The following is a 140,976-nucleotide window of genomic DNA, read 5'->3' on the forward strand; positions in this document are numbered from 1 at the left end:
AGTTAGTTATCTAACCAAACTAACATCACTGCCTCCATTTTATTGTGCATGTGTATTATGTGTGTGTGTGTGTCTGACACCCTGGATGGGAAACCTAAAAGAGACAATGTGTGTGAATGACACTGAAAACTTGTTGATCAATGCGCTGAAGGTTGTTTTGTTTTTCAGTCAATGAAATAAAAATTCAGAACTACACAAATAACTGCATAAATAAAGAAATGAGCCAGAAAAGGATAGGGGAGGACATCCTGCCCCAAGTAGAGGAGTTTAAATACCTCGGCTTCTTGTTCACGAATGGAGGAAAAATGGAGCGAGAGATGGTCTGCAGTGAAGAAAGAAAGGAGATAGATAGATAGATAGATAGATAGATAGATAGATAGATAGATAGATAGATAGATAGATAGATAGATAGATAGATAGATAACATATAACATTTTAAGAAATGTGCCCTTTCTCACCCCCCTCCACCCCCTCACCCCACACACACACAAACATACACACATTGTTTTTAAAATGTTCTCCAAATTGTTCCAAAACATAAAAAATGAAAATATTTCAAACCTGAAAGAATTTTTTGTGTGGAATAAACCAGAGCAGAAAGTATCATACAAAACATTCCTTTGAATCAAACTGATAAAAGTAGCATAAGAACACACTGATTCTAACGCGAGTCAAGAAAGACCCACTCAGTCAGTCACTCATGCATCAGAGGATTCGTCACATATTAGCAAATGAAAAGCTCTTTCAAAAAAATAATAAAAAAGCAATTACACAAGGACAGTAGACGTTCAAACAAAACGTTTATTGAAAAGTTACTGTACCTGATTTAAGTTTGATCGGCTTTTGTAAAACAGTGAACTTGACAATCAACAAGTTTGCATTTCGATATCAACAGGCCAAACTGAGGCAGCTGCTCAGTAAAAGCTTTCCACATTCACATGCCATCTTTGGTTTAATCAAAAACAATAATAAAAAGATATTTACAAAGCATTTACAGCAAACAGTGCAATTTGAGTGTCGATCACCTCCAGGCCGCCTTGTGCTTTAGCATACAGCAGAAACCGTTTTCTCTCGTATTAAAGTGCGTTCTCGATCAGTAGTTTTGTGCATAGATAAGACGCAGACGTGACAGATGTGTGTCGATTCATTTTAGACTCAGGCAGTGCTCTTCACTGTTACAGGTAGTCAGCAGAACAATACATCATCTTGTGTATGCATTAGTAATACAACGTGTAAATTGATGTGTAGCCACTGATGATGCTGGAAGGCAGATTTGTTTTGTCAGATTTTTGCCTATTAGATAATAGTTCAGCTGAAAATGTAGACATGTACAAAGTAAGAATGTTATCTAGCCATATCACTTAAACCTCTGGTGATTTCTTTTGGATTTACATAACACATTTTAAATAAAAGCTTTTATCTGTATTAGAGGTGAAACTCCTCGTCTATAAAACACTTGGGCTCAAAGCAAAGAGGTGAAGTTTGCGCCATTGGATTAGTTACAGTTTGAAAACGAAAATAACAGCAAGTTTGATTTCTGGTAGTTTGAATGAACTCTTGTGTCGGTGTGCATCAGCCCGGCAGGACCGAATGGGACGTTTGCATATTGCACACTGCAAAGGGAGAACAACAAAACGAGTTTAGCAAAGTTGGGCTTTTCTTTGAGAAATTGTCTCAACGAAGCCTGAAAACCTCCACAGTCGATAACTACAATGGTGGGAATGATCTTGGTTTAATTCTGCTTTTCCTGTTTAGGATCTGTGCTTGTGCATTCACACCTTCGTCAACAGGACATTGACCTCTGAGTGAAGGTTGCACTGAGGTCAAGTATAAATGCCGCCATTGTAAGACAACTGAGAAGACTAAAGCACAAAGTTTAAGTAAATGTCTGCTGTCATTGTAAACTCGAGATGTTAATGATTTCACTTGCAAATCACTTCAATGACCAAATTAAAAGTATAGTTTTTAATAAATATTCTATCGCAAACTAAGTTAAACCAGATTAAGGCAATTAGTTTAACAGTAGCAGTTGGGTGAAGTTTGCAGCTTCTTGGTGGACCTTGAAGACTCATAAAAGCTTAGAAAAAAAAAAACATTATTCATCCCTTAGAAAATTTCAAATAAAACTCCCGTCTCTCCAACCTGCTCAGGAAAAGAGATTCAACTAGAATCTTCTTTTTTCTGATGTCAGAACTCTTTGGTTTTCAGCCTCGCGCAGCTGAATTCAGCGTCCCAGACAATATTTACAGATTATAGTTTTTTTTTTTTGTTTCATTTTTTTTTTTTTTTTGCTTTAAGGCTGGGGTGAGAAAAAAATAAATAAAACAAAAGAACTAGGAAGGCTGCATCCACTTTCGTTGAGGAGTAGAGAATGTAGAAGTCGTCCCTGAGGCTGAACGCCAAGACAAGCTCAGTCTTTTCCTGTTATTATGCTGGTGGTGTCCAAGTCATCCAGGGTCCTCTCATAGCGAACTGTCGAGGAGAAGTAGGATCGTTTCTTCTTGTAGATGATAAAGCCGATGGCGAGGAGGAGGACGAGGAGGACTATGATGAAGAGTCCCAGAGCAACAGGGGAGCCTGAAGACTCTGATGGGCGAAAACGGGTAAAAATCAGTTTTCCTCCATATTTACACATCAAACTTATTCCACTTGAACGTTGTCGGTCCCACTTCTCAAGCACTATGATACTCACTTGCTTGAGTTTTGCAGACCACGCGGCTCTTGGTGGCGTCGCAGTCGACCAGTTTCCAGTCGCCGACGTCTCCGGCCATCATGACCACACAGTTGTGGTTGGACCGTTTCCCTGACGTCGAGGCCTCGGACTTCAGGTTGGTGTAGGACAGGGTCGAGCCGTCCTGCCAGGACACAGGTTTACCTGGGAGGACGTAAGAGACGAAGATGAGTTCCATTGCAATCCGCTACATGCTCATTGCTAACTTGGACCCGCTATTGGTTTTCTTACTTGACCGTCATAAAAACCAAGATTTTCTACTTTCTTTCGAAGAGGTCACTGTTCAAAATGACAGTTTTCCTGTGACACTAGGCTGTTTCTCTGCTATTGCTGCAGCTGCGCAAAATATCAATGTTGAGCTGAGTTAAATGCTTCTTCCCGGCACCGATTGGCTGTTTCAGAACAGTGGGGTATTTCTGCAGATAGCAGTATGACCACTGGGAGGAGCCAAAGAAGCTTGACCTAAAATGTGAAGTCATGTGGTTTAAAGGACAATTTCTGCCATTTTCTGCTGCGCAACATTAGCTAAGAAATGACCATGTGTTCAAGTTTATTGTCAGCATGTGTTGAAACTAATTTTGCTGTGACTAGACACCATGAAAATAAACTGAAATAAAATTCTGTACTCAGGAAGGAGAAGAAGAGGTCTCATTTATTTGCTTAGTTCAGTTTTGGGTCTATTTAGGGACACTTGGCATCAAAAGCTAAATTCAGACTGAATTTCTAATCCTCCATTTTCGAAGCATGTTTGTCTTTGTTCATAAACGCAGCTACAATTTCATAGAACTGAAAACTGGATAAAAAAAACAATTTTATGTTTGAAAAATGAAGAAAAGTTCTTACTCAAAGCCTTGCGTAATATTTAGCTATGGTAAGAATAATCCGGTTTTATGTAGCTGTAGCTGCGATAATGTTTATTGCAAACTGTAAATCTAGAAAAATTTCACCATCATGACAATTCCTTGCCTTATCTAAAATTAGTTGGATATTTTATGGACTCCACCTTCAATCTAAAAATCAGGCGTTACCTGCAGAGTCTAATTTGACGTCAAGCCAAACTCGGCTGGTGATGAGAGGGTCGTCGGTGAGGTGCTTGTTCAAGAAGTCGTTCTCCTGTTTGGATTTGATTGTCAGTAGATGAGCATCTGTTGGCAAAGGGAAAAACGTAATTGCTGGATTTCAAGTGGCTCACATGCAAACCAAGAAACCCGATGTGCGTTTTAATTTCCTGATAGTATTAACGCTGAACCTGAAACACAGACAGTTTTAATCAAACCAGACAAAAAGAGACATCAGTGAGATGTCCATTGATCTGGTTATATTTGAATTAATAAGATCCAGCTCACCCAGCTGCTGACATATTGTCTTGGCCTGGTCCATGAAGTAAACACCGTAGTTATAGAAGCTCCCGTCGAATAAATAACAGTGATCCTGATGCTGAACCCATCTGGTCGTCCCGTTGCCCTGAGGGCAGGAGTTGTTCTCCACGGCGGCTTGCAGCTTAGCTCCTGTTTCACAGCAACAACATGAGCAACAATTGATATCAGTCCATCACATAAACACTCGCAGGAATATCGGCTGCTTTCAAACATTTGCATAGCTTTGAATGCTTCTTTTTAGCAATTAGCTTTATAGAACTGAGCAGTCGACACAAATCCCTTTTCCTACTACAGTGGTGGAATAGGCTCGAGTTGTCGTCTCACTTTGGGAGGACGTGGTGGTGTTGGTGGTGTAGCAGATGGCGCCGTCTTGCAAGGTATCACAGAGGGTCTTCACCCACTCTCCAGCAGGGTTAATGTGAACACAACTGGGGTCGCTTGAGCTGAAATCCGTCATGGATTCTTTGATGTTGTACTTGTACTTAAATTGCGTCCCGTCTGACCACTCGAAGGCTGAGCCACTGACCTGTCCAAAGAAGTCAGAAGAGGTACGAGTTAAGAAGAGGCAGAGGCTCTTGTAAGATGGTGTTAATGTGCTGCACAGGCTATGTTAAACCATAAAACTCTTACATCCTGGTTTGACAGGCCAATCCAGAGAGGGAAGCCGTCCGTCTTGGCGATGAGCTGCAGGTGCTCGTTGTGTTTTTCGTCATGAATACTTGCCAGGTGGCCGCCACGCTGACTGCACTCTTCCAGAGCCTGGGACCAATTTAACTGTTTGGTGACAACCTCATAAGAGAGAGTCTCGTAGGCCTTAAGGTCCTTGAGCGAACGCCTGTACTCCGTTTTGGGCTCTACAATGGAATAAAAACGTTAACATCAAATACAGTCAGCAGACAGACTAATTATTCTGCATTGCGATGTGAAGCGCAGGACACTGACCATTATCCAACTTGCAGACAACAATTGACTTTTGTCTGAACGCCTCAAAGGTGTCTTTGTCTTTGAAGAGAATCCAGGTTCCCTCAGAGGTGAGACCAGCCATGAAGGTACTGTTTAAATTGGGTCGGCCTTTCAACCAGTTGGAGTACTGGACACTCGTTCCATCGTACCACATGGTCTGGTTATCTAGAGCAGAACAACATTTCCCTCACTCCACACATAGCGACGTTTGTTGCTTTTAGAAGATATTTGCCCACTTATAGATCTCTTGTTTTTGATTTGTGGTCACACTTACTTTTGTATCAAATAATTTTTATAACAATTTCAAAGACAACCAAAGAGGATGTAAGAAAAAACATAGATATTTTGAAAGATGATTTATTTATTAGCATTAAAAAAAAAAGCTATCCTAAGCACAGAAGATCTGGCACAATGGAGAACAGTTCTCCCCTAAAGCTAATGACTGGTAAGGAACAAGATAGCGTAAGTTGTTTATTTAAGCAACAATGTTATAGGTACTGCTTGGAAAAAAGCATTTGTGATTTGCATTTGTGGATGGTGCCAATATGTATGTAATTAAAAGAAAAAAATCTTTCTGTGTAAATATCTTATTATGTCCATTAATATAGACCACATAACATGCCCTATGCTACGGCATAGTTATGTGTACGTGTGGTGTACAGACCAATGAGGCTATTTGTACAATTCTCTTTTTCTTCAAAGGCAGTGGGTGTGGCTTATATACAGGTAAGCAACACCCAATAGTCCAGAAATGATGGAAGTCCAGTCTTTTTTTAACCATTCAGATGTGGACTTACTGGTGAGCTGAGTCTATATGCTCTGAATTGTCATGCTCCATAAAACATTTGGTTAATCACGGTGAATTCATTAACATTTTTTTTTTTTCAAATATGTCAGGCTGTTTTTTCCAGCTTTTCTGCCATTAATAACCGACATTATCATTTGAAAACTGCATTTTGTATTTACTCCATTCATGCTAAACCTTCTGAAACGTTCATGTGTTTAAAAAATCTGTAAGGGGGCAAATACTTTAAGTCACTGTAAACCCTCACAAACACCAGAAAAAAGACCTACCGCTATTTCTGAACATTCCCAGCCAAGCAAAGTGGACTAAGCTTTCATAAGATTTGAGCTTGTCTGCGATGAACCTGTTCTCCTCCTCGTTCCTGATGGTTAGGATGGAGGCCTTTGGATCTGAAACGCAGGCGATCAGAAACACCCATTACCGAAACATTCCTGCCCAAACATCAGGACGATAAAAGCGAGGTCCAACTCTCACCAAGTCCTTGGCAGGTGTCCTCCACTTTATTGTTTTTAAAAGCATCCCATCTGGTCGAGACGAGTTGAAAGGTGTAACAGTTGCTCATCCAGGGAATCCAGTTTGGTCCTTTCATGCTGTGAGGGCATTTAGTGGCAGCGTGCTCCGGCGAGGGAATGACTTCATCTAGAAGAAATAAGTGCACATCTGTATTTAAAGAATTTAAAAGTGAATCTGCACATTGCAGCTTTTATGTTCTTTGAACATTCCTGTAAACAACTGTACCCAACAAGCAACCAAAACATCCCATCGATGGCGTTTCTGTTGTCTACGTTTGGGAGCTGCACTCACTGTGCGGTTTGTAGCAGATGGCGCCTCCAAGCTTATCCTCGCATTCTGTGGCTTTCCAGAAGCCGTCTGTGTCCAGGTACACGCAGCCTCCGCTGGTGGGCTCCGGAGACCATCGACTGAACACGGTGTGACTGTGGTCGGTCCACCGGTAGTGCTGCCCACTCTGGACACAAGGAGACATCTCACAAAACAAGAAGCGTAGGTATGGGGTATTTAAATGACTTGCAGAGTGCTTACATCTTCGCTAAAAAGGCCGATCCACAGGGCGGTTCCAATGCGGCTCACTTTCACACTGAGGGCGGACTGTACGGAGGAGTCGAGAATGCTTGCTGGATGCATATTTTTACTTTTGCAGTACTCCAAAGCCTCAAACCAGGTAAGATTTTTGGAAACCAGTAGGAAAGAGTAGTCTTTGACATTCAGAGGCTCTTCAGTGATAACAGTCTTGACCTCTGTTTTATCTGCAATGCAGGATAAAGAGAGAAGCGGTGAAAGGGATTAAAGTAAAACACTAACATGTAAATACATCCCAAACATTTTTTTTATTTACATAATGTTTGGGATTTTTCAAACATAAAATATGGTAAATATTTTAGAAAATAAAAGATGAGAGCAGCAGTATTTCTATGTCAGTTTTGGTAGACAGATGTGGCAGCTAAAACTCTGATGCCACTGAGAACATTTGCTTGATCTCTTTCAAGTATTTTTTCTTAGGCCTGTCAATACAAATTAATATTCTGTATTTCAACCAACCAACACCTTCATTTTAAGCGGCTCATGGGAAAACCTTACCTGCATAGTATTGGCAAATGCCCAGGTTTTGACTCTGGGTGCAAGGAGCGTAGTCCCACGTTCCAAGCATGTCAGAGTGGTCGTTATTGATCAGGTACGCACAAATGACTGTACCCTCCGGATCCAAAGTCTAATGATAAACAAAACCCATCAGAAGGCACAATGCGACTGTTTGAAAATAGAAAAATAAATCTTAACGCACAAACTGTAAATAACGAGGCGATTACCCTGATTCCCATTGTCTTGTGCATGCCCAGAAGCAGAGGGTTAAAATTATAGTAGTTCACCGGCGTCTGATCGACCCAGTGGAAGTTGTTCTCCTTGATCTTCATACCAATCCATACTCTATCCATATGTACCACACTTGGTAACAGAGTGTTGATAAAGTCTAGAATGAGCAGAAAATAAGTGATGTAGACTGGACACAATTTTATTGTTTTAACATCCTAATTTAAAACATTGGTTTGACTTTGACTCATTGATAAAAGCATCGTCAAAAGCCTGTGCTTTCCTCTTTCATGCGACGGTTTAACGCCACCTGATAGGAGCAGCACAGCTAAGATTTTTGTCTTAGGAGAAAAACCCTATAATGCGGCTCCTGCATTTTGTGAGGAAAAGCTTTTGTTCTGTTGAAAAGACAAAAGCAACTTCAACATCAGGACAAAAAAATAAAATAAATAAATACACGAACAGGTAACGTGTTAGGCTAAGAAGAAGAGTTGGATTAAGCTCACGTGCATCAAATATCATGAGGGATGATTGTCGACTAAAATTTAATGATAGTGAAAATCCTAAACGGAAATAAATAAAAGAAGAATGAAAGACATGTCAAGCAATGTCCTTACCTTGTTCCACCTGATCTGATATGGTGACCAGGGTTCCCCTCAAAGATTTGCACTCTTCATTGGCTTGTTTGAACGTTATGGAGGTCTTGTTCAACACTGTGTAGCACTGAGAAAATAACACAAACACTGTAACCATCGACGCTCAGAGCTGAACTGTGACCCTCATGCATCATCCCAAATCTTGTGCTGTATGAAAATGTCTTGAAATTGTAAAACCTCTTGAGTAAATTCACTGGCTGGCTAGAAATTAATCCAATACGCAGAGCGCTTCTTTCGGACCAACAAAGAAACTTGAGGAGGTGCAGTGTTGAATTTTAGAAATATTAGATGCATCTGTCCTCGACAGAGGATTCGGCTCTCTGCTCATTTTTATCTTTCGCTAATGTTCTCTTACATGAAAAAAACAAACAAAAAAGAAAACAGGTTAAAAGGAACGGTGGCAATAAAGGGATCCACTTCATACCTTCTCCCTGAAAGAGACTGAGCGGCCGCCGCAAGGATATCTTTCAGGTTGGGGTTTCGCAGGGTTTTTCTCCACTGATGTGACGTTGAGCTTTTCACACACAAACGGATTTTTCTGCAGGCAACTTAGATAATGGCCTGCAAGGCAAATGGAAAGGAAGGGAAACAGAACTTTTTGAAAAGGCTAGCATTATGAATCAGGTGGTTCTGTTTCAGGGGCATCCACATTGAAGGTTCTTAAGCCAGTAAAAACTTTAAAAAGGTCCAACCAACGTGCTTTGGACAAACCTTTACAGCAAAATCAATGCCATTTACTCCCACTCCCACTTTTTTAGATGGTTAATTTGAATGCAACATAAACTGACAATACGTGCATCTTTAAATATTTTTATTTAGAAATATATAGTCTCTTTCTCACTTCAAATAAGTGATAAATTTCAACAACAGTTTTTATTTTATCATCTCAAACAGCAAAGCCTGCTAAAGGTCGACTTACAGGAAGGAGTAAACATAATAATAGCTAAGTCACATGCCACTTCCCTTTGTTTGACCTTTGAACATGAACAGCAACGACGACTCTATGTAAAATAAATAAATAAAGAGAGTAGCATGCTCCCACACAAATAGTTTAGTTTTCTAGTTTAGTTCTTCTGCTCTTCCCTTTGAGTGGAACGTCAACAAAGTTTTCAGTTACCTGGAAAATGGTTTTTAGGGGTGATGTGAGTGCATCGGCCCAAAAAGCGAGAGTGGTAAAAGTGCATCTGGGTGTACCTGGAACACATGCGAGTTCAGTCAGTGCTGCCATCACATTGTGATTTTTTTAATACAGCTATATTTAATACATTAGACCCGTGTCAGACGGTTTTCACTCACGTAGGGGGGAACAGCCGGCCAGGGCGCGTCACTTCCATCCACCAGTTTTGGTCTGCTGGTCCACCCAGCTTTTAGCGGTTTCAAAACAAAGTAGTTACTATTAACTCCAGTTAATACTCATCATAAGAAGATATATTATGAAACATCAATTAGAGTGTTGTGCATTTTCATTAATCTACTGAATTGGGATTTAATACATTCCACTTTCTTGCTAAATCACATTACATTTGTATCTGAGGTGCTTTTTCATTGCATCTAGCTAGATTCTCATGACTAAATGCTCGTTTCCCACGACCCCGGAGAGGGGAAATAATTGTGTCGGACTGCGAGGATTTTCAAATCGGCTAAAAATCCCCCATAGGAATGAAAACAACAATGAAGGGAAAAAGAAGCACAATAACATGTTTATCCCTTTTCCACTCCCCATTTCATTTGGAACCATTATCCTGTTTTCGTTTTATGGGTCGTGGTTGCAGGGTCTCAACAGTTTTTTAAGTAACTAACAGATAAATTAGTCTTCAGTATTTCAAACAACACACTGTCGAGGCTGAGTTTTACATCTTTCATGCCGAACTGCTTTGAGAGGAGGTGAATTATTATTTTCTTTTTAAAGATTATCCTAAGCAAGTTCCTCTTTCATGGCATTCCCCTGTTAAAAAAATCTTCCTGTGGATCTTATGAAAGTGTATTGATCCACTGTAAGACTTCTCAACCTGACTTTTAGTTGAATTTAAGTTTTTATTTGTAATTTTGCTCAATTTTAGGACATCATTTGCTGGTAATGTTATTGTAATACCAGCTTGGTTTATTATTGCATTTCAGTTGCAATACTTTCACATCTCATCATTATTAACTTTACATTGGCTTCGTATTTCATTATCAAAACATCATCAGATGTAAAATAAATATTTCAACACTTAAATCAGTGGAACTGACCTTGTCCAGTTGTTGCTGGATCTTTGCATATGCAGTAATGCTTGTTGGAGAAGCCAGTTTGCTGCCATTTGCATTGCAATACTGCGTAGCTTCATCAAAGCTTAGTTTGGGCTCCTTTACGAACCAAAACTCAGCTCCGTCTATGAAGACTGAGGTCTCATGGTGCCCATCTGAAAAACACAACAATACATCCAACGGTCATCTACAGTTGAAGATGGGAAAAGGATGAATCAAAGAAATTATTGATATTTTAATGAACGAATTTCAAAAAACAAAACCGTAGTTTAATTACCAGGCTTGTACCACTCTGGAGTCTTTGGTTTAATTCCTGTTAAACCGTGGACAAACATAAATTCAGAAGCATAAAATAAGTACAAATACACATGACTTCACTTATTTATTTTCTTAACAATAACTTCCTAAATCGCACAGTATCCTCCCGTTGGTTAGATTTATAAAAAGCCAATGGAAACTTGTCATCTTGTGCTTAATGCAGACACTCCACAGAGGGGTTGAACGAACACACTCACCGCGGGGAATCTGGCAGACCCACTCCAGCTGAGCGTCACAGTGGAATGGCGTGGCAAAGAACGGTGGGATGTTTATGTCATATAAGTAGAGCAGCAGGTGTGTGAAGGTTCTCTTCATGGTCTACAGGGCACACGTTTGGAAAAAGCATAAGAGTTCTAAGAAATACACAGAGATTTGAAATGAAATGCTCAAGGGGAAAAGTAAAAAAAAAAAAAGAAGGTTATAAAATTAATGCATTAACTGCAATTCAGTATTTTTAATAATCAAGTAAAATGCTCTATACTACAAAAATAAATCAAAATTTGGCACAAGCATGTAAAGCAAACCAAAGCAACACAAATCCAGCAAACCTTGAAAGCTGTGCAGTCTCTGTTGTAGTCATCGTCCTCGTGGAACTCGTGGTGTAAAACATCGAAGGATACCTGTGGCAAAAACCTTTGATTAAGCACTCAAAATAAATACTCTCTCCCAACAACAAGATGATGTAACACTGCTGTACGTAATTCACAAAGTAAACCCAAGAACTTTTAATGACATGGCTAGGGTGAACTTTCAGAAAGAAAGCTTTCAAAGCACACTGAACATGGGACATGATTTTTAATACAGGGACTTACAGGGCGGCCATCGCTCCACTGCCAGGATTGATCGGTTGGATTTCTTCTGTTCAGGCCGACCCAGAAGTACCGATCATCGCTGCAACGAGACAAAGACATTCAATTTATTCCCACCAATCAATCAAGAAATGACCGAAGAAAGATATGAGTAAAATCCTCTAAAGTTGGACAGACTTTTGAAAGAGTGTTTTTGTTTTGCTTTAAATTGCCAGACTGACTCCTCTGACTTAATAAGACATTTTGTCCAATTAACTGTCACTTCTTGCATGTTTTCTCTTGTTCAGATCATTCTCTGAAAAGTCACAGAATGGTCAGAAAAGTTAAGACCCTTCTCCCCAAACTCCCAGTCTTAATCTCTAGTGTGACGTCCGTATTACGGAAGAAGACATACCTAATTGAATTCCTCATAATGCGGTGCAGAAATGCCATCTCTTTTATGTTTGTGAAACTGGGCAGGTTGGCTCCAAGAGCCTGACAGAACCTCCTGGCTTCCTCCCAGGAGCGCTTCCTGCTGAGTCGCTCCTCATGAAATACCTGGCAGGGAGAAAGATCAGCTCATAAAAGCTAACCAATATAAGAGGTTAAGCAGAAAAAGGCAATAAAAAGTGAATTTAGGACAAAAGAGACATGTGGTGTAACAACGCCGAAAGACACGGATGATCTTTGTTTTTAAGAATTGAAAATTTTTTATTTCCCACAAATAACCAATAAAAATCAATAGTTGAAGTATTATTTAGTGCAACCTTAAAATCATTAAAAACACTGCATTATCAAATAGAATAATGCAGCGGCTGAAGCTGTACACAGCGTGCGTACCTTGAGCTTTTCCTTTAAGTGAAAAAAAGAAAAAAAATGTTTTTGGAATTTTTTTATTATCTAACCCCCTTTTCTATTAACACATTTGTGGAGTAACATCTTATACATAGCCCATAAATGTGCGAGTCTGTGGGAATGGGCACATGCACGTCCTAAAGCCTACATGTTATTGGTCAGTTTACTGTCATTTATTTGCCGGCTTGGCGGTTTTTCTGTAAGCAAAAAATTTATTTCTCAAAGAAAAAACAGGTTATAGTGGGCCATGCGGATTACGTCTGGCCTGCATGTGTGTGGTTTAAGTTTGTTTGTGGTTGTTGTAAGTTTGTGCAACACATTGGAGATGTGGTTGTGCTTTTGCAGGTCAGGTGCAGTGATAGTTTTGTGCATATCCTCCTATTATGTACTGTAGGTACCCTTGGCTGTACGTACCTTGTAGCAATATTTGCTGTCTGTTTCAGACATCCATCCATCAGCACAGGTCGCATTAGGATCCAGTTCTGGTTCTGGTTCTGGTGGCGGAGGTGGTCCGAGGTCTGTTCTACAGATTGTGCCGGCTTTGAAAAGGGTGCAGTTCTTTATTTCCCATCTGCCCAGTGGCTTTGCTGTCGAAATCACAGCACAACCTCCGTCCCTATCTGGAATACATAGATACAGAAAAAAAGATATGGCCATATCATTGTTATGCATAAGAAAACCAGTATATCTGAACACCACGACAAAAAAAAAAAACACCCCAAAGCTCTGCTTAATCTGGTATTACACAAGAGTCTAAATTACCACAGTGGAGCATTGGGCTTGAGTTACTCACTAACCTGGTTGAAACCAGCCCCAGTTAGTATATGGGACCACGCCCGAGGAGTCACCCTGGCTCATCCAGTGGTACTCTCCAGTGTTCTTGATGTCCTGCAGACCAATCCAGAAATACTGAGGGTCTTTGCTGATGTGTTCTGCAAGCAGGCGGTTGATGAAGGCCTGCTCAAACCTAAAAGAAAGAAAATAAATCTGAATGACTCAGCCCCTGCCACAACCTAATAAGACACAGCTCGCCATGCAAGTGCACAGAAAAGGATTTAAAATGTTGTGCATTACGGTGCAGGAATGGTAAAACGTGCGCCCTCTTTCAATGCTAAGAGACAACACAACGGGATTTGGATAAAAAGTAATCTGAAAGTAAACAGGTTATGACAAATTGTTAAATGTAAACTTCAGTGAACATCAGCGGGGCAAATCCCACCATGTTATGTAACCAACTCCATGTAGCTAAAACTAAAACTCTGGAAAAGCAAGATTTTGTCAGCGTCTATGTTCTGGTGCATGTTAGTCTACTAAACATAGATTGCTACAGTTTCAGTAAATTTGTACAAGAATAACACGAAAGAACATTGTGTCAGTTTTGAAATGGTGACTAAGAACCTTTGTAACAATCTTCTCAGGGGGAAATCTCCCAGCCAGTCCAAATAAATATAAAACTCAAGAGCCACATCGCAGTTTGTTTGTTTTTGCATGCTTAATTATAAAGTCCCAAACTGTACATTAAGAAAATGCTTTGTCAAATTGTATCTGAACAGAAAATAAGAAATCTGGAATAATATGCTTTTTGACACATTTGTCCATCCATGTGTGTGTAATATAAGCATAAAAAGGGTCAATAATCCCCCTTGAGAGGTGATTATTTTGAGTTTGCTTCAGAGCCACAAGAAATGGGCTCTTCATTCAGACTAATATAAACTCATCTGTGGAGTAAAGGAAGGATTTCTCACTTAATTATGGAAGAATCTCTCTGAGAACTGTGAGTAAAAGTGTTGGCAAACCTCCACAACATATTTACCTCAGAAACCCAGAAAGTACCACATAAGTTAATTATATAAGGATTTTTCTGTTCTAGAACTGACTTAAGGTGATTGCAGTTTTACTGATGATAACCAGACCCCACCTGTTTCTTATGGTGACGTTACAGTGGTCTTTGAAGGGCACTTGTTCAGTCCTCACTAGATAGCAGGAGCTGCCATGCCTCCTCCACCCCTGGGCAATTAAAAACAGTAAGACTCAGATTATAATCAAGTTACATGCAAACAGGGACAATGACCCACATTCACTTCTATGCAATATCTATAAAATGAAAACGGCACCATCGATGTATGTTTTAAATATATTTAAAAAGTGAATTTTGGTTGTATCCTTAATATATATGTAGATTTTAATTTGCTGACCAGAACCTAACAAAATTAACTAGTTACCAGTCTTATATAACACACTGCAACAATCATTTTTATAAACTCTGACCACAAAGACAATCCTTACATCTTCATAGAGGCATCCAGTTTGTACTGACGACTCATTGAAGACTCCCTTTTTCTGACACATGAAAGACATCTTCGTTGAGCAGTCCCCAACCCGCCAACCATGGGACTGAAAAATTAAAATGAGTAATTAGGATTTTATATATATATACATATATATAGCTTTGACTCTACATCTTTTTGCCTTTCAAAACATAAAATGGTGAGGAAAAACACACAAACCTCCCGATAGTAGAAGACACAGGTGGGATCCTGAGCGTTCTGGACAGGCTGGTTTTGGTCCCAGTAGGTGAAGCTGACAGGCTTATCGCCAGTCCACATGAAGACGGTGGGTTTTAATCCATAACCCTTGAGACCAATCCAGGCACCAGGAAAATTAACATCTGCATGACACGGGGAAACTTAGAGGAAACTCGAGAAAAGACTTTAAATCAGCCTAAAATGGAAAAAAGTACAATAACAGGTCTCTATTTAAAATTAGATCTTGGTTTTCAATCCCTGCAGTAACAAATAGTTTGTTGAAATACTTGGTCCCTGTAAAAAGTATTTAAGTGATTAGAATAATAGAATTAAAAACACTCATTAATGACTTTTTTTTAAGTAGATTGCTTGGTTACTTTCCCACACACTTCAAAAATGTCTTTTGTTGAACCAAATCATCTCTTTGGAAATATTTTTTCTTTTCTTCCACATAAACCTGCTTGTTCAGTGACTATTGATGAAATCAAAGGAGGGTTTTCTCTCTTCTTTTGCCATTTGAGAAAATTACCCAAGAGTGCTTGGATGGGTTTGGCATTGATGTTTGCAAACTTCGACACCTGATATTACTCTTCCATTTTCAGGAAAATATGGACTGAACTGAACTAAGCTGAACTAAACTGAATGGGAAGAGACCCCGGGGAAGACCCAGGACATGCTGGAGGAACTATGTTTCTCAGCTGGCCTGGGAACGCCTTGGGATTTCCCTGGAAGAGCTGGAAGAAGTGGCTGGGGAGAGGAAAGTCTGGGCCTCCCTTCCCCCGCAATCTGAACCCAGATAAATCTGAAGAAAATGGATGGATGGATGAACTGCGTGTAGCACAATCCTAGAGCACAACTCCTCCACCTGCAGTGGAGACCTTTTCTTTGCACAAGTCTGTAGCCTTTTGTCTACATACATGCCGTGACCAGCAGCTGCATTTTGTTCCCAAAACGGAACAGGTGTGTTCAGTACCTTCCTCGACATGAACTACTGGTTTCAATCATTGTTGAGGCACAGCTTCAAACCTGAACTTCAGGTTTCTGTAGGCATCATTTAAATGACTCCCAACATTCATTTTATGAGTCATAGATTAGTTCAATAAAAAGCAATCAGAAACAAAGTGTGCAGTTGACTTGTCAAATTCTTTTGCTCAAAAATAAATCTGAAGTAATATGAATACTCTTTAATTATATGTCATAGATAATCCCATTCTGCTACTTTTTGAGTTTTTCACAGCAAGAGAAAAGAAGAGACTGACTTCAGGCACACATCAGAGGGTTACCTGTCGGAAAATACGTGCTGATCATCTCGATGTTGTCAATAGAGTGGAAGCTCGCTAGTTGTGCTCCTCTTTCTGTGTTGTTGCAGTATTCTTGGGCATCTACAAAGTTCCTCCGTTTGTTGATGTCGTTTATTAACTTGTAGCACCAGCCGTTCCATGGCACCCATCCCTCTGAACACACGGTTTCTTTATGAGCTAAAGGATCTGGAAAGATGAAGAAGAGCAGAAAGAAAGGTATGAGAGGACCGTACAAAATTTTAGAGTTAAGTGTTTTATTAACTGTGAAAAGCTACGTTAGATAAAAGCACTCCAAATAAGGTGAGGTTTTTATCATTATTTGTTAGTAAGATTCCCTTAAAAACTGGTTGGTAATATAAATCCACATAAGAATTGGAGCACAGAAGAAGAAAAGTATTTTAAATTATGGTGTGGTCCACAGCAATGAACTTTTAAATAACAAACAAACAAAATCATCCCAGTACAGTTGTGTGACAGTTTCACTCAGAGGAGAAACAGGTGGCATGCCATGAAGTGCACACTTCCTTTAACCGACCTGCGGCTGTCGTGTCAGAGGCATTCACCCTCTTCTTGCAGATGTACGGCAGCCGTTTGTTGCATGACTCAGACTCAAAGTTTTTTCCAGAATTTAAGACGCCGCAGTCTGACTCGATGAGGAACGAGGTGAATGGCATTCCTGTCAATAGTAAACACTGCGTTAGAAAACCAATTTTTAAAAAGTACGTCCTAAAACGCACGGCGCATGTAAACATCGCACACCAACAGTGGGAAATAGACAGTATGCAAAGAGCAACACGCAGAGCTGCAACTCACACACACTGCATTTGAAGCGACGTAACATTTTCCTCACTGCCTGATTGAACTTTTTCACAAAGTGGGCAAACTTTGGAGAAATATGAAACAGTGGGTTGTTTGCTACGACAACAATCCACTACTGTACTTGCTGGTCACGACAGTGACACACTATCAATTATTTTAACCATTGAGCGTTCATAACAAAGAAAGACAAATTGCTTAAATATACAGTGAAAAATACAATTCCTGGCAGCCTTGGAAAAGGCACCGATTCAGTGCTACTAATGGGTCATTTGGCAACACTAACAATCTCAGTGGCACAGTGTGTCCAATCACAAGGCACACGCAGCTCCTTTGTAACACTGGTTATATTGTTTCACTGACTGCTGCTGATGTTTGTAGAACAGCAGACATGGTTCTCTCTCTGGATTAGAGCAGCAACATGCCAGCTGCTGCCAAATGCAGCAGACTCCTTGTCCGAGTTTTGATTTCCTCAGGCTTTTAGACTGTATCTTTTTACAGGTACATGGATTTATGTTTGCATCCGTCAGTCAAAAACATAGAACAGAAAAAAAAAGAAAGAAATGAACATTTCTGACCTGCTTCCCAGCGCAAGACATTAAGAGGAGATCCGTCTGACCACTGCCATCCCTGGGCGCTGTCTAACTGGTGAAGGCCGATCCACATCCTCTCGGGCATTTCACGAAGACCGTCCAAAACTGCACAGTGCAACATCACAGCAGTCAAGAGAAGCAAACATAAATGTTCTCATTCAGAAGATGTGCCAATGTGTACATTAAAATGCCATAACATCGAGGTCAATATCACCAGAATAATGTATAAATCCTGGGTTCTATTTCTACATTAGAGTAGAATAGAATATATATTATTGATCCCCAAGGTTGGAATTGCTTACTATTCCATACAAGGTGTTAAATATTAATAAATGCAAATATAACCATAAGCAACATAAAATTTATTTAAAAAAGGGGGGGAAAATATGTATACATACACACACATCAGTGAGATGTACTAAGTATGTAAGAAATCAAATATGACTAAATATAAATAAAATAAAATAATAAGCATGCACATGGAAATATGCTAACATCCAAGTTAATCTCTGAATGAGGCCAAAGAAAATTAGATCTAAGTCACTCAGTTGGGCTTTGCAAATTATAGCCTCAGGCACTTTGATTTTCATGTCAAGTTGATTATTTGGTTGAATAATGGCCTTATTTTGTTCATAATTTTATAATATTAAGAACAAGTTTTATTAGAAAGGGGGAAAAGAGGAAAAATCCAGAAGACTCTATGAGCATAAGCAGTTCAGAATGGGATGGGTGGTTCTGGTCATACTGCGCCTCATGAAAGGGTTTTATGTGTACAAGACAACTTCATGTCACACAAAAAAACGTCATCAACATGAGAAACCATAAAAGCACCCAATGAGGGACAAACCCTTCAGTTATGATGATGCAAACTGTGAAACTGTTTAATTAAAAAACAGCATTCCAGCTGTTTCGGAAAACACCTAATAACATTCGGGGTTTTCCTTCTTCAGAGGTGATTCATTTAGTTTGAAATCTCCTATCAGGAGTAAAACCTGCTTCAGCCAAAGTCCAGTTGATGATTATGTAACACAGTTGTGGATATCTCACCGCAAACATAAAAAGGAGATGGGAAGTACAATAGGAGGAAGTACATGAAAGGATTCCTATTGGAAAGGCACATAAGCAGCAACAGCACGCTGTGTCTCGAACAAAAGTAAACTGTAATAGAAACATGCTAACGATCTGGCCACTGGCCTCATTTCCTAGTGAAGTTGAGGTAATTAGGCATGGAGTCAAAAAAGTGAAATGATCTGAGTCATTGGTAGTCAATTTAACCCTCCTGTTGTCCTCGGCTCATGTCGACCGAGGACAAGCCCTTAAAAAATATGTTTTTCAATTGCAGCTGCATACAGAAACTTTAATCTAACAGTCCTGCATCAGAACTACGGTGTGCACAACTCAGGGGGAAGTTTAGGCTCAAGCAATTCAAATGTGAACTTTGCAAAAGAAATAAAAATAACTAAACCCAGGCCTCAGGTCAGACTGACCGGAAGACTAAGGAAATCACAGCTGGACAGGCAAACAGTATGGAATGGCATCACTGATCTCCGTAAAACTGATATCTTTTCAAATTTCCCCCCCTCCTGTTGCCCTCGGGTTGACATGACCCGAGGACAAGCCCTTATAAAACATTTTTTTAATTGCAACTGCATACAGCAACTTGAAATCTAACAGTCCTGAATCAGACCTACAGTGTTCACAACTCAGATGGAATTTTCTGCTGGAGCAATTCAAATGTGAACTTGACGAAAAAAATAAGACTAACCTCCTGTTGTCTTCGGGTCAAAATGACCCGAAGACAACAGGAGGGTTAACCTTTTTCTGCTCGCACAAACACAAGCACTTTGAAAACCAGCTGATTAATTATTGACAAATTCATCTGTGATTTTGAGGCGGGTAGCGAAGTGAAGGTACATTTACAGGAAAGGTTGGTCTTACAGGCCGTGGAGTTGAGATCGGACTCCGACACACTGAGAAGATCGGCTCCCTGACTGCGACATGAATGCAAAGCTTCATGCCAGGTCACCGCGGCGCCAGAAACAAACTCATAGCAGGGTCCCCCAGGCGGTCCGGAGAACAGGGTCTGGCAGCCCACCTCTGCAAAGTCACGGACACAGAGTCGTTGAAAGTGCAGAAACAGAGCTCAGTCGAACCCAGATTGTGTTTTAGAAAGAAGAAAACTGCTACGCAAATAAAAGTGTACATTAAACCAATTAGCCGACAGAACACATGTATTTTACAACTGCGTAGAGAAGTAAAAACATGAACTTACCAGGCAATAGACAGTTCCCCCACTTCTGCTCATAATTGAAGTCTGAGGATGTGGCACACCAGGACAGACTGGGGACCTGTGCATCAGGAATACATCCGTGTTGCCAGGTGTTGTTGACTTTGAAGGGGAACTGGCATGGGGCTCCTGCAGAGTTCCCTCTGGTGGTGTGAACAACTGCCCAGACACAAGAGACAGAGTCACAGCCGCATTACAAGCTCCTGATAGTTATCCATTTGCAGGTTTCCATCTTTCCAATTGAGAGAAGATGTAACATGAGATGCTGCAGTACGAAGGCCAGCAGGAGGCTGCAAAGAAACACAATCTGGTGGAGCAGTGATTCTCAAACTGGGGGTGCTGTGGAGACTGCTTGGTGGGTGATGGTGTTGTTGTGGGTGGGATTTTGCTTTGGCAGGTGGAATTTAATGCCAGAAAGACCATCATATTTTAAAAATATAATAATAATGAAATAAAAATGTTAAAACACTGAGCTTATCAAAAGGAACAATTAGGCTTTAACTGATTTTACACACAGATATTTAAATACTCCTCAATACTTAAGCTGCATATGCTATATTTTAATTAGTTTCTTTCAAAATAAAAAGATCAAATTAGGTTATTAAAAACCACAGACTGCCACTTAATATGTAATTTTCCGTATTAATTTCACAAGTTCAGAGTTTTTAAAGGAGCCTGAAGAATCACACAGACACACATTGCTCCACATTCTGCTTCCTGCCTCTTCTCTTGCGAAGGAGCTGTGGATGACGAAGCATATGCAAGTGCGGGAAGGAGAAGTCGTCTCACTTTAAGTGCTTCCTCTCGTACAGAAAGATCACTCTGGTTGGTCAATTCACTCAGAAATTTGAGGCACAAGCTCATAATTTTATTTGTGCAAGCTAAAAAAAGCCACAAGCTGCACAATGCACGTTTTGACTTGCACTGAGATTCAGGAAAGGAAGTTTAGAAACCACTAATCTGTCATCTTTAGGTTTGCACAAAAATCTATTTATATACTCATTAGTCATAATATTTTGACAGACTCATTGGGTTTATCTTCTGCGGGGAAAACAAAATCAGCACATTGGAAGATGTTTTATGGGAACATTTAGAATCTTCAGGTTTTATTGGAGGTTTATTTTCACTAATCTGAAACATTTCAAAGAGTCAGGCTATTGTGTTTGATCCTATTCATGCTCTGAACTCAGAGTTCCAGCTGCTTCCTTCAGCGAGTAGATATTGTCTGCTCAGACACAAAACCGGCCTATCAGAACCCATCGGTTTGGTGTTTTTGGGTCGCTTACGTTAACCTCTAAGGCTTTTTATCAAAATTTCACAATCGTGCTTCAGCAATTTCACTCTAAGCTGCTGCTGCTGCTTAATTAAGGCTACTGCGTGTGCCTGCCTCTGTGAGGGGAGTTTTGTTGTTATGCCTGTGAAATGTGTGGGAGGATTTGGTTTGGAGGCAAATGTCATTAAAACCCATCTTAATATCAGCTTGTAGGTTTTAAAGCAAAACCTTGCAATGTGACAAAGATGAGTGATGTGACTCACCTTGGCTGTAAATGGTTACACTCTGAAGCATAATGCCAGATCGTATTTATTAGTACAGATGTTACAAAACTTTTTTTGAGATCTCCATTGTGTCAAACTGTTCTAATACGAGTCAGATTATTCCTAACAATGCTTCATAAACATACTCCTTGTTTTTCTAGAACATTTTAACTTTATGCCACTGTTTCATTGAACATTTAATAGTTGCTACATAAATCAACACCTTCAAGCGCTGAACAATCGGTTGACTGGAAATCCCCCAGCCGATTGTACTTCCTTCCACTAGAATGTGACAAAACATGCAGCCCCACAAAAACATCTAAGCCAGGTAAATAAGACAGGTTCATTTTAAAATGTGCCTCAACTGGTTTTTCTCAAAACAACACTTGGAGACATATTTTTGCAGGCACAGTACAGAGATCTCAGGAATACACTAGAAGGTAACTTCAAGAAGTAAATGCATTCAGCAAATTTTACTTGCTGCACTATGTACAAAATTTACCAATATTTTTTTTCCCTTCCCCATTCCCTCAGATAACTTCCTGAAGCATCAAGCCCAAGGGCGCCCGACAAACTTCTTGTCTTACGCATGAGGAAGGGGAGGCAACACTTACCACGATAAGGCCTCTGGCAGATGTTTTCTTGGGTTCCTCCTCTAACCCAGGAGTCTTTAGAGTCCCGCTTGGTCCCAACTTTATCTATGGTGACCGTCAGGCCCATCTGGTAAACTGTGTGCACCACTCCGTCGAGGCAGCGCCACGTCAAAGGGACGGTGGAGCCACAGTCAACCAGGGTAAGCATCTTCGAGCTAACGTTCAGCGCCAAGCAGAGAGACGATGCCACGTGGAAGAGCCTCTCGCCTGAACCCCACTTCCACAGCTGGGATCTGACGGTGGAGTTGCAGGAGGTGATTCTAAACTCTCTGGAGAGTCCCACTTCCACACATTTACCTGTGGTGGAATGCTGGATGGTGAAAGCATCTTCATCTGAGGACGAGAAAGGGGAAAAACATTTATCTTTTGTTCTTATTCAGAGACCAGAGGTGCAGATATATGGATATATCACAGGTTCTTCCTGTTCTCAAATCAAGTGGTCCAATGGTGGCAGTTCTTCATAATTCCATTCGTAACAAGATGCCAAATTACAGATTAGATGCGAGATGCACAGCCAAAGCAACAAATCGATTATGTGTCCTTAGAAATGTCAAGTCAAGTCAGCTGTGTAAAACCAGACTCAGCATGGTAAAGAACGGACCAGAATGCAATTTCCAAATAAGCCAAGTTTTGCAAATAAAACAGCAAAGTCTGTCAGGGCTGCATAATCTGGCTGGGTGTGGCAGCAAATACAGCATGGAAGACACAGCACAATGACCATACAATTAAAAATATTTATTGCCCTTAAGCCTAAAGTATTTAAATCAAATTGATCTAAAGAACAAGAAAGAGATCTGGTAAACATCGAGAGCTAACTCTTTTGTGGCTAAAACCAAGACAAAGTGGTTCTCTTCAGATTAATCTTCAGTGTAAACTCTGCTAATACGTCAGCAGTGATTAAAGAAAAAAAGTGTGAAAATGAGGGAAAATGCAAACTGTTGCTGCATATCCAAATGTGTTTGAGATAACGTGTGAAAAAGGCTCTAAGGTATAAATTTGGTACCTTTCTCTTATCTGCACTGATAAGAGAAAGTGTACACTGCACTAAAGTGATTTTCAAACACCAATGTGTTTGAAAAACGTCAGCAATTATAACCTGGTGTACAGAGGCTTCAGACACTGCTGGCAAAAATGTTAGTTTTTGGAAGCATAAAAAAATATGACAATATCAGGAATGTTGAACTTTGTAATTAATCAGATTGGCTGGAATAAGACTAAATGATTTAATCAAACCCAAAGGCTTTCTGAATTGAACTTGTAAGAAGTCACAAACGGCAGGCAAGGCTTTAGATGTTTTACTGTGGTTTGGATTACCAGAGACGAGAAACTTAGAATAAATTACATCACTGGATTCCATGAGACAAAACCTGAAGAGAAGCTTCAGAAAACTGCAAAGGTTGCTCTAGTAATTTGTTCAAAGTTTTTGACATTCCCCCATCTTAAGGAGTGCATGACTCAACAACGCAAGGCACCATGGAGGCATCACAATCAATATGAAAGTGAAAGGTAAAATGAGGTTTTGTTTCCACTTAAAGCAAAAACTCGAAATTATATCAAATTTCAAGTTTCATCTAATATCTCACACCACAAGAGTGATTGATTCTAACATGGTGATATGCATGCGGATAAACAAGCTGGGTTTGTATAAAAAGCAGCATCGTCTTTGAAGGGAAACAGTATTAAGGTAAAATGTTTGTTTTTTCCCCCCTCAACTGTTCTCCCAAACTTCAATATTTTCCCCCATATACATGTTCTCCACATGTATATGGAGAACAGTTTAAATCTACAATTCACCCAAGCTGGCTTTCCAGAAATAGAAAGTGTCAAGTTGCAACCGCAAAGATGTTCGTGTCAGTGAGTGATTTGTGTCATTTCAGCCCTAAACTGGAAGCAGTACATAACAAACACCGAGCAGGTGCAGGGGGGAGTTTATTAGACCTGGGTTTTAACGAAGGATCCCAAAGCGACTCAGACTGTAAACAAATCTGAACAGAAGCTCACTTGTTGTCGTATGACAGGTCTGTGCCCATTGCTGGCCTCCTTTCTGAAAGTTATGACCCAGCTGAGCGGACTGTGAATGTTAGACGGCGCAGAGCCGAAAGCAAAGTGTCGCAGATTACTTACCGCGGCTCTGGTCGCTCTCCGGTGAACAAGTTCCCCGGTTGACTGACGTCTCCAGCATCAACAAACAAAGCCAAAGTGTCGCTGCGGACAATTTCAGCATACTTGCGGCGGTCTGCGTTTCTTTGATTTTTGTTTAAGGCTTCATAAAGGATATGTTCTGTTGTTCCCTCCGGAATAAAGAGCAGCGAGCCTACCCCTATCGATACTTGTAAACAGAAAGTGAACAGAAAGCCCAGCAGTCCGCGCGCGGTCTCAGCTGTCACATCAGCGCCTCCCAAAGAGCTGCGCGAGCGCGTCGAGCTGGCGTCAATTTCCGGACCGAGCGTAACAAACGACCGCAGCAGACGTCGGGAAAAGTTAAACGAGAGAAAAGGGTTCGTAATAAATTAGCTGCATTTAAACATAACCGAAGCATAAAGTCGAGAAAAGCGACATCAGGGGGAAAAACAAATAAAGAGTGAAGAATTGCGTCAATTTTAAATAATTAAATAAACATATCCTTACAATATTATGCTAATCAAAATCTGCAGAACGCAAATTTACTTTCCAGAAAAACGACAAACTTTCAGGTTTTCAAAATAAAAACAAGACGTCTGCTGTTCAAATGTTAATCCTGAGAGACTTTCCAGAAATAGAAAATTTCAAAAATAATTACAATTAAAAATAAACAAATTTAAAAAAATGTTTCAAACAGCGATGAGGTTAAAAAAAATCTAAACAAAACTACCAGGCCCAACTATAACACAATCAATAGACATTTCAATACAGTAAAAATTAAAGACATTTCCTTTCTTCACCTTGGTCATCATTGCTGCAGCTCCTTGTGTGTTCACAAAACTTATGACAAGAATAAACATGTATAAATATGTATAAATGTCAACATTTCACTGGTGTATTTGCTCTTGATGATTTATTTACAACACTTTTCTTTTGCTGATGCTAATGAACGTGGATGAAACGTTTCTGTCTGTAGGCCTATTCATCGATTATTTTTTTCTTTAATAGTTTGTTTATTAATGAGTACGAAACACAGATGACAGAATGTGTGCCTCTTACTAGACATAAAGACATGTTTGCTCTGACATTCTTCCGCTTTCACGTCTTTACCCACACTTCTGGAAGAACTTCTTTGGTACCGCTTTAATTCTGAAATTATCGAACTTCCGGCGTGCTCCGGCTGACGCATGCCAACTGACACACCCAGACGTCTTATCTCCACATTATGCACGAGCATATTTCAATCACACGCGAACTGAACAGGAAGTTCCCAACATTTTGCGCCACACAACTCTCCCTCCTGCTTGCACACGGATTTTTCTGCTGCTGTTGTGAATCATTAAATACTCTGAATTTAGATGTCAAATATTGCTGGTGATTCCAAGGCTGCACTTATATATAACACCAGTGACTGACTGTGTGTTTTACTGAGATTAGTGCTGAGATTTACTGAGGTTGAAAATGCAGAACTGGTTCAACTTGTAACCAGGTATGTAGGATAGTTTTGTTATGCAAATCATATACATAATTCTATTTAAAAATGCATGAAACAGTCTGATGAACCAATCAGCAATATCTTCAGACATGGTACCAATGTCGTTCATGTTTACAAGCCCCTACTAAAACTTGTAGAAGGCTCCGGGTGGATGTCATTTATTCAACAGACTTTCTATAACCCAGCGTTGTATAAAACGACAATCATAAACGATTCAACCTCACCTCAATTTAATTAAATGTAAATAAAACTATACAAAATGCACCCTTTAAAAATTGGCTTCAGATCACCAAACTTGGAATGAAAACAGGACATTGCTAGCACTAAAAAAAACAAACAAACAATTCCTTCGGAAGTCAATATACAGAATGTGTACATACAAAATAACATGTAAATAAAAAAGTAATACTGACAACTTTGATGTTCCACATGTACAGATCCAGCAAATCCAGATGCTCCTGAATGCATCATTTACAGAAACAGATCAGTAATGTTATGTTTTTTCGTGAAAATATGAAATTACCACAATTTTCCTTTGCTCTTTGCAACTCGTTGAAATCAATCGTTTTCTGCACTGAACTGTTACCAAATAAACAAATGAATTTCATGAAGTTCTGATTAAAAACATTTTGTTAATCTCCCAAACTTCAAGTTCCCTGCTATCCTCATTATTTCAAATAATCTGATCTTAGTTCAAGCATTAATTGAAATACTGCGTCTCCTTGTCTGCAGAAGGGTTTGACTCCCACTCCATCCCCACCTGAATGCTTTAAATAAAACTGAATCAGGGAGTCAACAGGATCCTTCGAACACATCCACTGTCAACATCTCAGCCCTGATGTGTTGAGGAGTTTGTGTCGCAGCTTTAAGAGCTCACCTGGCCGATACACCAGATAGAAAAATGCTGAGATACGCACAAAGGCTAATAATTTGCCAAAGTCCCTGGGTGCTATTCCCCTGAATGAGCCTCCAGGTCTGTAATCAGAACATTTCCGTCTGATTCTGTTGCCTGCGAGTTGGTCTGTCTGTAATAAGCGCTGCCGAGCGAGGAGAAGCCGTGAAAGCGAGCCGGGTTTCTCTTGTACAGGAACCACATCGCCCCTGCCAGCAGAGCGAAGATCAATACCGCCACCACCACTGCAGCAGGGATGATGCCATGATGCAAACCTGCAATAAACATGATGCTTTAAATCAAGGTGAGACAACTCATGCACAGCACTCAAAAAAAATAAAAATTCTTTGGCAAATATTCTGAAAATAAGTAACTTAGTATGATTAGCTTACATTGTTCCCTTTGTGCTGGTGTTTAGTGGACTAACTCTAATAAATGCATGTATATACTGTTTTCAGAGTTAGTTTTCATAACAACTTACCATTAAGGGGTTCCACCTCCACCTCAGAGGCTACATCTGCAAAAGATGAAGCACACTGAAGCTTAGTACATTGCATCATAAATCATCTTTGGCATTCAGGACAGCTAACTGCATGCCAAAAATAAAAAAGTAAATGATACATTGTGGCAAATCTTCAGTGGAATGTGTCCTTCAGAAACAGAGACACTAACAATCACAAGCACATTGTTAGTATGCATATAGTAGCATCCATCAAAAAGTTTGTTTCTCTGAAATTGGCAATTACAAACATTAATTTTCACACTCACATACTGAAATGCTTATGCATCTAAAATTTACTTTTGTCCAGTAGATATTGTAATTGTTGGTTTCGTTTTCTATGTGCTGGCCCAAAGATTATCATCCTACCGCCCCTTTCGGTAAACTTCACAAGGCGGCCTTGTCTACCTGAGACAGTTTTGCAGATGAAGCCGAGCTGCCCTCCGCATGTCGATAGACGCCACACGCCGTCAATCACCCTGGTTGTAACACAGGTGTCTGCGGTGAGCTGTGTGGTGTCTGGGCCTTTATCTGCCCAGTTGGTGTAGTCTGTCGGTGAACCATCAACCCAGGCCATCGAATCAGCTGGTAGCAAAGTTTCACCGTTAACAGAAATTCATTTACCATTATTCATTGGTTGAACGTGAGTCAGGAATTCTTACTATCAATGTTGAAGTACATCCCCAACCAAATGGTGCGGTGAAGGGACCCGGATGACCACAGCTGCTCCAGCACAAAACGGTTCTCTGTCTCACTTTCAATGGTCAGGATGTCTGAGGTGTTGACTGCAGGGTGAGAGAGGGACAACTTCAGTCATAAAGCTCAGGTCTCTGTTTTCATGCTTGATTAGACTTAATGTTTTATGCAAACAGGATCATGAGAGGTTGTTCTACCTGTCACAAAAATACTCAACATAATTTCTACACAAAACAGTGAGTAATACATATATTCCAACGACAAATCAAAGCAACACTTTACACTTTGTAAAAATAAAAACAAAAAAAAAAACTCCTGATAGATCAGTTGTTAATCTGAATGTCACATTATTTATGTAACACTTTCTGCAAAACTGCACCAAAGCCCCGCACAGCAAATGTTAAACATAACAAAGAGCGGTAAAATATTAAAATAACAGACCATAAAACCACCATCTAAGAAGTCAATGAGGCAAGACCAGGATTATTTTACCATCTGTTTCATCAAGTCTAGACAACTTCAAATTCTGGCTTTACTGGTTCTGTGGTCGGTAGGCTTTGTCTAAAATGTCAAACAAAACATTAAAAAGAAACAAAAACCAAATAAAGGTACAAAAGTTCTCAAAAGTCACTTTAAAGAATCTGCATTTATTGTAGGGATCCTCCATTTCTCATTTGACAAGTCCAAGAGTAACAGACTTTGAAATAGAGCTGATCTAAGTTTGTCTATGTGCCACAAAAGCAGTCAAATGGCCTTATGCTGAACCAACACACACTGCAGTATGTAGTAGTCAAACAGGTACAGCTCTAATACTTTGTAATCAAAGTCTTTTATAAAAAAAAAAAAAGCAAAGTAAAAACTTTGATTAGAACCTGCAAAGAGCAAGATTTTGTGATGAAGTGTAGGAACTGTTAAATTTGGTAAATAGATCTGAATGTAGTGGTTAGATTTATCATAGCTCTGAAGATTGAACCCAAATTTAACAAGTGAAATTTGTAATCGTATTGACCAACAGAAAATTGGTGTTTTGCATAATGCTACTGAGCTAGGAACTAGCCAACCTAGGCTAAAATAAGTCAAGCTAAGTGGATATTGATTAAATATTAAATGGTATCGCTGTGAGACGCAACAGTTCTATGTGCAAAATTGCAGGTTTACAGGAAATAACATATGTTTTGTTTTTAAGTGTAATTTCAGTGTTGGTGGTTAAAGTTGAATACACTTTCTGATGCTTGCATGCTCTTATTCTATAGAAATGCAGTTTCATTGCAGCTGTTTATACTAGAATGACAAAAAAAGCTTTTTCCAAATTGTCATAAGGCACATAACTCATTGTCTTATGAGTTATGATCACAGATCATAACTTGACTCAGATCAGATCATGAGATCTGATCTGTGATTAGATCATAAGATCTAATCTGATCACAGTTGTTCATTATAAGGCCTTGTATTAGATTAATGTCCTATACAAAAACATTTGATAACTAACAAAGCATTTTTTTTCTGGTTGTCATTGAAGCTTTTTAAAATTGCACTGTTCTGTCTGTGCAACACGATGTTGTATTTCAAATCAGCTCGAGCTTTTCCACATACACAGGGGGGTCATTTTTAATTGTATTTAGTGAAATATGTGAAATTTCTGGCTGCACTGATTAATAGTGAAACAAACAACTAACCTCCCAACTTGTGAAAAACGTACCTTTCTGTTTACAGCGGGTTCTTGACTCTTCAAATGTGAGTTTCTCCACCACCTGCTCAAAGTCGTAGCAGCCTCGTCCGAACTTCACCCAGGTGTGCGGACAGGACATCTCATACGAAACAAATGGTTTACTGTCTGTGAGGAGAAGCGAGAGTGGGATTTTACCCGTCTGACTATATGTGGCGTTGAATATTCAGGTTTTCATGCTTCATCACAGAAACGGTACTGACTGGGCAGGGGGACGTGACACAGCGCTCCTGGCAACGGAGTCTCACAGTCTGCTCTCCGCCAGCCTCCGTTCACGTCAATGTACACACACTCTCCCGTCACAAAGTCGTCATCGTCATTATCAGCTGCGTCCCAGTGTGTGTACACTGTGTCACTGCCGTCTGACCATTTGTAATTGATGCCACTCTGAAGGGATTCACAGTTACCAGCATGTTTGTCAGAGAGCTCCACAAGCAAAACAGGATTTTATTACAGGATTTTATTGAGATTTTCAAATCAGGTTTTGGTTATTTCTCTACCAAGACATGTTTGGATTTTAAGTTTATTTTTATCTTTATCGTTTATGGCATAATAAGTAACATGGCAAAAGGCAGTGATACGATCAAAGAGCCATGGTTACTTCATTGTTCCTGTACTAACAAGTCTGCAACCAGGAGAAAGAACAGAGAAGATGATTTATGGGGAAAAGCAGTAACTCTCTCACTTCCTTTGTTTCATTCTCTCTTTTTCCAAAGTCAGCCCACAAAGGCTGAGCAATGACTAACTCCAAATGTTAATTCTCTGACTGTTAAGTGGGAAAGTACATGCCTGCATAACGTACACAAAGTACAATCCCTGACATTCGCAAGAGAAAAACAAACTGAACAAAACACAGGCTGTGTGTAGCTGTGGCTAGATGTCTGTTTATGAAATTGTTTGGGATTTCCCATAATACTTTGTAAATCAGATGAGTGGGTAACATTTTCTTTTAGGAAGATTTACTTTCAACCTATATAGTTCTTCCCTTAATTAAGTTTTTCTTGCTTGCACTCACCCACTCAGGCACTATTAAAACCTAACCATGAGTATGGTACAGCAGAGTAAGTCAAAAGCAGAGTTGACAGCGACTCACATAACCACAGTGTCACACAGCAGACATTTACAATGCAAAGCAAAACAAAAGGTACATACGTCTTGACTGTACAGTCCAATCCAATGTGGGCCGTCCAATCTGTTGACAAGGACAGTAAGGAAAGCCTGGTGGTAGGGATCTGTAATGCTCACTAGCTCAGAATCATTTTCTATGCACATGTGCATCGCGTCGTACCAACTCATGTTGCCAGACACAACCTTGTAGGTGGTGCTCCTGTACTCAATATTGTCAGGAAGAGGGTGGTGATAGGAGTGGGTGGGGGGTTTGGATGTGTCTGCAACCAGAGAAAAAACAACAATAAAAGACAGTACTTTGGACACTGTGCAAAAACACTGGTAATATGTATCAGAATGATTATTTCACTGTGTTAATGCTTGGTACAAAGAGTGTTCTGGGATATTTTCGGGATTTCACGCACCGATTTGGAAAATTAAACATTGATTTCATGGAGTCATTACTGAAAGTCTGCCAGAAGAATCTTGGGGCTTCCAAGGTACAGGCTTGGTCACATCTGGTTTTCAAATGTTCCATAAAATGCTAACTTCCTGCTATCTGTTATGAATTATACAGATCCTGGTAATAGATACTGCATTAAGTCAAAGTAAAATAGTTTGGTTGAGGTTACATCAATGCCAGACTGTGTCGTAAACTGCAAATCTGTAAGGTTGAGGTCAAACAACAAAAGAAAGAAAGCACAAAAGCTCGGCGAAACAATAACGGACAATAGGGAAATAATAAAAAAAAACTCACCTTGAGGTTTTTGACAAACAAAGCCATACCCGCTCTCGCTGCACTTCTCATCGTACCATTTCCCAGTGAGGTGGAAATTGTGGTTGTTGGACAAAACCGTACAGAGCGGTTCATCGGCAGCCCCACTGAGCCAGTCATCCTGCTAAGAGGTCAACACAAGGTGTCACAAAGCTATGGCCTCCTGACCTCCCAATACGTACAACCCATGTGTTATTTCGTGTGCACATGCTCATCTGTATTACACGCTAATTTGCTGAGTTTGATTAAAAAAAACATGACCAAACTCCGGGGCTTACAGTAAGATAACTCTTTGGTTCAACTGGAGACCAGTTGGTGTAGCTGACTGGTTTCCCATTGGTCCATTTCATTGTGTCCTCATCTCGCAGACCGATCCACACACCGACAGAGCTTCCCTGGAGCAGCATGGTGATGTAGGCTGTAGAAATCAAAAAAGTACGTAAACAAGTAAATAAAGCAGACTGTGAGAAGAAAAATAAAGCCGCATTGATCGTTTTTTCAGAAATGAGACATCATACTGTTCACGCTGCCTCTACCTTGTTCAATCTCATCTTCTATGGCAACCAGGGAGCCTTGAAACAAAGAGCAGATGGACTGGGCGTCTTTCCAACTCTTCCCTTCGCTTGGACTGCCAGGAAGGTGAAGCAGGAGGCACTGCCAATACAAAAATTAATCCCACACAAAACAGTAAGACTAACCAGTACTCCCACAGCTCTCAACACAAGTGGTCAGGACCCAAAGTTAAAAAGGCCAAAGACACAAAGATATTCTTGCTAAACCTCTTTGTTAATGTTTGAGAGGAAGCAATAACACATAAAGTAGTAATGATGTAACTATATCTTTTTCTCTTTTAGCATTAAAGAGGCAAAGAGCAACAAAATCCACAACCACTTCCCCCTCCTTTTCAAAATGACTAACCCTGTATAATCTGAGTTTTTACTCACTGCAATTCCCACATGAGACTTTAGGGGAAGATTTGATTTGAGCAAAGAAAAAAAAAAACAAGTGCTATGATAAGAACCAGCTGGTTTATTCTCATGTGAACAACATCTCTCAGAAATTGGAAACACAAACATCCTGCTTCAACCTTAAAGGCAGCTAAGAACCTGCCAATTGTTTCAGATCTGTGGGAGTATAGTTTGTTCTTAGCTTTGTTATAGAAACAGTGGTAGAAAAAGGAAAGTCCCCATCCAATCTTGTGTAGAGCTTAGCCTTTCAAGGAATAATAAAAAGGACTAGATTGTGAAATTATTTAAATCCCATCTTGTGTGCACAAAACGGCAGCAATCTACCATGTTATGGCTTATTTTGCAAAGATTAAGCCAAACCATAATAAAAGTGTACAAAAATAGGTCCACTTGTTGATTCAAAAGTTATGCAAGAACGATTTAGAAAAATTTTCTCCAAGACTTTATCGGGCGCTCACTGTAGAGGAATTTTGGCACATTCCATTCACAGCATTGGTTGAGTCCTTTGGGATTTGCAGACATTTGTTTCTGCAGGCTAAGGTCTGAGTCATTGCAAGACTTTGATTCTTTTTGTTTTTGTAGCATATTTGCTACTGTGTTTCGGGACAATTTTGTCCTGGTTCATGACCAGCTTTCAACTGAGCTTCAGCTGTCAGACAGATGTCCTCACTTGATTCCAGAGGATATAAACAACAGAACCAGATTTTGTTTTTAGGCACAAGCGCTAATTTGTACCTTGTGTCCGAAGTAGAGCCACTTCTCTGGACAAGCTCCAATGTAGTGTGGCTCCTGGGGAGTCTCCACCACAGAGACCGTCCTCCTCTTGCACACGTAGCCGTGAAGTTCGCTGCATTTCTTTACTGACCACTTCCCTGCAACATCCGAGTGAGATCTCACCACTGGTTACTGCATTAAATATGAATGGGCATTTTTGTCTGCCCGTGTTTACCTGTTGAAGACATGGAGAGACACGTCCCGCTTTTTTTGAGATCATTGTTTAAACCGCCATCAGCCCAGTTCTGAAAATCTATCTCCGTTTTGTCGCTCCACCTGGAGAAAAGAGAAAGAAATAACACCGACATTGGTTCAACTTAAGAAAATCTTTACAGGATTGATTTTCTGATCTTAATTACGCTGTCGGTGACTTGTTTATTGAATCTGGGTTTTACCTCACTGCTTTTGACACAAGTAACTCCTAATAGTGTTTCACGTGGACATGAAGAACATCAATCATCTGTTGGGATTCCTACACAGAACTTTTCCAGACTTGACTTTCCTGAGTTCTCTGTCGCTAGCGTTCGTTATAAAACACCAAACTTCACTGTGAATTGACAGGAGATGTTTTGTGTGCATGTCAGGACTGCAGGTTGTTTACATTATTTGCATTATTTACTTCCCTGTTTATTCATGATAAGCCATATTCTATCTGTTGCTTTTGACCAGTCTTAGTTGTTGTTTATGCCTTACGCTAGATCTTGTTTGTTGTTTAGAACTTGTATTTAGTTATTCTTTATTCCTTTAAATGCATATTTTGTCTGTTTCCCAGTTTATTTGCTCCTTGCTAGTCTTCTATCTATATCTCTCCCTGAAGAGAGCTACAGATAGCCCTCTTTTTTCAGCTGCATCCTGTTTCTAATTAGCACCGGTTCATTGTTTGACAACCAAGTGCCCAGTATTTAACCCACTTTCTCTCAACTCTCCTTGCTGGTCTCTTTCGTTGTCTCGGTTTGTTCCCTGGCTCGCTGAGTTCTTTTTAATAAACGTCATTCCTCATCAAGTCCAAATCCATTAATCATGACAGTGTAGGTGTCAAATATGAAAGGTGGGAAGCAGGAAGCAAGGAAGAAAATAAAGAAAGGAAGTGATATATTGAAGGGAAAAGGGAGGAAGGCAGACACAAAGAGAAACAGAAGGAAAGACACAAGAAAGGAAGGACATGAGGATATAAACTAAAAGGTCTTTAAGGTCTTATATTTATTGTCTTATTGGTGTAAGATAGGAGGACGCAAGGAGAGATAGAAAGGAATGAAAGAAGTTGAGAAGGAAAAAAGGATAGAAGAATATTTATGTAATGGAGTAAAGAATAAAATGTAGTAATATGTATATTTTTTCCTACCCAACAGAGCTCTGGAGGAAAATACTAAATCTTGCATTGCCACAGCACTTCTCTACTTAGTTGTGAAATTTTAACACAGAAGAGATCAGTAAAATTTATATTTATATATTTCTCCCCTTCCACTTGTTTTTTTCTTCTTTTAGCCGATTCTCTCTCCTTGCTCAATAGTTGTCTGTCTTTGCAACTTTTCCAAGCAAGCTGACGTTGTTTTGTGCCTCTTGGTCTTCCCCTGCTTTCTTTCTTTCACACAAACTATTACACTGTGTTCAACTTGGCTCCAAAGTCAGAACTTGAATGTTGGAAAAACGCTACACTCAAAATGATTGCATGCTAATTGTGAGTCGGAAACCTGGCTGGGTACGCTATCCGACGCAGTGCCAACTAGTATTCGCAACACAAGCTTATAATGATGTAGTATGTGCATTCAATCACTGAGGGAACATGTTCACAGCAGAGGTTTGCATCACTATGCATTCCTTTGTTTTAGTGTCTTAAAGAAGCTCACACAAAGGGTTTATTCTGCAACAGGCATATGGCTGTTTTTCTGCATATTAAATTAAAGGCCTTGGGGACGTCCAGCTTTCCAACTTGAAAGTTCACCAGGCATTGTGAACTTTCAAGTTGGAAAGCTCAGAATTTCAAGATGGGTCATTTTCAAGTCCCTATCTTGAAAATGTTGATCTCTGACTAAAAAAACAATAAACAAGTCTCAGGAAAACTACTTGAAGGATCTTTATAAGTGGGAGTTAACATTTTGTCTTTCTAACAGGTTGACCAGCCTGACATATTACACAGGTTTTCTCAATTTCCAGCCAAGAAAATACCAGAGGTGTGACTTGCCATTGCTGTCTTGGAAATATAACTCAATTCCAGCAATGATGAATGCATCTAACATGAAACTGAGGCAGAAATTCACTGATAACTGACCTATTACCACAATTAGAAGCACACTAGCACCATTTATTTCTGCAACTTCGAGATGCTTGATTCGCCCACCTGCCGTACTCTGCCAGATTGGATTCTAAGCAATCAGGTGCAGTTCACCTTCAAAACAAATGCAAACTATATCTCTGGCTACATGAAAAACAAAATTCCAATTTCTACACAGATTTCCAACATGAAATACATTCAACAAATTTAAATACTCACACACCTGACCTCCTCTCCAGGTGGGCCAAAGGAAAGGCCAATCCACCAGTCGGTGTGTCCCAGGGAGAACTGTGAAAGGAGCAGGGATTAGCAAAAACTTTACTTACACTCTACAATAGCAAGCCCTTCTCACACGCCTGAAAGATCACGGGCAGCCATTCAGGCACACTCCATGGTCCCTGATTTGCTTCTTTCACCACCCTGTTTTGTTTCCACTATCCCCTCACAAGCCTCAGTGCCACAAGAGGCGTCTTTAGTCTGATCCAATAGGCTGCTGCCAACAGAAAGCTTTATTCTTACCCATTCTGTGTTTGGGCACTGGAGCATTTAAGTGTCTGCATGTAAGAGCTCGTTGGTGTGTTTCTGAAAACACTGGAGCTTGCGAGAGAAACGAGTGTTATTGTCTGCACGCTTGTTGATTTTCCAATGAGAGCTTGAACTGAATAATGGCTTGGTAGTGCCACTGAGTGGTGGCAAACCTCTCTGATTAAACAGAGGCTGAATGTGTTTGTTTTCAGAGAGATAAAGCATCAATGTTTATTTAGATTGTTGTTATTTGGCGTTGAAAGACTGAATAGGTGTCGAACGCTGCTTTATTTTAGGCGCTTAGGAGAATTACTTTAAACTTGCAAAGCTAACTATTTATTTTATCCTTTATTCCCACTCAAAATCAAAATAAAATGCACAAGAACAAGGAATGCAGTGTTAGTGTACCACACTAATAAAATACAAGGTATTGGAATATTGTACCATGATGAGTATAAATACAGTTTTAAAGATATTTACAAGTGGCACCAGTCTGTGAACAAGGCCAATGACAAACCCGTCGTAAGCGCTCCTTGATGAACTGCGACTCTTCCCTGGAGTGAATGGAAAGCAGGTGGGCTCCCATCATCTGACAAGCCAAAGAGACTGCGTGCCAGTTGTAGGGTTGATTAGCCAGCAAGTACTCGGCTCCTCGGTAAAACACCCAGGCCTGGCTCTCTGCGGGAAGAGCAAACACAGAGAGAAGATGTCTCCAAAGAACAAAATACAAGTAACAAATTAGTACACTATTATCATTGCTGATTAATTGATTATTGAAGGTCTTTACCTGACGACTAAAGGATTTACTTAAACTTACTCAAAACACTCTGGGGTCAAATATTGTGCATTAAAGTAATACACAAGAACCTGCAGAGGTTCCAGTATAACTCTGCAACTAGACTCCTGATGAGAGTGAACAAACATATTACTTCCATCCTCCTCTCTGTCCACCAGGATTGCGTGAAGGATTTCCTTCCTCACACACCAATCCAACTATGGATATGATCCACTTATCTCAAAAAACTGCTTAACCCACAAAACACAACTCGCACAAACCCAGAACCAAACTGCTGCCTTCTCCTTGACACTCTCAGGACAATAAAGGTATTAAGACAATTGTTTGTAGCTAAATTTTGGTTCACTTCCTTACATATTTGTTTTAATCTCTTTTATTTATTCATTTATTAAGTAATTTGTATTCATTGTAATTGCTTATTTTATTTTTGTAGTGCTTGATATAAAGGCAATTATAAATAAAGTCTATTATTACACTTATTATTGTTATCATCATAATTTTTTATGAGTTTATGGGGTTCATAAGTTTCTTAATTTTTCCTTCTCCTTTTCGAGCATGTCAAGATTAGTGTGGTACAAAAATATGCGTCTTTTGCATTCCTTGTTCTTGTGCATAAATTTATACTACTGTCATATTTTAAATAAATAGTCAAAAAAATAGGCAAATCATCATTATTGTAACAATCTTGCTATTTATTTCAATAAAGCATTGAAGATGATGAATACATTGAAAACCATTGTCACTGTGGCGGTGCAGAAATGTGGGTATCTCTGTATTTAAGCAAACAGAAACAGGAAAATCTAGATGCTGCATTAGTGGCTCTAAGTTAGTTTTCAGCTTACAGATCTGTTTTCTTATTTTCCATCCGGATGCTCTAGTGTGACATCTAGTGGCAATCAATTGTAAAATTCATCCAAAGTTCCAAACAAAAATCTTTTCACTCACGTTCAGTATACCAGTAAGGCTTCTTCAGCTTATCACCTGCAGTACAAAACAAAGTTTACTAAACCAGGCAGTACAGATGTGTGTTTATATAAGACGCAAACGGTGTGGAGGGAAAAAGTGTGAGCATGTTTACCTCTGGACAGCTTGCAGATCCACTCATGTTTGGTGTCACAAGGCCGTGGCATCATGTTGTTAGTCAGGTCGCTGTACACGGCACAGTCCCTCCTGTCATCCTCCTCGTTCTTATCTTCAATGAAAGACGTCACTATCTGCACAAAGATTGGCCTGGTTGGTATAAAAGCTGTAAAACTGTCCGTTTTCTACATAGTACAGCCCAGACAGGCTTTCTGCGAGCGGAGGCGAACATCTCTGTGTTCTTACGGGAGAGCCGTCGGACCACCGCCAGGCTCCAGGGTGGTCGGGGTCTCTCTTATTTAAACCAACCCAGAACCAGCGGCCCTCTGTTCTAAAAAATAATACACAGGGGAGAAAGAGAAAACAAGCACTCAGAAATTTTACATTTTGAAAGAAATTGCGCACATCAACTTTTGAAAGAAAGTTTCCCTTTTGAAAGAAATTGCGCACATCAACATGAAGTGCTGGATCTTATCTGAGAAGTCATTATGCTCTAAAGTGTCTTTGCAGAAACCTGAAAGCAACAAAACCACAAAACGTGGGATTGTGAATCTTTCAGATCATTGGAATCCACAGTAATTTGTAATTTTATAGCAATTAAACGCATTATTAATATTAATGCAAAGTATTTTTTGTATAATTAAGTTGTGAACTTTGTTATGAAAGTTCAGACATTCTTTTTTTATTTTTCTGTTCTCATAAAATCCATTAAACTTGAGAAAATAACCACTTGTGAATGTAAGTGTGTCGCACCCAACAAGGGGAAACTGCTTTTACTGTGTTTCAAAGCTAGAGAAAAAAAAAAATGCATATTTTAATTCTCACAACAGTTCTGCTCCACTGAGCCTCAAGGGGCAATACTAACCCTTCAAACATGGTGCTGAGCAGGTGCTTAACAAACACCTGCTCCTCATAGTGCTGGAAGCTGGCCAGCTGAGCCCCAAGGGCTTGGCAGAAGAAGTCTGCTTCCACCCAGGAGCGCTTCATCAAGACTTTCTCATCGTGGAACACCTAGAAAAGCCACATATCAGGTCAGTGGAGCTTAAACTGGGGAAATGCCTGACATTATGTCACAGTGTTTTAGCATACTTTCTGTGTATGCGGTTTAATATGTGAAAAAATATACATCCGAATACAACTCACTATAAAAGTGAACATTTACCGCAATGACAAGCAAGTGCAAATAGATTGTATCCCTGAGATCGATGCAAATTCTGCATTATTGTCCCCCGAAGCATTGCCATATTCTTATTATCCCCCAAACACCTCAATACAAAACCAACTTCTTACTCTTCAGCAGACAAAACATTTATTTAAAGAAATATCAACAACCTAATGGGCAATGAAAAATAACACACAGGGGGGCAAACTTTGCTTTTCACTTTAAAAGCAATGTTTTCAAAATGAAAATGGTATACAAGCCTTTTTATGCCTGATTATTTCTAACATGCATTTAATGAATTTCCTTATTGAATAAATAAAGGAGAGTCTGCATTTTGTGATCATACTAACTTATCTGGAAACTGACAAAAAATCACTTTATAAAAATAAGTGCCAGCTACACTTACAGGTTAAAAAAAACACAGTAACATTTTATACCTTAAAACAGTGCAGCAGTCCAGAGTGTGATTCCCAGCCTGGAGGACAGGGGGCGTAAGCATCAATGTGGCGCTCTGGCAGGCCAGCATCACTGTGGCTTCTGCTCATCTTACACACCGACAAAGCCTTGTGGGATTTGCAGTCTTTCACCTCCCAGTGACCCAAAGCAGGACCGCCAGACATGACGACACAGCCACCAGCACTGACTGGATGAAAGAGAAAATAAAGGAAGGATGAATATTCACGCATATCTAAACTAGAGTTTTATTAACCAGTGGTTACCAGGCTGATGCTTGTTCCAGTTTGAGAAGGTGAGAGGCAGAGAGGAGCCGTTGTGAGGAAGCCATCTGTACTCGCCCTTCTTCTCCTGGTCCTTGAGGCCGATCCAATAGTTCATGCTGCTGTTGGTTCCATTCGCACTCAGCAAACTGTTGACAAAAGCCTGCTCAAACCTGCCGCAGTGAGGATGAGAGAAGAGAAAGGATGAGAAGAGGCTTGAGACGGACTTAAAAACATAAGTTTTGTTAACATAAACCACTGGCTTAATGAATCACCTGTTCTCCACAGTGAGGAGAGAAGCCATGCAGTAATATCCCAACGCCGCATCTTCGAACGTCTGCTCATGACTTGTTACTGTGTAACAAGAGTGACCGTGTCTCTTCCAACCCTAGAAGAATAATCAGGAATAAAACAAATAAATTAAATAACATAATTTCAAAATGCTTTGAAGAATATATTCACAAACAAATAATTATTAAAGCGATCACAGAGACAGGACAAGCTGATACAGCTCAAGAACATTGAGGCCTTCTATCTCAGGAAGCTAATAGAAGATGCTAATTTCAGGTTTTTGAATTGCAACCAGGAGGAGCGTTTTTCTTGAAGCACAAGAACCTACAGCCATATTTTCTGATCTTGTGTGCAAGTATTTGTGGGTAAACAATTGATTCAATTCAATTCAGTCCAATTCAATTCCTCCTCTGTGCCCTTGTGTGATTTTGTGCAACAACATTATTTTAAAGTGTGGCTGTTTAGAGAAGTGGTGTGAGCAGTTGCCTCTAGTGATCCAGAGTCTCACCCTCACATATGCATGAAGACACTTTTCTGAGCTTTAACTTTCCGCAGCACAAACAACACAGAGAAAACAGAGCTTTGGTCAGAGTACGTCAGGCAAGAACCAACAGAGACTGCTCGTGCACGACGGCTGATATTATGCCCCTAGGGTAATTTTTCGGCCTTGTGTTCATTAGAACCAAGTAGCCTGATGACTCAGTAGGCTGATATTCTTGTAAACAGAGTCAGGGAGAACCATGAATGCCAGACAATACGTCAGCGGGGGGGTGAATCACCTCTTTGTGCTTCTGAAGGGGCAACTTGTTGAACTAAAAGTTGAGCTGTAGTGGGTGTATGGCTCTTTGTGGCGCGTGTCCCGGCACACAGTACAGCCAGTCCACCAAGATGGTGTACAAAGAGCCCCCACCCCCTTTTTTTCATACCAGATAGTTTTTTAAATAAACAGATTTTCTTGGAAATCTTTCCACTGCATAAGAAATTCAGGGTTATATTTTTGGAGTACAGAAGGAAAGAAAGAAATGGGGATAACTTTTTGCTTGAATTATTCTTTTTTTTTTGGGGCTTTTCAACATCTTCTCTAAACTTTGGAAGATATTCAGCAATGTAAGTGTGAATGTTGTGTAACCCTGTAATGAACCATGTATCCTTCACCACTAATTTGAGCCCACGGTACAGCGTGCCATCTATGACTCCACTTGTTTTGCTCCCAAACACACAGCAGGTAACTACACGCTAAAGGGCAAGTTGTGCATTCAGGCTCCTACCGCAGGGCATCCTTCATCCCAGGTTCCTCTGTGCTGAACAGGACTCTGGCTTTCTCTTCTGCATACAGCAGGGTGTTGCTCATCACACGGGACCAAGAGCCAGTTACCTTTCTGTGACAGAAGGAAGACTTAAAATCCATGCAGCAAACTGCATAGTTACGTCTTAAAACGCAGTACCTCACCTCTGTTTCCATTTTGACGCAAAGTGTCGAGTCTGTCAGGTTGGGCACAGGTTGATACTGGTCCCAGAGAGTCAAAGTTACTGGTGAACCATCTGACCACTCTACGCCTGGCGATGACCCCTGCTTCCACAGACCAATCCAGACCTCTGTGACTTCCCTGGAATCTGCCGAACACGAGAAAACAAGAAAAATTGTCTGATATTGTCAAAGGTTCTTACAATATCAGACAATAAAATGGGCTTGTTAAGATCCAGGCGGAAGCTGGTGAGATACTTTGTGTCTACATGATCTGAAGGGCCACTCACTGTGGAATAATAATAATAAAAATACAAAATGTATCTTCACAACAGGCCATGACCTTAAACACACTGGCAAAATTGTTACCCAGTGGGATAAGGACAACAGTCCATTGTTCTGGACTGGTCAACACAAATCCCTGTTCTTGAAAATGTGTGTAACAAACTATAACAAACTGTTGTGTGTAGCTGGTTGAAGGATCACCACAGTGTTTGACCAGAATCATACAGTTTTAATGGGAATTCTAGCAAATAAGAAGGAAATGTTTGGACCCTTTTAACTTTAAAAACAGCAATTAAAAAAAACAGCTCAGAAAATGTATGTTTTATTTCTGTTAGTCATCAAATACAATAATTTTAACAATTCTGACTAACTATTGCTGTTTGGTTTGCTAACCAAACCATAGGCAGAGTTAGTAAAAAACATAAATACAGAGTTGGAGTCTAAAAGGCATTTGTTTAATTAACTATTTGCTAAATGTGGTTTTCTACCACAATTTGTATTTTGTATGGACCCTTGTTTTCCAAAGAGTCCTTCATTAAGTTCAAATGAGGTTTTGCTCAAGACAACCATTAAAATGACAAAAAAGTGAAAAATAATTATGATTCCTTAGCTTTGGCCAGAGAACTTGAACATTTAGAAACACAAATGTTATCTGATAAAATACAGCAAGTCTGTTGTCTGTCGCTCTTACAGTTAGCCAGCAGGTTAAGCAGCATCTCCACCTCTGACAAGGAACGGAGACTGATGAGCTTTGCCCCCAGAGAGCCACAGGCTCGGGATGACTCCTTCCAGCTTCCTGAGTCTTTTTCTCCCAGAACATGGTAGCAAAAGCCATTATGAGGCCACCAGCCATCAGCGCACTCGGTATGGATGTACTGCCAGTTCTCTGAAAAAGGGGATGAACCAATATGTGTGAGAAGTGAACCAAAATGACCAGAACAAGACGAACAAGAAAAACAGAAACACATGTTTCGGTTAAATGTTCCCTATCCAGCTGTACTGCACATAGGGAGGGACCTCGCCTAAACCAAAAACAACAGCCCATATAAAAGCATGCCTTATGAGTAATCCCTGTTCTTAAAACTCATACCTGCCACGAGAAAAATCAGGACAGCTCCCACCCTCTTTAATGTCTTGTGATTTACCAGAATCTCACCTAGTGGCTCAACTGTGCCGGTGTTGTTCGGTGTCTTCTTGCAGATGTAAGGGAGGGCGGACTCGCAGGAGAGACTCTGCCACTGGCCTCCATAGGCAGAGTTGTACACTCCACACGGCATGTTGGTCTCTAGCGGACCAGCGGCTAGAGCTGAAAGACGGAGCAAATGTTAAACCAAATCTTATTCAACATAAAGTTGGGAGGACAAGCGATTTGAGCAGCAGATTTTGCTCACAGATTTTCTTAAACAAGCAATACCTGTAGTAAAATTCACCAGTGATAAGGGAGCGCCATCGGACCACTTCCATCCAGACCCGTCCTTAAGGTGGTTCAGTCCAATCCACACCATCGCACCAACATTTGCCAGTCGTTCTAACCAACACATAACCCCAGTAGGAGCTAAAACTGTTAGGCAATAATATCTAATGTTCAATAAAAAAGACATCAGAAGCTAACGTGAGTGCGTCAGCAAACGTTTCCTATGTGATGCCCACCTCGGATATACCTGTGCTCAGCCAGGCTGGTGATGCTCAACAGATTCCCTCCTTGAGCAAGGCAGGTGGACAGCGCCTGACTCCAGGTGAGGATGGTGTACAGGTTGAACTGGTAGCACGCGCTGAGCTCCTGGTTCGACTCCCAGAAATGATCACAACTGGAAGCTAAAAGTCAGTCGAGGCATAAATTAGACACTTAGTACCTGAGTTAGAGTGGCTGGTTCTCAGTTTTGTGCATTTCATCCTCAATTGTCTGTCACTGTTTTCACATGCGTTTTGGTATATAAGTGTTATTTCTTGAACTTTACTAATTCCTTCAGTGATCTGTCTATTAGTTCATGGGTTGGCAAAGTCCAGCTCTCCTAGGCTACTATGAATGACTTGTCATCAGGGCTCTGCAGAGTAGAATGAAATGCTGATAAGGGAATTCAGCCATTTGATTCAGCTGTGGTGGAGCAGAGATAAATCCAAAAGATGAATGTTGACAGCTCTCCAGGACTAGAAATAGGCACCACTGGCCTGGATATTCATTTTGAGTAATTTCCCATGTAGGCAATCTATTGCTTCCTCACCCTTAAACCACCCTGTTTGTTTTCAGACAAATAGACAAACCGTCACTATTTGTTTTAGACAAACAGACAAACTGTCACTATTTGTTTTAGACAATCTGCCTTTGACTCTGCTGTCTATGTCCTGCTTGTCTTTGCGCAATTATCACAGGGTTTGTCAGCTGGACTCATGTTACCTTTAACTGGACAGAAGCCCCATCTTTCAGACTGATCGTAGCGATCAGTAGTGGCACACCAGTGAAGATTATCCTCCCGGCCCTCAGTTGTACACTCAGCGTACCACTTGTTGTTGTAATTAAAAGGAAAAACACAAGAATATCCGTGTGCATTTCCCAAAAGCGTGTGGATTTCTACAAATCAAACATACTGAATTAGAAATGACCCAGGCAGAAGTTTGAATTTGCAGCATGATCAATAATTAATTTACCTTCATATGGGTGTGAGCAGGGGCCTTCTTTGGGAGTGTTGTACCTTTTCCACTCGTGGTAAATGTTCTTTTTTACCACCACCAGACGTCCGGAAACCGTCACCTTCCACTCTGACGCCCCATACAGCATGTTTTCGTGGCAGCGCCACCACAGCACTAGATGGGTAGCGTCGCACTCAAACATGCCCAAGGGCTGGGTCGGGTCCGAAATGTTAAGGCCCAGGCACATGCTGGAGCCCAAGTTGAAGAGTCGGTGCCGAGAGACCCACTTCCACAACATACGGCGTGTGGGACGCTCGCAATCGTCCAGCACCACATTGGAGCCGTTCACCGTCATGCAGCGCTTCAGCGAAACGCTCTCCAGGATGAAGAGACCTTTTCCTGGAGGGAGAGCGAGCAGAGATACTCACATGTGGACTGTTGGGGGGAAAATATGCAGCAGCACAACAGGCGCCTCAAAACTCTGTCACCAAGGCAGAAACATTTTTCGCAAGAGAAATATAAAATTGTGAGCAAACGATTCCTCCACAAGTTACAGTGTAAATACATGCTAAAAGCAGAAAAACGGGATGTGTGCTGATTATTTAAGGAAGTTAATGAAAGAATGTGGCGAGGTTTTAACTTCCTTCATGTTGTGACTGCATAGTTCTCGATGGAAATAAATATTTAACTTGTTTGTGTACTGAAAAATTATTGTTTTGAAAAGGAGTGTTCGGCAAGCAGAGGAAGGTATCAAATGTCTGCGTGACCAAAACTATTTTCACCGTTCAGACGTCCTCGCTCTATTTTCACTGAGAAGAACTCCAGTGCAGCAAAATAGGATATACATCATTAAATATGTCCTGAAGTGGGATTTTATAGTGAATGAAATCAAAACTGCACACCGGAAATTCTCACACTTCACTGTCAAGCTGAAATAAAACATGTAACATTTTCAGAAAGCCCACAAATTAGTGCCAAAACAGAGAGGAGTTGTGGTGCATTTGAAATCATCAACTTTGTGGAAGTGATGACCAAAAGGGCAAAATATTTAACAACTCAAATAAAGGAATAGGATTCTTTTTCCCCCACTATCTCAGAAAGTTGCTTTTATTGCAATTTGCAAATTAGAATTATGCAATCATAGAAACCAATGTAATATGGAGTTGTGGCATGCAAAGCAGAAAATGTGTCTCATTCAACTGTTTGGGGCTTCATTTGTCTTAATTTCTAAAGCCCAGTGTATTTTGCTATAAGCACAGCTTGAGACTACATGATATCAGTTTACAAAAGCTGGTTGAGTATAATGTGACTGGTTTTGGCCATGCAGGCTGTTTTGTGTTGTTTCACTAAACTGTAAAGATTCTTCCTTTTAAGACGATTTTAAAGTGACATTTTAAGTGTCCTCAAAAACCTGCAAAAGCCCCACAGAATTACTCAATTTAGCAGATGCGTAAGTTACATCATAATTGCCCTACGAAGGAAAAAAATGTAAATAAACGAGTGATGGTGTGCTTTTCTCTTTAGCAGTTTCAGATGGAAAAAAAAAGGTTGAAAAATAATTTAAAGCGTCTGTCAGAGCTGAGAGCAGTTTTCCACTGCACCTAAATGAACTCAGCAACTTTCATTCTTCTGCCTCAAATGTTGGTTTTTCTTCTTCTTCTTGCATGAAACTCTTTGCACTTTGATTGAGAGGGAACAGAATTGGACATGTTCTGCCAGAAGGTCCGACGGCAGCTACTCTGGTACTGCTTTTTGACCTTTTATTCAATTTAGTAGTGACACAGTCCCCAATTCTGGTCTTTTGAGAACACAAATCCTTGAGGTGTCACAGGTCAATGGGTGTTAGTGTCGACCCTGACACATCTTTAAATTAGGCCGTACCTTGGCCAGTCAGTTGAATCAGGTGTTTTGCAACGGGAAAACCTGCAGAACCTAAGAGAATGACAGCCCACTCCTCAAAAGTTTCTCAAGCCAATGATGATTTCTGTCTCTTAAATTCAAAGAAATTGCATGGAAGCATGCAGACAACGAATGAATTCAAAGACTGACTTTAGAAAAAAATTATTGGTTCGTTTACTACATTTTGTCAAGAATCTAACAGAAGTTGTGACTTTACTTAGTACCGGAGCATTCCCATTAACGAGATATAGGTCAATCCCAATCTCTGGCTGATAAATCGTTGAATCTTTAGTTGCGTCATTAATACAATTACAATTTACTTGATTGAGTAAAGCAACCAAATAACACTATAGGTTTTAATTATTCACAAGTCAAAAGTTCCAGCTTTTCCTGAGCTGCATATCACATCATTTTTTCAAAGGCCTTCTAGGTTTTCATTAGTTTTCTTAGGCACAAAATAAAGAAAGAGTTTCATTAAATCAGAGCTAAAAAACAAAACAAAACAAAAAAACAACCTGCTCACAGTTGCCTTTGATTAGTAGTAAGTTGAACATTGATGTGTATTTGCTTGGCGATTTTACAAAACCTAATGTTTATCGCGTGTTTCATAATTGTATGACGTCTCTATGATGTAGAAGCACTTCGACAAATAAAACTTGACTTGTTTGCTGGAAGCTGGAGCTTCTGTGGGTCTCATGACTGCAATCAAAGAGCCACGACAGAGAAGGAGGAAGGTCTAAACACGGCGGTATTTTTAGTCACACAAAGTGAGAACACACACGCTACCTTACCTTAACATGGAGCGACGCGGTTATAAACTATTCCGCCAGCAATAATGAATCTGTGCCGCCCGGACGTCCCGCGCAGGGCTGAGAGACAGACAAGCGGCTGGAGGACGGACAGTGACTTACTATAGACTGCAGCGAGCTGGTTTTTCCCCAGGACCTCGTCGTCCTCCTCGCCGTTGCACAGGGAGCTTCTCGACAACAACACAGTGAAATAAATAAGCGCCCCGAGAGCAGCGAGCGAGTCCATGCCTCGACAGGAGCGCAGAAACATTTCGACAGACGATTGAAATGTTGGAGAGCCGAGCGTCTGCACATTCCGGGGGCTCCGCGTATTTTCGGGCTCCCTGCTTTTTTTCTTTCTTTTTTTTTTCTCCTCTCTCTCTCCCCTCACACTTCTGTCTCTTCCTTCGAGAAAACTTTCTCCGGAGTGAAGTTTTTCTGCGGGGAACCGAGCAGCGACGTCACGTCTGACAGAGGAGCTGCTGCTGCCGCGCGGGTCCGAGCTCTGCATTCCTGCTGTGTTTTCACTGGGACACGGCCAGCAGGCCTTTAAAAAAACACACAAAAAAGCAAAAAAAAAAAAAAAAATTGTTGATAAATGTAGGGCGAACGCGGGGGGGACATCCGCCGAAGTGTCAGAGTCTTCTTCGGTGGTTCACGGGGAACGCTCGTGCGGCGTTTGCAAAAATGGCACGAAAACATTTTCTAAAGGAATCCCAAAGAACCATTAGTGACATTTTTACATTTCAAGATCTCTGAAGGTGTTTTATGGGAAAATTCCAAGGGTATTATTTGTGTAGACGCGATTCGACAAAAAGTAAAAAGGGGACTCGCTTCTACATAACGTTTTTATAACATTATTTAAACACAAGCTGCAGAAAGTTGCATGTTTTTTTTGTGTGCTTCTTTGAGCATCGCGACACAAGCCTGCTGTCCAGACGGCCTCCTGCAGTTTTTTAATTTTTCCAAACTTTTAAAGTTGCACCTTCACCTGCGTGTACCTGCAGAGATTTGTGACGTCACCACGCACCGCGTTATGTTTTGAATAACGTGACATACACAGAGTTGCTTTGTTTCCACAGAAGTCATTTACATGGAAGCTCTTTTTTTTGCCCCTTGTCAGTCGCGTTGAAATAAAAACGGTATTTATTTAAAAGCAAAAAGATAGAATGGAGCTTCGACTTGAAAATAATTGAGTTAATTTGTTACATGTAAGTGAAGTACATTTGTCAAAGTTACTTTATTTTTATTGGTTTAACATGACAAATTCATAAACGTGGTATGTCTACTTGGATAAACTTAATTGGATTATTTGTGACATGTTAACTCTATATTTTTTTTAAAAGTTGAATCACTTAAAAGTGATTTTTAATGGAATGAAGCTTTTGATAACTTTGATAGGGACGGGCGGATGGAAATCAATATTTCTGTTTTGTCCACTTTAGTTTTGTCCCACCCCAGATTATCTGTCTGCAATCATAGAGAGCAACTCAACTTTATTCAGGTCAACACAATCCTAAAAAACATTAGCATGTAAAAACAAGATTTCACCAATAACCCCCTGAAAAACAGTCCACAAGCAGAGAGCGAAAATGTAGTGCTACAAAAAAAACAAAAAAACAATGACCTAACCCTTAAATATATTAACTTTTCAATGACACTGTGACCAGAAAATATCACAGTGCTGCTGTGTTTACCTGATGAAACGTGAACCTTTGATGCAGTCAAGTACTACCAAGGACATACATTCATTTAAAAATGAACATCAATTAATTTCACAGTAAACAAATGTCTCGATCTGTTCGCTATTTACAACATCAACAACAAAAAACTCAACTGAAAGATTTGCATAATTAAAGGCTCAGCCTTGCTTTATATTAAAACAACAAATACAATAAAAAATAAAAACAATTCAGTATTTACATACATTTGAATCAATCAGTTTTTCAGTAGTCTGCCACTTGCTATGTAGATCCCTCATTATCAAACAACGGCATTTAGTGTCTTACAGTACGATAATAGCAGTGCACTTTTACTGCAGTTAATGTTTCCTCATTCTCTCATACCGTCTCTGAATTAACACAACAGAAATTTTCGTAAAAACATTTCTCACACACATTCATTCATGCAGACATGCGCCTGCACTCAAGTGCACTCAGGTGATGGCTTTTGCTGCCTCCAGTTTGTCATCAGTAGTGATTTATCGTACAGTCCTTTCTGTGTGTGTTCTTGTAAGTTACATTTTTGAACGTAGATGTTGAACTTTTGAACAGAGGGTTGGTCCCCTGAAAAGAAAGACAGAAAAGACACAACTGGAATGAGAATAATTCATACGGTGAAAATATTCAGTTTGACTGTCTTTGGGGATGTTAATGAAATCAGAAAAGCGACAGTTTTATTTTGTATCTAATCTGAACAGTCCTGTCTATGTGTTTTACATTTACGGAGACTGAGGGTATAGACCAACTAGAAAGTCTCTTCTCCAAAATGTCACCATTAAATTGACTGAAATTTGCAGCGTTCTACGTGGACAGGGTTAGAGGAGAGAAACAGAAGAAAATATGGTTCCCACTCCAGGCCCCATAGTGGGATCACCATGATATGGGGCCATTTTGTTGGAGTAATGAAGAAGACATGCCACCTCCGGCCTCTTCTCCTTGAGTACTGAAATTTGTCATTGAGGCGCAACTTATGGGATTTTTAACTTGATATTAGCGAGGATTTCTGCATATACATATCTCACCCTGTGTTTGTAATTTTAACCTTCCTCACACTATGAGTTTCTACTTGCGATTCTTTTGTTTACAATTTATCAAATTCGTTTGCATTATTAGTCTGTCTTAGAAAACGTACGATTAAAATAAATACTTAAAAAGTGCAATGCTAATATAACCCTTATGTAGACATGTAGCTCATAATGTGTCCATGCATAAAGTCTCAGTAAGTCTTAATAGGATGGAATCTAACATAAATTTGGAGACTGCAGGTAAAATATCACCAGCGATAACTTTTAACCATGAAGGTCTTACCGTCTGCCATTTTACTTTTGCCCGCTCAGCCTCAAACCTCGCCACCTCGTTTCGGTCGTGCACCGATACCAGTGCCTTCCACACAGTCAGCAGACTCACACCAATACACACAACAGCAAGGGAGACCCCCAGAATAATCATAGGGATGTTGGGGGGCTCTGGGCATCCTGAAACAAGAAGAAGAAGGAGATATGTCACAAATGTTGCTTCTACAGCAACCTTGAATCCTGGTTGCTGTAGGATGCAAATCAGCGTCCGGATCAAACTTATCCGGACGCCCTTTAGAAGTATGTATGTATGAAGCATTAAAGTCAATTAATCTGTTATATGACAGATTTCACATGGAAAATCTGACAAATAAATAAATAAATTTAATCCAAGTACATTACATCAATGTACTTGGATTGTTTTTAAAGAATCTCTGGTGCCACAGATCTTGATCAGGGCTTCAAAGGACCTTCAATTAGAAATCCATGATTGATATTCCTCTGGAACATAAAGGAACACAGAGGTCAACTTCTTTTAATCGCTATTAAAAATGGGAAATGAGGATACATTTCCAATTCACCTTTTGATGAACAGGAAATGGTCGCTGTCACAGCACTTTCCAAATAGATTGTAAATGCAGTATCTTTAGATAATAACCTTTTCAGCAATAAAACCTCCACCTGGATTTTTTTGCTGAAATAAAGCAGACCCGGGTGGGTCTCACAGACATTAGCCCACTGCTAGGTTTAGTGAAGAAGCTGTGATTCTCTTTTGTTCCCCCAAACTCCTGGAGACCTTGTGAAAACCTTTAAAATCCCAGGACAATTTAGAATTTAGATCTAACAATCGCATTCAGAACCAAGGTCCGGTTCTGAATGGGAAGGGAGACATCTAGAAAAGCCTGGACTTGAAGACCCTGATCGGGGATGCCTCTTAACTTCAGAGGATGCCACATCTGTTGCGTTTTGTCGGGAGACTCACCGTACATGTGGAGATTGTAGATGACATGTCCCGTCTCGTGCTCCATCAGATAAAACGACACCTTGCACTCGTTCTCCATTTTGAGCGAACATTTCATGGAAGCGGTCTTGTCATAATCTTAAAAGCAATGTGAACATATACCTTGGTGAGGAGTGAATCTAGTACATACATTTCACAGATCCTTTTGTACTTAAGCTGAGGATGTAAAAGGATAGTCTTTCTTCTGTTGTGCTGTCAGTTTGGATTTTCATATCAAACGATACAATCTGGTGTCTGCGTGTTACACAAAGACTAAAAAACCTCCAGCGATAATCAGATACACCTATCAGCTTGCACAGGGACCGCGGTTTAAAATCAGCCCCTCTATGAAGGATGACCGGCTCCTGCAGCTATTCACCGGCACTATAATAGCTCTTCCTGTACAACATGGTAAATAATATGTTCTCCATTGTCCTGTGGAACCTGAAAGGATGCGGTTGGTTTTGTGCTGGAGACAGGGGCGCAGACTTCAGATGGACACATGAGTCGATTGAGGTCGACATTCCTCCAAATCACTGACCCAAAGGTGAAATTTAGCATGTTGACCCCGATAGATAACAAAACCTGAGCAGTAACATCAAACTCTAAAGGTATAAACCATTTATCCCTTTTCTTTCAAAGCCAATATGTAAATAGTATCTATGTTCTTCATTAGTTTTTCTTTTGTTTTTAATTGAACATCTAATGAAAGTCGACATGTCTGGATTCAAAACCAGTTTCAGGTCCTGTTTTGTTGTCGCCCGGAGGGAAAGTGTGCTGTTTGTTGCCGTTGACTATTGCATAATTGTGTCCTGTCAACAGTTAATAACAGAGACTGTTTAAGAAATGTTTCCTTGTTAGTCTTATCAAAAATATAGATATAAAACCTGAAATACTAGTTTGGATGCCAAAACCTCTTGTTCACTTCAGCACAGTAAACAATGTGAAAATAGATATTTTAATTGTCTTGCAAAACATTTTTGGTTAGTACTATAAAAGTTAATTCTATAATGGGAGAAAAGGAAAAATAAATTCCACATTGGATTTGGTTGCTTGCTTTTAAAAAAATATATATATGGAAAATACATCTACTATATAGATAAATGTAATACCTCTTTATGATTCTAAAATAGTCTACAAAATTTACTTCCTGATTGGTTATAAATATAATAAGGCCACCCAAAGGTCCAATTTTTTTAACTTTTAAAATGAGAAAGATGGGACGTTGTACAAACGAGGCAGATGTGTGTTCTCAAACATAACCCAAAAAATGGATGCAATATGTAAGCATGACGAAAGGACTGGGGCTGTTTGGTGTATCTGCTGTTAGAGAACTGCAACCTAGGGTAGAAACTGGGGTCACCATGATAACCATTTTTATTTGCACTTATGTAAAATGGTGCCAATAATTGCGGATGGCGCTGTAAGCGTCAAAAGTCGAGGGTCTGGAACGTGCTCTGGTTTTAAAATGCGAGTATTTAACAGGCTAATTACCAATGTGTGTAAACTTTAACACAATATAGTGGAGGTCACAAATTGCTGGCAATGTAAGTGAAAAAGCCTGCGAACTACTGATACAGGTAGAACAGGTAGAGTTCATTACCTCCAGTTGTGTTTATGGAAAGTTTAGCAGCATTGCAGTTTTGATCGCACAACCCAAAGTCGTCCTTCGCAAGCAGATGACACTCCACACAGCTCCTAATAATAAAAACACACAGAAACAACACAGATGATTCGCCTAGGAGAAAACCTGAAAACTTAGATTTGATGAGGCTCCATCACTAATAGAGAACACAGGAACAAATCCCAGCGTTAGACACTTATCAACATTTTCCCAAGGCTGCACTCCCTCTCCATCACCAGTAATGGTGGTATCAAATGGCCACGGCCCTGACAGCTGCTCTACAGCAGAGAAAGAGAATCTTTTAGTACTGTGTTGGGGACATTAGAGTCTTTTGATGTTACATGGAAGGTGTAGACACATGTGAACAAGAGGAACAAAACGCGATATCCCTGGATTTAAAAGAACAGCCAGATCATGTAACACAAGGAGAAAACACAACACAAACAGATATAACAATGTTGTGTCTTTCTGGTAAAGAAGCAAATATATATCCAAGACAAATTCTCCCGGGTGAAATCCGTATTCACCTAGAAGGAGAAGACGACGTCGGTTCGTACTCACTTTGCATAAGTGCAGGAGTCTACGCACGTCGGACACCTTTCGCACTTTTCTCCCGATGCTCCAGCAACAGAGCAGATGCACTGGCCACATTTGCATTTCCCCCTGCCACTGCAGAGACTGCCGTTCTCCGACATGCACGCCTCGGTGCTGCTGCTGCAGTTGCAGTATTCCCCCGTCCAGCCGTTTTCACAGTGACACTTCCCGCAGTCACACACTCCATGACCTACAAGCATAACATTCTTCAGGAAACTGGCTCACCCACAAAAAAAAGAAAGAAATATGAAGAGACAAGCAGCAGCTTTCACGTGCGATAACTCACCTCCGCAGAGTTCTCCTCGGAAGCGAACGCAGGAGTAATCGTCACACTCGCAGTTCGTTCCATAGATCCGGCCATAGCTGGACGGATGACACACACAGTGGCCGCAGTAGCAGTCCCCCTGACCATTACATATCTCAGAGTCGTTGGTCGCGAGGCAGTTACTCAAAAAAGCAGTCTCGTCATTGCATTCGCACTGCGCTCCCAGAAACCCAGGCTGACACACACACACGCCACAGTGGTAAATCCCTTGGCCTTCTGTGCACTGGTGGTTTGCTGGAGGAAGCTGGTGGCAATCACAGGAGCAAAGAGACTCAAGTTCCACTTCCAAGCTGTCCTGCAAGCCCACTGGTTTGAGAGAAAAGCGTCGAACTCCCGACAGACATCCTGAGAGCGCCACGGACACGTTGAACACAACCTGCAGAGGAAAGAAAAGGAACCATCAAATTAAAGTCAAACTCAGCACTGATTTGGAAAAGGTTTCGCTAGAATAACTGTGTTCTAACATGCAGAGAATTGCAAAGTAAGTCTAGAGTTGTTGTTTTTTCTAACCAACCTCAATCACATGACCGAAAGACTTTTGGAAACCTTGACACGAGGCACCATGCGGTGCTTTAATAACTAATGTTTTAGACATGCATCAGAACTGGTATTTCACTTTTTGAATCAAAACCTGGTTATCCAATACTCAGTCGGTCTTTTGGGGGTGAACATCAACGTAAAAATGCTCTCTCTTGCTAATCAAAAGGTGCCATTTATGAGAACGAAGCTGATTGTGCAAACTGAATACCAACAGTAAACTCCTGTGGCCTGTAAAGAGGCGTAGAAATACACAAAATGAGATTTTTGCAGATCTCATGCAAGACCACCTGATTTTTTTTTTGTAAGTTACAATAAAAAAAAATATTCATACAGAGAAACTTAAACTTTGGACTTATGCCTGTCTATTTAGCAGACAATCCTGGATTTTTTATTTTATTAGATTTAAATTTACTTAGATTGTGGGGATATAAAAAAAATTTCTACTATTTCTCATATGTCAAGGCTTGACTAAGACATGTGTGTTGTCAGAAAGCAGTTGAGATGTTTATTGCTTATATTACCTGCAGTATATTTTATTGCACGCAGCTGTGTTTTTCATTCTGCTACCTTATCTCTCTCAATAAATTCTGAGTCCTGCAGCACTTTGAACGGCACTACATGAATGACACACAACAGGTACAAATGCAACAGGAACAAAAAACAGAAGTAACTAACCGTTTCGCCTGGTTTGATGTTGGAGCACCGCTTCAGATTAGAAAAGGCCGTGCCGTTTGGACAAATGGTTGCGAAGGACATTTGAAGTTTCTCTGTGTCTCCAAGGACCTCGAGTTCAATCTCTGAACGCAGCTCCTGGAAAACAGTTCATGAACGTCACATTTCAGTAGTCTGTATGGAAAGGAAAAAGATACTAAAGAGGGTATTCCTCTGTTTGTCTTGAAAAGCAGTCTTTAAGACCATAAATGGTCACCCTTTTTGTGACCTGTGACGTGCTGGATGTTTGAACCTTCAGTAGTGTCTCATAGGTGAGTCATTGTGCCAGGTGTGTTTAACCAAACAAGACGGCTGACAGAAGAATGACAATCCACACTCAGATGGAGAGCGAGCTGCGTGACGAACGGGCTCTGACAAACCGTCTGGATGTGAACAGAGGGTTAATTTTAACTGTACTGCACGGTGAGTGTTGCTACGGAGGAGAAAAACTAGGACATTTGTGGGATACACCCAACCTAACCCGGATCACGTCTACAAAACAGTTCCTAAAGTGTGCAGTGCTGTGCAGTAAATAACTTTCAAAGTATTGAAAGCTATGTGGCCCAACTATGTCCTCGCTGAGAAACCAAACCGTAATCCAAAATTCCAAGTAACCACAAATACACATTATCTGCAGACTTTCGTGGAATATTCCTCTGTTTGTATTGCCTTCCCTTCAGGCTCTGCGTCTGCAATCAGAGTGATAACAGGGACCTCTTTCTTCGGTTAGCGTGGCTACAAACGGCGTACGTGGGCACAGTAATTAGAGGACTGTGCGCCACTCCACCACCGGTCACTGCCGCCAGGGGGGATTTACAGTGCAACACAGCCCGGAGCGACGGAGGGAAGGAGCGGAGAAGAAAGAGCAACGCTGAATCAGAGAAGATCAAACGGACGGGACAAGCAGGAACTCGCCACAAAACATGTTGACGCAAAGCACAGGCTGGCAGTGGAAAAAGAAAAGTAGCAGAAGAAAGAAGGCTGAAAGAGGAAACAAGTGAAAAGAGAAGGAGTTCAGGGAAAGACTGACTGCCACAGAGGGTTAAGTCATGGTGAAATTTAGGAGAGGAAGAATTACTTTATCGCAGTATCACAGCTGCAAAGGCTGTCGTTCTCTCTGGCGCACAGATGATCTGAAGTATTAATTTACCTTGTAAGCTGTTACAATCACGTCCAGGATGTTTCTCGAATCTGTTGCCAGGAGTCCCACTGTGGCGCCAGGTATGAAACTTGCATAGTTCTGAGAGAAAAACAAAAGTAGATAAACTGTAGCGTCGATGTCATAATGTGGGCAGCCCGTCTCAAATTTCCAAAATTAGAACGCATGGAAAGGGCAAAGGAAAAAAAAAAAACACAAAACAAAAAAAAAAAAAAAAAAAAAACAAAAAACACTGGGCTAGTTCTAACAAGCAGAATATAACTCAATAGATAAATATGCTAACCTCAGGAAGCATTAGACTCCCTAAAGACAAGTATTTTTCAAGCACAGACTTACTTTATTTGGAAAAAGAAAATCTCACCGAAGAGAGAATTTACCTTGTAATTATTTATCCGATTCTCTGTCACTGCAAATATTAGGAGGATGTTGTTCTCCACCACTTTATCAATCAGCTGACCGAGACTCGGATACTCCTGGAAAAAAAAAAAAAGTTGCATTAGCTCATCTGAAGCAAATGATTCCTTAAAGCTGAGCTAATAATGGGATTGACTGAAGAAAAAAAAAAGTCAATAACTTCACTACCTATCTATCTAAAAAAACAAAAACACTAAAATAGATAAGGTTGATGTTATCCGAACATTCAACTGTGTCCTGAGACGTGCTCAGATTTGTCACAGCTATGTAATAAAAGTCAGACTTGCGTGGGTAGCCAGGTTTGAGGGTAGGAAGAGAGAAATGTAACTGAATTTATATCAGTTAACAAAAATGTGAAATGATCTGAATTTTCTCAAGGCTTTGGAGAATTTACAGAGATCTGAAAACTGGAAGAATGTGGTTCCAGTGTAAAGAGTTTCGATGACCAGCACAAATAGAAAAATGCCACATAAATTCAATCAATTTACCATTTGCAAGAATTAATGGCGCACTCCAAAAATCTAGCCATTGTTGATAGAAAGCCATTTTATGGACTTTTTTAAAATTTGCAACAACACAAATAGGGGACAATGCAAACTGAAAAACGAGCTCTCGCCAGATGAGACCAAACCTGAACGTTTAGGCCTAGCCATGAAACTCTGCATATGGTGGAAAACTCAACACTATACATAGACATGACACACCATCTCAGTTCTGAAGCCTGGTGGTGACAAAACAATGCTGTGGAGATGCTTTTCTTCAGCAGGTGAACCTTTATAGAAAAATGGATGGGATGCATACACGATTTGGCAGAAAATCCGTTATAAACTTCAAAAGACTTGAGAATGCTCACCTTCCTGAACACTAATCCTAAACTCTGCAGCTACCCCAACAGATGAATAGATCTGAAAGCATATTGGAGTGCTGGAATAATCCCTACATTGAATAGAAATTCAGAGACAAGACCTAAAAAACACTCTGAAAGAGCTGTAGGTGTAATTACAGCAGAAGATGGCTCTGCAAAGTACTGACTCAGACGGACCGAATGCGATTCAAGCACACTTCACATAAGATTCTGACAAAATAAACATATCTATGGATGTGACATGAAAACATGTGAACAAGTTTAGCGAGTACTTCAGTAAAACACTGTGTTTCAATTTGGGATCTCTGCTATTACAATTTCCTTGATGTACCCTTTGCATGTGTGCAGATTTACCTGCTTTGTGGACATTGAATATTCGTTGTTTGCATCCAGGTGACACTGTCCGTCGTTGGGAATCACAATCCCGGCCATTTTACTGTCCATCCCAAAGTGCGAGTCCCCGTCACTGACAAACACCAGCAGACGCATGGAATCGTTCCTCCATCCGATCCTGTCCTACAAAACCAGCAGAACCCGCTTATTATGAAACACGACCAGATGCCTGGTATCGGACAGAAAATCTTGGAGAAAGTGTTTTTGGCGTTTATCCTACCCCACAAACAGCCGCTTGCATGATAGCGTCAAAGCCGGCTTCCACATCGTCGTTATTAGCAGACTCACGTTGCTCAGCGATTATCTCGTTGAAACGGCTGGTTCTACTCGTCAATGATAAAACATGTTTGTAGCCAAATGTTGGGTGGCAAGTCATTCCCATGTCACTGAAAGAAATCAGGTGTAAAGAAACAAGTAAAATGATCAGAAAGAATGTGATATTGTTGAAAGCTCCAGTTCATTGCGTCATTTTCTTGCTTTCAAATCTACTAAACACCTGCAGGGGTTGAGCAGCTCTGTCTCAGTGATCTTGATGTAGGGAAGGACGGGCTTTTCCACAAAAGATCCAAAGCCCATTTGAAAGTTACTGGTGAGTTTGGACATCTCTCTGGACAGAGATGAGCCTAAGTCTTTGATCATCTTGAGATCGTCAATCATGGAGGCTGACAGGTCCATCAGGTAGTACATATCCACAGGATAATCCGCTGTGTGTTGAACTTTAACCTGAAAAGTCTCCACACTGCCTGTGGATATAAAATACACACACAAAAATCGCCTTTTGAGTTTTTCTGACAAACAGAGCCAACCTCCAGATTGTTCATTTTAGATACTCTGAGCCGAATACCTGGTCGCAGCTTGAGGGACATTTTTTGTGGGGAGACCTGAGTGCTGTTGGCATCGTCTGTGATCTTCCCGAGCGGTCGATCCAGGAGGATTTGGCTTTTGGAAACGGGGAACTGAACCTGGTCCCTGGAGCATCCTTTTTCTAGCAAGGAATCCAACGTGTCACATCGCGAAGAGATTGAACCCCAGTCTGTGAAATTCTGACAGGTGAAGAAAACAGATGCATCAGTCGGAGATGTTTCTTCTTTGTATTTATATATAGCATACAAAACAACAAGGTCCCGACTATGTGACTGCTTCGCTACTCTATGGGGCTTTTTCTGTCGTTCTCTCCCTCGTCTCTGGGTACAATGGTGTTTACCTCCTGAGTGCACCAGCCACAGTGAGGACTGAGCTGCAGACACTTGTCACAAGTCACAGCACTCACAGTTGAACATGATCCTGCAACACAAGTGAACTCAACATTAAAAAGAGCTTCCACATGGGGCTTTTCAAGGAAGGTGTCTTCATTTCAGAATGTGTATGATTTCTGGACCTGATTCATATAATAAAAGTTGAACAGGAAACCACATCTAGGAGCTTCAAAAAAAACAACAACTTTCAATATATTGTAATAATTCTGATCACAAAAAATGTGATTACAGATGTTTTTTTGTTTCATGTAAAGAGTCACCAAAATATATGCCCATGACAGCCGAGTTGCCCTTTAATGTTTGGCTGCCGCTTACCCTCCACGGTGTAGATCCAGTGCCGGAGAGTCAGGCTCAGCAGTAGAAGCCACATTAGTCCGCGAGATGACTGGGTGAGAAGAAACGGAAGAATAATGTTTCAGGTGGTCCTGCGGGCTATTTCCAGGCGTGAAACCAATCCAGCGCCATGTCTCCTTGGACTGAAAGTGTATGTACTACAGACAGGAGAGCGCTGCCGAACCGCAGCACCTGGAGGGAGGGAGGGAGGGAGAGAGGGAGGCGAGCAGCAGCTTTTACCTGGGCTGTTACTTCCGTCCAGGTGAGACTAGAGAGAAGGCGGGGCTGGAGCAAATCACAGGCTTTTATTCTGACCTCATCGTTTCCCCTATCGCTTTTTTTTCTCCTTCTTTGTTTGTTATGATTTTAGCAAATAACCTAAATGGAGACAGCCTACGCCTTTTGTTTGCCTTGCGGTACATTATTCGAGAGTATTCATCTAACTGTAATGATAGATTTTGTACACAAAATATGATGAGAAAGGAAACGCTGAGTGACGGAGTTACAAAGCATGTCATCGGGCTGCCGGTTGTGAAGTTGCACAGTAAAAAAAATAATATTTAGGCTTATTTAGCCTGGGTTCATTTTTTTACAAGCTGCTTCTGGCCTGTGAGTGGAGCTGCATTTTGTGTCTCAATCCACAAACGTCTTTTTTCATATGTATAAATGATCTATCTGATTGGGTGATCAGCAACCAATCAGATAACGTCCTTGTTTCAGCCAATCACATTAACCCATTCCAACAGCGCCGTAACCATGACAAAGCGCCGATAGTTTAGACCTCAGCCTGGCTTCTGGCAGCGACAGAGGAGCAGTGAGTTAAATATCCAACATATTAGCTATTTATCTCCATATCATTATTAATGTTAATCGATTATATTGATCAATATCATTACAAGTCAGAAAATGAAGTGAGTAAGCTGTGCCACTGAGCTATGCTAGCCCGTCTGCATGCTAATAGCATCAGGCTAGTGTCTTTTTATATTGTTGAATTTCAGGCTTTGTGCCTTTTTTGGCACGGAAGCTGTTCGAGAACAAGCTAATAACAGCCTTTGTATATTATGAATCGTTAGAGAGACATGGCCCTTAAATAATAAACTATAGCAACGTAATAATTCACTGACGTCACGCTTTTCAGAAACACAAAGTGATCAAAAAAATGTTTTAATACAAAGTTGAATATGTTAAAATATGTACCCATCTCCAAAATGCACACTGATGTGCATTTCTTTAATTTTTTTGTTGGCGGGATTTGGCCTTTACTGTTTAGTCAATCGGTGATGTTTGGTCTCTGCTCTGCGGTCATACTGTGAGTCTCTGACATAACCAGAAAAGCCCAGCTCACTCTGAGAAAAATTATATAAACCTGCGAGATCATCATTCATACATTGTTTATGCAATATATTTGGGTTCTTGTCCAATACTTACATTGAGGTAAGATCCGGACATCGACTTTGTTGTAACCAGTTTTAATGGTAACCAAGACAACAGAACGTAACTTCTCAACCTTACGTGAGCACGCGCTAGTGGGTATTAGTATAATCCTCGAGCCTGCGTCAATACATAACAAACATGACTATATGGTAGTTTATATTTCATAATTCACAAATGCACAGACTAAGACTCACAAATGTGCAGGATGAGATCCACCATTGCGCAGGATTAATTAAATATTTAGTTTGCAACTCTAAAATTTCTAGATGTATCAGATACATTGGCAAAATATGACTGAGCAATGAAGGCTCGCAATTTTCTGTATGACAAGCTAAACAAACCAAAAACATTGATGTTAATTTTTAACTGCAACTCTACATTTTCTCACCTGTGGTCCTCTCAAATGATGCATTGCACAAAACAGATAATAGCAAATTAGGAAAAAAACAAACAAACAAACAAAAAAAAAAAACAGTGAGAGCTGTACTTTGACCAAATGCACAGCGATTTGTAGTACACTTGCAATAAAAACTTGACACACCCCTTTTAAAATCCTGAGGTTTTTGTTCACATAGAAACAAATTAGATTATGGTAAATTATTTCAGGTTGTCTTCATATGTTTACAGTGACCTATGAGTTGTTATAACGACCAAGAATCTTTTAGTGAAAAATAAAGGCTACTACTTTTAGTGCAATAATAATAATAATAATAATCATCATCATCATCATAATAATGACAGATGGGTTACATAAGTTTGCATACTTTTGATCTTAATACAGCAATCAGTGTTTTGTCATAATCATCTGTATCTCTTGCTTTGTTCTTCAGGATTTATGCTTTGCATCATTTTCATGCTTGAAGCTACAGTACTTCTTCCTCTTTTGCTCTCCAGCTGAAGTCTTACATGTTGTGTCAATGTTGGATTGGTATATAATTCCTCCTACCTTAATTTAGGCTCATCTTTCAGCTGAAGAAAAAAAACCCCTAAAAGAATAATGCTTCCTGCCACCACCTTGCTTCACTCTGAATGTGGTGTTCTTTAGATGGTATACAGTGTTGCTTTTGGAATTACGGTTAAAAAGTTTCGTTTTATAGTTATCAAACCATGACACGTCTTGCTACATACTTTTGAGGGAGTTTTCATGTGCTTTTGCTAAATTTAGGTAAGCTTAGATTTTCTTCTATGTAAGAAGCACAAAATAGCTATTAAGTAAAAACCATTAGGAGATTAAAAACTAAACGTTGGCTCTAAATGTTTGAAAGAGCATTACAAGTGTAACTTCTACTTCTGTTATAAGTCTTCTGACCTTCTGAGTTGTCAGTTTTGCACGTAGTACAAACCATGAATTACGCTCATTCAGAGGATTGTTTTTTAAATATTCCTCACACCTTTATGGATGTTTATGGTAGGCATATCCGAGGCCAAACTATGACTCAGCTGTTCATTCATTGTATTTGGGCTGAACAATGCTAATCAAATACAGACCGACATGACTGAGCAAACACAGCCGGGGCAGAGAATAACCCAGAAACGGTAACGAATATGTTAATGTTTAGCTCATGAATCATTGATGTTGTCGCTGAAGAATTCTTCAGTTTGATGACTGACAGAAACAACCCCGGAGGCCTGTTGCAGAATATGAAATATGGCTCTGAATGCTATGGGGTGTAGTTCACAGGGTCAGAGGGTGTGGTGCTGTGTAGGTGTTGAATCATTGACAGCTGCGGAGAAAATATCACCGCTCTCCCCAGCTAAGAGGAATCTCACAATTTAACGTCACACCCCCCTGACTGAGGGTGAGTCCCATCTGTCACCACAAACCCGAAACCCACCTCTGCCCCTGTAACACCGAACCTTCCCTTTAACTCCAGTCCCTCTGGCTCAGCTCCTTGTATTTTGATCCTTCTCACCCTCCTGATGTATGCATCCATGAGGCTCCCTCCTTCATTCATTTGGTTTACTGCCCCTCATTTCCTGCTTCTCTGTCTACCAGGGATTTCACCTTTCCTCCCTCCGACTTCTTGCCTAAACATGATGCAATGAAACCACATTGCGTAACGTTTCACTCCATCAAATATGAGGAGGGACTGAAGGTGTCACTTTGCAACTGTGAAAATATGGGTTGCCTTTCTGCTGATGTCTGTCAGTGCACCAGTTTCCAGTCATTACCGTGGCCTGACCTTTAAAGAGATTCAGACTGATGCACATTCTAAAGTCCTAAAGTCAAATTTCTCTCAGCTCTACACGTGTCCAACAATCCCAGAAAAGGAGGAGCGCATAAACCCCCAATGAGCAAACTCACCTCCAGGGCCGTCCTCTGATAACATGCTGTCCGCTCTCAGTCTTTCTTCCTTCCAATCAAGTGAAAAATGGAAAGAAATCCGACCAGCACCATCAGTCTTTTTGTGTCCCAGCTCTCGTCAGAGTAACAGTAAACCTATTGTAACGGTGCCCTTTATGAAGCATGGCGCTGGGGTGACCCTGCTGCCCATGCTCCTTGGCTCATGTGTGTCTTTGTGTGTGGGTGTGGGAGTGTGTGTGCGTGTGCATGTGCGTGCATATGAAAGTGGGCGAGTGGGTGTACATGCATGCAGGGGTCGTGTGTGGGTGTTTGTACAAGCTCCAGCTTGCCCATGTGTGTGTGCAGAGGGAGGCTGGAGTGATAATGAGTGACAGTAACAACTGCGGGCTGTGAGATCTCTACGGGAGCCAGCTTCTTTATTAAGAGTCGACCTGCCTTGCACCCAAGAGACTGCACCACAACACTCCTGAATCAAAAGTACGGAGCCTCTAATAAATCTGGACCCTGCTTGAGTTGTGCTTGCTTGAGTTCAATTATTTCTTGTGGTGGAAAGGAAGAGAAGCTGAGCAAAGGAGTGCCAGGTCTGTGGTGCAGCCTCCCTCATGCACTGGTATGGCAAGAATGCAGGTGTATACACATACAAGCCCAGATGAATGGGAAAAATCAAGACAACCATTCTATAAAATAATAGATGCGCTGTAAACAAGATGCTATTACGTGTCACAACACATCTTTTTTTTTGTTATTCACTTAGCAAGTATGTGGAAAAAGTTAAAGAGCATTTCTTAGTCTACTTTCATAAATACATACGAGAAATTTAACAGCAAGTCATAAAATTCCTGGGGAGAAACGGCGCTTGAGCAAAGACCCTGAAACATCAGGAAGAGTCAGAAACGCACCTGCATGCTTTTTAATGCAATCCTACCACAGGAAGAAATTGGTATCTGCAAAACTAAATAAATAAATATAGGTAAACTAAATAAATCAATCTAGGCAAACTAAATAAATCAAAAACAAAAAAGAAATCAGAATTTTTCAAATAAGAATTTTGTTCACGTTTTGTTCATAAAAAAGACAAAGAAAATATGCTTTCAAGTTTTCAGGTTGTAATATAATATTGCAGCTAATGGAAATGCTGATTACAGTGACATTTTCAATATTCAGGAGGGTCACAAGATCACATTGTGACTATAGAAATTAATAAAAAGTAAGATTACTTATCATTTAAAAGATGTATCTTGCAGTTGTGTATGTATTGGCTGCATGTTGAGTGAGTAACCTCATGACAAAAACTGCAAAAGCCAAACTTGGCGCGAGCATACAGATTTATTCCAAAGCTGAGAACATTGTATTCACAAGCAACATCATTCAATTTAGAATTTATCAAACCCTCCAACAATCTGTGCAGACTGCTATGTAATTAGTAAAACTGATGGTGTTTTATTCTTGGATCTGCAGTGTAAATATCTATCACCATGTTTCATTTTGCACATTTTTAAGCCCTTTTTCTTGAATAAAAACATACCCAGCCATTTTTCTGGCAATGTTGATTTATGTTTTATATTAACATACCCTTCTTCTGCTGTATTTTTCTTACTAAAGCACAAATACATGTTGAAGTTATTGAAGTAGAAGTTCAAGAATCACTGCACTGGAAAATGTTGATGGTTTTTTTTAATTGAACATGGGTAATTTGTTTGTTAGTTTTTTCCAACTAGTTATTGGAGAAACTTTTTGCCTTCTTTCAATGTTCCATCTGCTGGTAGTTTTTTTTTTTTTCATACTTTCCTACAGAAACTAATATCCCATGATATGCTAAACCCTCCTGATCTCAGGTTCATCCCATGTGTTGAATTGCTGAAGTGCATCACACTAAATGAACAATATCGGATCACGCTGTCTGCCTCTCCTAAAGTCTGCACCCGGCCTCTGACCTTGGTGTTACCCAGGGGATCTGTGCCATGTGTCCCCTCAGCTGTGGAGAATTAAGCACACTCTTGATTTTTTTTTTGCTTCTGATGCTTAAAGGTTTGATGCCCTCACAATTGGCATTTGACTGACACAAGTGAGTGCGGGAGCTGCAACGAAGTTGCCGTGGATGGGTCGGGATGGCCCTTGTGTTTTGGAGAGTGTAATAGCTAATCTTGCGCGCTGGCAGTTTTGATCCCTCTGAGTGGTAAGGGATGGAGGCATGGTGCCTTCATGTCTCCGGGATCAGCTCTGCTAAGTCTGAGCTTAAGAAGGAGATCCGGTATGAGAGTGAAACTACAAAGGCTGCGGGCCTGAAATAGTGCAAGAAATGGGGAGAGCAAGAGCACACATGCTGCACATGTTGCTCATCTGATCCACCATAAGCTGCATACATAACATCAGAGTCAGCCATGCCAAAAGATATCAATGACTGAATGTCAGTCCTGGTGGCAACATATTGAAGCACATTGGTTCACACTGCCCCCTGCTGGCAGATAATCAGCAAACACCCAACGTAGCTTTGCATTATTGTTCATAATATGCAAAGATGGAGAGAAACTTTATTCCTAAAACCTTCATAAAATACTTTAAGTCATTTAAGTTTTATTTAGAACACCAACACAAGCTGTAAAAAACAGTTTGAATCCATCCATCCCATATGTTATATTAAAAATAATCTGATATTAGATCTGTTCCTTATAAATCTGGCATAACAATAACAGTACCAATAATACATTTATTAATTTCCTAATGCAGGAAACTTATCGGCCTTTAAGGAAAACAGGAGCCATATCTGAGAAAGAGATTATTTTATTGTTTTTATTTCAATGTTTCCAAAGGAGAGAGAGCAAAGAGAGGATTGTTTGAGAATCAGTAGAAGGTGACAGGAGGGAAGCGATGAGGAAAACATGATTTTTTTTTTTTTTTTTTTTGTTGTTGTTCCATTTTATTTTATTTTTCTCAGCAACAAATCTTCAGGAAAGGAAAGTACTCTCAGTAAAAACCCTGGCTGTGTTTTGTCTGTGTTCAGCACTCACTGTTTTAGCAGAAGCGATCAGGAAGAAGCACCACGACTGTACATGTTTGACCTTTTTCCTTCTTTCCAGATGGTCATTCAGAAATAAAGTGAAGGGAAAAAACAAAACAAAAGTAAAACTCTGCTTTTCACTTTTGGCCATTGCAGTTTGCAGATCTTAGGAAATACAGCTTTTTGATGTAATTTCAAATGCCATGAAATTCTACAAATATTTTGTCTTTTTTAATGTACTTCCCACACAATTCTTTAATTTTGAAGTCATTTTAAGCTCATCCAAAGAGTTTGGGATGTGCAAAGTTTTTAATCCTTGCAGAAACCAGGAGAGGTATGAAAAATCTGGCTTAAATACAAACTGCTGTTACAGAGGAACTTTTGAGTGTCTAAAATGGAGCATTGCTTGTCACGTTGTGGAAAAAAGAAACACCAGAAGAAAAGCAAAGACAAATTGAGATAAAAATTTCAAAAGCATTTCTTTTTCTTTCCCATTTCAATGATTATGAGGAGGAATGCTGCACATGGGAGACAAACGGCAGAAGTCCTGTTTAGCCAGCTCCTGAGCGTGGCTTCTGGTTCGCAGCGTTCAGTCTGGCGAGAAGGGGCTTTACCTGCAAACCCGACAGCACCAGCTGATTCCAGCAAAACCGTGAGGTAGATAACCGGTCAGACCGACCACAAGAGTAAAACAAAGCCTCCAAAGTAGATGCCCATTGGGTGTCGAACTTGTAAAGTCATAAAGGTACGGCTCCTGCTTCATGTTTAGACCATTTAAAAAAAAGAAAAAGGAAATAGGAAAAATAAGGAATCACCGTGCTCTCAGTTGGTCACCTTTGTTCTTAGTATTGCCGTGGAACTCTCATTGTCTTTATTGCTACCAAACGACTTAGATAGCTTCATGGAAAGCTCCATGATTTCACACACACAATTGATCAATTGGAATAGAAGAATGACACCTGATCAAGTTGGATGAAAGAATGTTGGACGATGTTCAATGTTACGTGAGGAAGGCACCGTTTCCAATAATAAATTCATTAATTTCCTAATGAAATGGTTGTCTGTGTTAGCTTTCAAGTGCAGCTGGGGCACGTGTGTCGTCAGCTGTCCACTCTCCTGCAGCTCTGAAAACCTAAACGAAGTGATTCTAAAAGCTTCAGTGCAAACAAGGCCCGCTAATGTCGGTCGTACACCACGAATGAAACAAGCTTGTAAAAACGTGGAGAACTCAGAAAAAGGGAGGGGAGAAAGATCTCAGTCCCATGCATTGCAAATGTCACATCATACTTGGATTGGGTGGGAAGGGGTGTTTTAGGGGGGACAGGTGGGTGGGAGGGTGTCTTTGAAAAGGAGAGTAAGAGAAGGATGTTGTTTCTTATCAAAATATATCTACTTTTTTTCTTTTTTCAATCTTACTTAATTTCCCCGTGATTAGCCGACTGTTTGAGTCCATTTAAGTTGTGTTCAATTCCCACTAAAAATGTCGGGGCTGTGCAAAAAAAATGTTTGTGTATCTGGTCCAATCGGGGCAGACGGTCGCTTTTATCCCTGCGATATCCTCAGCAACTTCCCAACTGCCCTCCGGCTCACAGAGCTGCAATGTGGCCTGGAAAATACAATTAGATTACTAATATTAGGGGGGTTGGTGCAAACTAATCCATTTAGTTTTACATAATTTACATGGAAAGTTTTTAAAAGCAACCTTTAAAGGAATTGTTTTATTTACCATCAATATATGAAATAAAAATCCTGGAAAAAAAATACATGCTTGAGTTTCAATCATAAACTAGAGCACACTGTACCTGTGCATTACTTGCTGAGTTGACTGTAAGGAGACGAGTTGTTGGAAGAATCCACTTGCTGCAGCGTGCCGTTTTCCTGCAAAGCAAGAGCAGCATCTCTCATTTAGAGCCCGATAATAACCGCCCTCTGTGTGAGAAAATTGATGGTTTTGGAGGACGAATGCTTCAAAAGCAACTCGGGGCTTTTATAAATCGAGGACTTCTGGACACAGGCACAGGCTGCTGTCATTTTCTGAAGTAATTACTGCTTTTAGATGTGTTGCATTTAAATGGATGCTGCGCGGAGGGCGATATGAAGCGATTTTACAGAGAACTTACAGCTGCTGTCTGCAGTGGGGGGTACTGTGGCATGTAGGCTCCCTGGACCCCGGGGTTGGCAGCGATGTACTGTGAGGCACAGAAGAAAAATCAAATCAAATCCTCACTTTTGCTCACTGTGCATCCTACAGTATCAAATGCATGGGAAGGTGACATCAGACATTATATTCCTATTGCACTATAACTTATACATGCATTGAAACTGGAGGTATATATTAAAAAGTGTAATGGGGGTATTTTAAGAAAATGCTGTAGCAATACTTTTATTAACACACAACTATGTATGTAACTGGTTTACTGTAAAAAAAAACTACAAAGATTACAATTGTGGAGAATCTTCTCTAATTACAGAAGATAAGTTTTAACCTTATAAATCTCTCAAAGGGGAAATTATAGAAAATGCACATGTCAGCCATTTTGGATATTGAGATCTTGGTTTCCAACATCAGAACATTCGCCACATAAATTTTAATTTCTGATTTCTGGGTTGAAATAAAGTAGAGCGTAGCGACTCGTAACCTCTGGACACAACCCCACTATTTAGATTGTGTGGATAAAACTAAATGAGGGAACCATAGCTAACGAATGATTGTGATTGGGGTTATGTTTGAAAGTCAGACAAATAAATAAAAAAGAACAGCAGTTTAACATTCTTATAAGTCTCCTGCAAACTTTGATGTTATCCAAAGACAGTGTTCAATCTAAAAACAAAAAAGGAAAACAAAAAAAAAGAATGCAATGGAGTTAGTCCCACACACCGCTCCTGTGTTTCCCAACGACAGCTGGCCCATCTGCTGAGTAATCATTGCTGTGGGATGCATTGACATGGAGGGATCCACAGAGGGAGACATCACAGCAGCCTGCGGCACAAGGCAGTTCAGCTTTAGCATCATGTCACATGATAAAGAGTTTTGCCAAATCAGTCTTCACTTTGCAGCAGCAAAAATAGCAAACCCCAAGCAAGAAAACAAAACAACAACAGCAAAACCCCAGAACAATTATGGACAAAAAATATACCAAACACCTAAAAAATACAGGTGTAGTCAACTGACAGATGATGTGCTCATTTTTTTCTTTCCATATCTGTGAGAGTGTACTTATTAACCACTGGTTATGTTTGGAGTCAGATTTGATGCTCAGAAACCACCATTTGGCAGCTTGTCGATTTTCAAATGGAGTGTGCTCCTTTAAGCATTAATGCCTTTCGGGAACAGTTCATTTCCCAGCAGAAAGTGTGTGTGCGTCTGTGTGTGTGTGTGTGTGTGTGTGTGTGTGTGTGTGTGTGTGTGTGTGTGTGTGTGTGTGTGTGTGTGTGTGTGTGTGTGGGGGGAGGGGACACAGCAGCAGACACTTGTTCCAGTGGAAACCATCTGTTGGAAGAGTCAAAGAGTCACAAGACTGTCTCTGCTTCAGGCATTTCCTGCTGGATCCACAGAGACGGCGCAGGGGAAGGGAGGGCTGAATGTCTCCTTAGTTATTCCCGTTCTCTTTCATTGCTCTCCCCATCACACACTCCAACAGAGAGCGGCTGTATCCCACAGCCTGTGTCAGCTTGGTCTTTCCCCGCATTATGTTTAGGGAACTTTGAGTGTTGGGTTGACTGTGTCAGCAGAGCGGGCTGAATAAAGAGCGAACAGCACTGAGCTCAGCCCTTTAGCCTCAACTGCACCACATACACACACACACCCATTTCCTGTATGCATAAAATGGTGTTAGGGGTGTGTTTTATATACATATATATATATTTTCTGTTCACTTACCGGGTGTTGCATGATGTATGGTTGATGCGCCACCCAAGAATGACTCTGAACCTAACAGAGGGTGAGAAAGTGAGACACAAAAGATAAGAAGCGTTCATGTTACCCACAATCAGATGCCATTAACCACAGTTTGTCTGTGTGTGTGTGTGTGCGCGCGTGTGTGTGTGTGCAAATCTACAAATAGATATAAGCAAATATCTGAAAGATATTAATCAGTGTTTGAGTCTTTAACAACTAATCCAGCTTTGTTAGATTGTTCATTTACAATTCTTAAAAAAAATGTCCAGACCTTTCAGCTTTTAGCACGCATGTCTGTTTCACTGATGAGCTCAGAAAGTTTCCTGTGTACTGTGAAGCTGTGTCAGTGTGATTAGTCATTCCCATTAACTTTAGTCATCTGCCGTGGCTGCATTACAAACAACCTGAATAAAATGCTGCCTTTTTTCCCGGAGCTGGTAAGCGGTTCCTCATATAATTGAGCTTCTGTTGAAAAAATCCCCAGTATAATTTTTGACAGCTCCTTTTAAATGTGATATACAAATCAATTTCAGACTTTTAAACCGTTGTTCCTACTTTCATGGCGATGTTACTATAAATTGTGATATTTGGGAATTTATTTAAATATTTTTTTTACTGCAGCCAATTAAACTGCTGCCTCTTTTTCTTTAAATATGAGCATATAACACCAATACTGGCCTCACTCACTAGCTTTATGTCACTTTTGTTGTTTAATTAAATATTTTATTGATAGTTTTTAAAATTCTAAATTACAGGACATTTTTATAGTCAAGTCTGAAAACTAGATTCCCTCAGGCGATGTATATCCAGAGGATTATCTCAGTAAACACCTTGAGGTAACAATTTCTCGTCTATGTAACTGCATATCTATGTGTTAGAAACACTAGAGAGCTGAGAAACTTTCCTGTAATCTTTAATCATAGTAAAGCTTGATTTATGTAGATGTATTTCAACTTGTTATTTCTCGATGTTGTTCTTTGTGTCTTTTTTTTCTCTTTACCACTCTTAATTAGGGTAGTTTTTTTGTTTTTTTTTTTGCTAACCAGCAATTTATTGCAACATCTATTTTTCTTTAGGACTGAGGAATAACAATTTCTGAATCTTGATTATGCTTAATTTGGAGCTTTTGTTTCTCATTTTGCCATTTCAGAGCACCAGCTTGATTGAGATTGAGGTTTAGACTGCTGGTGTCCACCAGAGGGCTCTTGGCCTTCCAACCTTAAAACACTCAAACCTAAAAAGGTTAACAGGTGCTCCAGTCACAGGTTAAGGTGGAGCTTTAATGGAAACGGACCAAGTGCCAACTTCTTGACCAAGGGAAGTAAAGATCTCTGATTTTTATGTCTCATCAAATGTTTCCCTATTTTAATTGAAGCCTTTATTTTATCCAAATATAAAATCATCAAAACTTTAAATCTGTTTAATTACTAGTGTTAGTGTCAGATAGAAAACACTGCAAAACAGAACAAAACAAAAGTCTAAAAAAAAAAAACGTTATTCTTCTCTTTCAAATTAAGAGCAAATTTTTGATCGGTTTGCTGGAATTAATAGAAATCGCAATAACTCTTGTCAGAAATCTTATTTTATCTAATATTTCTCAGCATTATTTCACTTCCACAAATACACGCTTTATTAAGAGATTACTTAACGTTTAGCCGATCAGCCTGCTTTCCATTAGCAGTCGATTGCGGCCCGAGGCCGTAAGCGTTTCAGATATGGTTTAACACCTTTTTTTATATTTCTAGCTCCTGAGCAAGTGAGAAATAACCAAACCCGAAACTCATGTGATGAAGGCCACGCCTTAAAATGCACACTGAAGTCAGCAAAGAAATGGTGATACTCCAGACTTTGCTTGTCTGTTTTATGTTTATGTTGGTTTATTAAAATGACTCTTTGAATACCTGATAAGCAGAGACGGGAGACATGTATGGAGACATTGCAGGCTGCACAGTCATTATTCTATTGGCCACTGGATACGGAGAGGGATAATATCTAGAGGAAGAAAAAATAAAATAAAACACAACAATGTTGTTATTTTTGTTCAATGGGCTCAGAAATAACTAATGTGAAGCTTAAAGCCATCCAAATGTTCAAAAAATCTTATATTAAAATAATTCCTGAAAAATTAAGTCAGTTAATCTATTATTAACCACAATTTGAAAAATACAGGTAGAGTTGAATGTTTTCAGTCAATGTGATGACATTAGTATGACCTTTATTTAAAAAAAAAAAAATCATGCTTTCCTACACAAAGTAAATTGTTACATATTAACAGCAACTTTAAGAGATAAAGATCAGGACATCAAGTTATTAAGTAATTGAACAGGGTTAATATCGTTCACTGCCAGGCCAGAGCGCTAACGTCATTTGGCGGACATGGAGGGCCAGTTTTCACTGGGGGAAAACCCGCCAGCATTCCACCGTTAAGGTTATTTGTCCAAACAAATAAAAATACCAAGATTGACTTCAGGGCATTTTCTCACAAAAGGTTTTAAAGGACTGGACAAACTTCTGTAGAGAGAGAGAGTAACTTACCCGTTCTGTATGGCTGCTGTGGAGGGGTCATAGGTCAGCGTCATGGCGCCCTATGGAAACAACAACAACAAGAAAGTTCAGGCTAATTCTGACTCAAATCATGCTCATCATTTCTTTTTTTGAAAACAGTTTTTTGATGTCGTCTCGAAATGACTTAGTTTATTTAATCCAGCTGATGAAAGTGATGTGAGGCTGTTTGATTTGATTCCATGTTAAGACGTGATTTTTTTGTTTTCTTCTAATATTTCTTCAACAGATTTTCAGGAATTTTGAAAAGTTGTGAAAATTAAGAATCACCGATCTGTACATGTTGTGCTTCCTCTATGCAGGATGGTGGGGGACAGAAAGCCAGTCCTTCAAAAGGCAACACAGGGACATGAGGTGCAGGCATTCAGGCATGCTCACACACACACACACACGCACACGCACACGCACCCACGCACACACACACACACACACCTAAGGCGTAAGTAAAGCTGCTAATTGACCTAATATGCTTTTGAACTGTATAAAAACCTGGAGAGAACTCACATTCTTAGGTTTTCTTATGCACAAGAAAACCTAAGACCTTTTTTGTGCAAGTCAATTGCACCACCGCATAGCTCACATTTTTATGCAGAATATAACCTTTCCTAGTTAAAAGTTGTTTTATTAAGAGGTTCATGTTTACGCAGAAGTTTTGGAAGCACCTTTGTGTCAGTGATTCTGAGATGCCTTCCTTGCCGTGACCACAGCTTGCTTAAAAAATTATTTATTTCTTTTCTGTCCACTGCTGGTGGCAACAATAGGTTAGGATTTGTTTGTATTGGCTTTCCAGTCCAATCTTCAGTTGTTGTTTTTTTCCCCAACACTTATGAAACAAAATAAAAATTCAGATTCACAGAATTACTATGTAGTTTTGGATATTTTTTGTTCATTTAAATAACTGAATCTCTTTTAAATGCGATAGAAAAATTTTAAACCCATTACTTATTTAAAAGTTGGCTGATGTCTGAATAGAAAAGGTTTTAAAAATGAGCTTTTACATAGGTTAAAAACAGTGATCAAAATCTCATACAGCAAATAATAGAAGAGGATTTTAAACATACTAGTCTGAGGTCGCCTGACTGTCCGTTGGGAACATATCCACTGTGAGCATGTTTCTTTCTTTGACTGTCAGCAAACTTACATAGCAAAGGCTGAGACGGTCCTGGAAGACAACATGTCAGTACACAGGCAAATAAAATTATTACCGTTAATATTTCATTTAAATGAAAATAGACAGAAAAACGAAGGTCATTTACCCAGAGATCCAGAGGCTAATTTGATGAACTTGCCATTAAAGTGGGAGATGACTGCGTTGCACTGCTCTGTCGTATCCATCCTGTAAGAGAGACACGAACGCTGACACACCAGCTGGAACAATGTCTTTTTAATATAAAGTGTTCATGTTCTGCATAGCTACAACATACACTCAATCAGTGTTATTATGCTTTGCTGCTTTTTTTCCAAACAATGTTAAAAGCAGGTTTCTGGTGCACTAGGGTTTTCTCGCGGGTCGTTGTTTGCCGGTCTTCTATTTTTTTTTTTTTTTTTTTGCGCATGAACAGCAACTACAAATAGTCGAAGCTGAACACCAGATCACATAAAGCGGCAGAGCGCTGAAGGCTTTTGCCGCAACTGTTTCAAAGGTGATTCATCAGGCAAGAAGCGGATGTGCTTCCTTTCAGTGTATCCTGCGACAAACCTGGCAAAGCCCACGCCTCTGCTGTTACCGCTGTAGTCCCGGAGGATTCGAGTGGAGACAACCTGACCGAAGGGCTGCAGCATCTTCTCCAGCTCTCTCTCATCCACCGACAGAGGCAGGTTGGAAATGTAAAGGTTTGTGGGGTCCTGCTCCTGCTGCTGCTCGGAGACGGGAAGAGAAAATGTGAGAATTTTACATCCCTGGAAGAAGAAAAGACGGAAAGAGAGCTAAAACGCAGACAATTCACTTCATCTTTGCTGACAAACGGATGAGTCAGAACACTGACTTTACTCAGGTCTTGGTCAAGGGAACGCATGGGTTAAACAAACATTTTTAAGTTCTTCTGCACACAAACATGTAGCCGCGCACAGTGCATCCCACTTCATCTGCTCTGAGCAGCCGCTCGGCGCCTCGACGGTCTCCTGGAAACGGCATGAGAGCGCCGTCGTCATAGCTACTGCAACACACAACCTGTGTTCTGCCATGTTTGATAAAAACTGAGCAGCCACACGCAGGTCTCCCGAGAGCAGTGACTCATCAGCGAGCAGCAACACGCACATGCAGAAAAACGATTGGACTGAAAGAGATTTTATGCCGCTGTTGGTATTTGAGAGAAACCATTTAAGATAACGCATAAATATCCCATTTCTTTACAGTGCTTAGGTGCTAAATATCTCTCTGCTTCTTGGCAAAACTGTGGAATTAATGTGATTAATTAATTACATTGATTCCATATGTAAAAATACATACGGAAGCAGCTAGGTTGATAAATTATTGTGCCATTATGTCCCTGGGGTCAGAGGAGGAACAACACGACGGCTAAAACACGTTCAGCTTCAACATGCAACTGACAAAAATGCAAACAGTCAAAAAAGCACAACTTCAAAGGAAAGGTTTGAAAGAATGAAAAGTATGCACACACACACACACACACACACACACACACACACACACACACATGCACGTAGACGTGCAGGCGTGTGCATATCAGGCTTACCTTGGCCATCTGGGCCTGAATGCCGCTGGTTTTCAGAGCATGTACTGCCTTTAGAGCAGCAGCTGGGCTGTCAAAGTCCACAAAGCCGTAACCTGATGTTTGTGGGACAAGATTTCTATCAGCAGTCATTAAACCAAGAGAACAGTCAATTTCTGCTGTCAGCATTCCGGATAAATGCATGACACAAATAAATAAAAGTCACCATGTAAAATATTCAGCCTATTTGCAGTGTGCTTATTAGGTTCTGTAAACCACATGAGGCTGGTGGTATCTGCCAGTCTGTCAAGTCCAAGACGTTGTGAAGTGGATATTCTTTTTTGCAGTACATCCGGGAACATTTTTTCTGTTACACAAGTCAATGCCCTTCAGGGAAACATCATTTCCACTAAAGGGTACACCAGCAAAGGCCTCCTGTACTTCTGATCAGAACTTCCTCTTGCTCTCTAGGATCTCCATCGACATTTGAAGGCTACTTGAATGTAGCCAGTGGAGACAGTCACATTTCAGTGTGAAAGCAATGATGACACAATGTGAGGTTTTTTCAGACGTTACTTTTGCAATGTTGCTGCCAGAGTTATCACATTTGCACATGGACATCTGAAAATATATCAGTTTACTACAGTACTCTGTGGCTCACCACTGCAGCTGTGACAGCTTCAACTCTTCTGGGACGCTTTCCACCAAAGTTGGGAGTATGTTTATGGGAATTGTTGATCATTCTTCCAGAAGTATGTAAGTCAGGCACTGGTGTTGGGGAATCAACGTACCACATATGTTCCAGTTTGTTCTGTCCCGACTCAAATGGTTGGTTCTTTAAGGTATCTGTGCAAACCAGTCAAGTTCTTATGGACTTTGCTTTTTGTCCTGGTGTGCAATGCAACTGTCCAAAATGTCTTTGTATTTTGAAGCACTTCATTTTACTAGAACTAAATGAAAACCCCGCGTTGTAGTCTGCACCAAACTGTGCACTTTACACAATGATGTCAGGGAATTAGCAACTGCCTGGCCAGTCCTTCATCCTTACCCATCCATTGGGTTTCCAAACAGAGAGGGATGATTCATCCCTCCAAAAAAAATGACTCTTCCAGAGCCCAGAGAAGAATGTTTTACAAGCACAAGGTTTTGCAGAAGACTACATGATGTTAGGTTTGGATGCAGCTTTTTGGCCCCGGAAGCCTCGTCCACAAGCGCTCCATGGCATTTTCTTGAGCCACATGAAGTCTGCAGGCCTGTAGCTCTGGACACTGTGTGCCTTATTATCATGATTTTCATTATCAATCACTTCCATTATATTTTGATTAAAAACATCAAAACATTTCTTCAGCAGCATGAGAGGATGCAAGGAGAGGGCTTCCCCTTCGTGACTCGGTATGGTGGATCAAAGGCAGTGAGAACAGATCACACGTCATGGATAAAGTACGACTTGCTACAGGTTGTTGTAGGGAGTTTTAACAGTGAGGTGTGGTTGTCTTTTCATTTTTCTAAGTGGCCAATCTCTAAATAGTCAGAGTCAATGATACGAACTTGGTACTACCATAAGTCTGGTATTGTGTAAAGATAAAAATAAAATATGTGTTCTTGTTAACTTCAGTGTGATTACTTTTGAGTTGTATGAAGTGGGTAATTGGAGACCTGAACTCATCATGGTAACTTATGTGGATCATTGACAGCGTAACGTATGCACAATGGCATGAAACCAGATAACATGATTTTTTTCTCAGACATAGATTTCTCTAACTTTACTTTAAACTGAAAAATATGCCATTTTTTTCATTTTCAAGTACAATCTTAATGTTTCCCTGTAACACAGCTCGCCACTGTTTTCCGCTGATTCTACGAGGAGAGAGAACGTGTCTGTAGATCCTCTAAACCTGTCTGTCTGGGATAATCCATCTTAATCTGCTTTTGTTTTCGTCAAACTTTTTGTTACCATGGAAGCGCAGAAAAGATTTTGTATAATTCAATGTGCCTCAATGGGAAGCCACAGAAGTTTGGCGAGAGAGGGAACAGAAGCATTCATGGCCAGCCCTCACAAAGACTGGTTATCAGGCTAAACAACTAATCCATTTATGAACACTTAGGATATTGAAACAAACCAGATGCTTCCTCAAATGGTTCAAAACATGCATACAAAAGCTGAACCTACTGCTGCTGAGCTAACTGACCTTTGCATTTGTTGGTCGTCTTGTCGAGGATCGCCTTGGCCGACTGAATCTTTCCATACCTGTGTACACAACAAAATGCACATTAGTGTCAAAGAACCCTCATCTAGAGTGGAGACCGCATCTTTGACTGATGCTGATGGCAATTTCCGTTCGTTCCCAAAGGAGGGAATGTGTTCTTGAAGAGGAGAATAGTGCTTTCTCTTAACGCTCTGCAAGGTGGATTCAGTCATTTTCACTTAAGCATCCATACTTTTAAATCTTAGTCTGATCTCCTGTTTCTTTCACAAGCTGTTTACAAATGCATCTTTGTTTTGTTTTGTTTTTTGTCACATTTAATAAACTCACAATTAAAGTTTTTTGGGTTTTGTAGCCTTACTCACAAACCCAAATAACTTAAAGAAACACCAAAGTCTGCAAAAAACGTTTGTCGCTAACATTCTTTGATATGATTTTATTTTTTTTTTAATAACGATACTGATCTGTGAAGCCGGCGTAATGAAAATGTTGCCATTCCCAGCAATCCTTCTAAAATAAAAAGAAGTAATCATTAGGTTGTTTCTGAAGCTTGCACACTCGTTTCCTTCAACATTAGCAGAAGTGTAGTTCGTTAATGTAAATATTGTTCTGGTTCTGGAAGTAGCAGGAGCCACTAGCAATTTATTAGCAATATTGTGTTTTAAAAATAAATGTATTTTTGACATTTTGAATAAAATGAAATATTTGTTGCCACATTTTCAAAGGCCCCAATGATCCCTGAAGGTTCAATCCTAGAAACGGCCCTGCTGGGGGTCCAGTAAAGACGACTTATTCGGCAAAGTAAAGCTGTTCATGTTAATGGAGAGGAGCTACACACTCCATCAAACATATTTTCCAACAACCTTAATATAATTTTATTACCCCAGGCTTCTATTTTACGTCTGGCTGAAATGTGACACAAACTGTGAGCTGCTGCGTGGATTTGGAGGCCATGCAGACTGAATGTCTCGCTCATTTCAACATGCATACTGTGTTGCTATGAGAAGCGGTTTCGTTTCTGCTTTTGTGCTGGCAAACACCATTGGGAACAAGAACAAAACACAAGCAAACAGGACACAAACAGCTGCCGCTGCTGCTGGTTATATGGCTGAGTGCCTCTTCTTCCAATATGCGCTTGATTTAAAAGGAAAAACAAAGACAAAAATCCACTAATTATGGCATCTACCACATTAACCACTTGGACTCAAGTCTGTAGTATCAAATTATATGAAACATGTCCACTGGACGGCTGTCTTTTCTCTATAAAACAATATTTTTACAGTCTTTCACATTCCATTGGTGAGTTCCTACTTTTACATATGTATTTGCATTTATAGACCATTGAATGTTTTAGCACTTATGTGTTGCTGTGCATTATAATCTAGCCAGTCAATTTTAAAAAAGAAAAAATAGAAATCAGATTTTCAGTAAAAAACAAGGTCTTCAATTCTTTACTATTTAATTTCAATGCATCTACAGCTTAACTATGTTAAAACGCTGTTTAATTCAGTGCATGTTTCAACTAGTGCATTCCTTATAAATGTGTAAATAGGCTTATCTTCAACTTGCTAAGAGAAGCCTTGCTGAGCTGCTGAATTTTGGAGGCTTTTTGGCATAAAATTTGAACATTTCAAAATGTCCTCCAATTTGACACATTTGTCCTTCAAGAAAGGCTTCAGCCTGCACGTGTCGGCTCAGCATAGCACCAAGACTGGAAAAAGAGCTAAAAAAAAAAAAAAATGCACCAAAATGTAATTTCATCCTAAGAGCTGTTTTCTGTCGTGTTCTCCAATCCAGAGTTTCCCCAAACATTTTAACTCATGCAACGGCAAAATGACAACGGAAACGAAGTAAAAAAACCCCAAAAGAACACAATTAATAAATCAATACAAAACAGCCATTACGTTGCTTTTTAATAAGTCATTATGGCTGCTTTTAACAACACATTTTAATACTTTAATAGCAGCTTTTAGCAATCACATTTAGACTGAGTGTCATTTCTAGAGATTCCCTTAATATCTCATAACAGTGTTTGAAGACTTTGACGTTTGTGACCAGCTGGACTGTGGTGTGGCATCATTCACAGAAGTGTGAACCTTGGTTCGGTGCTGGCTAACAACATCCTGATTGTTTCTGAATATTAAAGTTGCCATATTCGGTTTACATCATTGAGTGAATGCGTGGATCATTAAAACCTGATTGTGTCACATTTATAAAGAAAACTATCAGAACTATGAACGACTGGAAAAGCACAGTATATTGCGGCGACAATTGTATGACAGGTGGCAGAAATCTTTAGGACATTAATCCAGTTACACACTTGTTTGAAAATGTCAAAAATAATAACCGTTTCGATGTTTGCAATCCAAGAAATTAACCATCTGAAATTTAAAACCCTCCTATTATGAAAAATATTAGACACAAGATGAAGTATTTGTTCTTTTATTAACGTCATTTTTTTGGTTTGGTTTTATTTTTGAGGTACAGAAATCCAGTGATTTTTACTCCAAAGCAGACTGGGGAGCTTTAGAGTAATAAACTGAGAATAATTAAAAAAAATAAAAGAATAAATAACAAAGTAGACCGCAGTTAACTCTTTCAGCAACGAAAGCTTGCAAGATCCCTTTTGTTCCATGGTGAATTAAAAATTCACTTTCTGCGAAAATCAAACTGCTTCGTTAAAACACAGCATATTTAATGTATCTGATAAGTGGATGTTATTTTGGGGTTTTAAAAACGACGATGCCTCTTTGAACTTGATGAAGGAAAACTTTGCCTGCTACTGATCTACTGCTCATCAGGCAGGATTGCAGTTTCACATCACTAACATACTTGTTTTGGGATCTTCGGCCCACTTCCAGCAATGTACCTCCAGTAGCAAGAAGCTACTGGAGGTACTATTAGCCGTATTTCCTGAAGGAGGGACATACATCCTTGTCAAATAAACACTCCAAACAGTCTGCAGAAAAATCTTAGTTGCCCCTTTAAATGTCTCTTCAGCACATTTGGACTCTCTTGAGCTTGAGATGCAATGAAACCAATGTGAAATCAGACTCCACCTCTTCTTATCTCAAAAAGATGTGCTCTTTGTGCTGTCGACACCGAGCCAGAACCGTCTGGACGTGTCTGCATGCATGTACTCACTGGTGACAGAGTTTGACCAGATCCAGGTCCGTGGTGGCGGGAGGCAGGCCTCGGATGTACAGGTTGGTTTTGCTGAGCTGCTCCAGGCCTGTGCTGCTGCTGTTGCTGCTGCTGCTGGGACTGGACGGAGTCATGGGGTAAGACTGCACACAGGAAACCCGCTGTTAGGACGTGTGCGGGCGCTTTGGATAATCGAATCTAACCAGACCGATCATAAGAGCGTGCTGGCCGTGCAGGACGGGAGCGCTGCTTCCTACTGCGTTAAAAGCTGGAGCTGATGGTCAAGCATTGCTTATTAATGACCAACACTGAACCCCGGTATACTGTGTGCAGCCGTGGAAAGACTGTAAACTAACGGCATTTTTTTCCCCCCTACTACTCTGCTATATGTTTCTAAAGAAAAGTATTAGAAAAACAAACATGTTACATTTCCCTCTGCTACGGTTTTACAGCAGCAGCAGATGTAAGTAGTCGATTTAAGCTCCCATGAAAACATATTCTGCCAAACAAAAGTGAAAGATTTACTATTGTGCAAGAGGCGCCTTTATGAATCACATTGTGATTAAATCGGCATTTTAACTAGTACATCCTGCTGTGGCCTTCCTCAGAAAACATGCCTTTTTCTTCGTGCTTGTGAGCCACTCTGCACACCCCGCACTGCTCCTGCGAAGCATTTCCTTCCCTTTACTCATTCATTAAAATCGCTCCCAGCCACCCCAAGCTCTCCAGAATCAGATCAAAGGCAGAATCACACCATCTGTCCATAACCAAAGGACAATCTACTTCGAGAGCCAAAGATGATAAAACTGCAGACAAGACTGTAAAAAAAACAACAACAACAAAAATTAAACAACAGAGCTATTCTTACAAAGGCTTGCTTTTGTTTGTTTTGTTTTTTTTCTTCTTTTTGTTTCATGCCACAGATGAGAAATGAATCTGAGGTCTGCTCTGTCCTCCAACAATCCGTCAGCGTGCGGCTACAAACTTTTCTGTTCGGGGTGTGCATCCTTCAAAAAGATGCGTACGAAGACATTCACAAGGGCATCTTGCAGCTAATCACCACCAAAACCTCATTTCCTGCAGGATTTCATTCTTAGGTTCGGCAAACCACGACTGATCATGTCTGCATCGGGGTTGAAGTCTCAACCATCTGCACTTCTTTTCTTCCTTCCTTTCTTGCTTCATCATCATATCATCATTGTCATTATTAGTAGTGTATCTATACATGTTTCTTTTTTTTCAATCCCCCCATCTAAAACTAGAAAGAAAGTGTGATGATCTCAGAGGTCAAAACAAGTCAAGTCCTACCCATGCAGCACACTGATAGCACAGCATCTATCAGTGTACACACATATATATTTATTGTTATATATATTTTTTTTTTATATAAGGACTTTGCCTGCTACTAATCTACTGCTCATCAGGCAGGATTGCTCATCTGGTCAATACGCCATGCGTACTGACCAGAGTTGGGGCCAGAGAGGGCCAAACAAGGTTACTTGGACATGAGCGTCAGAGTGTCGGTGGATGGGGGGGTCAGCCGCTGTTTTACCTCCCCGCGTATATCAGAGCATCTGCTTGGCAACTGCTGAGAGCCGTGGATCTGTGGATCTGTATCCTGACGAGTTTAATGAATCCCGTCATGCAAAGAATGAGGTGGGAACGCCGTCCCAATGTCATGTGCGCCTGGTGGCGTTTCGGTGCATTTCAATGTCCGATCACTGAAATGACCTGACGCCAAAAAAGTGCGAGCAGGGGGCATAAAATATGTGTGGCCCTATATATGTGAATGCGCGCGTGTGTGTGTGTGTATTTTTGGCCTACCTGCTTTCGATTGGTCGTCTTCAGTGGGTTGCCCGTGTTTGCAAAAATCATCCCGGAGCTTATAGATGTGTGTTGGATCCCTCCCCTCAAAAAAATAAAAAATAAAAATAAAAATAAATAACAGAAATGAAATGAAAATAAAATATAAAACAGAGCGCTAAGGCAGGAGAAACCAAGCGACGATGAAAGGATGGAGGGGAGAGAGAGAAAGAAAGAGAGAGAGAAAGAAGAGAGAGAGAGAGAGGCTTGTAAAACAGCCTTTTATAATCTCCGCATACTGAACCGGCAGGTTAACAGCGAATAAAGCCTCGGTTCTGGATAGGTGTACTGACACATCTATAATACAGTCAGATTCTTCGCCAGGCGTCGGACCAGCCCTCCGGTCCGGTTCATTGATCTACGACGTCCTGCTGCAGACCGCTCGGCTCGGCTCGGCTCGGCTGTCCCCACCTACTACAGACCGAACCATCTCCGCCTCTCCGGGGTGTTGCACGGCGCGCACACTGCGGGCTCCCCGCCTCTAAAAAAAAAAAAACCCCAACGGCGATCCGATCCGGTCGGAAATACCTCCGTTTAGATCTCTCTTATATTATCGGCGCATATTAAAAAAACGCTTTAAAGGCGCTTTTCAGGGAGGGAGGGGGGGCGGGGTGAGGGTTATTTGTACGCGCGTTGCTCGCCTCTCGCGTTGTTATCGTCCGTCCGCACATACCAAGCATTCCTCACCCCCACCTCCTCCAACCACACACACACACACACACACACATATCCTCTTCCTCTTTATGCCCTTCCCCCCATCGAGCGTGCATGACAGAGAATCAGGATGCAATGAAATATAATCAGCGACTGGCCGGTCAGGAGGTCACAGCGTCCCTGTAAAAACCCCAACTGTGTGTTGAGGAAGGAGTGTGTGTGTGAGTGAGTGTTGGGGGTCTGGGGGGGTGAGGGGGCTGGTGTGGAGTGTGGGGGGGGGGGGGATTGGATTAATAAACTGAGCAGCCAGCAAATATTTGGAAACAAAGAAGGAGCCCCCCACCCCTTCCTCCTTCTCATCATCACCTCTCATTTAGTCCTTTATGTAGATTTCCTGACATGCAGCCAGCATCTATAAGGCCCATCGATGCAGATCACAGTTGCAACATTAGACGAGGCTGAGATAAGAACACTGACAGACCAACAGGATCATTCATGCACTCCTGGTAGTTCACACACGGGCTCGACTGGCATGCGTTCTGTGCGCAAGGCGAAACATACAGAGAACATTTCCTTAATGCCGACGAAAAAAGAAACAAAAGACAAAAAAGAAGCAGAACTGCAGCAGCTCCGGTTTTCACTTCTTCAAACTCTCCAGACCTCAGTGGGTCGCCTCACGTTCAGCGTTTTGCTCTCCGTTTCTGAAGGCTTGCAGTGATCTAGAACACCAGGCAGCAGGCCGAACCAAACAACAGCTGAAGCACGTTAGATATTTTAGGCTTTTTGAAACAAAACGTTGCCTTAGCCCGAATTCATCTAGGGGGCCGATGAAAATAAAAGGCCATCGCACTTTATTAGGTACGCCTTGCTAGCACCAGATTGGATCTCCCTGTGCTTTCGGAGATGCTGTGTTTCAGCCATGTGTCAGAATCTTTCGATGGAGATTTCTTTATGCCAAATTCTGACTGTGTCGCAGCTGAAGTTAAGACTCATCGAACCTCAAAATGCTCCAGTCTGTTACTATCAAATTTAGGTGAGTCTGTGCGACTTGTAGCCTAAAGTTCCTGTTCATTGGTGGCAGAGATGGTTTCTGTTGTGGTCTTCTGTTGACGTGACCCGTCTTTCCCAAGGTTCAGCGTGTTCAGCGTGTTTGGGGACTGTATTCCTTGTGCACTACTTTCTTTGTACTTACCTTTGCCTTGCTATCATCTCCAGCCACTCTGTCAGCTACCACCTGACACCAACAAGGTATTTCCATCCACACAGCCTCCGCGCAGCTGAAACTCTCTTTCTTGGACCGTTTCTTGGAAGTCAAGAAATGGCACATGCACAAAGTTTCCAGCAGATCAGCGGTTTCTGAAACACTCCGGCTAACCCGACTGGCCCCAACAACCACGCCGCCTCTAAAGTCACTTCAACGTCTCGTCTTCCTTGATTGTGATGCTCATTCCGATCTTTCAACAAGTTGTCTTTACAGCTTCTAGATAGTTAAATTCAATTGGTTGGTGTCCATTTATTCTGCTGATTTTTAAAAAAAAGTGTTTTAGGCTTGTGAAAGGTCTTTCAAAGCTTGTCTATTGTCATCAACAGCTTTTCACCCCACTTTTCTTGTACCTTATTTTCCAAATGTATTTCTAAGCCACTTAACTCTGACCTATGAATCATTGCAGCATATAAAACGCACCCAAACCGAAGAGATGCTTGCTACTTTAGAGTTCTGAATGTTGTACTATGTCAAGTGTTTCTTCGTGAACCATCTGTGCCGTGTCTTGTAGCCAGCGATGGTGACCCCCCACCCCGCCCTATCAAACTGTGTTATCTTCTGTTTCATTGATGGAATGCGATGCATCCTAACAATCCGTGTGTTGTTGTGACAGGCTCTTAGAAACATGGCGCCTAGAGATAAATTTTAAAACTCATGCTAAGTTGGGTGTGATGTTTACAAAACAATGACTCATCTTTTGAGTCTGGGTGCATTTTTCTTGAGCTCGAATAGTTCATAGGTCAGGGTTGAAGGGCTCAAGAAACAAAAAGAACATTCCTCTGAAAATGGGTGGGTAAAAAGAAAAAAAAAAGGAAAAGGAAACCAAATCAGCCTGGTAGCATCACTTTTGCACCAATACTGTAGAAATTTGAGACTTGTTTGGAAAACGGATTTGATATTTTTACCTTGAAATGCTGCAGGGAAATTACCCGAGCACATTATGCAACACTCGAGCTGTTGCCTATTTGCACACGCACTTCTCACTTTTGTCTTATTTTCACTTGCAAAGCATTTAGGAGCTCTAAACAGCAGCAACCCCATCATCTGGTCCTGTTGGGCTCTTGCAAGTTAACTCTAAAATCCAAATCCTACCAGTGTGGCAGGGAGGCTCTTAAAGCATCAGATTTCTCTCCTGTATTTCCTCTGCAGACAGGATTAAGGTTTCATGCTGGTTTTGCATTTCAAGTGACTTCTAATGTACCTTGAAAATTCCAATCATTCCTATCGGCACGATCAGCTGCAGATGGCTTGCTGTGCCTGTTGTTGCCCTGTTAGGTGGGTTAATAACCCCTGGACACCGACTGTGCAGGTTGCAGATTACATTTTATTTCACCGAAATGAAATTTCACAAATCAGAGAAGGGTTTTTTTTTTTTTTTTTTTTTTTTAGCTTCTCCATTTTTATCAATTATCCAGAAAATCAACTGATTTAAAAGGTGGGAAATTATTTTCCAGTTTTTCCAATTAACAACAATAGCTGCAGCACAAAGTGCCTCTATTTAAAAATCTGCTTCATTATGGACATTGTCAACTTGACTAGATGTATTATTTATGTGAGCTTTATAGATTTCATAATAAATTGACATAAATATTCAACAGGTGAAAATGTACAAATAATACAATTGTCTGATGAACTCACTCTGACTTGCTGAGGCCAGAGAGAAGTTGTCTCGGGCCGTCACAAGAAGGCGCAGGGGGTGGGGGTCTCTGAGGAATGCAGATGATTATCAGCTCCTTACAAAACTCATCAAAAGAAACAGGGAAGTTTGAAATTCTCAAAATGCCAGCTGACCTGCCTGGCACTGCCGTGTGTCTGAGCGGAACGCTGCAAATGTTTCTGCACAAACGACAACCGGGGAGGTGAATTCAAACGGCGAAGCTTTCTCACAACCCCAGAGTTGTTCTGGTTTGGCCGGGAGTTTGTGGCCCCACTGGGAATAGTGAAATGGCTGCTTGAAACAGGAGAAAGCGCACAAAATGTCAAACAGGATTTCTTTCATTTCTTTTTCTCGGAGCACACGCTGCGGTTCTGGGTGCCACTAGTGCAGCTGTCTGACGCAGCAGAAAGTCACAATTAATTGCAGGTGTGTGTCATAATCGCACACTGAGGCTTTTATAGAAATACACAACTTTAAATCCTACATCAAGAAATGTTTTTTTTTTTTTTAATCCCAGAAATCACCAGAGCCACATCTCCAGTTTGTACAAATGAACTGTAAATTAAAAGCGACTGTGACTTGTTGATAGAGTAGGACTCTGACAATCGGAAGGTTGTCGGTTTGGTTCCAGCTTCCTTCTCGTGTTGATGTTGCAAGGCATGTTTTCAATTTCCATGTTGATGCATAATTTTAAAAAAATCATTTTTTCAAAATGCAAATGGGCAAATATGTCTGCTGCAAAGCAATGAACAAATCCTTTGAGTCGTCAGTATGATAGAAAGGGTTCTTTATAAATTCGGTTCATTTAAGCGTTTTTACTGGATCAGTTTGGGCTTTCAATGCAAATCTTGATCAGAGTCACAATAAGAAATCAGTGTCTGTTTCCCTGGAGTCTAAATAAGAAGATGGAACAGAGAAGCAAAGATTTATGTAAGCACTCTTCAGAACAGGTAATTACTCTTCTTGACAAACCATGACATAACTGTGATTCACCAAAGTTTTAGGACGCCTGAGTTTAATTTCGACAGCCACATCCTGGAATACCCAGGACTGATTCCAAGCAGACCTTTAAAAGCATAAAATCGCTTAAACTTTTCCGACAACACGTACAGCCGTCTAAAATAACGGTAGCTAAAAGATATTTATGAGCTCTTTTAGTGAGTAAGATAAAAAAGCTCTCTCTCTCTTACACACACACACACACACACACACAACACACACACACACACACACACACACACACACACACACACACACACACACACACACAAAAAAAAAAAAAACCCTCACCCCACCCACACACACACACACACACAAACAACCATCACGAAAAGATCCAAAGAGCTCCAAAAATAGAAATAAAGACAAAATCATTGCGATCTATAATGTCAGAAACAGTGACAATCTTGTTTCTAATGACTTCGACCTCCTGTGATCCATAGCACAACATGTAGTTCAAGATTGAATTAACTTTATGTGTTGGCAAAGTGCCTATGTTCGGAATCTGTACTATATAAATAAACTGAGTTAAATTAATTTGAATTTAATTGATAGGTGACAAACAAGCGCAGTTCCACACAAAGTTATTACTGTTTGTTCCAGAATCACAGCACAAGTCCAGATGTAGACAATCAACATGATGCAGTCACCCCCATAAAGAAGGGGTATTTTTCCCAGGACAGAAAAAAATTGCATCAGATTAATTCAGAACTTGCCACTCACGCTCAAGAACAGTTTGAGAAGTTTCCTTAGTGCCAGTACATAAAATCACTGCAAACAAGAACATTAGGCACCAAAACAACCTTTGCCCACTATTCATTTGTCTGGGAGAGTTCATTTGTAACTCTCCCAGTGTGAGTCACCGTAGACTTCAGTGGCCAAGAAAAACAAACCCTAATGTTGCTGCCATCCTCTCCAATTATGAATCAGCTGTGATCATCTCCAAAACAAACCAAGACACGAACGCATTAAATATCTATACAAAGAAAGAGTGAATAGTTGTGTGAGACAGGTATTGTTGCCCTTATTAATGTGTACGTTTGCACATATTTTTTAACTTTTGCAGTAGTAGCAGCTAGGTAAAACATCTTCAGAAAATGAGTTCAACCAAAACGGTGTTAACTGCGTCAGTGTTCATGAAAATTCTGAAACAGCACTATATTTAAGTTAAAATACCTGTCATTTATTGTTTCACTCAGTGTCACTTGGTCTGACTGTTGATAAACCTCACAAAGCAAGTTTTCAAGATGACAGTAACATGTGAAGTGCAGAAATGAATTTGCAATAAGGTCAACACTGAGTTTTATCACTATGTTTGTTTTTATGTTCATCTTCTCGAACATTGCAAAGAAATAACCATTTAATCAGAATCAGTATCAAACTTATTGTCCACGTTCTTTTACATGCAAGGAATTGCATGCACAATGGTGCAGAGCATTCACTGTAAGCAGAGGGTTTCTTTCCCACACGTGTCGAGGGATTTTGGTTCATTTCTTTGTACTGTTGAACCAGAAATGTTCAGCAATCTGCAGAAGCTTCTCAAAGACTCTTTATGTCCAAATCTCCAATTTTTTAGAAGGTCACTTGAAGGCAGAGATGTCAGATGAGTGCAGGAAAGTCACCTGCAAGACTGAATGTGGCGCCCTCTACTGGTTCATTTCTGCAAGCGCCAGACGAGCTGTCGACTCTGAACGTAAATGTCGTGCGACGGAAGTAGTTCCATCTGAGAAGATATTCTGGTTTCTGGCTGATTCATTGTCGCTCGCTGCTTTGGTCTGACTGTGCGCTGAAAAACATTCATCTAACCTCCTGAAACATCCGCCAGCAGGTAAAAGCAGACGTACACTGTCTCTGTAGAGTCTTTTTTAACGGCTTTGGGTAAATGTGATGTTCGCGCAAAAGCTCGTTTTCTTTCGCTCAGCCATGCAAGCTAAGTTAGCATGAGTTAGCTAACGGTAACATAACGCTAATGTGTCTTTAGCAACCAAGCTAATTTAGGTGTACGCTTTGTTTGACGACCACTTTTCACACCCTAAATATGACAGCTTTCAGAATAGTTCTTAATAAAATGGTCTCTCTAAATAGTTTAATATTCATTTGAGTGTTTACGTTTCAAAGCAGTGAGCAGCTCGGCTACGCTATCCTAGCATTAGCTGTATTTTGCTCTCTCATACTAAATCGGTCTCTGTTTTGTCACGTAATGAAAACAACAAAAGTTTTCTTTTTTTTTTTTTTAAAAAAAGGAAATATCTTGACATGAACACTCGACCTAAATCACATTTTAAATGTCATTTTCACCAGAAACATCCAATTACGATTTGAACAGAATCGTCTAATAATAATAATGCACAACAAGAATAATAATGTTTATCAAGAGGACAACTTAAATAGTTAATAAACCTCACTCTATTCTTGCTAAGCCATTTATGACCATCTGATTTTCAAAGCCTTTTCTCATCCATTTGTTCATTTCAGTTTTAATAGTGTGCAGTATTTTTGACATATATTATTACATTAAAATGCACTTTGATTAAAATATTTGCAGCTGGAGTTTAATGGTAAGACTGGGAATGTGTTGACAGATCTCAACATGGACCGGCTGCTGAGGCTTGGAGGTGGAATGCCAGGGCTTGGCCAGGTACATTTTAAATGTCCTTGTATGTAAAAGAAAGGCAATGAGCTAGCCTGAGGTTTGTATTGCGAAGTTATTTCACTAAGTTTCAAGCTCAGGCTGATGTAACTCATCTTCCCAGCCTTTTCCCCTCATTTATTTGCACACAAATTTCAGTACAGTCGTGAAAACCTTGCGGTGTCTAACAATGATTATTGTTTGCTTCATCAGGGACCCCCCACAGATGCTCCTGCTGTGGACACTGCAGAACAGGTGTACATCTCCTCTCTGGCCCTGCTTAAGGTAACAAAATGACTCATCATCAGAGCTAAACCTGTCATGTATTTGAAGCCCAACCCTTTCGAATCCTCTTTTTTTTTTTTTTTTGCTGTCCCGTCTCATCAGATGTTGAAGCACGGGCGTGCCGGTGTGCCAATGGAGGTCATGGGACTGATGCTGGGAGAATTTGTTGATGACTACACAGTGCGAGTGATCGATGTGTTTGCCATGCCTCAGTCAGGAACAGTATGTATCCCCTCTAAAAATCAGGATTGCATGTTGTGGAGATTTTGTGTTTGTCAGAATAAAAGTGTGTTCTTACACACACACACACACACACACATAAAGTTACTGCTGCACAAATACCAACCAAATTTGTCGGTAAGCGGTTGCAACTTTTCTTAAAAATTTGAAGAGGAAAAACATCATAATGCCTAAAAATATTTATGTCAACTGATGTATTTTCTTGTTCTCACTAAAAGCTAATATTGCAATCTTTGTATGGTACATTTCTCATATTGCTGCAACAGCTTTTTAGACACAACCTGGACTCCTTGGAAGTCCTGTAAAAACAATGAAACTGTCATCACTAGCTGCTACAAAGTCATCTAGACATAAATTCTTGCAATCAGGTTAATGAGCAGTAAGCAGACCAGGCTGGAAAAAAACATACTAATTCACCTATGAGTGGTTCTGCAATGTCCAACATTGTTTTTTGAAAGAATAGTGCATGGTTTTATTTTTGCTTCCCCTCCAACTCTTCATTTATTCTCCTGATAACACCATCAATGAAGAATTGTTGTGCCAGGATTAAAAATTGTTGGTTCATTTTCATAAATTTTTAGTTTGTTAAGTCGTCTGGCATCTTTAGTTCTTGTTGTTGTGCATTTTCACTGAGGAGTGTGTGTGCCTCACAGGGAGTGAGTGTAGAAGCTGTGGACCCCGTCTTCCAGGCTAAGATGTTGGACATGTTGAAGCAGACGGGCAGGTACGGCTCGACAAGATCAGCATCTTGAATTTGTCAAAGAAGGAATCTCAAAGTCCCACACTTATTTTTACAGAATAAAATTTTACTTAAAAGAAGAATTATATGAACATGCCTATGTTTTCCTTTCTTTTTTGAATTTAAGAAAATCCAAAAATTAAGAAGTTGTTGCTTCCCACCTGTTTGCTTTCTTCAGACCAGAGATGGTGGTAGGATGGTACCACAGTCACCCTGGTTTTGGCTGCTGGCTGTCGGGTGTGGACATCAACACGCAGCAGAGCTTCGAGGCGCTGTCTGAGCGAGCCGTCGCTGTGGTAGTCGATCCCATTCAGAGCGTCAAAGGAAAGGTGGGCACAGGACACCTAAGTTATTAGTAGCACTCTTTCAAAGTTTGGATTATTTAGGAAAACTGATTTTTTTTTTTTCCTGGCACTGTGTCCCTCAGGTGGTTATTGATGCCTTCAGACTGATTAACGCCAACATGATGGTACTGGGTCATGAACCGAGGCAAACTACATCCAACCTGGGTCATCTCAACAAGCCGTCAATCCAGGTAACTTTTACATCAGAAGAAAAACGGGGGCAATTTTAAAATCTTGCAATTGGTTCTGTAAGGCGCACAGAACCACACAAAAGTTTATCTGAAATAAACTTTTACAATGCACCATGAACTTTTATTTCTACAATTAACTTTCCCCCCCTTGTTTTCCTGTGTCCTTTCCTGATAATCAATATTTTATTATTGTACTTAATAATCTGTTTTACTCTCTTTTAGGCCTTGATCCATGGACTTAACAGACACTATTACTCCATCACCATCAATTACAGAAAGAATGAGCTGGAGCAGAAGGTTTGAAATTCATATTTTAAGACCCACCAGCTAGTTTTATTTTTGTTTCCTGTGAAACGTGATTCAATCCGTTTAATTTTTCAGATGCTGCTGAACCTGCATAAAAAGAGCTGGATGGAGGGCCTGACTCTGCAGGACTACAGTGAGCACTGCAAGCTCAATGAGACGATCGTCAAAGAAATGCTGGAGCTGGCCAAGAACTACAATAAGGTAGAACCCGAACACTGTTAGTCTACAACACGACAACGTTTTATTGAGTCTGTCAGAGGATGGCTCAAAATATTTCTAATTAAATAAGAGGTCATTTTTTATTTTAAAATATTTCTGTGCTAAGGAACCAAATGTAGTTAGTACCTTTTTATAAGTGGGACTTTTGCCCAGTAATTATGATTTAGTTCAGTTACTCACTGCAGTGCAGCAGTGTGAATATGCTAGATTTCCCTCATTTGTTTATATATTTGTTTTGGATGACACAGTAAAATAAGCTGGAAGGTGTTTTACTTGAAATAAAATGAACTGTTTTCACCTCAGGCCGTTGAAGAGGAAGATAAAATGACCCCAGAGCAGCTGGCTATCAAGAATGTTGGAAAACAGGTACTGATTTAGTTGTTGTTGTTGTTTTTTCTCTTTCTCTTTTTTTTGTTTGAACTTCAAACCTTCTCCCCAAAATATAATTAATTTTAAAGCTGACTTATTGCTCAAATGTCAACTTGCTTGTTTTGCTTGTTTGTGGAGCTGCGAAGTGTTGTTAAAGTACATTATGTTATTTAATGAAATCATCGTCATAATTTCTTTTCTCAGGATCCAAAGAGACACCTGGAGGAGCATGTAGATGTTTTAATGACCTCCAACATCGTTCAGTGCCTAGCCGCCATGCTGGACACCGTAGTTTTCCAGTGACGGATCCCTGTGTGAATAACTGTTAATATAACAACCATTGTTTTCTTTTATATAAAATAAATGTATGTATAAAATACTGCTTTGTCAATTTTTATTATGTCTGCTTTCCTAAGATTTTTGCAGATTGTTTTCTCACACTTTTTCAATCAATTAATCATGAAACGTTTATAGTACAAAAAAGTTCAAAGCATACAAATAGCTATATTAATATATTTGCAAAGAGACGACGTATTAGTTCTATTTATACATTTTGTGCAAGAAAATTGCAATCATAGGAAGAAGCATCTGGAGATGAACAAAACGATGAAAAACACAAAATGACTCCTCGACGAAACAAATGTCAACTAGCTGAGGTGATGCAGTTTGCATGAAAGAGCTGAGGCGTTTCCTCCAGAAGGCTCCAGACGCTGTTAGACGGACGTGTTATGATGATCCTATGCTGACTCTTGTTGTTCAGCTTTTTAAGCAACAATCTGATGTTAGTTTTAATATCAACCAAGCTGCATTGAGCCAAACTATTGCAGATATTCATTTACGTCTCAACGTTGATGCAATGCTCTTGCCAACCACTAGATGGTGAAAAGTAGCCTGTCACACAGTCAGATGTAGAAAGTCAGATCAATGTGGAATCACTTGTATAACGAAACCTGTGGTTTATTGCATAAGTGTGACGTTCAGGGTTTCCTCAGTGATTCTAATCTAACAAATACATATTACAGTTATTTGGATGCCAAAAATAAAGTCCTATTTCTTAGTTTGAAGCGTATAGATTTGAAGAAAGTGAACATCCATTTCAATTAAGGTTTTCATTTGAAAAAGTAATGATCTTGCGGACCTAATAGCACACAGTGCATCATATTGGGTTAACCCATGTCACCGAGAATCAAAGGTTTTAAAAATTTGCAAACATGATTTGAAACAAATTTCAGCAATAAACATTTAAATGACAGTTATGAACTTTGAAAGAAATCTAGGTATAATGATCTAGTCTGTATTTAGTGTCTGCCAGGCTGTGCTTGAGCTCATGAAAACCTGTAGATGATGCATTTAATTTTACTGAGCTTTAAAGTCTTTTCAATGAGAGCATGGCCATTTTAGAACTAAAATGCCGTCATCAGACGTGCGCACAATAACTTGGCCCGTAGTAGTCGTGCGTCTTGCAGCTGTGGAGTATCTGGAGACAATCTTTATCGTTTGCTGGTTTTGTATCGTTTAAAACTAGTACAATTTTAAAACAAAGCAAGTGACAGCAGGTGACAGTGAAGATGTGCTCTTCACTCTGAACCCACTGGCTTCAGATACAGTGATTCATGCTGGGGATTTTTCTCTGTAGCTGCAGTCGCTCCCTTCTCAGACATGGCGTAATGTGCAGAGACACAATATCAGAATTTATTATGTAATCTGTAAAAAAAACTGATCAGAGAAGTTGGACTGTTGTACTGTCTTTTGATTTAGCTGATGTTTGCAGATAGGATTCTTATGAAGACGTGTATAAATGATCATACTGGGTATTGAAGAGGAAGTGTGCACATTGCAGCGTAAGTGGAAAAATGTGTACATTCGCTGTAATTTTGTACTCTGGCTTCGTCTGATCTATTCTGGACAAAAAAAACGAAAATTGTCCAGGCCCATCTAAAGACATTTATTTAGCCGTCTTCTCAACTAAAAAGAATTAACAGACGGCATCATTTTCTTCCAAAAGAATATCTAAGCCTGGCTGAAACTGGGATTGTGTCTGATAATAGTAAAATTAACATTTTTGTCAAACTAACCTAACCTGAAGGCAGATTTGACACAAAAATCACCTCGTATCCTCAGCAAGATTGAAACACGGTGGTGGCAGCAAGTTTTCCCAAATACTAATGAGTTATGACCTAAAACAGTGAGATGACAAGAAGCTGAAAATGAAGACGGATGTTAGTTTTCAGGGCCACAGGGCCACGTAGAGAAGGATTCTTTCCATCAATAAGCAATTTAAAACTTTAGTTTAATAAAGAGCTTCTCGTAGTGGGAGTAGCTACAAAAAAACTGCTTTTATTCCAGTAACTATTTGTGGACAAAGAACATGAAGCACATGTTCCTCCTCCAGTCTTTCCAGTATTTACAAACCTGGCAGCTGGGACAGACATATTCCTCCTAAATGGCTTCAAGTTACATAATAAGTATTTCTAAGCAAGTTTCCTCCGGTCCTCCCAGAAGGAAATCGCTGCTTTTCCATTCTCAGCCCGGAGAGTGAGTTGGTTTGGAACTTGAACAAAAACGAAAGGGAAGAAAATGAGAGAAAATATTCCTATAAATGTTAAAAGAGGAACCATTTTGTTGGGATACTTTACAATGGTTCTGCAAGTGAAACTATTGCAAAAAGATAATGGCTAAAAATGCATAATCAGAATTCAAATTCATTTAGTCTGAATTTGCTACATCCGGTAATCAACTTGATCAAATCCAGTTGCGGTCTGAGCAGCAGGACAAAAGGCTTTTTCATGACAACTAAACTGGTTGTAAACATGTCAGTGATTCATTTACTTTAGATTTTGAAACTTGAAACACAATTTTAGAGCATTTTTATCTTTTAAATTTAGTTGAGGCACACTTCATCCACAATCAGGATGCCTGCAGTCAGAATGATTTTAACATGCAGCCTTTTGCTTTTTTAAAAAATTTTTAAATTAATAATCTGAAACTATTTTAGATGCTCAACATTTTTGCTTCACACAATATGGGAAAACCAACTTTGAAGGACTTTTCCCAGTGTTTCTATTTATTCTCTTGTAACATGCCTGTGCTTTGCCTCTGAAGTGCTGAATCATCATCCTGTGTTCGTCGATATTTTCAGACACATTTTACTTTTGGGTACGTCAGTTCTGCTTAGAGGTCTTTCACAGCAGCAGCTGAAATGTTACCTTCTGGTGGCTTTGATAAGAAACTTGGGCCCAGAAAAGTTTGGTGTGGCTCAAGCGTCAGCCTGGTTCATGGCTCCTCTTTCTGCTTTCCGTGAAAAGAAGGGCTTCAGGCATTTTCACAAAAAGGTTTTTCCTCCAAATGAAACGTTTTCTCCTCACTGCCTCTAAACTTCTATTTCTGTGCGGCCCAACTTTCTTGAAAGAGGGCTTTCCTGCTTGCTTTGATTAGACGACACACTCAAGAGGACAAGCTGGAAACGAGACCGAGGCTTTAATAAGCCCTGGTGTTTTCTTGGTGTGGTTCAAGAGGACAGATCCCTCCCTGGAGGCCGAGGCCGAGTGCTCGCCGCGCAGCCCCGCCTCGGCGCATGGAATGCACAGGATGACAGAGTTGGATCTGCTTTCACTGATTTGAGCCTGAAGTGCTGTAAAAATGTGGATGGCTACATAAATAACGGGATAAGTTGGTCATCGCTCCAGCGGTTTGTTTGAAATTCCTTGCAGATAAGACGCAGTGAGTGAAAAAAGGTGATGTCCGTTCCCCCAGGACGGCCTGGGTTTTACATCTTTGTTCATTTCTCGCTTTTCCTTCCATCGCAGTGAAAAAACACCAAGAAAATCAAGCTTAGTTTTACTAAGTCAGAGAATAGAAGCAATTAGGTTCCAACAAGAACTCCAGGCATTTCGTCAATCCATCAGTTCCGAGATTACACTTTAAATGTCATTTTAAGTGCCTCCCTATCAATTCCACTTTCTAAGAAACCACTGTGCTGTGGGATTAAGTTGACAATTTGTGGCTCGTTTCTGCACTTGCTGCCCTTTGACCCTCTGGAGGAGTATTTTCTCTGGACCAATAACAACCCATCAATCTTTGTAATCTTAACACACCACTTTCTTCAACTTCACCACCCGGTGACTTTGTCCGTGCAAAGCGAACATAAATACCGCGGGCTTAACGGCAGACAGCTGGGTGGTGTCAGTTTAGAGATTAGACTCGGTTTGAGATCCTCCAGCTTCATCAGCCAGCGTTCTTAACCTGCAAAGCGAATCGCCTGCTCAGCACATCGTTTCCGCCAAGAAGTAAACAATTTGTACTCTTACGTCATAGAGTTTAGTCCAAGTGTGGATTATAGTGTTTTCTCCCAATTACCGCTTTGTGCAGAACGAGATAAATGGTACCACCTGCTCTATGATGTCATTATGAATTAATGGTTACTTTTCAAACAGAATTAGCTAGGAAACATGTTGAAGAGTCAGAAGTAAAATGAAACATTTTTTAAACTTTACATGCTGTCATAATGTTATTACTTCATCAAAAAACATACCTGGAGTGTTGCCTTGATTTTTTAACATTTTTTTATTGCAGGTTTGTCATGACTTCCTGAAGACGGAGTTTCAGAAAGAGCCAGAGATTTTAAAGAGACAGGCTCACTTTGTAGAATGAAGTCAAGTTTCTTTTACATCATTTGATATTGATAGTATTTTCATAACAACATGATTACTTGATTGTCCTAGAAAATGCCACTTTGTGCCTGGAAAATGCATAATGCTGCCCCTTTAAGTGCATTTTTTTGAAATCATTTTGTTTTATCTAGTCAGAGAAAAAAATTTTTGTAGTTCATGAAGGCAAAGAAAAGAAGACTTGTTGTCATCTGTGGGATTTCAATCAGAGGCTTTGAGCTTCTCCAGGTTTTTGGTTAGTTCTTTGTGTTTAACACGTCCCTTTCTGAAAGGGACGTTTGTCAGGACAAAGGACAGATTTCCATCCCAGTTTGAATTTTCTAGAAGTCTGAGACAGGTTCGCTAAAATCTGCACTGGGAGGCTTTCGCCCTGTTGAGTCACTCTGCACACCATCCCCTCTCTGTGTTACGTAACGAAGCCATATGATTTCAATAGAGTAAGCACAAGAGTACCATAGCAATCAATCTTGAGAAACTGACAAACAAATTGAGGAACGGGTCAGAGTGTTTGCTTAAAGGTCGCTCAGATGGAGAAGCGATAGAAGAAAATGGTATGGTTCAGAATAATTACACAAAAAAAACCATCCAGTAACTCCTCACTGCTTCACTCATGCAGGATTTTTGGACCACTTCTACAGACTGGCATTGATGTTCTTTTTTTATTTATTTATTTTTTTTTGCCAGCTTCTTGAGTGTTTGTTCTGTCAGTAAGCACTGCCGGTATCCGTTCCCCCATCTGAATGTGGTGTTGTAGTGCTGCGGTGCTCAAATCAAAAGGCACGGTTTCCTCCTCTCTATTTAACGTTACTCAGTGGCGCTGGAATGATGAAGTCACTTTCCACTGCGGCGGAGAGGCGGCCTGTGGATGAAGTGAGTGGGTGTGTGTGCAAAGTCAGAACGGCTGCGTTTGCAGAGGGAAGAGGGTCGCCCCGAGCCGGACCACAAAAGAGAGAGGTGCTGTTCTTTGGGTCTAGTCTGCAGAGAATCACTGTCTGGGAGTTTGTTATTTAAGTCAATAACTCAGTCCTAACACGCGTCCGCTCGAGCACAGGCGCAGAACAACTTCACCTTTTGCCCCTTGAATGTTTCGGTGAGGGATGTCCACTTTTGCAAATCAGGTTTTGGAGAATTTTCGTTTTAGCATGAATGTTTATGCCAAATAAATATCATATTTGACTGAACTTGCAGTGTGTCTAATACAAAAGAAACAGACCGAACCATTCATTTTTTCAGGAAAATGGTAAAAACACATCAAAGAAAAGAAAAAAAAAATCCATTAGACACGTAGGTGGCTGAGAGCCGCCTTACAGAGCCTTCAGTCCCAGCAGCTGTTAAAACATGAATCTTGTAATTCAGTTTGACCTGCAGCTCTGTCACTGTCACTTCCAGTAAAACGTTTGCTGTGAAACAGAACATGTGTAGCGAAAACATGATGATGTCAAGCCAGGTTTTCACTCAAACATAAACAAAAAGAGATATTCAGATTGTGAGTGAGTGAATTTATTTTAGATAGCTGGACAGAAATACTTACCAATTGCTTTTTTTTTTCTGCTTCTTTCAATAACAATGTTAGTATCTTTATCTCTGCTGAGTTTAAACTGACTGAAAGTGAATTTTGTTCAAATCTGTTGTAGAGCCATCATCAGCACGAGTTGCATTTTGGTTCTTTTTTGGCCTGATGCACAAAGGATGGTGAAAAAACGTCGAAGCGTGTCACGATTTTCACTTCTAAATGTTTGAGTCTCATACAGAAAGCGCTAAAAGGTTTCAACTCTTCCAGCTCTCTGATGTCTGCACAAAATGTGCCAATGATTGTTTCCTCTCATCTCTGTCTGACAAAACTTTGGTACCGGTCTCTTCTCTTTTAGACCCAGGATCCCCCTGGTTTTGTACCTATTTCCTTCTGTTGACACGGAAATGTGGAACATCTAAACAATCTCATTCCTTAAAAAATAAATGATGTGCAAAGAGAATCAGATGAGCTTAAAAACATTCAGTTCAGGGTTTACGAGTAAAAACTGGAAGCTGGAAGTCATTGCTCTGAGGTTTGGGAACTCAAACAGGCCATTGAAAATGTATGAAAATGTATTTTGTTGTCAGACAATTTTTCTGATTTGTAAATTGTTTTGCCCTTGTGTTTAGAACTGGAGCCCGAAAGCACATTGCTAAACTTGATCTTTTTTTTTTAAATGAAATCTAAAGAACACAGTCTGTAGATTTCTCAGACTGTGTTCCCAGTTACTGCACCTCAGCGATGCCCTGATCTTTTTTTTTTCTTTTTTTGGCTCAAACCAACGCGGCCACAACATCTCCACAACAAACCCAAACTTACACAACGCCTCCCCGCAAAACCGTCACTTCAGCAGCCGCAGGCGTCATTTATAAACTGCACTGTAATCATTTCCGCAGCGTTTGGCTGAACTTCGGTTCAAACTGATGTTCTATATGTGTGCGTGTGTGTGTGTGTGTGTGTTTGTGTGTGTGCACGTACATTTCTGCTAAACTTGAATTTGAAACAATGATTATATGCCTGAAATCAAACTTGCTTTACCTTTACTCTGCACTTTTATGTTCCCTTTCCCAGTGAATCATATAAACAACAGATCATGTCATCCGGAGCAACATGTGCACACATGGTGACAATCCGGCTCATCCTTTTAAACAAGCAACTGGCTGATGGTCGGCCTGACGTCAGCTGCTGGATCCCTGCAGGGTAGACCAAAGTGTGTAATTACAGGAGGCAAGAATTGGAAAGAGACATTCAAAACATGAGAGTTTGATCACATCATCTGGTCAAAGCTGCAGGGCAAGATGGTGATGTGTCATTTGTCTTCTAAAGAGCTTTTAAAAACGCTGCAGTGGCTGTGAAGCATGAAATACTTTAAAGTTCCCAGATCTTATAAAGTTTATACGCCGTCTTTTTTTATTTAGTTAGTTTTGCTACATTTTCTTGTAAGTGGTTCCCCCCCAGAGGAGGAATTAAGTTTACTGGCACTACTGAATGGACACCACCGATTTCTCTGACTGTACTGTACAACATTTCTCTTCCAAAAGTTTTTTTTTTTTCTTTTTAAAGCTTGCTTCGTCCAAGTTCTTCCAAATGGTTTCTCCATGAAGGGAGAGTTTATGCTGGGAAAGGTCTGGCGCTTTGCACACCGTGACTCACCCTCTCGCCGCTTCCCTGCGATTCTGTCGAGCTGAAACTCCCTGCATGTGAGTCACAGCCCACCTGGAGCAACAGGGGTCACTGTCAGTAAAACACAAATGCACCTTAAATTTAATTCTCTTCAGAAAATCATTCGACGTTGCCGTTTAAGTACAAAACACACGGTAAGGGTATTGTGTTGAGGGCTAACGAGTGCAGCACTGCCAACAGGACATTCTGGCATTTCCTTCAGAAAACAGCACTGTGGCAAATGGTCTGAAAAAGGTTGAGGCTGCTGCCAGGCTCACATGGAGCCAAATGGAGACCGGAGAGACGGCTGAGACCAAAAAAGGCTGCAGAGAGGAAAGAGGAGGCAAGGAATGGGGGAGGCGAGAGTCAAGAGGGGACGACAAAACAAGGGATAAGACTTGAAGGGGAACAACATCCTCACCCACATGAAGTTATTCTGAGGCGATGCTGCTGCAGTACGCTGCTGCTGCAGTACGCTGCTGCTGCTTCCTCTTTCCTCAACTAGTTTTTGCTTTAAAAATCTTCATTCGTCCACATGCATACATAACGAATGAACAAATTGTTTGTGTTTTATTTGTTTTAACTGTTGAATAGTTAATACAATCACATGCACTTCCTCAGCAGGGAAGAAGAGCAAACCAATCCCGCTTAGGTTTGATGAAGGCTGCAATTTGACATTAGATTGTGTTTCGGCCAATGATGATTGAGAAAAGAAAATATGACAAATGTGAACGTCGCTTTCGATCTGGAGTTCAGCCTCCAAGATTTTGAATATTTGAACCATTTCATGGTATTTGTTGAGTAATTTATCCAATGAAAAACCTTGAGAACCTCTTTATGATTCTCTCAAGAACATATTTTTTCACGTTTTTTTGTCCTTTTCACATGTTTATTTACTTTCACTTTTTTTATTCAACATGCAGTAGAATGAAGAAATTGTGTGATTAAAAATAACTACATTTAACAGGCATTATAAACTCTTTAAAGCGGAGATATTCAATCACCTTTCTCATTTTGCTCAGTGAATTTAAGACAGAGTTATAAAGTTTTTGAACGGTAAAGTAGAACTGTAATTCATACGACAAAAAAATAAAAAATTGTTTTGCTAGATTCAAATTTTGTCATATTTTCGCCTCTCTGAATGCCTCTGTGTGGATGCAGCAGACAACTCACTCATCATCATGACCTTATCAAATTCAAAGAGGTGCAACTATGTCCGTCCTGTCAGCCACTGGTGCAATTATTGCCTGGGTGTGAACTGTGAGGCGTGCTTCACTCATAAACCACAACCGCCTGCTCACTCACAGCTCCTCTGCTTCCAAACTCTGTCTTCACTCCAACAGAGGCTCTTTCTGCTCATTTTCATCAAACACCAGTAACTTAAAAACAGAACAACAAACAAAATAACACCTCAAATACCAATTTGCAGCGTGGAAAACGTGACCAAAGCTTGAAGTTTCATTTGAAAGGTGCAGCACAGATGTGTTGAAAGAGAGCAAATATAATTTGGCTATGTTTGCAGAGGTGTCTGCGCATCCCTGTTCATGACTTTGTTGGTGGATATGTCTGTGTGTGTGTGTGTGTGTGTGTGTGTGTGTGTGTGTGTGTGTGTGTGTGTGCATGGGTGTGTGTGTGTGTGTGTTCAGGAGGCTGGAGAAGGTGTGTAGACGACCACTTGCGTCCGTCCCTACGAGCCACATCACGAAGCCGTCACGTTTCTCTCTCTTCTTTTATCTTCCCATCACAGTCACATCTGATGAAAACAGTTTCCCACCACATGGGATGACTTCGCCAAACAGCCTCACGTGATCCTGCACCTCCATGCCGTCTAGACGGGAATGAGTGAGTAACAGCGATACCTACTCCTATGTACACACGTTTAATGACATTTCTTCTCACAAATTTGGAAAATATGTTTGCTTCATTACAGAGCAGCTGTATTTTATTCAGGAGGCAGAATGATTATTCTGTTTGGGAGTTGTCAGAACATAAACACTGCGCTGTTGCCCTGAGGATCCTTGCCTAGACGTTGGGCTAATCTTTATGCAACAACTGTAATGGGGAAGGGCAGACAATGCAAAAAAACAAGAGAAATAGGAGGCTTCAATGTTTTTTTTTTTTTTTTTTGCTTCTCTGAGGTCTTTATTTGGGGTCTCACCAGTGGATGTGATTTATGCAACAGATGTTGCCTGCAGGAAAGCTCCGACCTGACACATTTATCGTTCTCCAATCTCGAAAAAACAACTTGTCTAGATTTTTTTTTTTTTTGTCATTGTTCTCAAATGTTACAGGAAAAGGCCCACAATTTCTCTGCAGAGCAGTTGCAGCGCCAGACTGAAAGTGCTCTTGAAATAAACTGTATGCACAGATTCATTTTTGTGTCCAGTTTGTGGTGCGTTGCAAACTTCCCTGTCAAATTAAAGGACTTTTAGGGGGTTAATGGCCAGGAACTTTTTCCCAAGGCCAGCAAAACATCCACTAATCCACAAAAAACACTCTGTCTGTCTGTCTGCTTCCTGCAAGAGCTTGTGAGCACAAACTCGCCTTGGAGGGAGGAAGTCAGCAGCAGGCGGGTTCTGGCACAGGGGTGATGCACCAGTGCACATCGAAAACACACAATCATAGAGGGAATGAGAAGTCAGAGATGACTGGCTTTAGAGCTTACTGTAAGTTTTGGAAATGTTCCCTGAATGTGTGAAAACGTCACCTGCCCTCATGAGGAGTTCAGTAATTAGATACAAAATAATAAATTAACAGTAAAAGCAGTTTTAGTTGTGACAGGCATACAAGTTAAAATGGTTAAAATGCCATTTTGAACTTTTAACTGTTTTGCAGCACAAAACAAGAGTAAACAAGATGCTTCCTCTGCTTTTAATCGGGTTTTACTAAAACGGCTCTTCAGTCTGGGGATGACGCCCCGGGGAAAAAGGCAGCTTGTCTTTGACGGATCCACTACGTCCACTAAATCTCCCAATCTGCAAGCTTGAGGGCACCGGTTAGAAAGGTCCTCTTTCACCGAGTTACTTTTTGATCAAGTCTCCTGTAGCAAACGCATGTTGACATTGGAAAGGTCAGGCTCATTCACACCCGATGCGAGGACGTAAAAGCACAGGCCAGGTTTTCACGGCTGAGACGGGGGGAGAGAGAAAGTCATGACAGGGTGCCATCCGGCAGCTTGCAGAACAGCTAATGGGAGGTTTTTGACTCCTGGGAGTGTAAACTGCGACCGGCCTGGAGGTACGCAGCTGTCTGGGGAGGAGGAGGGAGCGTTTCTGCGGCCACAAAGCCAAACAGAAGAGGTGTTAGTCTTGGATCGGGATGGAGAAAGGTCAGAGAGGCTGTGGACGACGGACTCCCCTCTGTGACTATAGGTACCCTTGTGGCTTAGATTGCTCCTTATTACCTAACATCAATTACGGCAGCAATAATTACGATGGATCGCATTACCGGCAGCGTTTATAAGATTGCTGCCCATGATACAGTCACGAACAAGGTTTTCCTGGCTTCAGCGCTTTGGCAGCTCTGAGCATAATTTCATCATCCTTCAGCCTTATTCATATAAGGTCAATACCAAACGAGTGGGCTTGTTCATGGCAGGAATAGGATGTTCTGCTCAGCAAGAAATATGGGCTGTTAAATCTTTCAATGGCGATAGTGATGGAGTGACGGAGTGGTAAAGCAGACACATAATCTTTTGAGGCTGCTGATCTCAACACAGTTGTCCGTGGTTCAACTCCTGGCCCTGGATCATTTACTCCCTGCTCTCTCTGTCCATCTACTGAAGAATAAAGGCCACTACAGCCACGTGAACCTTTGACACAGAGTTCAAACTGTATCGTCTTTAGTTATGTTTCATGTTTAGCGTAATGCCTAAATCCTTGTCGGAGTAAATAAATCAAGAGCATTTATATTTTCTGCTTATTTGGATGTTAGGAAAAATAAATAAGGAAGGGTAAAAAGCTAATTAGCAAACAAAAATTGTATGCCTCTGGGCTACGGCTTAGATATTGTGTCTCGCTCCTCTGTAGTATGTTGGGTAAGTATTCGTGCTCGCTTTGTCCAGTCGCAATCTGAAACTGGGCATGGTATGCAATCGCTTATGGAAATCGCTACTTTTCAAACTTCCTCCCGCAGCTGGATTGCTAAAATGAGCTGTTAGGTCAACAAGAACATGGAGAAAAGATTCAGTTTAATCCGCGCTGCTCTTTATGTCTTTCCTTGTGCCAATACCGATTTATGAACATCTGCTTGTATTTAGCTGGACCTAAAAGTTATCGAGTTGCTTTCAGCATGAGGACAACAAAGACTTCAGGTCAAAGCCATCCGTTCTTTCTACGCTCACAACGTTGCACGCCGTTTTAGCGCCGACTTGCTCCTCTAGACGCTGGCTTCCTCATGACCTGTGTGTGTGAGTGTTGCCTGTGACTCAGTGTGTAATTCAGTGGATGTAGATCCACCATCAGCACCCATCGCTGACCTGACCTTCGTATCACTCTGCATCGCTCCGATCTCGTTTCCACCGCAACGCTGTTTTTGTTGCACTGTGTTTTGGAATCTCTGATTGATGAATCTTCAGAGTGTTTCCCTTCGCAAGGGGCGACTTCTCCGATGCGTCAACAGCGAAGCAGCAAACGGTTTTCACATCCTGTGCAGAAATTTTAGACTGATTCATGATGCTGACCGGTGAGAATGCTGACAAAGTAAAAGTGCGTTGCTAAACTATTTTCCGTCACCCAGTGACTGTCTGGGGCATGAACCTCTGCATAACGGTCATGTTCTTTTATAATTCAACATTCTGCTTATATTCTGCTTACATTGTGAACAGCAATGCACCGGTGGGACATGGAGACAGCAGCGGACGGCGCTCATCTCCTCCCTCGAATTGCATGAACCCATCGGCTCAACCTTCAGCATTACTGCTCCAAATCATCATTAACTTACTTCAACCCCAGTTACTTAATGTCCCCAGCCCCCCCAAAATACTTCACTCCCACCCCATCTCTATCCTATCCATCTGAGGCCATCTGGCTCTCACTCTCTGAAGTGCCAAGCCACAGTTTAGTGAGTTTAGGGTGGAGAACCAAACTTTGAAAACAAGCCGACCCAAGGCTTTCCATCTGCTGAACCTCTGAAGCTTTTGCTGAACTTTAAATTAGGGACAAATGCACTTGTAGGCTTAATTTATTCAAGGTAAGGAGTATTATTCCCTTGTCCTTTAAAATGAACTGTGTGGAGGTTTAAGAAGTTTAATTTTCTGTTTCATTAATCAGAGAAGACAATGGAAAAGACTTTTATAGCAATATATTAGCTCAGCTGCAAAAGATCCCAAATCAACCAACAGGATAACGTTTTATCTCTGCACTTTCATGTAGTTTTCAACACCAAGACACTTATTTGCCGAGGGAGATCTGAACCTAATTGTAGATCTTAAAGAATTATTTTCCTTTTCAGATTCATTATCAAATAGTTAATCAAACCCTTTTATCTTTATAAGACAACAAACTTTATCTTAAGAGACTAAAAGTGCTGAACTGCCAAGAAAAATATCTTACTTGTGCAAACTTTGAAACATAGAAGTTGTTCTATGCATGAAAAGAAATGACTTTGTAGCTACTCACAACTACAAACTTGAAAAAAACCTCATGAATTTTAGAGTATGCAGCCATTTCCTGAGAAAAAGCCACGTTCAGTGTCGTTTTGATATTCTTAAAAAAATCACAACAGTCTAAAAAGTGGAACTCTGCAGGACGTCAGGGCCCAGCTGACTCCTTCATGTGGGTCACCACAAAGACATACAGCATGGAGATGAATCCTGCCTGAAATATGGACGTTATGCAGGAAAAACAGACAAAGAGAGAAAACGAGAGATGAGGTGAAACACTTGACAAAAGCCAGGCTGCCTTCCAGAAGCTGTCAGAGGGTCGGCTCATAAATTCACGTAAAGTTCACCAAACTTCCAAAGACATTACATCACAATACGCCAAACCCACAATGTACGATAATAGCAGGATTTCAGGATGGGGTTTGTTTTATATGTTTTTTGTTCTTGCACAAGTTTCCCACCCGTGCTGCATGAGTGAACATCCAGGAAGCCTGGCGTACAGCATCACCGGACCTGGAAACGGCAGTTAAATAATACCTTAAGGTCTGAGGTATTTTGATCCTGCACAATTTAGGACTGTTACACAAATGGAAATAATTTAAAAGCTTTTTCCACATGGAAGAAAAATGATGACTCACTTATGTTTTGCTCACTTAAGCCAACAGGCTTTCATTTCCCCCCTGTTTCTCCTAATTTTGGTTTTACGCTCGTTGCCGCTGGCACCACTTGCGTCCTCTGTATTGTGACAGGAGTTGCTGTATACCGCAAACTACTTTCCAAGCGAGATCCATAAAAACCATTTGGCAAAGCGGGACGCTCAAGGAGCACAACAAGACCTCGTGCTTTGTCCTGTTTTTAATTGAAGCTGACTGTAAATGTCAAGAAAATTAAAGGAAGCTGTTTATTTATGTCTGGCATGCTGAGCTTAACCAGACAGGTCAAAATGAAGGAAAGGAAAAGCGTCATGGTGAACGAAACCAGGCAGTTTGGAAAAAAAAAAAGAAATATTTTCCAATGTAAGGAAACGTGATCATGTTTTTAGTATGTTTCTGGTACCTTAATTAAATCTATGTCTCGCTGAAGAACACATAATTTTATTAGAGCAAATTATGAGGCTTAGATTTAAATGAAGGTTTGGCATAAATTGCTGCAACAAAGAATTGTTTTGGAAAGCAATGCTAGAAATGAGTATGGAAGGTTTGGATGTAAAGTTATCTACATTCCTATTATTTATATAATAATACAGTATTTATTTAGATAAATGTAATTTATAAATAATAGGAGTATATTATTTATAAATAATAGGGGGAAAAATCCTTTGCAAATAGAATTCTTTGCAAAACCATGTGAAAATGTTACTAAATTACTCATGAGAAATTTTGAGGAAGAAAAAAAGCATTTCTCAAACTCCACAGAAATAATATGTGACCTTTGGCCTCAGTGGGCAGTCTGGCAGGGTTTCACTTCTCCTTATTCATCGGAGTTGTCATAAGTGTGATGTTGTCTAGTAAATTTAATAAATAACAATAATAAAATTATTGTTGATGGTCTAACTGTCTAGCTTGGCCTTGAAGACAGTGAGAACATAAATTCATAAACAGATAATGCATAGATCGGAAATTTTAACACGATGATGAAATACACACAGTAAAGTACACTGGATTTGGAGTTTGGTCCTCAAAAAAAAAAAAAAAAAAAAGATAGATAAGAAATACAAAGATGAAGGTTGGAGCTGATTTTACTGAAGGTCATGTCACGTTACAGTTTGAGTCCAGTCTTAAAAATGCAGCATTTGTGAATGTGATTGACTTTATTTGACCACGCTATAGTCCCACACTCCCTTTAGGGTTTCTTTCTAAAAGGGTGCATATCCTTCACAGAGAAAATAAAATGGCACGTTGCGATAGATGTTAGTCAATACACTGCTGAAATGAATTTGCACAAAAGCAAGTGTGTGAATACATGCTGTCCTTGCACAAAAACACCAGTAGATGGAGGTGGAATAAATATTGTGCTTGTTTCATCAAGCACAAAAAAAAGACTGCTTCCTTGAATTCAGAGCAATTCGTGCGCAAATATTTAGCATCTTTCTGTAGTTCTTACACTCCTTTTTACACCTTACAATCGCTTTTGACTTATTTCATGCAGCGAAAGTGACGGGTGAGTGTTGCTCACACGCAGGAGGATGATCCAGACTCCAGTAAAAGCCCTCCCCTATCCCCCAGTGCCCCGGGGCAGAGCAGCGTCCTGGTATAAAACCGCTCCGCTCCCCTCTCCTCATTCTGGTGCAAAAGCTGCAGACCGAGCTGAGCTGCCTGCAGAGGCTGAAGCTCCAAAACCTCTCCAAGCTTTTGCTTCTACACACCTCCGTCTGCCGTCCTATTTTTTTTTTAGGTGTTCTTTTTCAGTTAAATTTTTTAAATTAATATCATTACCATTTGCATTAAAATCCGTGTCCATCCACAAAATGACGCGTGGCCCGTTGACGGGGTTGCTGGTTGCGCTGTGCGTAAGCAGCGCGGTCCACTGCGCCCCGAAGAAGAGCAAAAGACAGACGGATCAGTATCAGGTGTATCCAGACCCGTATGACGCGTCCGCGCTCTCTCCAGGTAAACACAAGCTGCTGTTGGTCGTGTGTGAGTCCGTGATGCTTTGAAACGTGCAGGGTTGGAATGAAATGTGAGGTGTTGCGTCTGGTGTTGGTTCGAGAAAGATTAAACTTACCCGACTGCAACTTATAATGTGTTATTTCACTTTTTTTTTTTTTAAACTTTGTAGACAGCTGTGAGGAGAATGGTAACACTTACACACGGAACCAGCAGTGGGAGAAACCTTACCGTGGAAGCACATTGGTTTGCACCTGCCATGGAGCTGCAGGGGTCAAGTGCAAAACAAAGCCTGAAGGTCAGTCAAAATCTGAAGTCCACCCCTCCAAGCCAATGTCAACAATTTCAGATGTGTGTGTGTTTTTTTTTTAACAAAAGCACTGATAAGCAAAGTAAAAGGGCTCCAAAGATCCAGATGTTGGATTTGAGTATTTTCACACACATGCAGGACAACGGTCCGAGGCAGGCTCACAATGACTCCTGACCTTTCTGTTTCCTCTGCTTTTGTCTCAGCGGACCAGACCTGCTACGACAAGGACAATGCCCGGACATACCGGGTGGGAGAAATCTACGAGAGACCAAAGGACGGGTTGATGTGGGACTGCACATGCGTTAGCTCTGGGAAAATCAGCTGCACCATAGCATGTGGGTCACACTTTCATTCTGAAGCTCACAGGTCAAATTTCAATGTGAAACGACAGAGGTCTTGTTTATTAATGCTGCATGTCACTGTGTTGCCTTTTAGTGTTAGATGCATTTTCAAGATGCAAAAGCAATATTTGATAAGTCGATCACAAACTGACTGGTCCTTTTTGTGATTGACAGACCGCTGCCATGATAGTGGCAGGTCTTATAAAATCGGGGAGACTTGGCAGAAGCCACATGAGAGCGGTGAATACATGCTGGAGTGTGTTTGTCTCGGGAACAACAAGGGAGAATGGACATGCAAACCTGTGGGTGAGTGTCTCCCCTGACAGCATTAAAACGCTTTTAAGAGCTTAATCCTCAACCATGCGTACCCATTACTTCACTTATTATCTTTGCAGCTGAAAAGTGCTTTGATAGCTACGCCTCATCATCGTATCTGGTTGGCGAGACCTGGGAAAGACCATACCAAGGCTGGATGATGCTGGATTGCACCTGCCTTGGAGAAGGAAATGGGCGTATCAGCTGCACCTCAAGGAGTAAGTACAAATCAAAACTACGCTCAAGCAAATAGGCCTGGCTTGATTTTGTCATTATTTCCGAACCAGATCGTTGCAATGACCCACAAACCAGGAGGTCTTTTCGGATTGGAGACACTTGGACAAAGACTGACCCCAGGGGGAACGCCATGCAGTGCGTGTGCTTGGGTAACGGCAGAGGAGAATCGAGTTGTCAAGGACAGAGCACAGGACGAGGTGAGTTCTGTTAAAGGCAGTCATGTAAACACAAAAAATGTCCTCTAACTTTAGTCCTTGACATCGTTTTAACGATCTGTTAACAGGCGCTGGTGTAACCCACGCTCTGCTGCATCATCATGTGCCCACCACTGAAGGGACCTGCCGCACAGACTCTGGTTCCTCGTACTTTGACGGGCACCGCTGGATCAGAAGCCAGGGCAGCAAGCAGATGTTGTGTACATGTCTGGGCAATGGAGTCAGCTGTCAGGAATGGGGTGAGTATGTTACAATGGAACCAAAAAACTTGCTTCTTACTGAAAACTTGGGTACTGCGGTGGTGAAAATTAAATTTTGCGCAAATTCAATTTTGACTTCTGTCATTTTATGTCTGTTCTGACTTAATTATTTCCTGTTTGTGTAGAGGCCAGGAACCAGGCGTACGGTGGCAATTCTAATGGCCAGCCATGTGTTTTCCCATTTGTCTTCATGGGAAAGACGTACTACTCTTGCACTTCAGATGGACGCACTGACGGGCAGCTCTGGTGCTCCACAACGTCCGACTATGAGAGAGATCAGCGGTATTCCTTCTGTACAGAAAAACTTGGTGAGACTCTCAAACAGAGACGTTGTTTTTATCTTAACAATGACAGTGACTTTGGTGAGGTTTTGTGTTGATGTTTGTCAGTTTCTGGTGTCCAGATTAGAGTTCGGGAGTAACTGAGTAGTTTCTGTGAAAATTGCAGCCGTCGTGGTGACGCAAGGCGGGAACTCCAACGGTGCCCTTTGCCACTTCCCATACCTCTACAGCGGTCGCAACTACACAGACTGTACCACCGATGGCCGCCGTGATGGCATGCGATGGTGCGGTACCACCTACAACTATGACGTGGACCAGCGTTTTGGATTTTGCCCCATGGCTGGTCAGTGTGAGGTGCTTGCTGTACCTCGGATGTTTTGTAGGATTTCCAATAAATTCATAATATTAGGCAAAAAGATTCAAAGTAACTTTATCTGATGTTCATTCCCAGCGGATTGTGTCCTGTGTAATTTAATAACAAGGCGAATCAGAATGGGTTTGAGTTTATCTCACCCAACACACATAGCAGACAGGCTGCTGTAGCTCTTTAGAGTTATTCTCTTCCTATTTTATTAGACTAAATTTTGTTTTTCCAGGGCAAATAATTAATAAATATGAAAAAATTGTTGGTAAAGACTATCAAATCCACAAATGTAGCACAGCTCTAAACTGAATTGTTTGAACTGCGTGTGCAAGAAAAAAAACCCCAAAAATGTTGGTTTTGTAAATTTTATTACTCTTTTCCTAATTAGCCCATGAGGAGGTCTGCACCACCAACGATGGAGTGATGCATCGTGTCGGAGACAAGTGGGACAAACGGCATGACGTCATGGGTCACATGATGGAGTGCACTTGCCTGGGAAATGGCCGTGGAGAGTGGAACTGCATCGCCCACTCGCAGCTGCGAGGTGAGACGACAGACACCATGTAGAGTTGAAATAAAGATGGTTTAAAGTTGTCTTGAGAAGACGCGCATGTGAAAGCTTTCCAGTTTAGGGAGTGAATTCTTGCTTTTCTTGATGTGCTCAGACAACTGCGTTGTTGATGGCTTGACCTACGAAGTCAACCAGCAGTTCTCAAAGCGCCACAACGAGGGCCACATGATGAACTGCACCTGCTTCGGACAGGGACGCGGCTACTGGAAGTGCGACGCCATAGGTCGGTTTGTGGCTCACTGCCTTGGCTGGTGAATACTCCACATTTCCACATCCAACCTTCTCTGTCCAACCAGCTCAACTTTCCCATCTGCTTGGTTTTTCTCTACCAGATCAGTGCAGAGATCAACAAAACAATGTGGTCTACCAGATTGGAGAACAGTGGGACAAAGTCATCAGTGGATATCATTACAGGTGCACTTGCTATGGCAAAGGAAGAGGAGAAATGGGATGCGAACCCCTGCAGTCCTACCCAGGTAAGAGAAAAAGCTCTTGCATAAACATCCGAATTGATCTTATTTGTGGCACCTTTTCGAACACAGCAGAATTGTTTCCTGTGTAGTACACAACACATACATAAAGTCTTCATACACACTTTTAAAATATTTACTTTTGAATGGACAAAAAAAAAATCCTGATTTGCAGGTATTTTCTTTTTTTTTATGTTTTTGGGTGATTTAAGATTCTCTTGCGTAACAGTGGGAAACGCTGACATAAATATGTATCTGTAACTTTAACAGATGCCAACGTCTCTCATGATAAAGTCCTTCATTTCCCACAATCCGATTGGATAGTTTTATAAGCTAGCTCGGTGCCTAGCTCAATTTCTTCTCCACCAGGGAAACCACTGAACACCTATTAGTGCAACGACGTTCAGCCTCAACAGCTTAGTGTTGCGACAAAACTGCGTTTCCTCCTCAGCAGTTGATTGTGCAACACAAGTACACAAACGCAAAAATCTACCTTTGTGGATGTCGGCTTCATGTTCACCTGGACCTCTGAGGAGTGACGTATGTCGGAGGATGTTGGAGGCCCTTAGACCATCTTGGTTTTTGCAGTTTGCAACTTCACCACACGATGTCACTAAATCGTACACGTCATTCCTTTACGTTAACTTGAAGGTTTTTTTCTGTCATGACAACTTACCAAACTGTCAATTATTAATACATTCAAAGCTTAAATGCTTTATTCAGTATTTGCAGTTGTTCTTACCTTATTTTTAGATAATAGATGCCCCATAAATGCTAATTTTTTTTGCAAAGTTACTCACCATCCTATGCTGCATGTAAAACATAGCTCCTGTTCCTGTTTGGTGCATAAATGCTGGATTTGTTGTTTTTTTTTTCACTCTCAGCACCCTTGTCATTTCCTTTAACCTTTGAAGTTTAAAGTTTTTTTTTTCTCCTCCCCCACCTGTTGTTAAGTAATTTTTGTTGTCCTGCTCAGATGAAGTAATTCATCAGACAGGCAAAAGTTTTGGAAAACCTCCTGTCCTTATTTACACAAAAGTTGCCTAAACTGTTACTTTGACCTGAGTCGAGGAGCTAATGTTGACCTGAATTGGGGCAGCTGTGATGCTTATCGTTCCATCAGGGCCCTGTACAGTTTGTGCAGGGCGAACATCCAGCGAGCCCGTGCAATGAGTTCGTATGAGAACGAGGGTGCAAATAAAAAGTGATGAATATAGCACGAAGGTGTCATTTCAGACTGTAAGCCGTCTGTAGGTGTTGAGCCGGTTTAGCGTCGCCTGGTGGTTTGATTCTGACCCAAAACTCTGAATCGTGTAGTTGTAACTCATCAAACAGTCCCCAGGTCTCCACCGTAGGTCACACTGTCATGTGATTCACAAGTCTGTTTTTTTTTTTTTTCTTCATGTAGGCCACATTTTCATTTTGTGCTTTTTATTGATGTTTCTTCAACCATTTGCTGCCGAAACTCCTCAGGCGGCTCAAGACCCGTCCAGGTCCTCATAACAGAAGCAGGAAACCAGCCAGACTCTCACCCCATTCAGTGGAATGTGCCACCGTCTACCCATGTCACCCAGTACATCCTCAAATGGAGACTTGTAAGTCACACTGAGATTTTTAGGAATCTTATCTTTCCTGGTGATTGTTTTTTTTTTTTGTGAGATTTCATATAGTTTGTGGCTAAGAGTTGAAAATGAGGTGGAAAGTCTTTGTTGATTTAGTCCAAAGTTTGAGTCCATGAACTCTGTTGCACACACTGTTGTTCCAGCTAGTTTCCACACATTCCCTGTGCAGGTGAAGCCTTCATTTGAGTGCTTCTTGTCCAAATGTTGCATATGTTTTGTCTCTGAGTTTGGTTCTATGACGGACTGGTAACCTGTCTAGGTTGGACACCGTCTGTCATCAAATGACTTCATTAGTTTAAGTTGAAGAGCTCTCAAAGACGCAGTTAGTTTCATTTAAATGTCTTATGTAAAGCTTCTCAGCGGCATGAGAGTAAATATTCTTTATCGTATACAGACTTGGAAGCCTGTATTTTGTCTTTTTACTCTGTTCTGTAGAAAAACAGTCGCAACCCATGGAGGGAGGTCACCATTCCTGGCCACCTCAACTCCTACACCATCAGTGGACTGCGTCCAGGTGTGACCTACGAGGGTCAGCTGGTCAGCATTATGCACTACGGGCAACGCGAGGTCACACGTTTCGATTTTACAACCGCTTATGGCTCCTGTGAGTTCATTGCAGCGTTTGACCATCTTTCAATGCCATAAAATCAAGAACATTTTCTTAAAGAAAATGTTTTTTTTTCCCCCTACCCAACTAATCTCAAAAAGTGGAGACATGGGAAGGAGAGACGACGCCACCTCCGCCAATTGTGGACATGTCTGAGTCGATAACAGAGATCACCTCCAACAGCTTTGTGGTGTCGTGGACCTCGGCTTCTTCTACCATCTCTGGCTTTAGGTTGGAGTACGAGCTCATCGAGGAGGGATCCTCACCAAAGTACCTGGGTGAGTTTTTGACTCAGAATGATTTGACTTGGAGTTCACATTTAACTGTTTGAGTTGTGTTGTAACTCATAACCTCTCGGGTGTTTCATCAAACCATTTTGTGGTGCTTCAGATGTTCCCCGCACCACCACGTCGGTCACCATCAGCGATCTTGAGCCTGGCCGCAGATACAACGTCAGCGTGTACGAGATGCCCGAGGGAGACGGACATCCGAACCTCATCCTGACCACCTCACAGACCACCGGTTGGAAACATTTCTACCGCTTTTCTTAAATAACGATAACATTGAGAATATGTGAGATTTTATCCAACTTTGTAGAATTTGTTTGCATAACTTCAATAATTTCCTTTTTCCTCTGCCAGCTCCTGACACGCCCACTTTGCTTCCTGTGGATGAGATCACAGAAACCTCCATCCGCATCAGCTGGAGCAGACCTCAGGCTCCGATCACTGGTGACAACGCACTTTCTGCTTTTATTTCTCAAATGTTCGGGCTATGTAAGTCAACTCCATGCTTCTGCTCTCAGGTTACCGCTTGGTTTACACTCCGTCAGAGGAAGGCAGCAGCACGGAGCTCATCCTCCCGGACTCTGAGACTTCAGTGACCCTGGTGGACCTTAGCCCAGGTCTCCTCTACAACGTCAGTATCTATGCTGTGGAGGACAACCTGGAGAGTGAGCCTGTTTCTGTGCGGGTCAGCACGGCCGGCTCGCAAAGACGAGGTACACATTATAAATGGCTGCTTTGCAATATGTTGCAAATATAATAACAGCACAGATAATCAAATTCAGCGCCCATGTTTGAGGCTGGATGGCTCTTTGGTTTAGCTGTTTAGATTTGGAAAAACAATTCTTAAAATGGAAGGTCATTACAACAAGCTGTCAGGTATGAGTTATATAATATAGCTTCATCAGTAACTTAAATATTTTTCTCGTCTTCGCAATCTAAGTTTTGACCAGGATGTGATTTATGAGGGTTCCGCAAAGCCTTCCGAGATTAAGTTCTAACACTTGGAAAGACAAATGCTCATGGAGCCAACACCCCTACTAAAGCACAAACACCTCATAAATCTTTAGCACATTCTTTATAGAAGATCATCATTTCTTTTACTTCCTTGTGGGAAATCTGACACTTTCGTTATGCTTGAAAAATAAAAACAGATGTTGCAGGAAACCTCTATTATTTTCATTCCTTCTGTTGCTTTAGCATTTGCTCTGGATTTTCCACCTTGTTTGAGCCAAACTTTGGCAAAAACTCAACTTGGGAACTGTTAAAACCTTTATTGGAATTACCTTTCAAGTTTGGAATTTGAAAACAAGCTGGATGTTTCCTTTTTGATCGTTATAATCAGTCGTTTCTTTTACTATTACCTTTCTTCGTTATCTAATATCAATATGGTAGAGGTCTTGCAAATATTTTAAAGATCGTTTGCTTCATAATAAAAATAATATGAACATAACAAGTAAAGGAGAACTACTGGGCGACACAGATCATCAAATACCAATGAGGCAAAGGTCTTAGCTGTTCTAAGCCATAAAGTGAGTGTTCATCCATTTAAGAAGTAATGCTAAACAGATGTTTGTTCTCAAGAGTTTCTATAAACGTCATGAGAAACACCTGATATTTAACTATGTGTGACCACATCTTTTCCTTTCCACAGAACAGATCCCGGCTCCGACCGACCTGCAGTTCTATGAGGTTTCAGATTCCAGGATCAGCATCACTTGGACGGGTCCTCCCACCGAGGTCACCGGCTACAGGGTGGTCTTCTCACCAATGGGCCAGGACGGCACCGAGCTGCGGCCCCTTCAGCTGCCCGTTTCCCCCAACGCGTACGTCGAAATCACCCATCTGCAGCCCGGCGTGCTCTACCGCTTCTACATCTACGCCGTCAGAGGGGATTCTGAGAGCCAGCCGCTTGTTGGAGAAAAATCCACCAGTAGGTGGCGCTTTTTTTTTTTTTTTTTTTTTAACTTCAAAGCTCAGATTATGTAAAAAAAAATCATCAGATTACAAAGCACATACTGATTTTTCCACATGAGTTATGTCTTCTTTTCCCCTGCAGAGCCTGACGCACCCACAAATATACGTTTCACTGACATTGGACATGACAGCGCACTGGTCATCTGGGACGCTCCCCGCGCTGTTGTTACTGGTTTCCGCCTCCTCCTGAGCACCGAGGGCTCCAACCCCGTTGAGAGGAGAATTCCCGGAGTGGTCACACAGTACCCATTGAAGAATTTGCGCCCAGACACACGGTACATGGCGGAGTTACACTCTGTGCAGGACAACGTGCTGAGCGAGGGAACCACTGAATATTTCACTACTGGTCAGTTGAAATGGATAAAAACTTTCACCCCAGACTAGAATGTATTTTTGTGTGGAGGTTTTTCTCATCTCTTCTGTCCCGTTTCCAGCTCCTCGAATGGGAAATGCTCCTCCTTTCAGCACAGAGGTCACAGACACTTCCATCATTATCAGCTGGATACCTGTCCGCAGATTCAGCTACAAGGTAGGTCATCGGCGTTTTGCTCCGATAACTCCAAAACTGTCGCCGCTTTTATGCATCAATGACAAGCTACATCTCCATCTTCAATGTATGAAGCTGATTAGTTGATTAGTTGGGCTACTAACCCCAGGAGATTAGTTGTTTGCTGAAATGTCACGGCTGCAAACACTTTACAAAATGTCAATTCTTTCTTTTTTGGTCAGTTGTGAGCAGATTTTAGATACTGTGCTAAATTTTATGAGTGTCTGCTGATGATCAGAATGTTTTCTCTTTGCTTTCTTCAGCTTTCTGTGCTCCCGAGTGAGGAAGGCGAATCTCCTAGAGAAGAGACCTCGGACTCCGGGCGTATTGACATCAGTGGTCTGTTCCCAGGAACTCAGTACACCTACAGCGTTCAACCCATATTCAACGGCCGCAACCGTGGAAACCCCATCACCCGCAACGTTGTCACCAGTGCGTCTGTATTTCATTTCACTGGAGGAAAAACACAGTCCTGATAACACCTGCTCAACATGAATCTTTGTTAAAGTGTTTATAACCAGGATGATGTAATGCTTGTGTGAGCCAATGCAGCACTGTTTAAACAATTTGGCAGGACCTTAACAGCTGCATAAGATCCTTTTTCTCCTGTGCAGCTGTGTCTCCTCCAACTGACCTCAGAGTGGTGTCCAACCCGGACACGGGAGATCTGACCGTCTACTGGATAGCCTCCACAACACCAGGTAAATATTGACTAAGCACCCCACGCACCGCCAAGCTGTTGGATGGGACCAAGTCTAGACCTTGGCTTTAGATCCCTAATCCACCTGGACAAAGGTCTCTATTACCTCTTTCTCAGGGTCATATATCAATGTGTCCATTTCACTCCCCTATTCTCCGCAGGGATCTCTGGCTACAGAGTGACAAGTACGCCAACCAGTGGCCACAGAGGGAACTTTTTGGAGGAGTTTGTGGCAGCGGATCAAAACACATGCCTTCTAGAAAACCTCAATCTGGGGGTGGAGTACAACGTCAGCGTCTTCACTCTCAAGGGACCAGTGGAGAGCGTACCGATATCCACCGTTGTGACCCCAGGTAGAGCCACCAGGAAGGCATCTTCCCCTGTTAACCACACAGCTGTGCCAAAAGAGTCTGTTAATAGGCAGATTGGTTTATTATTCAGATAATCTGAAGCTGTATCTTTGTTCTCATCTTTGGGCCAAAGTTTCAAACCAAAAATCTCAAAGCTATATGTTAGGAACAAAACCTAAAGAAGACATGTTAACCATGGTGTTAACATGTCTTCACCTTTCAAGAAGCCTGATTTTCTGTAATTGTGGTAAGGCTCCTGTTTTTCAGGTAACTGTATATAAGTAAAAATATCTTGTGGATGAACAGAATCTGAAAGTTCTACTTTTAAGAATCTGGGAAAAAATCAAACCCTCTTTAAAAGACCATAAGAAAGGTTGATTCTTATTACAATGAAGTGGAGGATAAAGCAAAAATGTTTTTATTTTGGGTTAGGGTTTGGTACAACAAAAACCACTCTTAGTTGTTTTCTATCTCATGCAAGGACAATGTTTGTCAAACATAATGCGAGACATTAAAAACCTTCAAGAAGGTTTTAAATCTTTGTGCAATTGCTAAATACTAAAACTAACATGGACACTGACTGAGGTGTGAACTGCATGAAGATCACAGTTAATAAATGATGGGATCAAATTTTCCAGCATGGCCAATAACTTTAAACATTGCATGCATTTTTCATTTTCATCGATGGTTATTGTTAATTGTTTTTCTCATTTGCTGTGTTGTTATTTGGCATGGCTTCTGTCACACAATGCTTCTCTTACTGCTTTAGTTGGAATGACACGTTGCTGATGTAATTCTATTCTCCTTTCTGTCTGATTTTTGCTTGTGCTTGGGAACCGGTCTAACCCCTTTTCAGAAATCCCCGTCCCAACTCACGTTGACTTCGTCGACGTTACTGACACCACCATTGGCCTGCGCTGGATCCCTGTAAACTTTACCGCCATCACTGCTTACCGCGTAACGGTAGTAACCTCAGGCGAGAGCATGCCCATCTTTCAAGATATGTTGGACGTGTCTGCTGGTTATTACACGATTCACGGCTTGGAGCCCGGCGTGGACTATGACATCACTATCGTCACAGTTACAGAGGAGGGAGAGAGCAAGCCGACCACATACACAAAACAAACAGAAGCTGGTGATTTTTTTTTTACCACTTAATTAAAGGGGAGGGACGGGAAATTGATTTTGAGAGACATGACAACACACTCTGCATTTTATTTGCTTGACCCTTGTGTCAACTTTTACGTGCAAATACAGATTCCTAGCAAAATCAGATTTATTCTTTTTATCCATTCATATGCCTTTTGTTGAATTTAGCTATAAAATATGCATCTCGCTTAACTAATGTCTTATTGATACGTAACCTTCAATTTTTCATTCTTCCAGCTGTACCAGCTCCAACTAACTTGCAGTTTGGAGGTGTGGGTCCGGACCACATCCGGGTGACGTGGACCATCCCCAACATCGCCACGCCCAGTGAAATTTCTCGTTTTGTAATCCGCTACCACCCCGTGAACACGGACAACGATGTAAAGGAAGTCAATGTTGGTGGCGCCACTAACACCTTCCTGCTGCAGAGTGAGGCAACACGCAACTTATGGTGTCTGTTGAAAAACCAAAATTACATGTTGCAATCATTATTATTTCTCATTTTTTCTATAAAGACCTGCAGCCCAACACAGAGTACCGTATCGGTGTTGTCTGCGTCTACGGTGAACGAGAAAGTGAACCTGCTACAGGGACTCAGAGAACAAGTGAGTATTGTAGAGTATTGTAGAGTAGGCCGTCTTATGAAAGGTGATGTGAAAGCTGACGGAAACTGACAAAAAACGAAAACCTCAATTTTCATCAATTATATGATGAAAACTATAAGAAAACTAAATTTTCATGTAGTTTAGTCCCTGCAGGATACAATCAGTGGATTTACATTGTTCTTAATCAAACCAGTTCTTCAGACTTTATGAAAGTCTTTGAGAGAATTTATGTGAATCTTAACCACTGTTAGATGAAAACCCAATGAACAGGAGATGGGTAATCTCTTAAAGACGTAACTTTCTGATATTGCTCGTCCGCTCAGGATTTTGCTTTAATTTCTTTTTTTCTTCTCTCTTGTCCTCATTTATTAATTTGAAACAACCTCTAAGTCATCTCAAACCTTTGTTTTAGATTTCTTTCCAGATTTATTTTTATGCTGACTTCCAGTTCAGCTCAATTTTCTAAAACCTCCTTCCAGTTCTGGACTCGCCGACTGACCTGCGTTTCACCGACATCCGGACCAACTCCTTCACTGTTCAGTGGCAGGCTCCCATAGCTCCTATCACAGGCTACCGGTTTCGGTACCAGAAGACAAGTGGTGGGCGAGCCAAGGACGACAGGCTCCCCCCATCCAAGAACCACTTCACTGTGACCGGACTGGAACCCGAGGCTGAATACATGATATACGTGTATGCTGTCTATGGCAATGAGGAAAGTCAACCTCTAACTGGAACACAAGCCACCAGTAAGTTTTTTTATTTGTTTTTTTGAAGTGGGATCCTGCAGCTTGATCCTGTAATCTTTGATTATTACAAATGTTAATCTTTTACCTCTTTACTGCTTTTCAGTCTCTGATGCACCCACTGATCTTGAGGTAACATCGTCCACACCTACCAGCATCACCATCCGCTGGGACGCCCCTTCTGTCGAAGTGAAGAACTACAGGATCACCTACGGGGGCACAAGTGTGTAGCTGTGATTAATTTCCAAAGTTGGTCCACACTTCGCCAAAATGCAAAGTTTCACAGTAACATTTTGTTTATTTGCTTGTAGGTGGCGAATCTCCCCAAGAGTTTACAATCCCAGGCTCTCAGACCACCGCCATCATCACCGGGCTGAGGCCCGGCACTGACTACACCATCACGGTTTACGCCGTCACGGCACGAGGAGACAGCCCAGCCTCCAACAGACCTGTCTACATAACACACAGGACAGGTATTATGATGTGAACAAAAAAAACAAAAAACTGTTTGTTAGAAGGGATCTAGACGTTTCATTAATTCCCATTTTATTTAGATACCGAACCCCCCACTGACATGAGGGTCACCGATGTGACCGACAACGGCATTAAAGTGCGCTGGTCTCCGCCTCAGGGTCCAGTCAGAGGCTACAGAGTCACAGTTGCCCCCAAGAATGGTTTGGGACCGTCCTACTCTGAAGTCGTGGCTCCCCGTAAGATATGCTATGTTCTTACGTAACATTCGTAAATACTTAATGTTATCTTCCTCAAAAACTGACCTATTTTATTTTTGCTTTGCAGAGACGACAGAAAAGTCTTTCGTAGGTCTGATGCCCACAGTTGAGTACGTTGTCAGCGTTTTTGCCTTGGGCAGTGGTGGACAACCCTCTTCTCCTGTTGTGGAGAACGCTTTCACTGGTTAGTTTAATTCAAACATCTAAAACTGGTGCAAGAAAAGGACTGCTTTGATAAAGAAAATTACGTCAGATGCTGTTAAGAGGCTTGCAATGACATTCACATGTAATAGAAAGCATACGTTAAATGTGGCGTATGGGAGTTTAAAAAATCTTGTGGTGTTAATCTCATTTTGGGAACAGGGTAAAAGTAGATGATGCGCAAAGCATGTTATCACTCAAGCTTTGCCATGAAAGGAATATTTCATCCTCCGTCTTTGTTGCAGCCATGGATCATCCCAAGGATCTGATCTTCTCCGACATCGACTCCACCTCCATGCGCATCACGTGGGAAAGCCCCGAAGGCACGGTGACGTCTTACCGCGTTTTGTACTCAAGCTCAGAGGAGGGAGAGAGAGAACTTCGCCCGGCTCCCACAGGTGATCATGACAGCGCTGTGCTAAAAAATCTCCGTCCTGGAACCGAGTACACAGTGAAGGTCATCGCCTACAACGGCCGGACTCCCAGCACACCTCTAGTGGGAACCCAAGCAACAGGTAGAAATTCAGGAAACATATTCCTATGCAGGACTCGCAGACATGCAAGCTTAATGTTTGCTGTGGTGACTTTGTTTTAGTCATCCCTCCACCGACCAACATGATGGTCTCTGAGGTTGGACCGTCTTTCTTCACGATTACGTGGCAGGCTCCAAACGCCCGCCTGACCGGCTACCGTGTGGTCGTCACCCCGAAGAATATCAACAGCCCCCGCAAAGAAATGAACGTTGCCCCAGATACCACGCGTGTCGTTGTACCAGGGCTTATGGTAAACAATGTTCTTGTACATGAATGAAAACTGAGATAAATACACTTTACTCAGTGCTGGCATGTCAGTAATATGTGTTTGTCCTTTAGGTTGCAACAACATATCAGATTCAGGTCTATGCCTTGAAGAACTCTGTCACCAGCAGACCACTGGAAGGAGAGGCAACCACACTGGAAGGTCTGTGGCTTCTTTACTTCCCAAAATGTGTTCATCCTTTGCTTGCCAAAAGGAAGCCATTTTGTAATCTTCATTAGTGGTTAATATTAAGAGTTTCTTTCTTTTTCTTTTTGGCTTCATCTGAGCCACAGAGGCCCTGGTCAGAGCCATTAGTGGAGTTATTGTTGGCACCAGCTTTATGGCCTTTGTTTTTATCTCGTCTTTTAAACAATTTCTGAACCATGAATTCTGTGTTTGCCTTTTTCTCTTCTAAACTCCCGCCCTCAGCAATAACTTTTCACATAATACGATCTAAATCTGACAATCTCATTGGATTAGGATTAGTTTGCTTCATTTACACTAAATTTTGACCACTTTGAATTCAATAGACCAAGATGTGAATTGGATTTGTTTTTCTTGTAACAGAGGAAATGAGCTTTTTGTTGTAAACCGGTGGCATAGAATAATACATTTTTAAAAGCGTAACCTATTACTGGCAGGTCAGAGGGAAGAGACCTCTATGAAAGATTACTGAAACAGCAGGCAAAACATAAAGAAATGACAGATGACTCTTAAACTGTTACATTTGTAGAGCTCACTGATCTGTTGGTAATTTGGTCAATGCAGAGGTCAGTTCTCCTCGCCGTGTGCGAATCATCGATTCGAAGGAAACCTCTTTGACTTTGAGTTGGCGCTCCAAGGGGGAGACGATCACTGGCTTCCTTCTTGAAGCTACGCCTATGAGTGGATCTCGTGACACCATCAGAAGGACCATCCCAGGAGACACATACACCTACACTTTGACCGGTAGACCTCGTCTCTCAGCTACATGAACCGGTTCGTTGTCTGAAGTGATTTGTTGAATGGGTCTCGCTTCACAGTGTGCGTTTTTGTGTTTTTCAGGTCTGCGGCCAGGAACCTCTTATTCCATTAACTTGTATACTCTGAATGGAAACACAAGGAGCGCTCCGTTCACTCTCCGGGGTGATACAGGTATAAAACGAGTCTGTGTGCCTTGTCTTTTAAACCTTGGGAAGCATCGGTGTGGCCATAATTTGACCTTCATAATCACATATGGACATGGTTGAATAAAAAGAGTGATGCACAATAAAAAATACGCTTTCTCTTGAGTAGGTGTAAAGTTAAATTATTTCATTTTTTACACACAGTTTGTTAGTAGTAAGACTTGGACTACACCAACATTCACAATAACAACACTTACTGAATTTGTTGTAAAACTTTACAAAGTTGATTTATTTGAGGTATACCTTCCTTTTATAAAAATGGATCCCAGTTTTCATTGATGTTTTAGCTTATCAGAACAAAAGTTTTTGAAAATAGTTCATGACGCATGATTTTTTCTTTTTCTTCTTCACAGTAAAACCTGTGGTCCAGGCTCCTACCGGCCTCCAGTTAACATCCATGACCCCCACATCCATTTCCTTCACCTGGCAGCCTCCTCCCACACAAATCACCGGATACTACATCACCTACGAAGAGACTGGAAGAGCCCCACAGGAGCTCATCCCACAACCCCACGCTGGCCAAAACTACGCCACCATAACTCGTACGTCCAAATCATTTCTTGTCCAAGTAATGGAATCTAATTTCAGAGTGAAATAGTACCAAAGTCGTCTTAAAATAGCCACCCTTAGTATATTTTTTTGACACTAATGAATTAACCGAACGTGACATATGATGTTTCTGTTCAGGTCTGAAACCAAACACAGACTACATCATCAAGATCATCGTCATCCAGAGCGGACAGAGGAGCACACCTCTGGTGGGAAGGATCAGAACTCGTAAGTATTCAGAATATTTACCTTTTATATTAAAAACAAAGTGGTTGCAGGTAAATGAGTTGAAAAATGTCATGTTTGAGCCTCTGCTTGTATTTGCTCAAATGCATTTTTTTAAAATTTGCTGTAGGAAGCCTACAGTCAAGCAGTGTTTGGCTCTTAAAAACATAATAGTTTGAATGTCTTCACAAATGTCATTCAAAAATATATGCGTGTGTTTGCAACGCTATGTCATGAAACAAAAGTTGAGTTTCAGTCCAAAGCTGCAGATGTGCTGCGTCCTGAGTGGCTGCGATAAATTAGCTGCACCGTCGCTCTGCCTCATCTAACCGGCTTGCTTCCCTAACCCGTCTCTCCCGCCCAGAGTCAGACTCCCTGCGTCCCCAGCCTCTGCCGCCGCCGTACCGCCCCGGGGCCGGCGACCGGCTGGATGTGCCCGAAACTGACTTAGACAACCAAGTCCAGTTTACAGGACCCAACCAGGATGTAGTTGGGGGTCAAAGCCAGCATGTGGAGTTCACAGAGTTTAACAATGGAGGCAACCCGCAGTCACCCAGTGAGCAAGTCCGTGAGCCCCTGGTCTTTGTCCCTCTCCCCGATGCAGAAGGCCGTAGACAGCCTGTTGTGAGGCTCAAATTTCCCATCAGAGCCTCGCTTTTTAATCAGACAGGACTGCCACAGGAAGCCCAGACTCAAACCAGCATCTCCTGGAAGCCCTACAGGCAGAGCAATGCCTACTTCCTGTCCTGCAATCCCCTCACAAGCAGAAATGAGAAGATGTTCACGGTAAGAAGTGAGACCCAAAAGATTTCAGTCAACGCAGCATGCAGCTCATTTCAAATTCAATCAATTCTCGATCTCCAGGTCCGCCTGCCAGGCACAGCCACCACCGCCACCCTGATAGGACTCACTCCTGGAGAAGACTATAACGTGATAGTGGAGGCGCTGCTGGGAGCGCTCAAACAGAAGATTCTGGAGCAGAAGGTCACCGCCGGAAACACAAGTAAGCTCAGTGTTCAGGGAAATAGCGATGGACTCCAAATAGGACAAAACAAAAATGTTTTAAAATATAGCCTCTCTGATCCGTTTGGGGAAATATGGAGCAGAAACAGACTCATAGTCGTTACTGCTGTAATGACATTAAATGTTGGGGTAAAATATTACAAACATTAGAAACGATTTTTATCTTACGTAAAAGATGACGTAAAAAAATAATAAATTATATTCTTTAACATTAATTAAATTTGTTGCCGAATTTTTCTTCTTTTTTTAATTCTACTTGTCAGCAAAGACTTTAGCACATGGATGTAGTTCAGAAATGATGATGCTTACCAAGTTAGCCAGATTTATAGTTCTAGAATTGCTGAAGCAATACAACAGAAATGTCAAAATCCTGTTCTTTTCAACCAGAAAATTCTCACAAGAAGAATCCTAAACATGGTTAAACACTCAACATAAATATGAAACAATTTGCAGATCGGATTTCATATTTCTGGAGACTTGCTTGAATCTTAAAATCAAGTTCATAAGCAGAGTACAAAAATGATGTTGATCTCTGATGTCCCATTTTTGCTTCTCCATCCTGACCCTCTGCCAGTATCGAGCGGAGTCCCCTCCACCAACGAGCCATGCTACGATGCCTTCACTGCCACCTACCACGACGTCGGAGGCGAATGGGAGCGCATGTCCGAGACGGGCTTCAAGCTGTGGTGCCGGTGCCTGGGCGGCGGTCACTTTCGATGCGATTCGTCGAGTAAGTTTTGCTCACGCGTGAACACAACCGAGCGGGTTTCTCTCGACCTCCGTAACGGTTTCGTCTTGTACTGCAGAGTGGTGCCACGACAACGGCGTGAACTACCGCATCGGCGAGCAGTGGGATCGCCAGGCCGAGAACGGACACCTCATGAGCTGCACCTGCTTGGGGAACGGCAAAGGAGAATTTAAGTGTGAACCACGTAAGGCTTCTTTCACGCCATTTTCTGATGCGGTGAGGCGTTTCCAATAGAGCTGAGTTTCCCTGTGCGCGCCTTTCCACGCAGACGCGTCAGTGTGTTATGATGAAGGCAAAACCTACCAGGTGGGCAGCCAGTGGCAGAAGGAGTACCTGGGCTCTATCTGCACCTGCACTTGCGATGGAGGACAACAGGTTTGACAAATCAAGCTTCCATTCATTTGTTAGATGGAGCCTTAATTGACGCGCATGCTTGTGCCTCACAGGGATGGCGGTGCGAGAACTGCCGCAGACCAGGCTCTGACGTCACCCTGTTGGAGTCTACTAGATACGGAGAAAACACGCTTCGAAAAGTGAGATGAATATTATCGTATTCTTTTGCAGGTGTTGAATATAATTCCTTTCGCCAACCCCTCGTGTCGACGCTGCGCTCCTCTTTTATGTTGCAGAACATCCATTGCCCCATCGAGTGCCTGCGACCCGAGCTGCTGGCGGATGGAATCGCTCATCAAAACGCTCAGGAGTAACTCCTCGTACTGTCACGTGACTCCCGCTTTCACCGCCTCAGTTGCTGCACTGTCCCACCTCGTCAGTGTGACTGCATTATCACTTTCCACGGCACACTCACGAAGCTTCCTGCCCTGCTGCCTGATCTGTTCAGATCTCTTTTGCAAGCCAGTCAGTTCACTGTTGAAGACACCTGCCTCATGACTGAACTGAGGCCTCTAGTGACCCATTACAGCTCCATGTAAATAAGGTTATCAAGGCTACTTATCCAGCTGGCATTTGTTTTCCATTTGACATGTTTTGGATCTACTCATCATAAAACATTGTCACAAAGTAAGCACTGTTTAAGAATTCAAGTAGTTATTAGCGTTTTTATCTGTCTACAGGGACCTGGTTCTTTCTGTAACCCTTCAAGTGTGAAGGGTCGCACTGTGTGATTGACAAACTTTAGACATCTTTTTTTTTTTTAAACCAGTTCATCCCTTTAATCACGGTATTCGAATGTTTGAGCTCGGCTTTGAGAATGTGAACCGGTCTATTTTTGTACTTTGTCAGCGCCAATGTTGTGTTTGTCTTTGACAAAAGTCCCTTGTTTTAATAAAGCTGGAGAGATTCTAAATTGTGAATATTGTGTGATCATCTATGCCATAGTTTTTGTTCTGCATACAAACAGAAACTTGGACACCATGGGAAAAACTTAACTTTTTTTTTCAGATGGAAAGCACTGATGTCTTGTATAAACAGATTTTTTTTCTGGATATTCAGTTTGCATGCTAACAAACCTGGGCTTTTTGGCATGCAATCAACTGTGTAACATTCATTTTGTTCATTTGTTGCCAACTTTAAATTAGTATAAAAACACTCAGATAAGCTGATTTTTAAATCAAATGAGCAATGCGACCAAAAGTAGTAGTTGTTTTCTAAATATTGGTGAAACAAACTTGTCATTTTTCAAAAACAGCAATGAATGTGTCAAATTCAAAATTATTTAAAATAATGTACTAGAAAATGTTTTGACCTAGTGATGTGACTGAATACCAAGTTAAAAACTTGAGAAGCAAGATAACAGGCCACAAGAATAAAAACAATACTACTCAGCAGTTTATTTGAATAACCTACATTCAACATTCACAGCTACTTTATTGCTCCCCCATATTAGAGCGCAGCTAATGTTACAAAAACAAACCAGTAGTGATTTCTACACTTCTACAATAGTAACAGCAGGAATGTCTCAGTATCAGAAACGTTGCTAATGCTCAGTGATGGAAGAGTCGCAGGCTGGTGTGCACCAGAGTGATCCCCAGCTCATTGCAGGAATTAATCACAACCTCATCAGCAGCAGAGCCTGCAGGAGCTGCGATGTACTCAACGCCGCTCTGCATACAGACAGACAGAAAGAAGAGACATGAGAGGTGGTTACCCTGCAAGCCGGGCTGACTTTCATGCATCCTAAAGAGTGTGGACATGCTGAGAGTGCAATTTACCCGTTTGGCTCGATCTATGTTGTCTCTGAAGGGAAAGAAGGCGTCAGAGCTGACAGCGACGGCCTGCAGGGAGCTGATCCAGTTCTTCTTTTCAGTAGCCGACAGAAACTCCGGTACCTCTTCGTACATGGACTTCCAGACATCCAGGTCTGAACCCTGCAAGCACAAAATGCACATACGACCTTAAAAAAACAAAAACAAAGATAAATTTCCGTTTTGGTCACAGACCACAAATCTTTCAAACTAAACACTCTTTTCTGCTGCTGGTCTGACAGCGTGGGTGAAGTTGTAGATTGGGCTGAAATGATTAATGGAGATAAATTATTTAAATAACCATCAACTAATTTAGTAATCGATTAATTATTACAAGGTTTATAAAGACTCAAAAAGGTAATTTGCTGAAACACAAAGCAGTAATTACTCCAGAACTGTACAAAAAATATATACATTTTGCATTTAAGATAAAAAAAAACATCTTTGTAAATATGTACTACCCAGAACTCTTTACATAACAGTTTTAGCGCAACCTGGTTCAAAATGTGTAAAAAAAAAAAAGAAAAATTTTTTTTTACCTTTTGCTATCATAAAATCACTCAAACACATCATCCCTGCTCTGTACTGACTTTAAGTCAAGCAGAAAGTGTTTTTTACATGTTTATGTTAGACATATTCTTTTCTGGATAATTTGCTGCAAACAATGAGGCTAAAGGAATGCTATTATTGCAATCTAGGCAAAAAAACAACTTACAATTCTCTTTTTAAATACAGAAATAAATATTTGTTTATTTGCATCTTTTAATGTATTTCTAATCTACAGAATGTGCCAGTTTTCTTATCAGATTAATTGTCAGAATAATAAAACACAAAACACAAGTTGCCAAAATTAAATTGAACTTGCTTAAGTTACTAAGCAATACAGAAATATATTGCCGATTTATGTTAAATTTGTCCTTAGTAAACAGTTTTTAGTTTAAAAGCAGGTTGCCTCAGTCTGCCACCAATTACAACACTGTGCACATTCAGAGGGATGCCATAAATCTGAGCTCAATGATGCTGCTAACCGGAAGGTCATTAGTTGCAGCGAAATCATGATTTTGTTATTACATTCAGTTCTTCCTGCACAGATGCACACACTTCTGAACTGATGAAATGCAGGAAAAGCTACTAAAACATGCTGGTCATCTCCTCCTCACCTCGCCAACGGTGTCGCTGACAAACTGGTCGATGGCGTTAGCCATCTCTGCTCGCTTCACGCCACTACGAAACTTCATGCTCAGAACACGAGGGTGGTGTCTGAGCCACCAGTTGTCCGCCTTGTCACCCGCCAGCCGCATGCAGTGGATACGAGACTGCTGACCGGCGCCAATGCCAATGACCTGGACACAACGCAGACGAGTGGAAAATTCACACCAAGTCGGATCATTTCATTCAGCTTCCAGACTGGACTGACCTGTCCGGCTTTAGCGTAGCAGACCGAGTTGGACTGGGTGTACTTGACAGCGATGGTGGCCACAGTGAGGTCACGCAGGGCGTCCTCAGACAGCTTGTCGTTAAGGTCAGAAAGCAGTTAGTGTTGATCGTTCGGGCCGTGCAGGTGAGCAGCGGCGCATCGCAGAGACTCACCGAACCCTTGGAAACAACATTCCTGAAGAACTCCTTGTTGATCAGAGCGTCGTTCCTCTTCTGCTTGAGGTAGAGACCAAACAGCACCCTCACCTCAGTGCTGTCAGGCTCATAATCTGGATCCATCTGGAAGAAAGGAACAAGATGAAAAAAGAAATCGATTTTATTAAACACGAAAAAGCATTAAACCGAAGCAAACGCAGCACCAGGTTTTGCTTAAGTGTTTTTGTGTTACTCTAATTATGTAGGAAGGTAAAAACAGGTTTTCTCTATTATCAGACTTGAGGGAAGCAGAGTTAAGCTGGAGCCGTTTACTTCAGTGAAACTTGTGTCATGTTCACCTGAAGCACGCAGTAGTTGCCGTTTTTCTTTTTCGAAAGGATTTTGAGCGCCTCCTCCTCATAACCAGGAGCTATGATACCATCCGACACCTGAAAATCACCAAAGCGAAACAAACAGTGTTAAAATGCAAAATAAGAATCACCCACTCATATTCATTTCTTTTTTATTCACCTCTCTGGATATAATCTTGGCTGTAGGAACGTCACAAACATCCGACAGAGCAATAAAATCCCCAAAAGAAGACATTCGGTCTGAGCCTGGAAGGATTTCATTAACGTCAACGGCATAGAGATTCAAACACAAAATACTTTACATTAATAAACTCTCAGCCTGTTTGACCTCTTGCTCTTGCGTACGCTGTGGCCAGAGGGGTGAGATCCTTCAGCATGTCATGGACCATGCACACTTTGGCTTCCTCCTCACTCAGAGGAACTCCTACAGCAGCTCCTGCAGCAAAGAGGCGGAAAAACCATGCAGATAAAGCAGCACAGATCCCGCCTCCGACATTCTGAGGAGCGGCAGTGTGTCATCGTCTCACCGGCAGGGCTGACGTGTTTGAAGGACGTGGCAGCAGCCACGCCGAGGGCGGCCTTCAGCTCTCTGACCAGCTGCCAGGCGTTCAGAGCGTCGCAGAGGTTGATGAAGCCCGGAGAGCCATTCGCCACTGAAGGATAGAAAACGTTGAGCTCAAAATTATCCATGCACATTCCTTGGCAGACGTTTCAAAAAATATTTTCATCTGGACAAAAAGTTTGTTTCAGATAGAAAATGATGTTTTTGTAACGTAAAAAAGAGCATCAGTTTGCAAAAGATGATTTGTTTTCAATTATATTAAAGTTGGCAGGTCAAAAAAAAGTTTCTATTTAATATTAACTGAAAAAAATACAACAATCAAATCTTTTTTCTTTTCCTTTGATGCATTAAAACTACAAAGTTTTTATATGCATATTAATAGTAATTACAGAGAAACTTGCATTGTGTTCAAGTTTTCACACTTTGAAATTTTAATTTAATTTTAATTTTGAGCCGCTCGTGATGCGTCTTACCTTTGAGCGGGAGCTCGGAGCGCAGCGTGAAGATCTGGGCGGGGGCTTGGTGGGGGTTCATGCCGTAACGGAGGGGCAGCTGGGACACTCCGCGACTGTACTGCCCCCGGAAGTAGTCGGATATGGCCTCGTCATACTGCGCTGTGTGTGTGAAGGCCTGGAGAGGGAATCAAAGATACACGCGTGAGCCCAGTTCACATTTAAGACTTTGACTAAAAACTCACTTTTTGCCACAAATCCAACTAGAGTCAAATTTGAGGAACGTATTTGTGTCTGCAAGCTTCACTCATCAGTTATGGTTAAAGTTCAGGTGCCTGAAATGCTAAAGCTGTGACCTCTGACAACATCTGTGATAAAAAGCTTACTTTGTTCTGCTCTGACCATCACTTTTACACATGCACACACATAAGAAGAAAAAAACAACAACATATAACGCTCTTTATGGATTATTTTCCCAGAACAATTCCAAATCTAAAGCACACACACAAAAATCCAGACATTTAATTGCTTTCAAGACATCAGTCTTGGCTGTAGATTCCAAAAGTAATGAAACAAAACAATGTTGAAATGGTCTAGGATTTTCAGACTGCTGCAGGTCACTGCTGGACTAGAAATAGAAAATATATGAATTCTATTTGAATGTAACTTTCGGATTTGTAAAATATTTTTGTATAAGAACTGGAGTTAATTCAACCAAATGCAGCTCAAGTATAAGCGTTTGTGAACACCTGCAAATTTATTCAATTGTTTGAAAAAAATAAAATGAACTTTAATAGTTAATGGAGGGGGTGAAGTGGAGAAGTCCTTCAGTGACAGACTGCTGCATCCTACAGGCACAAATGAGCATCGCTGTAGTTCCTTCTGCAGACTTTATAACCACCACTGATCTCAAGAAGTTTTCACAGCCCTGCTATTGTTGGGATTTTCTCATAATTTTCTTTTCTCATCCCTAACTTAAATGCAAAAAGATACATACTCATTTTGTACATTTTAAAAAACCAATTATTCTGTTAACTGCATAGTCTCTTTTATTTTGTAAATTTGTCTTGACTGCACAGTCTCGCTTCTGCTTTTTTTATTTATTTTTGCCAGTTGTAACTGGTACAGCTGAAATTCCCCACTGAGGGGCTATAACGTTTATTTCTATTTCGAAGTTTTAAAATCAAGTTGTGATGAGCCTAGTCACAGATAAATCATGTCATTTAAATGGAAATACACAAAAAAAGATATTTCCATTATTATATTTTTATACTTTAGAAATTGGAATGAAAAACAACAAAATGTCCCCACTCTCAATTTGATTTAAAAAAAATATATATTGAAGTGAAGGACAGAAAAACAAAGCAAGACATTTCATACAATTGTCAAAACTTGAGTCAATTAGAAACTTCTGCATTTTAAACACAGCAAAGGAAAATACTGTGGGGAGAAAAGGAAAATGCTTCACTTTTAAGGCCAAAGTCCTGCGGGTTTCCAGGGTCGTATCTTTGTCTCCTGAATTCTCCATCTCCTTGCCAACCAGCGAATAGTCAGCCGGATCGCACACAATGGTGACGCGAGCGTGGTTCTTAGCCGCTGCTCTCAGCAGAGTCACACCGCCTGAAGAGACACGAACAGTTCAGACTTCTGCATGACAACCACTGTTGGTGGTTTTATTTAAAAGTTTCAATCTTAGCTTGATTTACCGATATCGATCTGCTCGACAGCGTCCTCCACAGTCACATTTGGGCTTGAGATTGTCTTTACAAAAGGGTAGAGGTTGCAAACCACCACTCTTTAAAGAACAAACAGAAAAACAAGTTTACTCATTTTCTCAGGAATATACTCGAGCTTCATCCATTCACAAATAACCAGAATTAACACTCGACGGATTAAGTACGTACGGGTAGCATCGTAACATTGGATCTCTGAAGTGCTTCCTCGTTTTATTTATTGATCGTCAGTGAAAATGCAAGTTTAAATATAAAAATACTTGGGCTTTTAATGCAAACCTTTAGGCTTACATCAGTTTAGGAAACAAAGATGTTTCAACCTTTTTAGACATGGTGGACCAAATTACGAATGCAGTTCCTCTGGTTTTGCTTTCTGTACAATAATAATCACCGGTAGTCAGTTCAAGATCCCTAAATATTTAGTGTGCATTGCTCTTATTTCACTGGCTTCCGCTACACTTTTCTCTAAAGCCTCACACAGTAAATTTCCTCAATCACAGAATCCACTTGGTGTTGAAATAAACAATTCTCTTCACTGAGGCCCCAGCAGTGTGTCTGTGATTTAATCGTTTTCTGTTGGTCTCAGTTAAACAAGAGTCACAAGATGATCAGCAGTTGTCCAATTATCAAGATGCCAAAATCCATTGCTCGTGCTTGCTGATAACATGCACACGCACTGCAGTTAAATCTGATGAGCTTGTGAAGTGCTTCAAAACCACAGCTTGCAGAGGTTGTTTGATTCAAGTCAGGGGTCTCAAACTCCAGTCCTGGAGGGCTGGAGTTTGAGACCCCTGATTTAAATCAACCTTGCAACAGTTTCTCATCTGCTTTTAAATAAGCAGCCCCCCTCACTGTGGCGAAAGAACTGTGAAAGATAAATAAATTAAATAAAAAACTGGATGTGTGTGTTGAGACACTGGAAATGTCCCCTCATCCTCACCTGACCATACTGGAAATGTCCCCTCATCCTCACCTGACCATACTGGAAATGTCCCCTCATCCTCACCTGACCAGGCTGTATCCCAGTTTCTCCATGTCTGCGGAGTCAGAGGCGCTCTTCCTGGCCAGGATGCCTCCGTGGACAGCGGGGTGCAGGGTCTTCACTCTGCCGCCCAGCATCTCTGGATGTCCGGTCAGCTCGGACACATCCCTGACACACAGCAGAGACGGGTTGAGACAAAGAACCGGCCCTCGGCTCAGGCTTTGAATGCAACCGAGGAGTCCAGCGAAACTCCCAACCTGACAGCCAGTCCGGCATCGCGCAGGGCTTTGGCTGTGCCTCCTGAGCCCACCAGAGACAGCCCCACGTCCACCAGGCGTTTGGCGAACTCCACCAATCCGGTTTTATCCGACACACTCAAAAGAGCTGCAGTGACGGAGACAGAGACTCGTTTAAAGCGAGGAAAAGCTCTGCACGCTGGCTAATGCTAGCTGCTCAGCTAGCTCTGCGCATGTGGCAGAAACACTTTCACCAGGAGACGAAGCTTGGATAGAAATGAGGAAAAAACTCTTACCGAGCTCCGCGGAGGCCATGTTCACTGCTGCAGTCAGGAGATGCTCTGGATACCAGCTGGCTCTTTCTGCGGAGGCTGTTTCACTTTCAGTCAGCGCCGAAGAGCAAAAAGAGACGAGAAGTTTTTTAAAAACTCAAACTGCGCTACCAAACTCCAGGGAACCGCCCCTCTGAGGTCGGCCTGCCCACATACCAAACGCACCCCAAACGAACCAACAGCGCAGAAAATGGGCTTCTTTTTTAACGCAAAGGGTTGCGGGGGAAACAAACATAGAAATCCTGGCCAAAACTTCAGAATTAGTGCCCACGACTTTTTCTTTCTTTATTTTAAATTTTGCACTATGTTATAATCAAAACCTGTGTTGCTCTGCTTCTTCCATGCATATTTGATAAATCCTTTAATCTTTGAATTCAAGTCTTTATGCAAAATTATAGTTTTTTTAAAATATAAAGTCTATTTTTTTTTATATGAGCCTTATATTCTTGTCTCTCTGGTAATTTTAACCGAAATTAATGCGTCGTGTTTTTGTTGTTTTAAATTTTCTTTAGGAAAAAAAACCAGACCAACATTTTATGATACATTTTTCTCAAAACTACATAAATAAAAAACAACAAAACACATAAGACATGAACATTTCAAGGACAAAAATAAATAAATATGTTACAATAAAAATACATATATATATTACAACAACGTTTCATGAGGTAAAAGTGTGATTTAGTAAAAGTTAAAAATACCACATAAAAAAAACTGGATAGTTTTTGTGTTTTGAGAGTGTCTTCTTTTATTTCTCCACCAGAGGGCAGACATAACTCATTCAACTCAAACTGTGAACGAATGGACGCACGTGATCAACAGTTTACCAAAAGCACAACATAGTATAACATATTGCAGTATATATGTAAATAACTAAATTATTTTGTTTCAAATCTCTTTGCATAATTGAAACTTTAAAGAAAAGCAACGAACTTTGCCCGCATCAGCGATGCAAATCTCCAGTTTTACTTTTGTCCATTTGTTGATTCAGTTTAAGTGTTTCTGCAGGTAATCGGGCGCTGAAGGTTACGCTGACGTCGAGATTGGCACCATTCTCGTTATAATTGGCGCGACACCTGTAACGCATATTTCCTGCAACAATAAATGACGCTCTGTGAATACATCCACCCCGCTGACGCCTCTTCAATAAACTTTACTGGTATAAATAAAAATAAAAAATAAAAATAAATAAAAAGTGCTGCATTTTCGTGCTTTAGAACAGCGTTTTAAGTCGGACAGATGTGGATTTATTGGGCCCCGCAGTACTTGTCCATTAGTTAAGTGACGGGACAGGGGCCTTGGGAAAGCAGCAGCAATACGTGTGATTACGTTAAAAGATCGCGCAATCTGTTCATATTTACGTAATGAGTCCGACGTTTGGCTGATTGATTAAACCGCGGGGCGTAAATATTTTAAGGGGCCCCTGATTTATAATCCAACAAAGCAAAAAGACGCCGATTTATTTGTGTAACCGTGAAAATGGGGGTTTCTGGTAACCGCTCTGACATCCCAGAGGTGACTTGAGTGATTCAGTGGACCATGAAACGGTTTTATGGTAAAACACAGGCTCTCTGCGCGTTATTGGTTCAAAAATGAAAGGAGCGATGGAGCCGTCAGCACTTTTGTCTGAAGGGCCGCTGAGAAAACTGACAGCATTATCAGCACTAAGTGTAATTCATGCGCGGGGATTTTTTTTTAATCAACGCGGCGCCTGGATTTGGATTAAATGACAGGATGAATAGAATCAATGGCCTCCATATATTGCTGCCCTGCCTTATCAATTAGCTGTGATTTTTGTTCTGTGTCAAAGGGGCCTTTTGTCAAACAGATGACACGTCACGCAGCTAAATTAGGTCCTATTGATTTGCATAATTTTTCATAAATCTAATTTAAAAAACAAAACAAAAAAAAAACACACATTCCAGTTGATTCATTCCAGTCTGCAAACCAAGGTGTTCTTTGCATTTTGAGTTAAAGGAGAGGAGAAAAAAACAACAAAAAAACAACAACAACAGATTCTTAGAAATCCTCTAGTTGCAGCTGAGACATTTGACTGAGCAAACGGTCCAACACACATTTTGTCCACACAAAAATCCATCTGATTTTTGAAACAATTTGTTTGGAATACAAAGTTTGCCCTGATCATCGACTTGGCTTGAAAATCCTGTTTGCTTCTTTGTTCGGTTTGATTGTTTTGCTTTCCGAAAATGGTTTTTCAATCAGAAGTTGCACCTTTGTGAAAGTGCATCACAGAACCAAACACTGCAGCTCACATCTTTGAATCAGCTGGGTGTGGACAAAATGTGTGCTTCACTGCTCTTCTTTTCACATTGAGATATGTAGTAGGCTATCAGAGTAAATTAACAAAGTTAACAAATTAAATAAGTTAACAAATATTAATGTTTATCAATTTTGATGCAATCAGATTCAGTTTTCCTTTGCTTAAAGGAATATATTTATATAGCTGGTGTGTAGGAATGGTGTGCATACTATTTGTTTTGCACGCTCAACTGTCCATTTTAGGGATGTGCTGTGAACATTTTATCAAGAGTAGAAGTCATTTAACTCAGCTAAATAGCAAATACTTCATTTATTACAGAGGAAAATTCAACTATTTGATTTTATAAAAACTGTTTCTAAGTAGTTCAACCCAGACACAGGAATGATGTCCACTGGAATCACCTGCAATCGTGCAGGATTGAAAGTGACAGCTGGACTGTTTGTTTCTGGTAAATCAGATTTTACAGTAACACAGGGCAACTGCATGATGTGATTGGACAAAACATTGGCAAAACAAAGCAGTAGTTTATATTGATGCACCTTTTTGCATTTTAAAATTTACATTATGAATCTGGACATTTTTAACAAGTGGATGTTGACTGTGCAGAGCCGTGCTGCACATGTGAATTTGTCTGCATGCTGTGTGGTTGCTCTCAATTTAGTTTAATCCAACACTGGGTTATTTAATCCTTTATTCTCCATTCACAGCTGTGAACGAACAGGACAAAATAACAAGCTGCCATTCGAGTTTTTAAAGAAACTTGTTTTATGCTTAAAAGAGCCAAGATCTTCTGAGAAATTGTGTAATCTCGCGTGTGGTTGTGGTCTAACATGGGGTGAAAACACACCTCATCAGCTCTACACCAATCTGCTGCTTAATCACGCTGGTGCCCAATAAAAGTCTGAGCCAGTTCAGCTCACTAAATGTGCTGTTGCTGTTAAAAAATGGCCTTGTGTGACCGCTCACCATCAGGCTTTTCATTGCTTTACTTCCCCTCATCAGTTTAATTATTTGGCTATCAGTAAACACCACCAAGTAATTAATATCTGGGAGCCTTGGTGGTAAATTGCAGTTGACGTGAAAGTTTCGATGTGCATCACACAACTGCAGGAAGCAACCTGCAGGAGTTTACAACAGGCACAGTCCGCACAGACACAAGCATGGTATTTCTATTACTGAACACTGCAGAATTTAGCCAGGTGAGTTTTATCCACACAAATGAATTCATTTTTTTATATTGTGAACTGGGAAATGTAAGCTTTCAATTCAGTTTGGCTTTAAATGAAAAGCGAACCAGATAGTTATGTTATTTCAAGACTCTTCAAACTGTTCTGCCCCACTTGTAGGGTAAATATAAAATTATTTGGGATTTGTTTGGCCAAAAAGTGCCAAACAATCAATTTTTTTAACATTTTGTTTACCAATGAAATATCAATGAGAGAGTGTGAAAACTTGAATGATTTCCAGTCGTGTGTTGCTTTCGCTTTTTTTATTTCACAGTTGTACCACAGACAGGTTTGACATAAATACGATTCTAATTAATCTTTGCAATCATTCAAATAAATAAAACTCATTCACTTGCATGTCAGTGACAGGAACGGATTCGTCAACGTTGGAAATGACAGGCGAACAGTGATATTTACACTAAAACAATGCAACGCGAAACGTTTGTGTCGCAGTACCATGCAACCTGTTTACCTCCGTGACTCTTGAACGCAGCACAAACTGTAAACAGTTGTTACATCCTTCATTTACAGAAAGTGTGCTTGCAGGGTTGAGCTCCAGCTGTCAGCAGGTGGAACAAACAGGATGTTGACAAATTATAAGTGTCAGATCTGCAGGATGATGAAAGCTGAGTTTTTCACATGCTACAAGGTTTACAGTACATAAAGTGATTTTATTCAGATACTAATTAGTCCAGAATGTGCTGTGTTAATTATTAGTGTTTTTTTTTTCTTTAAAAAAAAAACAAGAACTTTTTTTGATGGAAATGAAAACAGTCATGTTTTCAGATTTGGAAACTGTCTTTCAGATTAAACACAAACTGCTTTTTGAGCAGTTTTCCTGGTAAAATCTCTGTAACATTCAGGGTCTTCCTTGGGGTCTCCTCACAGTCCTGCCCCAATCTTCCGGTCTCCTCCTCCTCCAACCTGAACCCCCTCCAGCTCATCATCGGAGAACGGGCTGAGGGGGTCGTACCCGAGCTTGTTGCTGTGCTGCAAGAAGTCTGTGGACCGTGATATTTCAACTTTGTTGCTCACAGTGATGCGATACCCATGCTGGCTTCCGTCCTCCTCCTCCTCTTCTTCTTCTTCATCTTCCTCTTCGTCTGCCTCGTCGTCCTCCTCCCCGTCCTCTCCGACCTCCAACCCGTAATCGGCCCGTCTACCGTCCACATTTAAACCTCGTCTGGCCTTGTCTGTTTTGGCGCTGGCTATTTTTCCTCCACTTCTGAGCTGCTCCCCCTCCGCCTTGCTGGAGGCGGATGCCTGCTCCTTGGCTTTCCTGCTGCGCTTCCACTTCATCCTCCGGTTCTGAAACCAAATCTTGACCTGCCGGGAGGGAGGAATGGAACCGGACAGATATATTTAATACATCTGAAAAATAAGATCTGCATGACAACAGTTGTTCTTCAGACAATTGAATTTGTAAAGAAATTACTGGGTGCTACATTTTATTTTATGTAATTTCATTGTTCTTTTTTATTTTCTGTTGCCACAAATCGCCTTTGGAGAAAAGTTCTGTTTCATTTAACTCTGCCACTGGTGAAATGCAACACAAAATGTACGCAAAGAAAGGAAGCAGAATAGCTCTAGAGTTGGAGATCATTGACATCATTGACTGGATTTATGAACAATCTTGTCCTCGTTAAAGTTGTATATAAAGTTCATAATTATTGTTCATTTTTAAGCCCATGCAATATTTTAATCAAAGCTTTTATGGTGAAAACAATACATTGATTTTGTTGTTACAGCTTTAAATTCATTTGGTTTTACAGTTACTCTTTTTCTGTTCAAAGGCCAAAACAAACCATTAGAAATTGTAGGAAAGTCTTAAGATTTAGCAACAAAAATCCATATATCAATGTTAAAGGCACCAACACGCAGCAGTCTGGAATGAGAACCTTTTCCGTGTTTGCGTTTGAAGACTTTCACCCCCGAGACACGATGCCAAACCTCCTGATGGATGACGCCATCTTACCTGCGTCTCGGTCAGCATCAGGGACGTGGCCACCTCGAAGCGCTTGGGTCTGGACAGGTACTTGTTCAGTTTGAACTGGTTTTCCAGCTCCAGGAGCTGCTGGCTGGTGAAGGCCGTGCGAGGCCTGCGACATTTCCCCAACAGGCCGGACTGGGGGCCTGCTGGAAGAGGAAGAGCATCAGTTGTCAATCACACATTTCGACATTTCTTGTCTCGAGTGCAGCATACAACTTTGGTATAAGACGTATTTGAAGTTGGTTGCAAAGCAAATTTAGGTTCATTTACTTTTTTTTTTTTAATATCAAAATATTTGGGACAAACACAGACACCTCTCTTAATTATAAAACACCAAGGACATTAGAAGTTCACTGTGATGCTGTGGGTGGGAGCAGGGACACATATGCCAGCACTCTGTGGCCATCATTAACTATAATAGCTTCACTGCAGTTTATTGTTGACGGGGGCCCGCAGCAGAAGCGGGCGCAGGGGCCATAAAAGCGCAGGCATGCCATTAACTTAATGAAAATCCAATGAAGGCTTTTGGGGTTTTATTGATGAACTACAGTACGTTTTAGGTGTTTGTTTATAGTTACTTCGTCACACAAAGACAATTTTCATCTTGTTGGCGTTTATAGAGAAATAAATGAGACAAAATTAAAAATATGACACAAGGATAAGCAATAAATAAAAAAAAATAAATAACGGAGACGCGTTGTACTGGCGAGAGACTTGAGGCTGCAATTCAACCTCTGGAGGAAATACTGTGTGCAAATATTATTCTTTGAAAATAACCAAAAAAATAGAAAATAAAAAAATAAAGAAATGAAAAATATTCTTTTTAATTATGAAGAAGCAGTAAGAAAATAAAAGGAACATTCATTCATTCAGAAGAAAATGTTATTTTATTTCAAGTGCAGACTGTGCAACTTTGAAAAGATGGAAAGAAAAAAAGAAACCGAACGAAAAAAAAACCATCCCAACCATCAAAAGCTTTGCTAATAATAATAATAATAATAATAATAATAATAATAATAATAATAATAATAATAATAATAATAATAATAATGCATACCCGATGTCTCAGAAACATCATAAGCGATATGAACTGTTTTTGTCTGTTTTCTTTTCTTCCATATTTGGAAATTCTCTCTCTGGGCGGAAAGAGTCC

At 40.9% G+C, this 140,976-nt stretch overlaps 8 protein-coding genes across 13 annotated transcripts in view; 2 read left to right on the forward strand and 6 right to left on the reverse strand.

Moving 5' to 3' along the window:
• Positions 1–783: 783 nt before the first annotated feature.
• ly75 (lymphocyte antigen 75) lies at positions 784–25,007 on the reverse strand. Its single transcript, XM_055044771.1, has 35 exons — positions 24,402–25,007; positions 22,239–22,610; positions 20,074–20,247; positions 19,740–19,898; positions 17,787–17,906; positions 16,928–17,068; positions 16,375–16,578; positions 15,074–15,234; positions 14,853–14,960; positions 14,485–14,573; positions 13,364–13,533; positions 12,981–13,186; positions 12,127–12,269; positions 11,736–11,814; positions 11,472–11,543; positions 11,121–11,241; positions 10,883–10,918; positions 10,591–10,760; positions 9,655–9,722; positions 9,476–9,552; positions 8,783–8,919; positions 8,320–8,425; positions 7,702–7,862; positions 7,475–7,604; positions 6,920–7,143; positions 6,683–6,845; positions 6,353–6,517; positions 6,148–6,267; positions 5,053–5,238; positions 4,741–4,964; positions 4,435–4,636; positions 4,078–4,239; positions 3,760–3,876; positions 2,693–2,875; positions 784–2,586 (listed from the first exon to the last, which is right to left on the reverse strand). Exons 1-35 carry the CDS (start codon positions 24,499–24,501, stop codon positions 2,411–2,413), a joined length of 5,226 nt encoding a protein of 1,741 aa, XP_054900746.1. The 5' UTR covers positions 24,502–25,007; the 3' UTR covers positions 784–2,410.
• A 1,099-nt stretch (positions 25,008–26,106) lies between these two features.
• On the reverse strand, positions 26,107–47,739 carry pla2r1 (phospholipase A2 receptor 1). Of its 2 annotated transcripts, none has more exons than XM_055044773.1 (30): positions 47,361–47,739; positions 44,569–44,949; positions 44,318–44,491; positions 43,573–43,737; positions 43,337–43,450; positions 43,079–43,228; positions 42,614–42,808; positions 41,623–41,786; positions 41,441–41,551; positions 40,157–40,269; positions 39,885–40,054; positions 39,603–39,808; positions 38,869–39,014; positions 38,250–38,334; positions 38,002–38,137; positions 37,869–37,904; positions 36,645–36,805; positions 35,826–35,890; positions 33,506–33,606; positions 33,292–33,428; positions 32,125–32,242; positions 31,867–32,006; positions 31,571–31,709; positions 30,859–31,094; positions 29,910–30,093; positions 29,680–29,814; positions 27,947–28,069; positions 27,693–27,869; positions 27,267–27,302; positions 26,107–27,060 (listed from the first exon to the last, which is right to left on the reverse strand). In XM_055044773.1, the coding sequence occupies exons 1-30, from the start codon at positions 47,506–47,508 to the stop codon at positions 26,843–26,845; spliced, it is 4,464 nt and encodes a 1,487-aa protein (XP_054900748.1). In that variant the 5' UTR covers positions 47,509–47,739; the 3' UTR covers positions 26,107–26,842. The 2 variants fall into 2 exon arrangements, with proteins under 2 accessions (XP_054900748.1, XP_054900747.1); XM_055044772.1 differs by having other exon boundaries at positions 31,571–31,712.
• A 977-nt stretch (positions 47,740–48,716) lies between these two features.
• itgb6 (integrin, beta 6) lies at positions 48,717–63,426 on the reverse strand. 2 transcript variants are annotated; one of them, XM_055045037.1, is made up of 16 exons: positions 63,207–63,426; positions 59,450–59,659; positions 59,083–59,162; positions 58,723–58,921; positions 58,375–58,621; positions 58,099–58,264; positions 57,840–58,001; positions 56,584–56,679; positions 56,198–56,287; positions 55,012–55,146; positions 53,758–54,172; positions 53,439–53,661; positions 52,857–52,951; positions 51,236–51,352; positions 50,267–50,433; positions 48,717–49,522 (listed from the first exon to the last, which is right to left on the reverse strand). In XM_055045037.1, exons 2-16 carry the CDS (start codon positions 59,502–59,504, stop codon positions 49,427–49,429), a joined length of 2,343 nt encoding a protein of 780 aa, XP_054901012.1. In that variant the 5' UTR covers positions 59,505–59,659; positions 63,207–63,426; the 3' UTR covers positions 48,717–49,426. The 2 variants fall into 2 exon arrangements, with proteins under 2 accessions (XP_054901012.1, XP_054901011.1); XM_055045036.1 differs by lacking the exon at positions 63,207–63,426 and adding an exon at positions 60,896–61,018.
• Positions 63,427–65,971: 2,545 nt separating this feature from the next.
• Positions 65,972–83,119, reverse strand: rbms1a (RNA binding motif, single stranded interacting protein 1a). Of its 3 annotated transcripts, none has more exons than XM_055045029.1 (15): positions 82,841–83,119; positions 82,509–82,593; positions 80,685–80,827; positions 77,526–77,584; positions 75,361–75,452; positions 74,364–74,521; positions 73,921–74,000; positions 73,726–73,826; positions 72,638–72,687; positions 72,004–72,094; positions 70,085–70,135; positions 69,083–69,184; positions 68,325–68,393; positions 68,007–68,082; positions 65,972–67,810 (listed from the first exon to the last, which is right to left on the reverse strand). In XM_055045029.1, exons 2-14 carry the CDS (start codon positions 82,557–82,559, stop codon positions 68,014–68,016), a joined length of 1,116 nt encoding a protein of 371 aa, XP_054901004.1. In that variant the 5' UTR covers positions 82,560–82,593; positions 82,841–83,119; the 3' UTR covers positions 65,972–67,810; positions 68,007–68,013. The 3 variants fall into 3 exon arrangements, with proteins under 3 accessions (XP_054901004.1, XP_054901003.1, XP_054901002.1); XM_055045028.1 differs by having other exon boundaries at positions 82,787–83,119; XM_055045027.1 differs by having other exon boundaries at positions 82,509–83,119.
• Positions 83,120–88,832: 5,713 nt separating this feature from the next.
• Positions 88,833–92,822, forward strand: psmd14 (proteasome 26S subunit, non-ATPase 14). The gene is made up of 11 exons (XM_055045026.1): positions 88,833–88,949; positions 89,704–89,759; positions 89,964–90,035; positions 90,138–90,257; positions 90,929–90,999; positions 91,193–91,343; positions 91,442–91,549; positions 91,772–91,846; positions 91,931–92,056; positions 92,378–92,440; positions 92,648–92,822. Exons 2-11 carry the CDS (start codon positions 89,712–89,714, stop codon positions 92,744–92,746), a joined length of 933 nt encoding a protein of 310 aa, XP_054901001.1. The 5' UTR covers positions 88,833–88,949; positions 89,704–89,711; the 3' UTR covers positions 92,747–92,822.
• A 15,361-nt stretch (positions 92,823–108,183) lies between these two features.
• fn1b (fibronectin 1b) lies at positions 108,184–127,195 on the forward strand. 2 transcript variants are annotated; one of them, XM_055044851.1, is made up of 46 exons: positions 108,184–108,496; positions 108,666–108,791; positions 109,007–109,138; positions 109,319–109,450; positions 109,540–109,677; positions 109,747–109,893; positions 109,980–110,150; positions 110,297–110,479; positions 110,619–110,795; positions 111,205–111,360; positions 111,482–111,610; positions 111,720–111,863; positions 113,331–113,452; positions 113,915–114,083; positions 114,188–114,364; positions 114,477–114,608; positions 114,728–114,817; positions 114,892–115,086; positions 116,025–116,303; positions 116,430–116,693; positions 116,782–116,876; positions 117,158–117,326; positions 117,509–117,595; positions 117,756–117,947; positions 118,801–119,079; positions 119,331–119,522; positions 119,609–119,698; positions 120,178–120,444; positions 120,548–120,664; positions 120,753–120,914; positions 120,996–121,151; positions 121,240–121,356; positions 121,619–121,888; positions 121,969–122,156; positions 122,246–122,333; positions 122,940–123,119; positions 123,216–123,305; positions 123,691–123,879; positions 124,025–124,114; positions 124,476–124,897; positions 124,976–125,114; positions 125,709–125,864; positions 125,941–126,066; positions 126,151–126,257; positions 126,329–126,415; positions 126,512–127,195. In XM_055044851.1, the coding sequence occupies exons 1-46, from the start codon at positions 108,355–108,357 to the stop codon at positions 126,587–126,589; spliced, it is 7,338 nt and encodes a 2,445-aa protein (XP_054900826.1). In that variant the 5' UTR covers positions 108,184–108,354; the 3' UTR covers positions 126,590–127,195. The 2 variants fall into 2 exon arrangements, with proteins under 2 accessions (XP_054900826.1, XP_054900825.1); XM_055044850.1 differs by lacking the exon at positions 118,801–119,079.
• A 457-nt stretch (positions 127,196–127,652) lies between these two features.
• atic (5-aminoimidazole-4-carboxamide ribonucleotide formyltransferase/IMP cyclohydrolase) lies at positions 127,653–134,448 on the reverse strand. Its single transcript, XM_055044852.1, has 15 exons — positions 134,291–134,448; positions 134,016–134,142; positions 133,783–133,926; positions 132,750–132,838; positions 132,512–132,663; positions 131,065–131,221; positions 130,557–130,682; positions 130,358–130,465; positions 130,190–130,275; positions 130,018–130,107; positions 129,677–129,802; positions 129,504–129,596; positions 129,247–129,429; positions 128,054–128,209; positions 127,653–127,945 (listed from the first exon to the last, which is right to left on the reverse strand). The coding sequence occupies exons 1-15, from the start codon at positions 134,307–134,309 to the stop codon at positions 127,826–127,828; spliced, it is 1,776 nt and encodes a 591-aa protein (XP_054900827.1). The 5' UTR covers positions 134,310–134,448; the 3' UTR covers positions 127,653–127,825.
• Positions 134,449–138,108: 3,660 nt separating this feature from the next.
• mnx2b (motor neuron and pancreas homeobox 2b) overlaps positions 138,109–140,976 on the reverse strand; it is a 3,560-nt gene continuing 692 nt past the window's right edge. The window contains exons 2-3 of the mRNA XM_055045065.1: positions 139,809–139,969; positions 138,109–139,159 (exon numbers count right to left, since the gene is read on the reverse strand). Coding sequence (XP_054901040.1) covers positions 138,716–139,159; positions 139,809–139,969 — 605 coding nt within the window. The 3' untranslated portion in view covers positions 138,109–138,715. The remainder of the gene's footprint in view (positions 139,160–139,808; positions 139,970–140,976) is intronic.

The sequence above is a fragment of the Poeciliopsis prolifica genome, unplaced genomic scaffold (genome assembly GCF_027474105.1).
Source record: "Poeciliopsis prolifica strain line A6 unplaced genomic scaffold, Auburn_PproV2 SCAFFOLD021, whole genome shotgun sequence".
NCBI lineage: Eukaryota > Metazoa > Chordata > Actinopteri > Cyprinodontiformes > Poeciliidae > Poeciliopsis > Poeciliopsis prolifica.

What these genes read in the sequence shown, in the direction of transcription:
- ly75 (XM_055044771.1), bottom strand. Translation starts at nt 24,501, where the DNA reads ATGCTGAAATTGTCCGCAGCGACACTTTGGCTTTGTTTGTTGATGCTG. An exon ending in GAGACTGCACAGCTTTCAAG is followed by an intron (nt 11,242 to 11,471) that starts GTTTGCTGGATT and finishes TGTGCCCTGTAG; the next exon opens with ACCATGAAGAGAACCTTCAC. An exon ending in CATTTGCCAATACTATGCAG is followed by an intron (nt 7,144 to 7,474) that starts GTAAGGTTTTCC and finishes CCTGCATTGCAG; the next exon opens with ATAAAACAGAGGTCAAGACT.
- fn1b (XM_055044851.1), top strand. Translation starts at nt 108,355, where the DNA reads ATGACGCGTGGCCCGTTGACGGGGTTGCTGGTTGCGCTGTGCGTAAGC. An exon ending in ATGGACATGCAAACCTGTGG is followed by an intron (nt 109,451 to 109,539) that starts GTGAGTGTCTCC and finishes TTATCTTTGCAG; the next exon opens with CTGAAAAGTGCTTTGATAGC. An exon ending in AGGACAGAGCACAGGACGAG is followed by an intron (nt 109,894 to 109,979) that starts GTGAGTTCTGTT and finishes ATCTGTTAACAG; the next exon opens with GCGCTGGTGTAACCCACGCT.
- atic (XM_055044852.1), bottom strand. An exon ending in GCAACTACTGCGTGCTTCAG is followed by an intron (nt 129,803 to 130,017) that starts GTGAACATGACA and finishes CCTTTCTTCCAG; the next exon opens with ATGGATCCAGATTATGAGCC. An exon ending in GCTACGCTAAAGCCGGACAG is followed by an intron (nt 129,430 to 129,503) that starts GTCAGTCCAGTC and finishes CGTTGTGTCCAG; the next exon opens with GTCATTGGCATTGGCGCCGG.
- pla2r1 (XM_055044772.1), bottom strand. Translation starts at nt 47,508, where the DNA reads ATGTTTCTGCGCTCCTGTCGAGGCATGGACTCGCTCGCTGCTCTCGGG. An exon ending in CCAGCTCGCTGCAGTCTATA is followed by an intron (nt 44,950 to 47,360) that starts GTAAGTCACTGT and finishes CTCTCCCTCCAG; the next exon opens with GAAAAGGTCTCTTCATCCTG. An exon ending in TCAAGGAGCGCTTACGACGG is followed by an intron (nt 35,891 to 36,644) that starts GTTTGTCATTGG and finishes CTCCTTTCACAG; the next exon opens with TTCTCCCTGGGACACACCGA.
- psmd14 (XM_055045026.1), top strand. Translation starts at nt 89,712, where the DNA reads ATGGACCGGCTGCTGAGGCTTGGAGGTGGAATGCCAGGGCTTGGCCAG. An exon ending in CCTCTCTGGCCCTGCTTAAG is followed by an intron (nt 90,036 to 90,137) that starts GTAACAAAATGA and finishes CCGTCTCATCAG; the next exon opens with ATGTTGAAGCACGGGCGTGC. An exon ending in TTCAGAGCGTCAAAGGAAAG is followed by an intron (nt 91,344 to 91,441) that starts GTGGGCACAGGA and finishes TGTGTCCCTCAG; the next exon opens with GTGGTTATTGATGCCTTCAG.
- rbms1a (XM_055045029.1), bottom strand. Translation starts at nt 82,559, where the DNA reads ATGATTTTTGCAAACACGGGCAACCCACTGAAGACGACCAATCGAAAG. An exon ending in GACGACCAACAAATGCAAAG is followed by an intron (nt 75,453 to 77,525) that starts GTCAGTTAGCTC and finishes CACAAACATCAG; the next exon opens with GTTACGGCTTTGTGGACTTT. An exon ending in AGTCAGGCGACCTCAGACTA is followed by an intron (nt 72,688 to 73,725) that starts GTATGTTTAAAA and finishes TTGTTTCCATAG; the next exon opens with GGCGCCATGACGCTGACCTA.
- itgb6 (XM_055045037.1), bottom strand. Translation starts at nt 59,504, where the DNA reads ATGTGGCTTCTACTGCTGAGCCTGACTCTCCGGCACTGGATCTACACC. An exon ending in TGCAAGCGGCTGTTTGTGGG is followed by an intron (nt 58,002 to 58,098) that starts GTAGGATAAACG and finishes CTGGTTTTGTAG; the next exon opens with GACAGGATCGGATGGAGGAA. An exon ending in ATCGGATAAATAATTACAAG is followed by an intron (nt 56,288 to 56,583) that starts GTAAATTCTCTC and finishes TTTTTCTCTCAG; the next exon opens with AACTATGCAAGTTTCATACC.